Genomic DNA, 144179 nt, shown 5'->3' on the forward strand with positions numbered 1-144179 from the left:
CAGGCAGTACTGAAGGCACTGAAGAAAATATCAGTCACCTCCGCTCTCGTGAGAGAATGTAGAGAGGAGCTAAACTCGATAGGCAAGCAAAGAAGTGTCACGGTGGCATTGTTACTAGGGCACCAGGGAGTAACGGGAAACGAGAAAGCAGACGAGCTGGCGAGGGTAAGGGCGGACACGGAATACATGGGTCCGGAACCGGCTCTGCCTATGTCAGCGGATGTCACGAAGGGAGTTATAGAAAAGGTAAAAGGAATGGAAGCACAGAGAGATGGGAAGAAGAGACTAGCTGCAGACAGTCTAAGATGATGGGCAAGGGCATTGATCACAAAAGAACTAGGTATCTTCTGAAACTAGGTCTACACTCACTAATAGAAAACGAACTAAAGGACGTCGAACTTAAAGATGTCCTTCTGTTCTGCAGGAAAACAAGAAGATTTGAGGAGAGTGGTATGGGAATGCCACCGGGACAGTAACCTGCAGCTCCAACTTCAGGGAATTGGGCTGAATGAACGCAACACGCGATCGACAGCCCGCCTGCTTCCGGCCGGGCGTCCCTACACTACATCTACATCTACCTATGTCAAGTCTCTTTCATGAATTTATGTATATTTTACGGTTATATAGGGAGCGTGCATGAACTGTAGGAGGCAGCACAGGAGCCGTCAGATTTTTGGCGCGAGGCGTAAATGTGACGTTTATTGTTCCGGTGTAGCCCAAAAGATGGCAGAACCTACTATGCACAAGAAAACACGTGACATGTAAATGTACATGTTTATGGTTCCGATTCAGGCCACAATATGGCAGCGCTCTAACGCGCACGGTCCCTATTACGTCTTTAGTCATAACCAAAGAGTAAAGTAGGTAAGTATATAGGAAAAGAGAGCCCTCTTGAAGTATTTTAAGGAAACAAATTTCGAAGCGCTATCTCTATTTTGTATCCGAACCTAGTTATGTATGTGTGCGTGCACATCTACATATGCATCTGTATGTGTACGTACTTTCGTACTTCATAATATTAGGTCTACTAGGGCGGTTTACAAGTATTTTTTTTTTGTTTGATTTCTTGTAACATTCATAGTTTTTTTGTTTACAAAATATCAAACAAAATACTTTATTATAAAGAAAAGTTAAAAAAGAATGGAATCCAAAAAAGACTTAATCTATAGTAATGCAAGTCTATGTTTTTTGCTTTCAATTAGGTATATAAGATAGTGATAGTACAATCAATTTAGTATACAAGATAGTAGGCAGCTTTGTCTTCTGTGACTTGTGTCTCAGTCTGACCTAGAACTCTTTCATGTGTGTATAACTGACTTGCCTAGTTCTCAACTGAGCGTTTCTTCTTTGACCTTAACATCCAACTGGACTTAAATTCAAGATATTCCGGAGGTAAAGTAAGGATAAGTCAAGTGTATATTAGGAGAATTCCTAGTAATTTCGTCTCGTTCTCTAGCTTTGTAAACAATTCGCTCCAGATATTCTTTAAAATAAGCACATGAGTAATGATGTCGTGAATTGTCGTGATTCGGGTCCTTCTTGTACTAATGAATTTCAGGCATAGGACGTATGTCTTGTCTACGCACGTAGACAGCTCCATAGAGGCACTCTATCTCGTCTTACTTAGCGGAATCAATTTGCACAAATCTTGGCATTGTAATCAGACATGTTTGTCGTAAACAAAATTAAAATAATCACCGCTTGTTTTCATCTGATGATGATGATGGTATTTTCTTGCTACCTTAAAAAATATCTAAACTCCCGCATTGCCTTGAACACGGTTACATTTTTAAACCTCTATTGGGATTCTAATTTTCCTATTTGAATTTGACTCGTGTTTAATGCTTGCTCCGATTTTACTCTGCTCTGCTACTTTAAAATTAATAGAGAAATAATAAGTTCATATCAATCATACTTATCTCTGTTTACATTTTTTTTTGACAGTAAGCAACAGTTGCTAGGTAACAACATTATGAATAAAGATAAGTCTTGACATACGAGGTATATGCAATCTTCTTAATGTTGTATTCATGCCTTTTAAATTGTATCAATCTTCTAGTGACATCTGGTGATGTAGTTTGCATAATCGGGAGTCAACTTTGCGCAAAACTATGTTATGGGATCCCATTAATAGAAATCGCCGCTATCTTTACTAATGTTAACTTCATTTCTAGGTGTCGCCCCCTTGGTCCTAACATCGTGATTGAGTACCTAAAAGGTATTATATCGCCTGTCCGCTATTTTGTTTTTTATACATGTTAGTTATATTACCTACTAACATATAATTATACTCATAAAATCAACCCTAATGCATTTGCTGGCTTAGGTAAGCATGATAGTAATCTTCATATAAGGTGAGCCGGAATGATTAGTCCAAAACAATTATGAAGCTTTTTAAGAAGCTTATGGAAACTGAAAGTAATCCAAGCCGGACTTTGAAGAAGATTTCGTAAAAATACGATTAAATAGAAGCTTCTGAAGAAGGGGTGTTCTTAAATAACCAAGATTAATTTTCTGCGCACATAATTTATATCAGCAAACCAGGACGCGGGTCGACGAGACCATGAGGCAATTTACAAACTCGAAAATCGTGGAAGTTCGTTAATTATTCGGCGGGGGCGCGTTGGGACTCACGTTTATTGACAATTAAGACAAGGCTGGGCCGCTTTGCGTGCCTTATTGCTCCGCTTGCGGTCGCGGCCGGCACCTTCTGCACCAACCAGCCTATACATCGCCTTAAGCTGGATTTCAGATTACCATTCAATAAAGTACTGATTGAGAGGGGTCCGAATATTGTCTGCTCAATTTGTGACTGTTATGATCTTTGTTTGCCGATTAATAAGTAAAATTTAGCACTCCGTGTAAGTTTGAATGAAGTTGGTTATGGTAAATCACATATTGCTAATAAAGGTTAACTACGCCATAACTCATTGCTCAAATAGTATAATATATAGATTCATATACAATCGCACAGCTAAAATAATATTCATAAATTAGTGTCAAGGAATAGATCTTGATTTGTCAACACTTAAAAGCAATAGAAAAGCTTTGTACTCAAATAATAAAGTAATGGGAAGTGAACCAACAACAACACTAGGAAAGTTTTAGGTAAACAAGTAAAACCTATTCACTTTGTGATCCTGCGAAGTGTGTCATGTATTGTAGGTATTACGGGGGTCTACTCTGTATTCACATCGAATCTGGGACAGCGAGTAAGCCAAAATGGCGAGTATAAAAATGAGTAAAGTGATAGTAAACGACGGTCGCCCTGGATCGGATATTATAACTTTTCTGTTTAATAGATTCTAAAAGGAGCTCAAAGCCATGGACCGATATTGGAATCTCCATAAAAGTTTTCGATGTTATAAATGTAGATAGGATATAAAAATAATATTTTACCAGACCTTTTTCATTCCACTTACTGACGAACAGAAGCAGGCGCTTGTGTAACTTTAAATTCATTCTTATAAGTTGTCCATATCATTGTCACCACACAAGATGCTATTATATTAAATAATTCGAATTCATCTCCTAGTGGTTAACGAGTTTGTATAATGGTGAATAGCGACCATCGTCGGCGGACCGCACGGGTCGCCGAGCAATGTGGACGTGAGATTTGGTTATAGTCTAACCGACAGTACCTATTCATTGTCTACGTATAGTCGGTCAACAAAGCTGGTAAACCGCAGCTCTCACAATGAAATAGATACTAAATTGTAAATGTAGCGGCTTAGTGTAAGTTAAGGAAAAGACAATGAGAATTAATACAAGTTGTTAATTGGAATTAAAATTGTAACTTTTACAACGAAGATGTCTTAGTAAGCACTCGCATCGATCTAGTGCAATGAATATATACAGTTTGATACTTAGGGTAAATGCTACCAAATACGCTACATACGCTACATTTTTTAAATATACCAAAAGTGATTTTTTTAATGATAAAGGATACAGACGAGCAGACGGATCACCGGACGGGTTTTAAGCGATTACCGCCGCCAATGTACAGTCAGCATTAAAAGTAGCGGATCAAATAACGTTTCAGAAGTACCTACTATTCTGTAACAGCTAACCAAAAAGTGATGTCTTTAATATAGAATACCTAAGACTGTAAAAGATATACTTTTGAGCACGAATTTTAACAATTTATTTATATTTGGAAAAGTTACCCGGAAAATCAGATACTTTTGGCGCGTTGTTTCATCCGCTACTTTTGATGCTGACTGTACATCCGAAACACCAGAGGGTTTGTAATTTGTAAGTGCGTTGCCGGCATTTAAGATGGGAGTACGCTTTTTACTTTAAGGTTTTAAGATCGTATCGGTCCGGAAATACTGCAGGCGACCGCTCATTCCACAGTTTAGCTGTGCGAAGCATGAAGTCTCTGGAGAAACGCACACTTTAGGACTGCCAAAGAGTCAAGCCGGTTCGAAATACGCTGGCAGTCGACAATTCACTCTTCTTTCGATGCGGTCTAGGGGGAGAAAAAAAAGGTACTCTACATGCATACAGGGTGTTTATTTAGTCACCTGCAATAATTTACGGGGTGGATATATAGGTCATACTGAGCAACGTTTACTATGGAACCAACCCCGAAATCGCGAAAGAAAATATATATATCTCTCTAAGTATAAATTAGCGCACAACAACATAAAAAAAGTTTTAAATCGGTATTATTATATCACACTGGTATTCAATATTTAGTTATACTCTGTCTACATTTAAGACTGGTCGTAAAGCCAGGAAATTAGAAAGACACAAAAGATATGGCGCTCCGTGCGAAATTTCTGACGAAGAAGATGTGACAATCGCGCAGGTTTTTACCTATTATCACAAATACTCACTCTGAAAATATACTTGTTTGAAATTGTGCTTGTCACATCCCTTCAGTAGCAGATCCCACGATATTATATATGTATGGTAACGACATATCGGTACAACTATATATGATAATTAAACCTATATTCGTGATTCTTTTTACGTTTTAAAGTATTGATTAGAGTCCGTCATTGTAAATATAGTAGTTTCCGTGTACGAAAAAATTCTCGTGGCATTTGCCCTTGATTAAAAACATGTAAGTAGTTTTTTTTTGTTTTACAAGGGGGCAAACTTGTTGTTTAACCTCTCGTGCTAATATTGATACCCGAGCAAGCGAAAGCAAGTGGTTCGAGAAGTGGAATCTTGAGCGTTGCAATGATTTCAAGGCACAAGGGTTAAACAAACTTTGCCTCCGCAAACACAAAAACAAAAAATTTCACCACATCAACGTGAGAACACCACGCTTACTATGCAATACAAAAAAAAAAAAACAAATCCAAAAGAATGTAATTAAAAATGACCACAAAAATCATGTGATGAAACAACTCATGCGCATGAAATGCAACTTTCTCATTAGTTTTTGAACAATCAAGCGTGCCTTTACCCTTTGGTGTGGCGAAACATTAATTAAACCTTGTATTACCGATTTAGGTTCCTAGTCGAATATTCAACTATCTAATTTATACTATATATCTGTCATCGTATGGTACCTACAACATAAATACTTAAGTGTAAAATTTTCCCATAATATTTATCTATTTTTATATCGACATTTTATTTACAATAACAATATACATATCTATTATTTCATAAGTAGGTACAAAGCTAAAAAAGCTAATCAATCAGAAAGGGAAAATCACGAACAAAGTGTTATAATATACCATTCCTCTCGGAATGGTTAAGTGTTATTAGAATATATAAAGACATTTATTGAAAAACAAAATAAGCATAAAACTTTCCCTTTTATCTTATTGGAGAGGATTTTTGGGAATTAAATTGAATGGTGTCGTGTCCGTCATTAATCATGAGGGTTCAGACTTGTTCGCGATTCTCTTGTGAACTTTCTACTTTCTTTTTTATTTCTCCAATGAATTTCGTTATTTCGTGTTTCATTTTGAAGACAGTTATGTATTCTGGTCTACTTGTTTGCTTTTGCCTCTACGTTGTTCAGCTGTGGCATTGGCATGGTTTAGCTTGGTGACCTCAAAGCGCCCTGTCGGGTCATCTGTGATAAGCACAATAGATTTTCTCGCTATATTAGAGCCCTCAATTCAATTACAACACTTATGGCCTAGGAACTTGTTCGTTATTGTTATTATTTAAGAACACAAACTGGCGTTTTTTGACTTGACTTTTACGATCCTTTAGCCAATCTTTAAATCATATTTTATACTTGAAGTCTCAGTATGTTTTAACAACATCGGTTAAATACTAGATTGTTAACCAAGGGATGAAAGGCGCTCATTTCAGTCATGGTAGTTTGGCTGTCAATAACTAAAATGATGCCTTTTACCCGAGTTAAACACTCTACTTTTCATTTCGAATAGGAGCAAAGTAAAATTCATGTTTTAAAAAAACACGACTAAGTATAAACTTTTATAGTGTTTTCGGAGGATACTTTCATTAAACAATTTATCTAAAAGTATCATTATTTATGGAATGAGGAGTTAAATTTCAGAATGGAAATTGTATAACAAATCCATTTAAAACTACATTTTAATTTGCTAACGTAAAAAAAATTGAAAATCGTACTTGGAAAGTAAAATGCTTCAGTGCAGAAACGTATCACTTTCTGCACACCTCATAGAACAACAATGACCCTCTTTCAGAGCATGTGAAATGAAAAAGTTTTAACGGGATTCCACAAACGACAAGCAGTGCATTCCAAGTTATAAAGTACGACTTTGATATGCGCACCAGTTTATTTGCTTCGCGGCAATGACTAATTACGAGCGAGATACACCGAGAGGTTAATAGTAAGCCCGTATTTAATTAAAATATACATTTTCCTCTTTTGAATGTTAAAATAATTTATTAAAAAAACTAATTTAAAACTAAAACAAATAAATCGAACTTATGCTAACACAAAACAACTTAAAACTAAAAACTAAATATAAAAAATCTCCCCCAAATCACTTTTGAATTATCTATTTTATTTAGTCGGCATCTCCAATAGAAATGAACTTTGACTAAAAACTTATTTCCGGGTATCGACAATTCAACGCTCAATAACCGTAATATTTATTTGTATACAAATATCAAAAACTAAATTCTTTTTAGGGTTCCGTAGTCAACTACGAAGAAGAAGAAGCAATCCCCCCAGAAGGAAGCAATGCGCGCGTGCCACTGCGAAGAAGTCAGGGATTCTGGCTTCTACGAACATGGTGGAGGCACTGCAGGAACGCGGCAGCCCCGGTGCCCATCAGTGTCCGGAATATATTATTATACTGCACACGGATGGTGTCGTATGATTTCCCACAGCTGACAGGTGTAGACAAATGAAACAATATGCATTAATGTATATACATTTATATATTGTAGGTACATTTGACTCTCCTGCTACACCGGAAAACCTGCGCCAGAGCTTTTTTTCGTGTTCCATGTCACTGTCGTCCCTCATGTCGTCCGCCAATATATGGCCAAGATATTTAAACCGCTGCACAATACGCAACTTCTCTCCATTTAATTTGACTTCCAGTATGTTATCTGGACCCTTTCCAGCCTTAAAAACCATCAGTTCTGTCTTAGCCACGTCGTAAATCAGCCCACAAAATTTACATAATTTTCACAGACTGAAACCAGCTTATAACCAAGGCAGAAACCGGTTAAATTTCCAAACCGTTATCATGTACTTGGCGCAAACCTTTAAATTTCGGTTTCGTTCGATAAACCGTTGAATAAGATGGTTATAATTTATAACCATCCTTTAACTATGCAGGTACTATTCTCATAAAATAGAGTTTTATGTTTTCATTTCATCTTGAGCTAAGTAAAGAAATGAAGATAATTGAAAAAAAAAAATCCTTACCTATATCTAAGCAAATTGCAGACAAAAATTTTGCACGAAACTAATGAACATACAAAACAGAACTTTCCTAAAAAGTAAATGGATGTATACGAAATAATAGCAACGTAATTAAGACCACGTAGTGATTTGTCATTGTCGAGAAAAAATGCTCTCGGACTCAGATCTGGAAACCATTAATTCCCCGTGCACCACTTGTAAAAATTGTTACCGCATATCCGGGTAGTTTTTGCGCTGAGAAATAGCCATGTCCTATCGAACGCGCAAAAACTACGACAACCTTAGGTTTTTAGTGTTTTGTATAATTCTTCTTATAGTAAGGAAGTAAATGTATCTCGTCCCTGCCAAAGAGTGTGTATTAAGTGTACGCTAGTAACAGTGATGTTGATGCAGTGGTGGTATAGATGACAAGTTAATATTTCTTATCACAAATAAAATACAGATAAGAGTGGAAATTCTTTATAATGTACTTAGAGCATAATTATTTGAAAATAGAAGGAGACTCATTAGCTATTATAAAATATTTCGTGACATCACAGATACAAAATCGATTTGACAGCAGAAATGGCTAAGCTGATGATAATGGGTAAGCTGATATAATAAAACGATTTCCAAAAGAATCGAATAGTTAATTATCGGCCCGATTCGAAGAATGAAATAAGATAACGATAACTTCTGGTTTAGATAAGTTCTCATTTAGATATCGTTTACATGTCATATCAGAAGCAGCTCGATTCGGGCAACCAATGTCACTTTGACGTTAGAAATATCGTAGATAGATCTTATTGGCATCACAGCGGAATCGAAATAAACGTCAATGTTGACATGTCGTTTAGTTATCGATCTTTTAAAGATAATTCCAAGATCTTAAACGTGTCTTAATCTTCTTCGAATCGGGCCGTATAATTATAAAAATTTAACACGATTAGCCGGTATTAATAGGTAAAGTTAATTTACTTTATTTTTTTATTACACAGTAACTTATATTACTTATTACAAAATTCTAACTAGAACAGAATACGGCAAGTCCAACCTTGTATTGTTTCTCTACAGTTTTCTGTGTAATTATTGTGCGTTTTTACTTTTCTGCATTGTCATCGGGGTGTCCCTTATTTCGTCGAAGTTATAATGTAGTCTTTGCCACTAAAAACCAATGTATATTTTTTCAGACTTTTTAAATACGTTTTAGGGAATAGGGTATTTATACGTCCTGACGCCCCACAAGAAAAATCTAAAACAAATTGAAAAAAAGATACATTCTGTGTGGAGGGTCCAAATTTTAAAAGTGCGGTAGCGACCCTTAAAACGTATTTAAAAATTCAGAAAAAAAAATTGATTGTTTTTTAGTGGCAGAGGGTACAATAAGCTGGTGCCCTGTAGAAAAATATAACTTCGACAAAATAAGGAGCACCCTAGTTGTCACAGTAAGCTTTTTGAAAGCAAAAACTTTCTGTTTGTTCTGGGCTCATTAAATTTTTCATTACACAATGATAACACACGTCGACATATACAAATCTTTACGCTTTGTGCGCAAAAAGCTGTAATTAAGGATTAGAGTAAACCAAAGGCTAACTACGTTTGTAAGCACGTTACAAAAGCACAATCTAATTAATGACTAGCAGGCTTATTTAAACGTACACTGATATCAGAATGATATCATTAAGTTATCGTGCATCTCAATCGCGCCAATATATGTACAGGCAAGTACGAGCGAAATACACGATAACTTTATAACATTGGATGTCAGTGTACATTCGAATTGTGCTGTATTAATATAATTATTAAAGCGGAACATTTGGAAGGGATAAAACAAAAATGAACTGAGGATAAAGTGAACTTTCAGTGAGGAGTCATTTAGACTTGGCACAAGCCATTTTCGGAGGATTCGGAGATGTATTAGCTTATATTTCGTTCTTGTAAAGCGACACTTTCGGAAATGTATTTGGTCTTTTCCTTAAGATTTCCCTTTCCGCCTTTTACTGGCTTTTCTTTATAATGACGTAATTTGCCTAATCGCCGGCAACCTCTTTGATTTTACTTCAGTGGTAACGTAAATAATGTTGCACACGATTAAACACCAAATATCCCTTGTATTGCTTTTTGGTATTTTTGAGAATCAGTAGCGTTGTAAACGCATCAAAAGAAGAAATTGCTTACGGCACGATTCGAACTGTAAGATAGGTACGTCAAATATTAGGTTTTTGTTTGAAGAAACGTCACTTAGCGTGAAGCATCAGGCTATCAGAATCTTCAACAAGCTACCTGTAAAACTAAAAATCATTACGGACTATGAACATTTTGGAAAAAAATTGAAAATATTTTTATTGAGGGGGTGCTTTTACAGTATTGACAAGACTTTTTGCAGATTTCCCACATTGAGCGATTGTTTGTATTGTCTTAACTGTTTTAATGTTTTTATTTTATTTTATTCATAAGTACGTCGATTTGTTAAATTGTAGATGCATAGTCTAAACTTATATTTAAGGCTGTATATAGTTTAATTTTTATATTATAATGATTTCAAACACAATTGTTTCTGAATAAACAAAATCTGAATCTGAATCTGACTTTTGACTCTGTCACTGACATATCCGATCCATATCGTATACTGTATCCGTATCGTAGACCTTATATTTGACGTAGATATCTTAAAGTTCGAATCGGGCCGTAATCTTTTTAAATGTAATTTTAATTTATAACTATTTTAATGATTATAAATTGAAATAGATGTTATATATAGTAAATATTTTATTCCCAGTTATGTAATGATAATAAATTTATTTCTAATTTTGCCAAATAATAAATTAAATAATACTTGGAAAATTAAATAAAATAACACACCTACTTGTAAATAAACAAAACCAGATGAATTATGAAATACAGTCAACGTATAAGTATTAGATTCGAAATCAATACTTAAAGCTTTGGATTTGTAAACAATTTTGTGTTTACTTGGTTGCATGTGCACGTACAATAAATAATTCATTGAAATCCCTGCGGAGCTCGCGACGCGGCTGACAAAAATCGCTTTTCGAGTGTGGGAACTAGCGGGCGGCGGGTGATGATACCTCAGTACAGGCACTGGTATAAACGGTACAGGCGCTGCCACCGCGCAAACAAATTGGATGCTTAAAATTCAATTTGAAGGTTTCGCGGTCCGCTTCAATCGTTCGGTCCGTTCGATACAAGCTGGACTTGCTCATACATCTGAACGAACGCAATTATATGTATACCCATAACTTTTTTAATTGTATTACTCTACCCCGTATTAACGCAGCAACGCAGTTAATAACTCCATTCTTATATCAGTATTTACTGTTATACAAAAAGCTGACAAAATTATGCACTGATAGCGATAAATCAGTCAAAAGTGGTCTTGACAAGCTTTTGTAGTCAAAACAACATTAACCAGTAGCAAATTTGTCAAAATCACTATTAACTGCTTAAAATGTAAATACTTGTTATTCTATTTAAGTAAAAGAGGTGTAAAGGCTTTTATCATGTAACTGCGAAATACGATATAACACGAGAGACGACAAAAGCGCAATCATCCTATCCATACTGATGGTGAGTGAAGACAGGGTCTAAATTGAAGTTCACTGATTCAGAAATGTCATTATATTCCCTGCCTTAAATAAATATATATATTTATTGTATTTGGAATAAAGACACTCGTAGCGAATTACATTTCGTAGTAATTTGCATTAAGAAAGGCGTAGCAAGTCGATTGATGCTGATGAGCGGTAGGTCGATACGTTGGTATGGATGGAACATATCGAACAATTTTTGACTTGAAATACTTGTGTGACCCGTTTAATATATTTAACTTAAAGCTGTATGCACTCCCGTCGCCTGGACGTGCGGTGATGGAATTAACTTATGCAATTCCTGCGCACACCAAACTGGTGCACTCAACAACTTAAGCCAACACTGTGGAGTTGGTTAATAAAGAAGAATTTAAGAGTTATCCGGCGCCCAGGGGTGTTCAGCGTGACTTAAAAGATTTTTATAGGAATAGTCCAAATATTTAAGTAGTCTATTTTTAAAGATGATATTTTAGATGTTTATCTCTTGAACGACTAAAAGAGGGAAAAGTAATAGACTACAACAAAACCAAAAGTGTGGGGAGTGCAGAGATGGAGTATTCTGTAGTTGATGTTGCGCCGTATCGTCCCAATGCCGTCTGGAAGTTTTGTAATCCTCTGTCCTCCGCTAAACTTTTCCAATATTGCGAGCATAACAAGCTTACATGCGCATCTAATCCGACAACAAGCGAGCACCTTTGAGACTACGCAAACTTTTTATAAGGGACACTTATTTATTCATTGCCCGTGAAGTTATTTTCGGCACAACAGAAATTAACTTAATAAATTTTACGCAATGGATGAGAAAATTATGTCATAATTTTAGGTTTTACATACTTTCCTACAGAAATTTATTATAAATTAAGCTTTAATAAGCTTACCTGTGGAATAAGATTACTTATTAAAAGATCGGTGCTAAATATTTCGCCACTCGTTAGTGTATGTAGTCCGTTTGTTTTTACGATCAAAAGATTGAATGATCTAAGTACCTATTAACGCTGAGTCTAGCAGGTGATATGTCCAATTTGCTACAAAGACTTAAGTTGTTCACATTTGAGTTTTTTCGACCTCCACCAGTCCCGAATTTGATTTGGTTTCGTAAAAAAAAAACTGAGATGCTTTCGAAAGGCCTGGGTTTACTAGGCGTGCCTTCCCACTTTGCGATTGACTATTAGCATATCCCATTCGATGAATGCTATTGGTCCGTTTTCTGACCGCGTCGCATTTGGTCACTGCAATTTTCAACACGTCGGAGCTTTGTCGCGACGTAACCGAACGATCTAAATGAATCCTCACACAATGCCACCTGCGGACGCTTTAATTAACTTCTAACGGATGATTCATTTTGACTAAATCCACGAACCAGGCGCTATTTCAAAATAATGGACCCGGGTACGTCCTTAAACTACGTCCACGAGAGAGGTATGGGCATTGTAAATGTCATCTTGCTTTGTGTGGTAGGGCACAGCACAGCGGATGTCATTCCAGATCTAGAGCAGAACCCAACTGGGGAAGTACCTCCACCTTAGAAAACCGCAGCCAAATAATACTAGACCCTACTCATAGTGTTGTGTTCCTGCCGGTGTGTAAGGTTGCCAGAGCTCAACGAGGGGGGAGGGGTGTTAGGGTCGGCAACGCGCATGTAACTCCTATGGAGTTGCAGGCGTACATAGGCTACGGAGACTGCTTACCATCAGGCGGGCCGTAGGCTTGTTTGCCACCGACGTAGTATAAAAAAAAAATCGGCCAAGAGCATGTCGGGCCATGCTCAGTGTAGGGTTAAGTTGTTACCATTCTGTCAGAACAGGCCAAACGGGAGCTATTATTAGGTATCACGTACATTACAAGCATAAGGTACCTTCGCAGCGCTTTGTACGTATTTTTACAAGCTTTTATTTAGTTTCACCTGTCCCGTTGTCTGTAATCAAATCTTGCAAGTTAAATTTGGCCTACTTCCCGGTTCCTTCCAATGAAGCTGAAAATTTGCATATATTTTTTTTATACTACGTCGCTGGCAATCAAGCATACGGCCCGCCTGATGGTAAGCGGTCTCCGTAGCCTATGTACGCCTGCAACTCCAGAGGAGTACATATGTAAGTAGCCACAGGAACTCTGTGATTGATAAAACAACGCAACCTAAGTAAGTGTTTGGGGTTTTTAGAATTGTCTCGATGAGTATTAGTTGCCTGTGGAAAGAAAGGTCAGACAGTCAGCGATAAAAGATTGTACCAAATATGAAATTTTTGCCAAAAACTTATTACTAAGAAGAAAAGATTTTTGCAATAACTCAAAAAACGGCTGGACCGCTCATGTTCGCTATAGTTTTCATTGAATTTTTTTACTAAGCTTTTGTTAAACAATTCTTTTCATATTTTTTGAACCCATGGTTCTAAAGTTAAAGGGGGTTCTTTCTGAAAATATTAACTTTAACAAAAAATGGTTTTTGGAGACCTTTATTCGTTTTAAAAGACCTATCAACGATATCCCACACTATTGGGTCAAAGCAAAAGAAAAAAAGATCACTTTGTATGAGAGGTACATCACGAATAAATAGTTAAGTACCTACATAAAGACAAGCATTTTATGAAACGAAATTCAAACGCTCATTTGTATTAAAAGAACTTGGGTATTTATAGGAATTAATGGAGTCTAATAGTTTACTTGGTGAATGATACATTGTAAACAATTTATAAACAAACCGTTCCTACTGTATAGTAATGTATATATACATTTAAGTGTCACATATGTGTCGTAATACGATGACTTATATGGCCAGCAAACACATATGCAACCTCCAATAATATTTTAATAATAATAAAACTAATGTAACTACCTGCCTAGTTGCCTACTCGACCTGGGGGCCGATATTTGAATTTCGAGTGCTCGATTTCTTCACACGAAAATATGTGGAAAACGGCGTATTGATATATATGAAATAGGAGCAATAGAAATTAGGATTCTAGTGGTATTGATCACGCGATTTCAATTCTATTAGTAGAATTTAAATGCATAATAGTGGAGATATATTGAAGGGCGCCGCAACCATATTCAAAATTTGGTCCCTTGGCTTCAGCCACGATTCGATCGCTCCGATTCGATGCATGCACGTTTGACGCTGACGTCAACCAACATACATTTGTCTTAGCCAATGTATGATCGGCGTCAGCATAGAGCTTTCACGCTCTGGATGTGCGCCTTCGGGTAAGGGTGTGGTGATATTATTTTTCAATTATGTGTCTGAAAACTCTGAAAGAAAGAAATTATTATGAACAGATAATAATTTCCCACCTCACCGGAACCAGTAACAGTGCGGGTGCCGTGGCTAAAGGGGCCAAAAAGCTTAAATTACAAAAGTACAGGGGTCTCGGCCCTGAATACATTTTTATGGCATTTGGGGTTGAGACGCTTGGCCCGTGGGGTCCTAATACTCTACAACTTTTTAAAGAATTATCTAAAAGGCTGGTCGACTTCACAGGTGACCGAAGAGCTGGCAGCTTACTCGCACACCGTATTAGCATCGCAATACAGCGGGGAAATGCTGCCAGCATCCTCGGCACCACGCCAAATGGGGCCAAATTTTTTAGTCTTATTTTAATTTTATTTAGTATTCGTTTTTAGTTTTATTTAATAGAAAAGTTAGTTTATTTTTATTGTGCCCTACATTTGATTACTTTTTATGAACAGATTGTTTTTGTCATTTTCTTCAACGAGTGTTTAGTTATTACACGTTGGATAGAGGCAACCCACTCAACAATAGTCGTGTTTTAACATTAAACTGTCATTACCATATTAATTTTGGCAATATTATTTTCAAATTATTATGCGTGTATATATAATTTCATTAGTTTCATTAACGTTTCTTCAAAACTCGAAATTTATACCTTTTTATCTACACAAAATGTATTTTTTTCCAAGACACAATTTCAATTGTTGCTTGTTGCACCTTTTCGTTCATTACTCATTAGTAGTAATTAGCAGTAATAGTAGTAGTAAGTAGTAAACTCTTTATTGTATAAAAATACATATTAAAAGTAACATACAATTAGTAAGAAGTACAAAGGGGGCCTTATCCCTTTGAGGAATCTCTTCCAGTTAACCTTTGAGTAGATGAGAGGAGAGAGTGGAAAGAGGTGTAAATAGTAACATATATCTGGTTAATTAATATACCTAAACACAAGCATTTTAGGTAAGTAAGTTAAAATCGCATCGATTTTCTAAATCTGGTAATCTCAACCAACAACTCAAATCACAATGGAGCTATTTAAGCCATAGATTCAAATGAAATAATTAAAAAGTTTCACTTGATAACAAATGGGCTTGTCCGGACTTCCTGAAGTTAATAATGGATCGAATGAGTATTATGACATTTTGTATACACGTGCATTTTTAGGGCTCCAAAGTCAACAATTAAAGAGGGAGTTTAAATAACAAACAAAGTGACCTCAAAATTCTAAAGTAAATAGTAATCATTGTCATTTTTGACATTGACAGATCATATCAATATCTAAAACAGATCGAATAACTAAAATTCGAATATGCCTGTAAGTCACAAAAATATTAAATGTGATCTGTTCGTAAGAACTTTTCGCTACATATGAATTTTACCGTGTTATCGGATATAAACGTAGCGCGTAGCTCACCCTGGCAGCGTATGTAGAGTTGGTAGTGAGTGAGTGACTGACGAGACTTAAACACCCAAATTGGTGGATATAAACTATTTAGAGTGCTGAAAGAAGCATTTAAATTTGAAATATATGTGTATTTTGTAAGCTGCTACTGGATTAAGTACTTACTGAAAATTGTAAAAAATATTTTTTTAAGGCGGCACTCCATACATGTAAATAATAGTCACAAAAAAATTAGAAACCACCAACATTACACACATCGTTAAATGTGTCTTGAAAAATACCTTTTTAATACAAAAAAAAAATACTTTGAATATGATCGGTTAAGCCATTTTTGAATTTTCTTTAAAATACCCTTAATAAAAGATCGTAAGTGCAGTATAAACACGCACTTTTGCGCGACATGCAGTTATCTAGAACATCGATAGAACTTAAGTCCCATATTTATTAAGTAAATACCTTCTTATTAAAAACAAAATTGTTAACTACGTATTATCACAAATTGCCTTTTATTGATAATTAGTCTTTAAAAAAAAAAAAAAATCGTCTTATTAGCAATCGTTTTTACTCACCTAAATGAATAAATACGAGTATTTATCGGGTGCTTTGAGTAAATACTACTAATACTCACCCCTACCCACCTCTAAGCGTATGCGACAATAACTGGATAGCCAGCTCCGGAAAATTATACCTACATGATAATGAGAACAACGGGACTTAATAGTTTACTACACTATCCTGAATATTCATATAATTTTGGGATACGTCAAATATTTCTTCAAATAAAAACGAAATTTTTGACACTGACATATCCAATCCATATCGTATCTAGGAAAATTTTCGCGTTAGTATCTTAAAGTTCGAATCAGGCTGTTATTGTATTTAATGTACGCTGTCATCAGCAGTGTTGGCCGAAACGTTAGTGCAATTAAAAATTATTGGCCATTAACCATTATAAATTGAACCGTAAACTGTAACCGTCCGTTACGGTTACGGTTCAATTTACGACGGTTAAAGGTTAATTGCAATTAACATTCGGCCAACATTGGTCATCAGTGTAATTGACGTTGCTTGTCACGCTTTAAACATAAAAAAATCGCAATACCATACATTGCGTCTTAGAATAAACTTTAAAGCGTGCTTTTAGCAGCATCAAAGCACTTGTTATGTTTAAATGCCCTTGAGCAAATGTAGGTTAGTTTGAAGAGTACAAGCCTTTAATTATTATTTTTTTCCTCCTGTTACAGGCCCCACCCGATATTAGAAATGCAAGACAAATAAAATAACAGAGTAGATAATAGTTATGTGTTTTACAGGAGGCAAAGTTATTTAACCACTCGTGCTATTGATAGTCGAGTAAGCAAAGATTCCAAAATTGCACCACGAGCGTATCGAATAGTTTGAAAATCAATCTTGAGCATTGCGAGGATTTACAGGTACGAGGATTAAATAAACTTAGCCATTGCTTGAAACACCAAATTGGCCACCACACCAACGCGAGGAAAATACTAACTGTAAAACATTACAAATTAAAGCCAAATGAACTCTATGAATAATTTTCAATTTAAAAGTCAATTTTATAAGTCAAATGAGGAAACTACACAAAATTTGCATCTAATTACTTTACCACTCTTGTGGATAAAATGCAACTTCCTCGTCCGTTTTTGAAGTATCAAGACGACCTTTTTCGTAAAGGTGAAAATGAATAAATTGCAAAAAAGCAATTTTTTTACACACTACTAGAGTTTCTAATTATACCGTATTTAAAGAAGTCATAGCACGGGCATTACACGTCGGACTCGGAGTTACTTCCAATTAGTACAGAATGTAATTACAATTTTAAATGCCAATGGTAAGTACCTCCTGCTCCTTGGGCTTAATCTGCTTCTTCGTACTGTTTTAAATTGATTTCGTCGGTTAAAATGAAAAAAACATGGTACTTCTCTTACGTTACACACTGGCGTTTTTCACTTGCATGGCGGTGGTTAAGTACATACAAACACCTCCCCTGCGTTTATTTCTGCCTCGGCCACGGTACGCAGGCTCCGAGCGTCACGAGTGTGCACGCTTGCCAACTGGCATACATTTGTGGCATCAGCGTTGAGTGTGCACTACTGTGCACGTTACTGGCGCTCTGAGCGTGCATTTCGTGACCATCGAAATAGTATTAAAACGGTTAAAGAGCGTGGCGTTTGATTTTGTGTGAAGAATTCCCGTCGCGCCACTGGCTAAAGCTCTTCTTGACTTGTTGGTACAGAACGCAGTAAAACTTATAAATAAAAAATGCCTTAAGTCATAGTCGCTCAGTAGGTTGCTCAGAAGACTTACCGCATTGCCCCGCTACATAGTAATGCTGAACCGCTGACCGGTTGGTCACCAGAAGCCTCTATTGCCTAATAGTCATGTTTAATATTAAATAAAATTGCAATTATTCTTCAATTCTTTATTATTCGACACCATATTTACTTTATGCATTTCATTTAAAAATGCCAAATTGTAACAAAATGTATACGTTAAATAGGACAATAACAAGGAATGTACTTACGTTGTACTAAAAATAATTACAATATAACAAATATACTACATGTTAAAAGTTAACATTTGTGACTAAAATAAATATCTGAACAACAAATGTTGATAAATCAGTTTTAACTTTTTACAATCCACTGAATGCTTATGATCAATATGAGCAAATGCATTTTTTTTTAAAATTAAAACCGAATACATTTTTTAAATGTCCGTATAATTGCATCATATTTAGCAAACATACACAAAAAATACATACATGCCTTGTCTGATGGATAACTATTTCATTAAATAACATAACAATAACAAATTACTACGTGTAAATAACAATAATTATTGAATGTAACATGATCCTTACCTTCATAACAACTCTAGGCGTACGTCTGAAGGCAAGGTAGGTACGAACATTAACAATCAATTCCTATATGATTTGGGAGTTTATTATTTGATGTCAGTTGTAGTTAATTTTATTGTGGCTACAGATACGACTCGTATACCATGGCAAGTAATAATGGCAGTATTTTTGCAATATATTGATTGACATTTCAAAAATGTTCATATAAAACTAAAATTACATACATTTCAATTCAAAATAAGTTGATTTATGATCGGAATATCTAAATAATTGAAATGATTTGTACGCATCTCATCAATTTATCCACCAAATCAATCAGGTATATGATTCAGTCATTACGCTTGAAAAATAAACCATATTAGAATTTTAAGATTACGTTTAGATGATGTTCGCTTTATATTGTGGTAAAACCTCTTTTCATAACACTTTTTTTATGGTTTCCAGTTCAGTAAAATCAGTTTTTATGTAAATTTCATTATGCGAATGCCTATACCAGAAGCTTTTCTACAAATGTATATTTGCCTTTTGAAAAATAAATTAGCTGTTGTAGATAGAAGTGCTCGATAAGTCCTCGTGTAAATTAATTCAAAGAAAAACATATCCAGCACGCAACTTCAAGAACATAAGTATCACACGAGTCATGTTCGGAAAAAGTGGTGTGGAGTGGAAAAATTAAAAGTAGGTACTAAAATAACCGCCAAGTAAAGAATGGTTACTGCCAATAAGTCTGTTCCGGGACGTACCTAGAAAACCACACACGTGTTTTTTACGAACTCGCACAGTTTCTGACTTTTTTATTTAATAATAAAATAACTCCCTACAGCTGCTGTCCAACTTATGAATCCGTCACTATTTTCTGAGAGTTGCATTACAGTGAAACCAGAATATTCAACTTATTCGGCAATCTTCGTGTTTCATTGAAACACGAATAAGAAACATATTGTCAGGTGCGAATTGGAGTGGGACAGCAACGAACAGTCGAATAGTATGAATACTTTAGTTTTACTCTATCTACCTACTCAACATTTGTTGCGATGAGAAATGCACACGGCAATTTTTGAAAATTACCTGACCTACTCCCAGTTGAACAACTTGTAGCGAGTAGTTCAGACAAAAGTGGAGGACACGCGCGAAATCGCCTTTTCATACAAACGTAGTCCTCGTTTTCCTCTCTGGATTAACATTATTGAAATTATTCTGAAACAATTTGATGTATATCAATCATACCTATGTCCTTACGTTTGAATTTTTTTTAAATTTATAATCGAGTTTTTTGATTATTAAATGAGTTAGGAGCATTTAAAAAATTGTATGAATATTGTTTTTCGCTCCTAATTTTACAATAATCAAAAAATCGAAAAAAGTCAAACATAGTATGCCGTTAGATATGGTTAATATACATTAAATTATGTTCAAATATTTTCCATAATGATTATATCCAGGGAGGAAACTGGGGACCACGTTTGTATGGAAAAGTGGCCGTACCCGTTCCTCTTAAGTACATAATTATTTATACATTTTCACCCCATCATCACCTCTGAACACAATTTAAATAATATCTTAACTAGTTCACATTTTGTCACAATGTGGATACTGACATGTTATTTAATGATTTATTCATTCATCATTACATTATCATCAATTCCTGTGAAGATAAAATACGGACAAGTACTCATGCACAAAGTTCTTCATTGTTGTTGATCGAGATAGTTCATATGTAGATATAAGGTAATTCACAGAAGCTACTTACATACATACTACAATTTAACAGTAAATTGTACTGTATTTATTACCATATAATCTCGCACTCCAAATAGTGCTGAAACAATTGCACTAAACTTTACATTAAATTTCAAGTTCTTTTTTGTTAATCCATTTACTCTTTCATGACATTTACACATTATTATTAACTAAATATGGATTAAAATTACGTCCGAAGTTTTGAAGGCGATATTGCCATCGTTGATCCGCAGAAAGAATTTTTAAGCTTATTTATTTGCGATTTAATACAAAAGTCCTATTATATTTAATAATAATGTGTAATAGTGTACATACATATTTCTCTGTTTACGTTAATAATTATTTCTTATTATCTGTTTGTTAATTATTTAATTTTCATATGATTATATGGAATTCCTGTCGAATTTTAGAATATATCCGTAACTGACTGTTATGTATCAGAAATAGTTTCATGAGAGAAGTCTTATTTCTAAATATTTAATTTAAGAGTATAATTAAACAAGGTCGTAAATAAAACAATACCGAACACAGAAAATATGTGTTTATGATAGGTGATAGTTTTGTGTATTAATTATACTAGGTATCTTGTCTAGGGTGAGACCAGCGATTCTGATATAATTATGGAACTTAATTAATCCGTCAGTTCAACAGGTTACTAATCTTGCTATAGATCAATCATGGATGTCAATCAATTACGTTGGGAATTATTATAATACAACTACTCTTTTTAGGCATTTTCATCTTGTATATGTAAATATTATCAGATGGGGGTGTTTTACCCTATAAGAATGGTCTTTTACCCTGTTTACCTTTAAGTCATTGTTTTGTTTAAATAAGATGAACAGTCCTCGCGTCAACAATGGTTTAGTTAACTTGATTAGCGCTTCTGAGTACTTACCCGTTTGTCATTTAAATTTTCAATTGTTACTTATCAAAAACTACTCAAAGTAATAGTCACTTAAAGTAACTTTACAAAAAATTACAACATTCAAATTTATACTATACTAATCGAAATAATTTTTGTATCCATATGTACAAATGTAAGTATTTAGATCACTTCATTACTAAGTTATTGTTATATTCACATGTAAATTTTATAACTTTACATACAAATACGTTCACAAAAACCTACAATTCCTTCAATCTATATATAAAGGGTAGAAATAACATAACAGTCCCAGTGCAGTAGCAGTCAAATTATATTAGCTTGATTTTTTGTGATTAATGACTATGACTAGCTACTCTGACTGTTAACCTATTCCCACACCTTCTATACGATAGCAAGTAGAGCGGAAGAGAGAAGAAGTTTTACTTACATATTTACAGCCGCAGATTCACATAAGGCAGAGAAAATTACATGTATTCCTCTAACTCCATTTCGCTGTACGCACATTTATTATTTATCTAATATACTGTATTACAATAATATATACAATATTTCTTTACTCTCTGCCACATTTCAGTACTCTAATATACACGTGAAGTGGTCGTGAATTCGTTATAATTTAGTCCTTTTATTAACTACAATCTCAGCGACATCAAGGAACCCTTATACTGATATCTCTTGAATCTGTACTCTTTTCTTCATGATGCCGGGCGGCGCGGGAGTCGTGGGGGCTGGCGGAACGCGCAGGATCCCCGAGCCGCTCGCACCGCCAGAATCCGACTCGGGGTTGGACTCGCATGCCCCTTCCGACGGGTCGGGTACTGGACCGAATTTCACTTGTGTAGAACTATCAACTACTCTAGGTTCAAAAGTGCTAGTTCTACCTATAAGATCTTGTCTTCCATCCACTTTTTGAATATCAGGTTTCTGTGTGTCTATACCGATACACACTACACTACCGGCTTCAATCGCACTACCCACACTCACATCCGGTAACGACCGACGCGCCGCCCTATGTTTCTCGTCGTAGCAACTGTATTCACCAAACGTAGGCTCACCGCAGTCTGATAACGTCCGCAGGTCAAACTTAGACCCAGTAGCCCGTGGTACGTGAGCAGATTTACACTCGAAACCGAAACCCTTTCCATCAAATGCGCGCACATCATAGTCGAGTTTTCCATCATAATTGTCGGAAGATGATGAGCTTCCCGCTTCAGCCAAATCATCTTTCGATCGCCGGGGACGCGAACCTCTCTGGTGATATATGCCAGCGAATATAAGGACGTTGAGAAGTAGAAGGAAACACCCGACTGCGATTGTGACGGTCAGAGCGGCAGTATAAGACTGATAATGAGAAGAAGCGAGTCGCCGCAAGAGAGCGTCGTCAGTTTGGACAGGTGTCGTCGTGACATTAGGAGGGCACTCAGTGGAGGGTGCGGGTGGGAGGACGGAGGGCCGCGGAGGCACCGTGCGCGGCGATTGTGTGCTGCGGCCGCCGTCACTACGTCCAGCTCCGTCCAGATTTACGACATGCGGCACATGTGTTCTAGACAGAGACTGCACTCTTACAGCGCCTATAAATAAAATAAATATGCTTACATATTTTGTTTTTTAAAGGCACAGGCAATTTTATACTTATCAAGTGTACTTACCTTCGTAATAATTAGGGTCTTCCTGAAAATGATGATGCCGCATGGCGGCATCCGGCATGTCGGGCCCGGGGCGGTGCAGTTGCGGGATGAGGGACAGCCAGAGCGACATCTTGTGGCCCCGGTAATGGCTGCGCATTTCAGGCTTACTACCTGTACCGCAAAACGAAAGCTAATTGAAATAAATGAGCACAACGGACTCGTTGTAGCAGTTATACTGTTTGGGACCCAAAACTTTGTTTAAAAGCGTAAAGTTGTTCATCCGATATGAGGCAATATTTCCGGCACTTTTAGTAAACAAATATTGATGTATCAATTGTATACCTACCATAACTTGAAAAATACCAATCGAATACAATAAGATTATTAAAATTTATAATACAAGACAGTTACGCACTGATCTCCAGGTAGAGCTGGTTGATGGTGTCATAAGTGTCCCAGTACGGTGTCTGGTTGGGGCCAAGTCTTGGTGCCTCGCCCAACAGTGGGCTAGGTGGCGGCGTCGCAGAAGGATCGTTCGGATTACTACCGAAAAAAAAATTTCACTGTTAATTCGTCGAATAGGCATATTATTCATAAAAAGCGGTGGTGGCGAAGTGGATCTGACATCCGACTTTCAATCCTGAGGTCGCGGTTCCAAATCCTGGCTCGCAACTACGAATGAGATTTTCTAAATTTATACGGAATACGGAGTATGATTTGATATTTACTGCTACGAGTATTAGGTTTTTAGTGAAGAAAAACATCGTGAGGAAACCTGCATACATCCGCGATGGAATTCAAAGGTGTATGTGAAGTCTCCAACCCGCATTGGGCCAGCGTGGGGACTATAGCTCAAACACTCTCGCGCATGAGAGGAGGCCGTAAAAAGGCTGAATTATATTACTCATAAAAATTAAAAAAATAATTACATTATAGCACATGTAGTCATAATTTTTCAATCTTAATTTTATTTGACAATTATATTTTTTATTTCCCTTAAATGTCACATAAAACGAAATATTTAAGTGGATTCGAAAAGTTTCTAAGCTCTAAACAACATAAACAACGCTGTAAGGATGCTTTGATAATTTTTAAGTGCGATTATACGCATCTTAATTAACGTCAAATGCGGTGTAATTAATTTCATGCTTTTTGGTTTTCTTTAAAAGTTACAATTGTGAAAATGAAAATGATGAGTTAATTAGGTATGAAAACTGTAGTTTTTTGTTCAGAAAAAATTATATATTGTATTTTTACTCATGCTTAATGTACATTAATGAGATTCGAAATATAAAAGAACGGACGCTTAGCACGAGGAATTTTGTACATTGACCCGCCTGTTCCTATCCCTATCGCACGCGCATTATTATATTTCTGTCTCGCTCGCTTAGTGTCTTTAACCGCCAGCATCAAGGGCGCCACAGCAATACAATTATACGTAATCGAAATGAAAAGGAGAGTGTTTAACTTGGCTGAAAGGCACAATTTCATCGATTGGTTATCAATCTATTATTTATAAATAGGTGACTTTTCTTGCTACATACTACATAATTCTTAAAATAGTTATGCATTTGATTATAAAATAATCTTCAACGATTATAGGTTATATATGCAAAGATAATTAATTACATACCAATTAATGTGCAAAATATTCTTTTAGACAATAATATGATTTATCAAGTAACCAGTTTTTCAATCTTACCCAGAATCGGTTACCTTCGAGTGCCTTTATATCAGCTGAAAGGTGATTAAATACTCGAATAGCTGTTACAAAAGTGTATTTTTTTAATATGGATGTGCTTATTTTTGGTAGCATAATGTTATATCTATATTGCGTCCTATAGCGTTGCACTTAGTTGAAGAGAGAGCTGTAAAATAATTAGGTTTCAAGTAAAGGCAGGCTTATTATTTAAAAGATGCGATATTTCTTATTTTATTAACAACACGAATATATGCATTATTTATTTAACTAATCCATAGGTACGTACTGTGCATATATTACACAATATTGATTTAAATCAATCAAGTAAAATTCAGTTTTGATGCAGCGAGACTTACGCGTTTAGATAGATGCTTATGCATTCTATTGAGGACTTACCCGTATTTAACGAAGTTGGTGATGTAGTGCATGCATAAACGAGAAACTCGCTGTTCCTGTTGAGTGTAGTTCTGTGCGTGATGAGCCAAGGACAGTGGAACACCCAAGTAGTAAGGCAGTTCCTCGCCGTGCACTGAACCAGGACGCTACGAAATAATACATTACATATTTGATTTTGTTACTTTATTATCTATTCTGTACGCAAACTGATACTTAAACATAATATACAATAAATAATAAACAATTTTCTATATTAGATAGATTATTTACGACACATATGTTGCCAATTAATTGTAAGAGTAAAGCGTACCTGTGGATAATCCTTATCGGGCGAGAGGTGGTGAAAGTGTGAAAAATAAGTGGTTCCACCGCGGAGAGCGTGCAGGTACCCTAACCTGATAAGTGGGGCCGCCGTTCGCCCGTCGCTAAGCACCTAATGGAAGCGCAAAATGAAATTACACAACGTGTACCACAGACTACTAACTGAAACGTAACTCGCAAAGTTAAATTAAAGTCAGGGATAAAATGTTTGCGTATTCCTAAGTACCTACGACCAAGCGGCCTAATTGTTGCAACAGAGCCGACGCTAATTTCTTACCCGAAGATGCAAGTCTTTTCTAATAAAGCCTTTCACCGCGCCCATCTTGTATTCAGTGTGCGCGAGCGTCATTAACTTCCTTTGTAGGACGCGGGAACGCTCGGTGAGTTGCGAAAACCACTTGAAGCTTAATTGAGATCGTCTGCGATACCGCCGGCTCGGGGCGATCGAGAATAGTCGACTCAGCCTGTCAGTTATCAACTTGGAGCCCACTATCGATATCGCGATCACACAGAACCCATAAATACACGCAACATCGTTATCTGGCAGAAAATATAGTATCAATAATTAATAGCAATACTCCCTAATACTCTGGATTAAACCGGAAGCGTATCCCCAAACAGAGGCGTAGTTTAGCAGTGTCATAGCGTGTCTTTTCTATTAGAAGTAATTGAAACTTTATTTTTGGAATGCTTTTATCAGATAGAGTATTTATAAGTTGATTAAATGTTTAAGTAAAAATAAACCGTACCTCAAGCGTAGCGTCGCGGACGCTGAGCGGGTTTTGCAAAGGTTTATCCCAATCCGTGTACTCATTCTTTAGGGTGGAATATATTTCGTTAAGGTGGTAGTAGTAAGCGTTCCTAACGAATGTGCGCAGAATGCGGTCCCGGCGGCTTTCGTTGAAACCGAACTCCAAGTCTTGAGCGTTGAATTCCAGGTAAGATTCTGCAAGGAATGGCATGTCACTTTGCATATTTATGATCCAGACCCACGGAATCTATTAGAAAAGTAGAACAGACTTTTAATAGCTCTACCAACCTAAGAGAAAGATAAAATAATAATTTGAATACCTTAACAATGCCTTTAATGGAAAAACCGTTTGATTGTTGTAAGAGCTCAGAATGTTTCCGATACACATGAAGTCATTATGATTGAATATTCCTTGCGCTTTAAAAAAAGTATAGCTATTATTTATATTTTATTAGACAAATCTATCCGTAAATCTATGTGAAATATGGACTTTCCAAACATTACCGACTAAAATATACATAAAAAATCAGTAAAATTACCAGTAGTGGTGAGGCCGAACAGTAGTTCCCTATGCGGAAAGTCAGCGAGCTCGTGGCCGGCGGCGGACGCCACCGCGGCGGCGCCGGCGCCGAGTCGTGTACTGTCGGTGGGCGGAGGGGCCTGGGAATTGGAAAAGAAATTATTATACTTACTAATTTGCTTTTTATTTGTAATATCTTAACACTGTATTATCTATTAGAATATTTATTGTATTTAGGTATTTAAAAATAAGGCTAGGATAAGTACATTTTAAAACATTCAAAAACCTATTAGGGGCTTTACGAAGCTGCAAGATGGCGGTTGAAGTTTGGTCGCAGCATATGTTAGGGTTCTGCGGACGAAACTTCCACGAAAAGTGAAGTTGTGGAAGTCGGCTGTAATAATCCAGATTAGTTCAGAACTCAACTGTTTTGTAAGACACGATTGGTTTAATCTCTATAGGCTTTTCCTTGGAAGTAATTTCAAACAGATTTGTGCTTAAGTAGGTACTCGACGTAATTTGATTGCTTATTTATTTGGATTTCATCAATATAAGAGTTTTGTCTACGATTTCTGGTTGTAGCCACATTGAATGAAATTTTAAACACTTTTTCACGTAATTATAACTAACATCTTGTGTGAATAACAGACTGCCTTGTGAAATCATGTGTAGAGGAGCGTGCGACTGCGTAATGTCGCCCGGCAGATTGCTCGAATCTAGGTATCATTGCCTTACAGGCAAGTGAAGCAACGTTTCCACGTCGGAGATGTCCGATCAATTAATCTAATTGAACTGTGGCGTATCTAACTGCACACTGGCCCATATAACGCCGATTTAAATAAGAGCCGAGAATAGACTTACTAGGGTAACCTAGCCATACTTGACAAAATGGGTAGGTACATATCATCAAAACAAAGCCCTGGCACGACAAGGTAAAATTTGGGTTACATGCTTTTGTGATTGAGTTGGAGATGCCGTGCCTTTTAGCCCGTTGAGCTTCGATCTCCAGAGGTTTATGTTCTGAAGTTATGAATATTCAGTTAAATTTTAATGGTTTAAATTAACAATATAATTGTAGAAGGATTTAAAAGGTAGAGACAAAACATTTGGAAGTAATTTAATGTGTTATCATGCATATTAAAAGACTGTTGTTGTTCTATATATACTCCCTAGTCTACATTTTCTTTTTCTGGATTTGCATTTTCTGGAGCGTTATCCCATCTACGCCTTTCAAGTCTTCGACTTTTATAAATCGTTCAGAGTTCAAACCATATCAAATATTTACTTTTAATATACGAACAGTACAGCGTTGACGAACGCGTAGACCATATAATATGAGTAATGGCGTGTCATAGAGCTGTAAGTAATCTGTGAGTGAGAAGACTTTGGAAAGCTCTTTTACCTAAAAATGTATCTCTTATTTTTAATGTCTAATTGAACCTAATAATTATACAAAAGCAAACTTCATATATGAATGAATAAGTATGAGAAAGAAAAACTATAACATAAACCGAAATTCGCCCAAATGAAAACTTTAGTTTTTGTTAGTAGTATCGAATCTGTTTTGTTTGACAGTGAATTTAATATGCACTGTTTATTAAACTGTCTGAATATTTGTATGAATCAGTTATTTTATTTGATGAATTCAAATTGCTTTATAGCGTTTTATGTCTGTAGTTATTTTTGAGAAAAATAAATCCAGAGTTAAACTCTAACTATTATGTAATACATTGAGGAGTAGTTTGAATTATGTTCGTTTTGTGATAAAAGGAATAGCGTTGACATTAAGCGTCAGTAGGTGTCGTGGCGAATATTCACACTCACCAAACGTGTCTAAAAGTACCTACATAATAATAAACTTACGGAAGACGGATTGACTATAACAGTGCCATCAACGAACGGTGCGAAGCCGGGCAGGAAGCGCGGCGGATCGAGCCGCACGGCGAGCAGCTCGGCCAGCGGCTTGTTTCGCAGGCACGGCGCGAGGTCGTCCTCCTGCAGGTCGCCGTGGCATCCCGTTTGCTCCGCCACCTATCAAACATGTCATTCAAACTATATTGCTAAAACGATCACTATGATCAGCGCCTAAGTGTATAGTATACAGTTCGTGCTGACCATCAACTGAATCCCGCTGTTTGCAAAAAATGTGTATTAAGCAAAACGAAGGTGTTAGAGAAAATGAACAGGGCATAAAGATATTCCCAATAATTATTATTAACTCAACAAAATTAAGACTAATCTTCAGGAAATAAATTGTAAGGTATTCCATATGGTCCTTTTTTTAAGGACTATAAACCTAAAAAGCGGCCAAGTGCGAGTCGGACTCGCCCATGAAGGGTTCCGTACCATTTATGACGTATTAAAAAAACTACTTACTAGATCTGGTTCAAACCAATTTTCGTTGGAAGTTTGCATGGTAATGTATATCATATATTTTTTTTAGATTTTTCATTCCGTTATTTTAGAAGTTACAGGGGGGGGGACACACTTTTTTTCACTTTGGAAGTGTCTCTCGCGCAAACTATTCAGTTAAGAAAAAAAATGATATTAGAAACCTAAATATCATTTTTGAAGACCTATCCTTAGATACCCCACACGTATGGGTTAGATGAAAAAAAAATTTTTTTTAATTTTTATGACGTATTAAAAAAAAACTACTTACTAGATCTCGTTCGAACCAATTTTCGGTGGAAGTTTGCATGGCAATGTATATCATATATTTTTTTTAGATTTTTCATTCTGTTATTTTAGAAGTTACGGGGGGGGGACACACTTTTTACCACTTTGGAAGTGTCTCTCGAGCAAACTATTCAGTTCAGAAAAAAATGATATTAGAAACCTCAATATCATTTTTAAAGACCTGTCCATAGATACCCCACACGTATGGGTTTGATGAAAAAAGATTTTTCGAGTTTCAGTTCTAAGTATGGGGAACCCCCAAAATTTATTGTTTTTTTTTCCATTTTTGTGTAAACATCATAATGCGGTTCATAGAATACATCTACTTACCAAGTTTGAACAGTATAGCTTTTATAGTTTCGGAAAAAAGTGGCTGTGACAGAATCGGACAGACAGACGGACATGACGAATCTATAAGGGTTCCGTTTTTTGCCATTTGGCTACGGAACCCTAAAAAACAGACATTTCTGTCTATTTTTTGGGTATGCTGTGATTAGTGTGACTTGTTATTATCACTGGTAGGTCAATATCTGTTGATAAAATTATTACATTTTGTTAATTCTGATAAGTACCTAAGGTCTGGGTTACCGGGTACCCCAAGAAAACTCCTAATAGCACTGTTAAGGATAGAAAAGCGCAATCTAACAAGCAAATTGGTAACTCTAAAAAACTGAATGAGTCAAAATTGATAGTGTGCTTTAGAATTTTTATTAAATAGGACAGTGGCGTCTAACATGTGGTTTCACACTAAACAAATATTACAACGAAAATAATAACTCGGCATCTATTTAGTAGCTAAAGTTGTTAGTGCTATTGACAAACATGCCTCATTTCTTTAGGGAGCGCTGGTTTACTATTGTTATAGGTAATATTAACACAGAAATAATATTACAAAAAAAAATACATTTTGCTTCCAAAAAGGACAAACATCACTATTCTAATCTACATTATTATTAAGTTTACGATTTCAATCAGAATCCCATTTGACGGGTAAAATATGTATGAGTATGCAAAATCATATAACTAGACAGCGGACGCAGACCTCAAATTAAAATCGCAATGATTTAACCCTGTATACGGTAACATCTTGAGTTATTTACATAGTCTAGCTACGAGTATCAGCCGCTACGAATAATACCCGTCAAAGTACAAAATTTGTACTAATATAGCATCCTATAGCTAGAGGCGACATTTGCCAGATCCATATTCCTTTTGGGTCACCTTTCTTTTTATCGTAAGTGGCTCTCTCTGCAATGCCCATGAGCTGAGTCCCGACCCGCTTAACAAGATGACACGCTTCAGTAGCTCTGAAACAAAAAAAACCTAATTTAATTTTGTTATTTCGAACACAAGAATCGACAAGATAATGAAATCTGTCCTCAAGGAAAAACATTTGTTTGCTTCCCTCCCCTTTATTATTTCAAACCTTGTTTTTTGTATTTTTAAGTTTCTGGACTAAGTTCTGGTAGACCGACCTTACTTTTAATTACGTTTGAGAAAGCTCTTGTGCGTGCCTTGAGCGGCTAGCCCCTTTAATCGCATTAAGTTACGGAGGATATAAACGGGATGTAGGTGCGCTACGCGAAATAATGAAATCTCCACAGGGCTTACCCTCGGTGAACGAATAAACATCAGCTAATTGTATTATACCGACGCGTGAAGCATTACTCTAAAAGAGTTAGATAGAAATTGTAACATAAGATATCATTAAAAATATGTTATTCGGTTATTTTAAATAGATATAAGACTTTAAGATCAAGTCATCTATCTATTACAGATTATAACAGCATCAAATTTGAGTTATGATTTTAATTATTGTTAATTTATTATGATTTTAACATTTGTTGCTTTTGATTTTGACTTGTATTAATTAGCGCTCGTGTCATTCGGCAATTGACCAGTGAAGTATGACGCTGAAAACAAACCACTTCGATTTTCAAACAAACAGTATCGCGTCTTTTTTACTGATGATACGAATGTACCTGTACACCCTTTAATTAGAGATATATTTATTACTTCATCGGTGTGGAATGGTGATAAAGATTGATAAAAACTATCCTAAATCCTTTCCCAGGCCTCAAACTATCTTCCTACCACATCCAAATCGCTTCAACGGCTTAAGCATGAGGAAGTAACAAACAGGCATGGTTATTTTGGCATGTATTATATTAGTAGGGTTTTGTGACCTATATACGTCGCATTATTCTGTTATACACACACTATCGCGTATTTCGGTCTGGATAGGTACTATAGCTCCCTCACGCGTATGCTAGCGAAAGATAATCAAGGGAGCGATAGACCTTTGCATGCGGGTTGAACATATGTTGACTTAAATAAGGTCTATCCTCACCTCGAGCTACAGGCGAGACTGCGAGGAAGTTGGCGAGCGCCGCACCCGTCCCGTGGCCCATGAGGGTCACCCGCTCCGGGTCTCCACCGAACGCAGGTAGGTTCTCGCGCAGCCAATGCAGGCCCGCCACTAGGTCCATCAGCCCGAAGTTACCTTGCGCCGACCCCTTAGCACCAGTCTTTAAAAAACCTGATAACAACAATATATATTCATATAGTTTTTAAGGCGGTTCAATATCACAGTTAAAAGTCAGTGTCGTGCCAACATATTACATAACATCGATAACTGGAAGAGTTAACGACATATTTATTGACCAATTTTTGATTAAATTTAATTCTAGTAATATAAAGTACAATTCAAAACAAACAACTCTTTATGTTAAATAACTGGAGTAACGTCAATATTGTGCAGATTACAATCGATCGTCCCTGTGAATACCTAGGGTAAGATACTATATACTTACAGGATATAAAGACATTTTATTTTCTATGATAATCCTTGCATTATATAAATATATTTCGCCCCTCCTCTAATGCATATTAACTCAGGCGAACAGACAAAGACAATCCTGATCTTCTCACACGATCATATTGTTTTTACCTACTTGTATTTACAAAAATACTAAACACCTCATTTGCGATTGTCGCAGTGTTCAAATGCTGCATTCATCCATCTCCAATAGGTGAAAATTGCAGGTAATGAAATAGGTACCTTTAACTTCAGGTTAATAATAATAAATGAACGATAAATGATTGAATTAAATTGAACTGATTCCCTACTTAAGTTGGTTATTCTAAATAGATGTCCGTCAATAAACAGGATACTTATCTACTCGTTTTATTTGGACTTACAGAAAACTGACAAAAAACCTTTGTGCTCCGGATTTCAATGCCGTTGAGAGTCATTCATTAGTTAAAGATAAGGGTTTTAGAGCTCTAGCATTGATAAAATAAATAAAGCCTCGAAGAACATTTTCAACGGTAGAAGCCTAAAGCTTTCACCGTATCATTTTAAAATCACACCGCAGACTAAGGATAATGGGACGAGATAAAAGCGACCAACTGGTCACGTTATAAGTATTTACAAATCGGAACCCTTAGTAATTTTGTAAATATTTCTTATAGTATAACTAAGTACTACTTAGTTACGAAGGCCTGAACTATAGCCACGTTTGAAACGAGTTTAAATAAAGTAGCCCGTTTAACATTTCAACTCGAGCAACCTCGGTGCAGTCACTCATGGCTATTATAAAAAGCTTCAAGCAGCAAATAGGCCGTAAATGGGCTCTTTATACGTCAGATTGATGACTAATGCCGCAAAGTTACGCCAAGAAATCTACTGAAAATCTTCTCAAACAAGACGAGTGCGCACACAAAACTTTATTGAGTAGGTACTTTTTAACCGACTTTAGACCAATTACAACCAGAAGGAAACAAGTTTCTAGATACCGAAAGGTATTTTTATTACAGACTGACTACTGATTAACCTTTGCCTAACAGGTAATAAGTGAGGACGGGGATTAAGATGAATCTCAGTGGTTCATTAATAGCCTATTCATTAACTCAGAACTCAGAGAATACAGGGGAAATAGAAACTAGTGTGTTAATACTGGAAACCGACCAGCTTTATTAATACATTATATACAGCGCAGCTATACGCGGTATATTTTTAAATAAGAAATATTAGGAACGTGAAATAAGTATAATATAGCCATATTTTGATAAAATTGATTTAGAAAGATATCCTTCTTGGAAAAAAAGATTTCTCCTTATTTTTACGCAGAGTGGAAAATCACCTACCTACCTCGCAAATACAGTTTGTAAATCTAAAACGAGCAATAAATTAAACCAGATATAGAATTTATCCGTGTAATCATTAATTATGTTTTTTTCTTTAAGTTACACTCAATTATGTACTCCTTAATTATTTTTTGAAAATTTACGGAGCATACGAGCTTTTTATAGTGTCAATAAGCGCTGACTGTTACTTAATAAAGTTCGTATATCGTAGCTTGTGTTGCTTTCCCTTGCAGGTGAAATTACTTTGTATAGTTCATATTTTCATTGTATTTCTAAGCAAAATTTATCTTAATCTAGGTACTTCATAGGTCCTATGCTAACCACCGTTTAAATATACGCCCGTATTGGATTTACACACTGTATAAATAACGCATATTTCTATAAAAAATATTTAGGTACATTCCGAGCAATACCTATCAATATTAAATGCTGAAAACAAAAGCAAAATGGGAAGTGACGGTCATATAAGCAGAGCTGTATTGAAATTGACAACCAAATGGAACGCGAAACCTCTCAGGCGAGATTTTCCTGTTACTCATACTCCGTATAGTTCATAAGAGTGGCTTTTATTTTGGCATCATAAATTGTTCGTATTTGCATAATATAACCTTAGAAAATGTAGTTCTTGAGTTACATAAAAAGTAAAGAGTGCATTCTGACTAAACATTTAAGGGGGAGAAAAAAAAACATTAGAAAACTTGTTTCCGTTTCTTTTTTACTTCGTACCTACCTATAAGAGTACATTACTGCAGAGGCCGGGAAAAAGGGCTTGCCGGCCGAATGTAGTGAAGGCGAATAGAGATATTGAAACTGGCAAACTTTCACACCGAAGCATATATAGCGATCAAACATGCAACGAATTAAAGAAAAATCTTACAAACTCATATTTCAATTTTACAAAAACCACGACAAACAATGAAAATATTTATCTTTCCCATCAACGTGATTTTTGATATCATGCTTTTAAGGCTATCATAATTGACGATATCGACTACTTATGGAATACTAAATTTAAGTTATGATTTGCATGTATATACTAAAATCACAGCGTATAATTGCCGTACAATAAATATATAAATAATGAGACTAGAAATTAAAATAAAATAATTTCCTATATCGTCCCTGTGTTAAAAGTGAAGCAATTTCTTTCACTGCCAATGTTTTCGTAGCGCTACACGCGTAGCCGATTCTAGCGTTTTCCCGCTTGTAGAGAAAAGCCATTACGAACTGAGCACCCGCCGAACGGGTTCATTTTAGCGGTAGCATTAATCAATATCTTATAAGGTAATTTCTATATAACCAAATAGGTATTTAAATTTACTTCAGTCAAGTTACTCCAGTTATTTATATTTAGTTGATCTAAACGTAAAGTGTCTCTTCACTTACCCAATACACCTAACCTAAAGTTGATAGTGACTACAATGATGTTGCCGTGCGCCGCCAACGTGGTTCCGTCGTAGGCGCTGCCTGAGCTCCACTCGTATGACTCCCCGTGGACGAATACCAGGCACGGCAGCCCTCCACCCTCGCCCTCGCCTTCACCTGACAATTTGAATGTTTGTATCACCCGTTTGCTAAGAAAACTGAAAATATTTTACTTACCATAGGTTAACTTAATCATGGTTTAAATAAAGGTGAACTATCAGTACTTATTATCTTAACTTACTACGAGTATAATATCACTATCATCAGTAAGGGGTGTACCGAAAAAAAACTGTAAACTTCAAATAAAAAAAAACTGATGCGATTGAGAACAAACTAAGGATTTTAGAATAACTACAATAAAAAGCGACTTTTAATTTAGATCATTGTCAGTTTTTTTTTATTTGTTCTGTAGGAGTGATAGGCAGCTTCTTCCTAGCACATTCAGTGGTAGCTTTTTACGGACCCGTTTTTCATACTTGCCTGCATCAGCCCATCACCTGCTGAATTATTAATGTTTTTGGCTGTTTCATTCTTCTCTTTTTATACACTTTTGATTTGAGCCCAATAATAGTTGAGAGAACGGCACTCCAGGACATTTGGAATTCTTACTCTATTCTATGTCAACTACCAAATGCGATTTTTGTACGAAGGAATTAGTATGATTTTTACTTGGCCTAAAATTAAGTAACACATATTTTCTGTAACTCTACGAGTAGCTATCCTCACCTTCGTACGAAGAACTGAACTGACTTTCATCGTAGTTCGTTGCACTTTAGCCGCATATCTACCCCAGTTTTTACGATAATTATGACAGATATGCTTCGTTTTCGCAAATTCTATTAGCAATCTTTGTGATGGGTCCAGGGTCTCTTGTTACTAGAGATCTACTGCTTCAAAGCATCTGTTCAAGAGACAACAAATTAAATTAGTTATTTATTATGAAATACACGCAATAAGTGTTTAAAAATCAGGCATGTAGGATGTTGCAAATTTTCTTGCTATTTGGAAAAGACCAATTTTTAGTCATCTCTTCTATTTGCCGGTGTAAAGTCGAACAGCGTAAAGCCAGAATTATATTGGAATATATAATATAATAATAAGACGTTTTATTGCGGTAAGAAAGCCGTAGTCAGCTTGCTTAGAAACAAAATTACAGCGGCTTGAAATTTACAGTTTTTTTCGGTACAGGCCTTAATGTCTCGATTTACATTATAATTAATCCCAAAACAAACACAAAGCCAGAGCACTGACAGTTGAAATTAAAAATGTAACGTCTACATTGTTTTATTCATTTTACAGTCACAGGTACAACCTAGGTATTGTAACCTAACTTCTTGTATTCGTCGGTAAAACAAAGGTTGCCTAAAAATACATGTTCCGTTCTATTATAATACTTATAATTTAAAATTCACCACCAACTAGGGAGGTACAATAATGAAAATAATGTGTCAACATCAATATTATTCGATTTTCGCTAATACTTTAGCACAAAAGAGTAAAAAGAGCCTCAAACAAGCCTCCAAAAAAGAATCAGAGTGAAAGGAAAGAAATTTATTCTTCTGACAAAATCAAGTCAACCATAAAAAGCCTTTGTACCCTTTCCGCGACTCTTTGATGGCGGTAAACTGATATTGTAAGATATACTATCTAAACACGTAGGTGACAAAGTAATTTCTTTCTAATTCTAAGAAATATTAAAGTCGCATCGGGAAAAAGGAGATTGTGAGCGGGGATCGTTGAGGAGAAATAACGAATTTTTCATAAAAGAAAGAACTTGCGGTTAGCGAAATCGAAATACCATTTGCGAGTGACGGCCCTTAATTAAAAACTAATTACAAAGCAGAACAATATTATGGTTTAGATATTATTAACGAATTTGCAATATAGGTACAACACATTATACAACAATTTACCGTAAACTATGCCTACTTTGCTTCAAAAAATAAAAATATTTTTGAATGATTATCTATATGTATTGTGGTAGGTATGTAGATCATCACTACTATCATGTTGTAGTAACACTCACATGAGGTTGTGATAGGTATAGTTTTCATTACCTAGAGTAATGCCAGGATAGATGCCCCACTTTTTGAAATAGCTGTATATAATTCATAATTTTATAGCAATGTGTCCTATACGTATGATAATTATGGTTCTTAATATATTATTTTACTGTACTTGTTTTGATATAAGTCGTATAGTTTAAATCGTACTTTTTTACCTCTTAAAAGTGGGATAGGTGCTCACCGTGGGGGATAGACGACTGGTGGCAAAAATAGGCCAGGGGATAGATGTCCTTTGAAATCAAACAAGCTAAATTAAAACTTATTAGTTTTTGATATTCCTTATTGTGAAATTGTTGTCGTAGTGTTCTAGACGGTATTCCACATGTTCTCTTATATTTACGAGCCATTTTGCCCCTCTGAAACATACCTAATAATTATTAGAAACATGTTAAGGATAGATGCCCTTGATGAAAAGGGGGCAACTGTACTTTCAGCCTAAGCTTCAGTGCACCCAAATCAATTAATAAAAGACAGGAATTATAAGCAAGCCAAAAGTTATTTGATAACAAATACTTACCAATATTATTACGCTCGTTAAAGTCTAGCCGCGGAAGGTTTTGGCACTCATGGATGAAACGCATGCGCTTGGGCTTATGTTCACAGCGGCACTGAGGCTTGGTGAAGGAGCGCCTGTTATTATGTAGTGGAGTTTTACTCCCACAAACCTGCTACTAGAAGAGATTAAAATCGAAGCCACTATCCCACTGGGGCATCTATCCTGGAATTACCCTATATGAAGATTGTTGGAGCACAATTACCCAGTAGGAAGCAAAGTAGGCACCTTTTACGACAGGTGATTTGTTTCTGTAAAAATGTTGAAGTAAATTGGTAGGTTAACATCCTATTAACATCTGTTACCATTCCAAATATAAACCTTATTCAAGCTATATAGTTTAATTTCATTTTTAGTAGTTCCTAAATAATACTAACATATTTAAGACACTAGCTCTTTATAAATATGTATAATTGAAAAAGTAGAAGTTTTTTTTACTTTACAGGTAAATATAACTAATTGCAGAGTATACTGTCGACTGGTGTTTTATTTTAATAACCTGTCATTGTTTCCATCAACTTCCTTCCCAATTCTTGCCAAGATACCAAATCTCGCTGTTCGTCTTCCTGTTGTCTTGAGGTGTCGCTACAAAGTGTCTCAGCCTCACTTCCGCACTGCTTGCAGGGGTAGGATGCACTGCAATGCACTACGGAATTGAGGCCTCGATACCTTCCGCCGGAGACGCTTCCCCGTTTGATGATTGTGCGAGACCTCTCAAAATTATGCATTTTTTATATGTCCTTGCTCTAGATTTATTGCACTTAACATAACATGTACAATTTGGGAGTCAAAATCAATGTGCAGATGGAGTCGTAAGAGTACTAAGATTTATATTATAATGCATCATTAAAGTAAGAAAAAAAAAACCTGAATAAAATCATATGCTATAAATAACGTGAGGTTTTACAAAATATAACCTATTAATAAAATAAGAGAATATCCATAGGTATTACGTAAAAACTCGACAGAGGAGAAATTCTAGTTACTTACTCAAAAAGTTCCCTTCAAAGTGTAAATTTTCATAACGAAATACAATACATATTTAACCACTAAGTGGATTAATTCGATGCTGTATATTATTATATCAACTGTGGCTGTTAGTGGTATATTTTAACAGGCTTGTTGGTATTTTTTAACCGACTTCAAGATTTCAAAAGAGGAGGTTATCAATTCGGTTGTATGTTTTTTTTTAAATGTTTGTTACTCCATAACTCCTTTTGGGTATATTAGTGAGATTCCACGCTATTAGAAAATATATACCTACATAAAGCTTAAACAACATGTCGAATGTCGGAGAAATTTAAATAATTAACTACATAGTAGAGAACCAAACCACTTAGCGTCATTTAAAATTAAATTTCCACTAACAATCACTCAACGTTTGTTTTTAACTTGTGCTTGCAATGAAAAGCTAGTTAAATTGTAAATAGTAAAAAAAAAGTTTTACACACCCTCAGAAAAACATTAACGTTTAAAAAAAGATATTATTGGAAGCAATTGGAGTACAACAGCGCCAAGTACATAATTATCTAGACAAAACTACGAGTAAGGCGTTTAGTTTCCTAATTTATACATTATAGCTTTTTAGCGTTCTGTACCTTAAAAGGAAGAAAAACGAAATCCATTAGGGATAACTTTTACTTCGAAACTACCTGGACCGATAGAGTTGAAATTTTGTCTGTGTTTACTTATGTAAGTCGGTGACTCAAGACGACGAGTAAAGTAATTAATGATTTTTAACGTCCTCCGCCTATCTTCCAAACGATTAGGCCTAATAATTAAAAAAAAAAAACAACAAAACCTTACCCCATTCCGCAACCAAACCCCAATCACAAGCAATTGCAAGTATCCATTTTACGAAAATTCTGAATAGATATAGCCGTTTTGTTGCTTTTTACAAAATTGTTTACAGTGCACGTATTATAACGTCGGAAAATACTTATATTAGTACAGACGTTCGCAAATCCGTGCACATTTATAAATCAACTTGGTTAACGGACAGTGAATCAGCGAGCAAATAAACTGAATAAAGCAGGAGCACCCAGTACAGATTAACGATCGCTCGCGGACCATCATCACCGTAACTCGTCAACAAACGACGACAGACCCATTATGCTATATTATTGTTCCACTCTAAACAACAGGTGACAGAGAACGAATCTGCGTATAATAAGTTCATTAAGACACTCATTAAGACAGATCTTGGGTGAATGATATAAAGTAAGAATTTTCACGTTGGCACCCGTGGAGTTGATTGCATAACAAAACAAATAAATGCTTGAACGCGTTTATATTTTTCAATGTTCGCTCTTCATTTGCTATCCAAAGATACAAAGAAACAAGTTAAAGCGCGTGTACTGGCATTTCGTTAAAAAGTGGTTATTGCACGCACCTTCACCTGCAGTTAAAAATTGCCACGATAAATGACGACAACTTCGTATAAAATTCTATGAGCAGCCGTGCGTTGCATATATTGCTCTTAACGCCTTGCGGTGCTTACTTTTCAAGTTTCAACAGCCGTATGACGTGTCGCGTCATGGCCCAATCCAGGGTTTTACGTTCTAGAGCAGTAATCGATACAATAACAAATTCCGAACTCTGTGTTTACGCATCGCCGCACCGCGTTTCAGCAAAGTTAACAATGAATCCGCTTTAATACTTGATAAGCGAGCGTTTCAATACCCCTTTCTTGATAACAACGATATTAATTCATTTTATTTGCAACTTTTAGAGTACCTACCTGCCTATTGGCTGAAATTTGAAACTTTATTAGAAAATTTTAACAAGTTTCTTCGAACACAGATCTTCGAACATAGATATGCTAACCGGTACAGATCAGATCAGTTTAGATCAGTACTATTTCTTAAAAACGTTACTTATAGGTTCGGTACAAATACAGCTCCAATACTGTATCTAATTGGTGATCTGTACACCATGAGTATGCAAAATAAAATAAACTAGGCATATTTTTCAAGAGATAGTACTAGTACTTTTATACTAGGGGTACTGTACTGTATGCAGTTTTAAACCTTAAATAATATTTCGTACCATTCACAGGAACATAAATGTTGACGTAGAGACAATCTTCGCTCTGATTGGCCAGCAGTGGCAGCAGGCGCTCGAGCTGCCGGATGCGCGCGCGCGGGTGCAGCAGCAGCGCCTCCTCGCGCGGCGCCGCGGCGGGCGGCACCTGCGGGCACGCCGGACCCGACGCATCCGCCAGCCGAGTCGTGCGCCACTGGGATGGGGTCACCGGCGGCATGTATCTGCCGATAAATACACATGTACCTTCCATTCCTGATGTTCTTGCGTGTCATTAGAACTGCCCTTATGATTTCAGTAGGTTGAGATTCAAGTATTGGATAGTAAACACACCTAGTTTACTATCCAATACTTGACATCGACTAAAAGTAAAAGAACAGTTTCATTAATTATAAAAAGATTCACAGGCATTTCACACATAAATATCGTAAAGATGAGACTCCTCTTCGCGTCACCGTTTTTTAAGAATCCATGGAATTTACTTTTGCTTTCAAATTTCCTCTTAAAATTTCAAAATTCTCTCTTTCCTATAAGATTACTCGTAAAATGAGAGATTGGAAATGTATTCTGCTACGTATGTAAATACCTAGTCAATAAATAAAATAAATATTATAGGACATTATTACACAAATTGACTAAGTACAGTAAGCTCAATACTGTGACAACTGTATTGTTGAGGGTACTTAGACAACGATATATATAATATATAAATATTTATAAATATTTTAATACATAGAAACCACCCATGACTCAGGAACAAATATCCATGCTCATCACACGAATAAATGCCCTTACCAGGATTTGAACCCGGGACCATCAGTTTCGTAGGCAGGGTCACTACCCACTAGGCCAAACCGGTCGTCAGTGTTCCAAATAAATTACAATAAACAAAATAAAACACCGAAGCAACTCAAACCCACCTGAGGCTGCCAAGTGGTGGTGTGGCATATGGCACTCCAAGATAAGCTTCGACCTGCGGATGCGAGTGCACGACGATTCCCCGCAGAGGGCCATACTTAGTCCTCACGACGCGCGTGCTGTACTTGTGAGGGGAGAGCGCAGCCGCGCAGCAGACGAGCCACGCGTGAAGCGCGGCGCGGTCCGCTCGCATCACGCGCACGGGGCGGGCGCGGGACGGGCGCGGGCGCGGACGGGACGCGCCGCACCTGCGCGTCACGCCTCCCGCCGCCGCCGCGCGCAAGCGCTCGCGCACCGCCCCACGCGCCTGCTCATCCTGACACACCCTTCTCCCGTGCCCGCGGCCACTGTTTAGATATAACATCGAAATAAACAATGTTGCCTATTTGAATTCGTATTAACCCCTTTATAAAACTTTAGCAAACACATAAGTAATTATCTAAGTGACAAAAAAAGAAAAACAAATAATAACTATTTGAGGTTCGTTGGATGTTTATAGGGGGAGACAGAGTGTTAAGATTTCAATGTAAGTAATATGTCTTGTTATACCTATTACAACTCAAGTCAGTGCAGCCTACTGATTCCCTTTGAGGATTACAATACAAATCAGTACAAGTGAATGATTCGCATGGGAAATGGAGCTTACTCGAGCAACCGTAATGTAACTGTCATGAAACAGGATCGAATTGAACGATACTTTACTAACAAAGGTTACAAATCAGTCGCAATCATATAAATAATGCAATAAATATTTGATAGTTTCATATTCATAGACATTTCATTTATTAGCTATGTTCGTATTAATTATTAGTTTAACATGGGGGCAAAGTTGTTGTTTAACCGCTAATGCTAATATTGATGCACATACCAAAATTGGATGGGACGAGCGTAGCGAGTGGTTCAAAAAGTGCAATCTTGAGCGGTGCGATCGTTTTTGCGGTTGCGAAATTTTGGGACCGAGAAAAACACAAAAATTTTCACCATACCACCTCGAAGAAAATCTTAACTGTAAAACATTAAACAAAATCAAACCCAATCAAATCCAAATGAACGTTATTAAATATTTATCAAATTTACAAGCCAACATGAGTAAATAACTCAAAATTTGCATCAAATTACTTTGCCACTCTTGTGGATAAAATGCAACTTTCGCATCAGTTTTTGAACAATCAAGCGAGCCTTTACGAGCTAGTGTGGTAAAAACACCTTTTATTATGTACAAACAAATCCGTCAAAATTAATATTAGTAAAAAAATATTACATATTATTAGAAACTGAAAAGATAAAAAAATTAATTATGATTGAGTGAGATTGTATTTAACCATGATCAAAAAGTATTGCTTTCTAGAAATCTTAGCGACTTACCCGTCTCATGTTTTTGGCGCGGTGCAAATCGGCCCAATTGAGTCAACCATTGGTTTTACCTGAAACAAATATATTTATTAAATATAAGTATTTGAGCCATGTATACAAATATCGTACACAAGAAAATATTTTTTTATTGTGTTGGTATCATATTGAAAATCGTTTCCCTCGGGCTTGCCGGGTCAGCGTTTATTACTACGTTACTACGTAATAACTAAGACATAACTACGCTATCTGCCATCGTCACCGACGTAACATCGAAAAAATACATCAGTAAACGGCAAAATAGTATGGTGGTCTATAAAAGACGGCGTATTTGTAGCCTCAGCGTTACATACTATGATTGTATTCGTATCATCACAAATCTGAAATAACAGTTCCCTGCCACGATATTTTTGAAGACAGTTTTTAAAGCACTAATTTGGTGTTACACGTATATCGTTTACCTAACATATTAAACAAGTCTTAACATTAACAATCCCCAAGACAAGTATAAATTGGATTGTGTTAATGCCACTGACTTAATTAAATTTTACCTAACCTATTTAAAGGTGTTCTGTCATTTAAATCAAAACATTTATTTAATCTCAATTTCAATAATAGATGTATAGTTAACTACAGAGGTATTGTTTATTACAATTAATAACTAGCTTAAATCTAAAATAAGCCCTTTAGGCATTGTACCCAGGATGCTGGCGGCATTTCCTGGTTGTATCGCAAAGCTTATACGTTGTGCGAGGAAGCCGAAAGCTCTTCGGTCACCAGTTATGTCAACGAGACGCTTCGTGATTCGTGCAAAAAAATTCTGCGCGCTGGGATCACATAGACCTAGAGTGTCAACGCCAAATGGTTATTTATTACCTTTCGAAATTACGGCGCTCTCCGCCGCTCCGCCAGCTTTTACATTAGTCCGTTGGAGATGGGACGGGGTCATCGCAATTAAATTCGGACAATTTTAAACTACTTAAACATTATTAACCACTGTGCTACTTTACCGCCCTAGTGCGTATATCGAAAATTTAAAGGGGCATATGACTGTAAAACGTTGTACGAAAAGATAATTCGCAACTAGGGTCGTGGTCGTCGCTCTTGTTTTCAATCGACACGAGTTGCCTACTTTTCACACTTGTATTGTAATGTACTATTTTCTTTCAGCAGTTCAACTCGCCTTACCCTTTCAGTGGCAATACTCCCGGTGGAAAAATGTTTATATCTACATCTGATTTTATGGAACACAAACACGAAAACAACGCCGCACTTGTGAATGAAATTTGCAGTATTTCATGTAACCTGTGGCAAAATACGGCCCAACAAATCTTGACAAATTTTACTGTACGCCCCTTACAATTAGATTTATTTAAAATTAAAAGCGTTTTTCAACTGGATGAGCAACGTTAGATACCTCAGTGCAATTCCTTTCCACTACGAAATTCGAACAGATCTTAATTAGCTAAAATTTCAGGTATACCTATTTGTAATCTTCTATATAATTATCGCTCAAGTTTAGATATCTACTTGGTACTTGTATTTAATTAAGTTCCAGACAATTACATTACGAACATTTCAAGTAAGCTCTTCAAGTGGCCTCTGGCGACCAATGTGACTATTGTTAAGAATTCGACAATTAGGACATAAAAGTTTTATAATAAGTAGGTATTTTTATATAGAGATGCAACATTATTGACTAATACAAACGGGACTGAATAACCTATTAAGTTTTAAAATTTACCTCCGACGTTTCGAGGACTGCGTTGTCACCGTGATCTCGGAGAAGACTGGCTAAAGTTGATGCATTAAAATACATTTATTCATTATTTAACATTACAAACTCAATTCGTTACCGTGTAAAGCTTTAAAACCAAAAAAATATATCATATAATAGTTTACAATATATGGATTCAAATTTGAAATAGCCATATGCGGTGTGAAGATCCCTCCCTCTGGAAGTCAAATATTACGTGAAGATTTGTATTGGCATTTAAGACCGGACGGTTCCTTTTAACTCTCAGACGTATTCCGATTTCAATAACAGATTATGAATTAGATCTGGATTAATTATGGATCTGATCTGTCAGTGTCAAAAGTGACGACTATTCAACTAAAAACATGACTTTTGATACTAACAGATCAGATCCATAACTAATCCAGATCCCATTAATAACCTGTTATTAAAAACTGAATACTCCTGATAGTCTAGCTAGTTTATAAATTCTGCATTATTATTACGTATTTTTTCCAATCATAACGGAGCGGAGTAAAAGGTATGTACGTAATTAGACTACATAATTAATTTTCAGTAGGCCGGCTGCTCTCTTTTAAATTTGAACACGATATGCTATGCACAGGTGTCTAGAACATAGGTATTCATGAACGTTTCCGCATGCCTACCCTATTCAGTTGCGCAAGCGACTTACAAAGAGCCGGGACGGACATCAATCACAGCCATGACACGCAAGAGCTTTGTGATTGTCCCTCATTTCCCATCACAGACCTTGATGTCTCGTCAAAATATGAGTTTAATTTAATGATACAAGTACGGTTAAGAAAGAACTTTATTAAAATTTGTTTATTTCTACTTACCTTATTTTGTTAACATTGTGTAATCAAATCGCAAAAGAAATTTATCGTTTCCTTTTAATTGTCCACAAAAGACAAAAATACAGAATATAATATTTTCAAAATAATTATGTCAAGGTGTTGTTATTATAGCAATAAATATTCAGTGCAAACCTTTTTAATTAGTGCCATTAATTTGCATGTGAAAATGGTCGGCCTCTGTTGCGGACATTCGAAAGAATAAGCGGGGGACAGAAGTGGTCTCGAAATGTCTAAAATGAGGTCATTATGGAGGGCATTTCATCTTGAAAGGTTAGTAGTTTTATTGTTTTTAGGATTTTTAGCAATACCGCATCCTGTCATGTCAAACTCCCTGGTATCTACACTTTCTGTCTAAAATATGACAATTTAGTACCCAAAGATATTGAATTTGTACAACTTAAAATATGTAGGTACCTACTACCTTACTGCGTACCTACATGCCAAATAAAGAATGATCTCCCTAACAAATTAAGGTACTCCTTATTACTCAGTTTACTTTGTATGTACAGCTGAGTTCACACATATATGAGCAAATCCAAGGCTTCAAAAATAAATGAGCATAGAAAGGTACATATACATCTGAACAGATTCACCAATCAAAAATATGTACTCATATCACCTGTCATATTAATCTGAGCAAGTACCACAAAAGCAACTGAAAACTGATAAATATGTGTACAAATATTTTTCAAAATTATTTAATCAAGTGAAAGTAGACAAATACCTACGCAAAAGTGTTTTCAAATATTTATAAGCATGTAGTGGCACAAAAATATCTGTACTAACGTTTTACAATTTTATGTGAACACGTGTAAGTTCTACCTTTACCTTTCTATGCTCATTTATTTTTGAAGCCTTGGATTTGCTCATATATTTATGAACTCGACAGTACTACTTATGTACTTCGACCTTGAGTCGTATCATTAGACATCTCACGCGCACCAATAAATGCGAACACGATGCCTAATGAGACGACTGTGATTGTATATTTCGGGCACCAATAGAGCGTGAGCTATTCTCACTGTGGTAGGTAGATAGGTACGCACTCAGAAAGCTGGCAGGGCCAAATTTACTGTGTATTAATTGAACGCCGTGTAATATTTTTGTAATAAATCTCAGCTGTCAGTTTTGGAAAACATCAATCTGCGGTTAACATGTTAATCTTTTTAAGCGTGATCGAGCTGCGCGTGGCACCCACACGTCGCCTTGCTGGAGATAACGCGTTCTGCCGAGCTCGCGCCCGGCGCCAGCCGCGCTCTGTGATCGATCGCTTGCCCATTCAACCGCTTTGCATAAATGTTGCCGTCTTAAACTTCATTCACAACATTACCACCATTACATGCTCTAATGCTCAATACGCTGATATATTACACCGTAAGAACACGAAGTTAGTGTAGCGATTAAGTAACTCAGATCTCATTCTAATAATACAATGTGAACACCGACCCTCGACACATTTGATTGTGTGTTCCAATTTGTTAGGAAAGTTTGTGTCTCTTGCGAACGTGTAAAGTTGGATTAACTCTAGTACATTGTGACACGTGCAGAGCAGGTGCTGACAGAGTTAATTAATTTATGCTTACCCGGTGAAATTACATCGCGTATAAATATACTTTCGTCGTAATTGATAAATACCAAAAGAACTCATTATCTGACTTGAAGGTTTCATTACAAAAGCGCTACACGGTAAGCAATTAGATTAAAGCGTACAACAATTAATGCTAGAGGGTTGTTACAGATACTTGCTTAATTATATAGGTATAGGTTAGTATCAACCCTACTACAAGCGTCTGCAAGGTTGAGAAAACTGCTGAGCCGAGCGTTTGTTTTATGAACGTCTACGTAATAACAGAGGGAACGAGAGGAGTATTCTTCGAACATCTTTTCTTTATAATTATTAATTTATGTTATGTTAGTACTGTTTGTGCATCACTCACTTTTTTTTGTAATGAGTATAAATTGTAAGTTAAACCAGGCGTGGCTCACTCCGCGAGTTCGCCGTGCCGCTACAAGCACATGCGGCGGCCACATCAATTTTGGTGTCTAGCAGTGGTTGCTGCTCACCGCTACGGAACGGATATTTTTTGATACATTTTTATGTAAACAATTTTGATACATATTTGGCCGCTCCGATATAACTGATGGTTGTTTTATTCTAAGAAACCACGTTTTTAGTTTTAACCCCTGTTATATAGGTAACGTATATTGAAGTGCGATTTTAATTTTTTACCGAGTTGTTAGTAAATATTCGTACCTACAATTTAACAAAATCAGCCGTTGTAAATTTCAGTTTATTTCGTCTACACGGCATCGCCAGAATCATTTTTATCTTTAATAGATAGGATATTAGGTAAAGCTGTTTTATTAGGTAACCAACATGATCGCAGCATAGTGCGTTTATAACATTAAGGTTATGTCAGACGACTGTAGCAGTTTTGCAACCCGCATTGCTGTCACGATTGGGACATTAAATTCGTCACTCTTCAGTAACGCTTCATCAGCAATTATCGGTTTGTCACAATGACAAGATTAAAGTTCTAACTTTAGATCTCTAGAATTAAAATTATAATGATTTGCGACTATTTTTTACGATTTCAAATTAACAGATTGTACCCCTTGTACAATAACAGACTGAAAAATCCTCGCAGTTTGTCGGCACGAGGATGGGCGGAGCCGGTCAGTAAGAGACGCGCGTCGCGGGCCCGGACAAGTGGCGAATTGGCGTCATCAATCACAACTGCTGCCGCAAAGCTGTAATGGGCCGAGCTCGTCTTCTACCACGACACCCGATCAACTCCATACCCATTACGCTTGAGACATAACCAATTTACTGTAATCTAAATGGCTGATCACACTTTATTGCGGTTTTCGCTTAACCTTACTTAGTTAATGGTTTTAATTATGTCAAATGCCCCTGTTTTGATTTTTAACCCAAGTCTCTTATTTTTGACTGACACCTCTTCAGATCGTTACTCTTGATAAAGTAGTCAACGAGGTATCTGCCACATATTACAGAACTTTTTATACTTAATTAAAAAACTATCCCATTATAACGTCTTCTGTAACTTACTAAAAAGTGATATGTTATTTATTAAACTGTGTTATTTGTGCTAGTTTATTTTTACAGCCTTTACGGATTCGAACTTTAAAAAAACGTCAAAATTTCCTTTATAGGTAATTTTTGACGTACATATCATAAAGATCGAATCGGGCCGTTAGTATAGTTGCAAAAGCTTCAAAATGTCTGTGTCCTGATTTTTTTCCTTCTAGTCGATAAATAACGGACGCACGACCTTAATCCCCAGTGGGTAGTCTGAAGTGCGCTGAAAGTTAATCGTCGTGGAGAATGGCTTAGCATTCATGCTGGCTTAACGGCATCTATTGTGTTTTAGTACTTCACCAACGTATGGTTCGTTTTGTGTGACTTTAATTTGCGACTAAAACGTGTTGGCTCAATCTCGAAACAATAACTGCTCACATTGAGAAAACAAAGACTTGGGTACGTATTAAATATTTCATAAGAGGACAGAAATAGATACTTGAAACATTTGTTTTCTAAGAAATTTTACAAAGAAATGAGTTCATTTAAATTTTATAAATATTTATAGAGTTTGCTTTTAGACATTTCTCACACGGGTGACGACAATGCGACTTTGGTTAGTGATTTGCGTCGCTCATTGCGATGCAACCTTCACCACACGGGGCAAAGTATCTTTTGACGTGACCTACAGCGATATTCAGATTTTCCAATTTGCCTTTTGACATGACTCGCATTTCGGACGGAACAATAAACGTGGGCGATAATACTATCATATATATTGGATCATATAATATATTAAAACCATAAGAAATTGTACAATTTAAATAACGCTCCTAATCCCGCTGTAACACTGGCCGGCCTGCTTTGGGCACACGACCATCGATGTAATATACCCGATGGTATATTACATCGATGCACACGACTATCAATAATGGAGTCAAGTGATGATGTCAAACTACGCAATCACAAAATTAGTTCATCATAAGAATGATGCTTGATGACCTGCTGAACAAATTAAATATTTTTAATAGGTACCTATGCTATTAGGTACGACTACTACGGACAAATTTTATTTAAACAAGTGTAAAATTTATAGTTAATGCATACACTTGAGGGTGAAAATACGTCCCAGAGTATTTGCAATTCGAAGCACTTTCATTTCAACCCATCAGTATATTTGTGTCGCACATCGTATTTGGGTATGAACGATATATCATTAAGGCTTTCGAGAATCGATGTTGAAATGAACTGCAATTAATCAAAACCAAAATGTCAGGCCCATTGAGATAGTCTCTATTATAGCTCTAATAGATATATAGCGATGAAAGCTAGTGTTCAGTTAAGATAGACAGCATAGTGAAGATAATTGTTTATTAAAAATCGCATTAATAAACATATGCACGTGTCTTGTTGTTTCCGTTAATCATTTAGCGTATTGTTGCATAAAAGCTACGTGCATGCCAAGTCGCATGGTTTCTTCCAGATGGTGTACTTTTGAAATTAGTTTATAAAAGGATCCAAACTATTTGATTTTAAACTACCGACGTGTTTATAGCTTCTATAATTGGACCATCTGAAGATATTCAGATGTTTATGCACACTTAAGATACACCCGCATCTTGCATTGCAGATAGCTCAATGTATTCGCAACTTTACTGCCGCTGCTTTAATACATTGTAAGGACTAATTACTTAATGTTGTTCGTTTGGCCGCGCACAAGTTGACAGTTTTATCGCGTACTAAATTAAAATACCTACTTATTCCAAATTTTTAAACTTTGAGCAGTTAACCGAATTTAACCGTAAAAAACTCCTAATGAAATACGAGAACGGGTGCGGTGACACAGGTTTTCCGGTACTTGTCTCATAAAGGTGGAGAGCTCGAGCGATATCGGCTGTCTCCTCGAGTGGTCTGTAGGAAGAAATGTGGGGCTATTTGTGCTGGGCCTCTCGGCGCTCGAGCACCCTCGCCGCAGCCGGCGAACAAACTAGATTAACTTGCCGACCTCGCCTTCGTGCCCGACTCTTTGGCCCTCCGGTATTACACCGCGTTCAATATTTTATATTATAAATTAAACTGTGTCCATTTAAGGAACATATTACAACACATACATATAGCGTTGAAAGTATACATCCTGTATTGTATTCTCTATCGCAAGAAGTGTATAAATATAAACAATGGATTTCTATAGCTTATACTCCGATTTAAACTAAGCATTGCTGCAAATAAAGCCACTGAATATAAATTAAAATCTTTTTTAGGTACAGTGGCCAACAAATATATTGCAGCGGCCAAGATATTCACAAATATCTGAACAGAGGCTTTATTATTAAGACATTAAAATGCATGTCCTGAGATTTTGGAACACTTTGGCCGGTTGGATGGTGACTACCTAATTATTTAATTACATCTAATTTTATTGCTAATTACTTTAACAATTCAATATTAAAAAATAATATCATAACGAAATAAAAATCAAAATTTTCTCACAAGAATCACTCAATCATAAAACGCTTAAATTTACCTAAATATACTTTACTGCTATAATGGTCATTTTAGCTTAGTTCTCCTAATTCTCACGTAACACGAAATTCCAATTTAAAGACACAACATAAAATGTACTAGTGTAACTCTTAAGTATAAACTAGTGTGGGTGGACGTTACGTAACAATACGACAAATGTTAAAGCCAGAGAACGTAGTTTCGGAAACTTAAGTAGTGTGCGACTCTTCCCGGGTCGCTACGACAATATAGAAGCGGCCAGTAATGCCGGCAATACATATAAAATCAATTTACCAAATCCACACTCGTGGGCCCAACCCTTTCAAGTTTATGCACAAAATAACAAAACTGGGAATCAAATCATTTAAATAACTTATTTCCTGAATGCGTAAACGCAACAGCCTATTCTTACCTAAATGTTATAATTACATTGATCTATTTAAATATATACTCTAATACCTTATGGTTTCGTCAAAATTAAAAATTGGAAACATTTTAAATTGTTATCAATCTTCCATCCCCTAATTTAAAGGCGGGGGGGGGGGTTGATTTACTATAAATACTGAAATGTGTATTGTATTATTTATAACAGGGAGTACATATATCAATTTTAGTTACCTCTAGCATCAAAATTTGAGGAACGTTCATACAAATCTTCATCCCCTAGTTTAAGTCGTTGGGGAGTAAAAGTACCAAGCTTTAGATTTTTTTTGTTTGCGTATTAATACCAATTTACATACCAAATTTCAGCTTTCTAGGACTTCATGAACTGTCCCTAAGAGTTTTGATGATCATCAGTGAATAAGAAAGTCAGTAAGTCAGTGATGAAATTGAAGTTTCTTTAGATATCAATAAAATCTAAAGTATAACAACTATGTATTATATTTATTTTGTTTAATAGGTCCACTATTGATATTAAACAAAATAAATATATTACATAGTTCTTATACTTTACATCATATGCTGAGAATTTTGTTTATCTGGATAATCCAAACCCAAGTTATAAGGGTTAAAAAAAAGCGGCCAAGTGCGAGTCGGACTCGCCCATGAAGGGTTCCGTACCATTTATGACGTATTAAAAAAACTACTTACTAGATCTCATTCAAACCAATTTTCGGTGGAAGTTTGCATGGTAATGTACATCATATATTTTTTTTAGATTTTTCATTCTGTTATTTTAGAAGTTACAGGGGGGGGACACATTTTTTCACTTTGGAAGTGTCTCTCGCGCAAACTATTCAGTTTAAAAAAAAAAGATATTAGAAACCTCAATATCATTTTTAAAGACCTATCTATAGATACCCCACACGTATGGGTTTGATGAAAAAAGATTTTTTGAGTTTCAGTTCTAAGTATGGGAAACCCCCAAAATTTATTGTTTTTTTTCTATTTTTGTCTAAAAATCTTAATGCGGTTCATAGAATACATCTACTTACCAAGTTTGAACAGTATAGTTCTTATAGTTTCGGAAAAAAGTGGCTGTGACATAATCGGACAGACAAACGGACATGACGAATCTATAAGGGTTCCGTTCTTTGCCATTTGGCTACGGAACCCTAAAAACGACGACGCGCTTCGAGAAAAGGTCCCTTCGGCCGCGTACGCAACCAGAGCTTCGTAACCAGATGCGATCGAAAACTATTTCTGCCTTGTACAAAACCGGTTGTGATCAAAAACTAATTCCGTCTTACTAGTTATCAGTTACGATCGAACACTTTTCTTTGTTGTACGAAACCTTTCGACCGTTGATAAAGTCAGCTAAGATTATATTTATACACCTTGTTATACAGTTATATATCTAGTCAAAAATCAGAACACAAAAATTGTACCAGTTGATAATATTCAAATACTTTGTTGGCAAATACAATGTAACCTTGTTCCTTAAAAGACACTGGCTTAAGAGACATGGAGCACTGACATTCAGGATAAGAAATTATCATGAGTATCATGACAAAATATTTGAAAAAAAAACCTGTAGCTAGATGGCCCAGACATTGGTTTCGTATAAGAACGAGAAGTGTTCGATCGTAACTGGTTACGGGTAAGACGAAATTAGTTTTTGATCGCAACCGGTTTCGTAAAAGGCAGAAATAGTTTTCGATCGCATCTGGTTACGAAGCTCTGGTTGCGTACGCGGCCGAAGGGGAAAAGGTTTGGTAGTGCCCTTGCGCTTCACTTGGCTCATCTTGTCGGGGCACTACCGTGCCCCCAGATAAATATATATTATTATGTTAAGTAATATACTATACTTAAAGAGTTAATGCATTTAAAAAAATAATTGCGCATGGGTAGGTAAAAATATCGCCTTGGTAAACAGACAAAATTACAACAAAGTTTATAGGTATCTTTTAACATTTTGTGCGTTTCGCAAATTGTCTTATCTTTGAGTGACAGTCACGCCCAGTTTAACGTTTGGTCGCCGACCGTTCTCTTATTATTGCCGTTTTCTTAGAATTAATTGGATGCTGAAACAATCATCTTTGGAATGTGACAGATTTAAAAATGTTACTTGAAAATGCCGCCCAATTTCACTGCTTTTTATGGTCCCATATTGTAGACATTTTTTACAAAAAGTCATTCCTTCTTAGGACACAGATCTTAAGTGCTACTAAGATATTGCCTTTTGCTTGTTAAGTAAATAACCAACTTTTAAGTCCACTAATCTTAACGGACGGGCAACTACGGACATTAGACTGAGCATGGCCAATGATCTTGGCCAATTTTCATAAGTACCTATATTTGATTAGATCTCATTCAAACATATAAATATGCCATCTATGAAATAGTTGAATACGAATTTGATTTTTTTTTTTCTTGTTATAAAAAAAAATTGTGTAAGGATGAATAAATACAAGGAAATATGGCAAGGGTTGGCAATTGGCATCTTCCATATTATAATAATACACTTTCCTACAAAATTAAGTCTTATGCCTGGTACTTTTCGGTGCCTTTTATAACTTATCTACCCTGTACTTTGACGATCTGTCTGGCCTAGTGGGTAGTGACTCTGCCTGTCTGCACAACACAAGCCTTACTGAGCTTACCGTGGGACTCAGTCAATTTGTGTAATATTATTTTCCTATAATATTTATTTATTCATTACAACTTTAACAACTTTCAAATCAACCTAAAATGAAACTTTTACTCACAGTGTACATTAAATAATTAAGAGAGTAATTATTAAAATATTTTTTCTACTCGTTATTATTATTATTATTATTATTTATTGCATATTAATCATGTGGTACATAACAGGTATTACATTAGGGCAAGTTCACACATGAACCCTGTTAGGGCACAGCAAGTATATCTTAAACTACACTAAAACTAGGAGGTGCATGCACATATGTACATAAAATTAAAATACTTATGTTCAAGGCATAAAATTAAAAGATAACATTTGATATTTTATTATTATTTTAACTTAATAGTTGCCATTAATTTATTTATATTTATTTATTTTGTAAATACTCTCCCACAGAAACATTAACATTAATAAATTAGTATTATTTATATTAAATTAAAATTATTATTAACTATATTAAAAACATATTTAATATAATTTATTATTATTATACATAATTTTATTTGGGCAAAGATTCATCATTCAGGTACTCGTCTATGGAATAATAACATTTTTTGAGGAGCAAATTTTTTAGTTCCATTTTGAACACGTTGTCTTCTATTTCGTTAATTATTTTTTCGGGTAGTTTGTTTGCGATAAGAATGCATCGGTAGTAAGGGCCTTTTTTAAACATTTCTAATTTTGTTGGGGGTAGTTGTATTTCAATTTTATCATTTTTCCTTCTTTGCGAGTTAACTACTTTTATTGTGAAAAGATGCGAATTATTCCTAACAAAGAGTGCCGCTTCCAATATATATATGGAGGGCAACGTGAGAATATTTAATGCAGCGAAGTGCGGTCGACAACTATCTGGTATATGCGTGTTGGTAAGTATGCGAATACATTTCTTCTGCAACAGGAATAGTTGGTGGACATCAGTGCTGGCCCCCCACAGAATCACACCGTACTGGAGCCTTGCGTGCGCAAACGCAAAATATGCTGACAGAGCGGTTTCCAAGTCAGTGTTGACCTTTAGCACACTTAACGCATATATAAAGCTCGATAACTTTAATTTTATATTTTGAATATGTGATTTCCAGTTTAAACTTGTATCTATTTTAATTCCTAGTAATTTAAATTCATTTACTTCCTCTATAATTTCGTTTTTTGTTTGTAATGTCATTTGCAGTGGTTTTTTTTGGATAGGCCTGAATTGGATTATTTTAGTTTTCTTTAAATTTATTTCAAGATTGTGATCTGAAAGCCACTCCGTTATGGTTTCTGTGATTTGTGGCAAGCGTTCGTTACACTCGGTACTATCCGCGCAATTTAGTAGCAAGGAGACATCATCCGCAAACATCACACATTTGCATTCCATAATTTTTGGTAAATCGTTTATATATGCCAGAAATAGGACACATCCGATGTTGACTGTAATGTTGAATTAAGTTTTCGTGAATCAAACTATAGTTATGTACTTTCATGTATTTGTATGGGCTCCTAATTCAACTATAATATTCATTTTGATACGCTGTAGTTAACTATAAGGAATTTAACCAATCACACTCCCATAGATAAGACATAAACGGACAACTATTTCATGAGCATATTCATTCAACGCGCGTTTAGGTATTTTGTACTACATTTCTTTCTATTGAAATACTTAACAATTTTCTTTAATTATTTAGTGTTTATAGTAAAAAAATATATATTATTTTAGATGACTGGTAGAATAAGTGTTGTATGCAATGATGATATAAACAAGCTTTTCATTCTCGTACCTTACTTAGGCAACTAGGCAAGCTTCGTTGCCTAAGCATGGTACTCGACTGAAAAGCTCTCTATTATTCACGATTGTATAAAATACTAACAGTAGTGAATATTACAGATACGTTCAAATTAGTTGTAGGTATAAGACTAGTAATATAGTAAGCACACCAGCTTTTTCATGTTACAAAATGTATGCCTATACTGTACCCATTATACGTGTACATAACACTTGAAATGGGAATTTCGTACTTGAAAAGATAGTACTATTCCAACACATTGAATTTCCAGGCAATTGCTTCAAACGGCTTCCACTACTTTATAGTGCGTGCGAAACAAATTATTTTGGTATGCAGTACTTTTAATTTGTATTGTAGGCTGAAATGTACTTATGTTTATTTTTCATATCCGTAGAGTTTGTTTTGGTTAGTTTAAATAAAAAGCAATTAATTAGTAGATTGGTAATCAAGGGATGAAAGGCACTCATTTCCGTCTCGGACTAACTACCTCGACAGAAATAAGTACCTTTCACACGAGTTAAACACTTGACTTTTCATTTCGAAGACGAGGAAAGTAAAACACATGTGTATTTTAAAAAAAAGTTAAGTATAAACGTTTATAGTATTTCTTGAAGGTAATTAAGGTAAAATTATCGCGATTTATGGAATGAGGAGTTAAATATCAGAATGGAAATTGTACTACAAATCCATTTAATATCAAGTTTTTATTGGTTATCGTAATATAAAAGAAAAAACGTACTGGGAAATTAAAATTCTCTAATGCAGAAACGTATAATTTTCTGCACACTTTTTAGAATAACAACGACCCATTTTCAGAGCATGAGAAATTAAAAAATATAGCCTAGCAGTAAGAGCGTGCGACTTTCAATCCAGAGGTCGCGGGTTCTAACCCGGCTCGTACCAATGAGTTTTTCGGAACTTACGTACGATATAACTTTGATATTTACCCGCATGTAACACCTCTGGAGTTGCAGGCGTCCATAAGCTACTGCTTACCATCAGACGGGCCGTATGCTTGTTTGCCGTCGTCGTATAAAAAAATCTAAACTCAAAAAAATATATATAAATTGTTAAATTGTAATACCGAGAGAAACCTTTCTCAATATAAAATGCATGGCAAAAGCACAACTAGAAAATACTTCATTTCCCGCGATTTAATAATTGTCGTATTGGCCACATTCTACCTAACTAGACTTAGCGTTCACCGAATGGAAAAACAATTACTCTTCTTACAAGAGAACAATACGTCGAATGTAAGGAAACGTTCCTCCTAGTCCCGTGCCGGGCCATGGTTATCGATGTCTCAGCATGTTGGACGGTGTCATGCCATTTGTTTCACAAATTGCTCTCGTTACGAGCCGAACACCAAATGATAACGATGATGGCTTATTCTTAGTTCCGGTAATTTTAAAAGCTTAGTAATTTTTCATGATTAGCCAGTTGGCTGACGCTTAATTGCGACAAGTATATCATTTTTAGCCGGCCATTTTTAACAGGAGTTTTACATTTCATTGGAAAAGTCATCATGGGACCAGGTTTTGAAAGAGTCAATTGAATACTGGTTTTTATTTTTACGTAACAATACAGATGCCGTCGCCAGGATGACAATCGTTTTTTCGACAAACGCCAATCGAAAAGTAAAAATGTATCAGAATCACAAATGCGACGGAAGATAAGAAGCGAAGTTGGTAGTGATTTTGATAGCCCTGTGCAAGTATTATATTAAACGCTAAACTTCTATGAAATTATGACCTTTAAATAACACTTGAACAGTCTAGGTTATCAACTGCCAACTTAGCTTGGACTAACTCTAGATTTTTACTTCCATGTAAAATAGAAACTCGTACTCAACTTTATCTCAACAGAAATTAAATATATTAAAAACTGGTATTCACGGTAACATATATATTATGCTACCGTAAAAGCCAACATATAATTATGCTAGCGTAAAAACCCATTTAAGTGAAAACGCATATTCCATAGTTAAAACAAATTATCTGTATCGCCTTGGTGAAAACGCGTTTTCACTAGCTAAAATTAGTTTTCCGAAACGCCTTGGTGAAAACTAGTTTTAACTATAATTTCTAGATACCTAGTTTTTACTAATTGTTCAAATAATTACTTCAGTGAAAATAAAACAAAGAAAGTTTTGACTAGACCATGTACAGGCAGTTTCAGTTGTAGCGGATGAAACAATGCGCCAAAAGTATCTGGCATCCCAAACAACTTTTCCAACAATAGATAAATTTCTAAAATTAAAAGTATATATTTTACAGACTTAGTTGTTAATAGTATATTACATAAATCTCTTTTTGTTAAGCTGTTACAGAATGGTAGACACTTTTGAAGCGTTGTTTCCTCCGCTACTTTTGATGCTGACTGTACACATAACACAAAAAAAACAGCTTTTTTTAAAAAGTTAATTTTATAAAAACATTATGCATAATATACCTATCCAGTGAGGAAAACGGGTCACTAAATTTGTACGGAGAACCGGGCGTCCCCTTTCCTCTAGGTCTCTATATTTGCTCGTTCGTAACCCTTCTCCCCATCATTGTGAACTTATTAAATATTCCCATACCTAAAACCCTAAACCTAATATGACCCTAAAGACCCTAAAGTTACAAAGATTTACGCCTTAAAATCTGTACGTCTTTATTTGTAATATCAGATGGGTGTCATTTATAATTAAGGCTATTTTCTTTCTAATACCTAATTCATTTACGTTTCTACAAAAACAATCCAAACATTCTTTCGTTAATAAATCTTTTAAATCGGCTGAATTAGATGCTTATGAGCCCATTCCAGTATAATTGAAATAATAGATCAGCGACGCAAACAAGTGGCATTTTATGCTATACTAATGTAATCGTTGAACAAAGAACATCAATTAACTAGTATGTATTTTTTGTATTCAAAATATGTTCGCTTAAAAATCGACTAATGCATAGGACTCTAAGTACGTATATAACTCTCTACGTGTCAGTTATCCACTACTGAATTAATGAAGTAATGTGTAAATACTGTCATTAAATTCAACAATAACATTTTTATTGAGATTTGCGTTTAAAAATATCTCATTCATGTGACTGTAATAATACAGTCATTGTTAGAAGGTGTACAATTACGCTTTTAATTACGAATTATAAATGAGAACCGCATAATAAAACAGATTACAATGTACGTTTTCAACTTTTCATCTGTAAGTGCTCACTTACTAATTACTATAGGCATAGTAATGTGTCACAAGGAGGCAATATAACATATTTACGGCGAGGCGACATTGAATCCAAATAAACAAAGCGAAGGATTTTATAATAGAGTCCCGAGAGTAGCGAGAGTAGTCCAAACTGCGACTAATATTAAAAATATTAGTCGCAGTTTGGACGCGTTTGTGTAGACATTTTTACGAATGGTTACCATAATTTAATATCCAAATAATATAAAAACGGATACTAAAATTCCAAGTGATTAAAATAACAGTAGGTACAACTGAAACTTACATCGTTGGGAAATTGTTTAAATCCTATAAATATTCAGTCAAAATAGGTACGGTTATTCAACAAATTCGAAATTGTATAACTTCAATCGCAATAATGTTTGCAAGCCGCGCAGAGCCGTTTAAATCGGCTTCCAAATAAGCTCAAAGTGAATAAAGGTAAAATTGCATACAAATTAAACTCGTTTATTATTCTTGCTTTCCACTTCCAGGGCAATAAAAACTCAGTTAATATGTGAAATGGAAACATGTTGTCTTATAAGATCACAAACCTTGCGTTGTCATGTGACCACTTTATTAATGTTCTATGACTAAGCACAAGTAAGGACTATTATAATATTATATATCGGTAGTAAGTTTTTATCTGAGAAACAAAAACATTTACACATTTACATGCATCTACAAATAAGGTACCTATAAATAAGTTTCAGTTTTTGCTAGCCAATTATGTATTATTTAGTACCCGGATCATTTACACATATAAGCATTGCCAACACGAATATTTTCTGTATACCACCGGGGATAGTTCAAGTTAGATACATTAAGTATAATACAAAATTTGTCATGAACACTGTGTGACGAATAAAGGTTTAGTCGAGCTTCCAAGACTGAAGCAAAGTTATCCTCCTAACTAAGGAAGCATTGCTTTTACCTTGAAGATTATAACTTTAGCCATGAAAGCTAAGTATTCTTGCAACTAAAAAAAAACATAATTTTACCTGAACGGCGTATATGTAAAACATCAAGGCTCAAACGGTAAATGTTAACTCAATTTTCTTACAACCATTTATACCTCCCAGATTTCTTTTTAATAGTCTTACCCTTACTTAAGCTGACGCATCGTTAAACAATAAAACCTAAAAATGCGGCGCTTGCTTGCTTGCTTGCTTCCCGAAACCCGCGCTCATCCCGATACTTCGCGCGTAGGTAGATAATTTGCTTTTGCGCTAGCTTATTCTATAAGTTAGTATGCGGAAAAACGGGTTTTCAGTACGTATGGTGCTACTTTCCCGGACCTGTGCGGGAGTGAGAACTTTCCGTGCATATGTCGAAACTTTAAAGAACCATATGTACTATAAGACGTTTTACGATACACGTGCGAATTTCCTACTTTCTGCACTTGTATAGTCAATAACTATTTATTGTTTAAAGTAAAAAAAACAGGGATTAATCGAAAAATCACAACTACAGTATTGAAGTGTGTGTTTAGTTAGACTAATCTAATCTAAAAAAGAAGGCCCCGTAGGTTCGTGTCATTCTCTCACTCTTGTTGAGCGTAAGCGTGAGCGAGATGAATGTACGTTGTGCGTGCTAGGGACCGCAGGTATCATGTTTTTGAATTTTACCTTGTTGTAAGTTTTAACAAAAAAAAAGTAATTAACGAGTTCCCTCAAAAATAAAATTGCGCATTTTTAGAATAAATTTTCATATTTTTAGCTTATGTCCATAAATTGTTAAAAAATTTAAAGTGTGTTTTAGACCTATATTAAATGTAGAAAGTCAAAATATCATGATTCAAATTAATAGTCATAAGAAATAAATCGCATGATTGCTAATTAAATTTTTGCCAACCGTATTGTGATGAAAATGAAAGATTTTTCAAAAACAACGCTCTTTGAACCTACTGCACTATAAGATACGCTTGTTTTAAAGCAATTTTATTACTGAAAACTATGACTACGTCACATGACACAATATAGTTATATGTAAACAGTCTCACATATATACGCCGACTATGAAAAAGCAACGTTTTTCACCGACCGATCTAACAAAGAGTTCTGTTGACTAAAACAACTCGTGATGTACAACGGGCTGAACAGAAAAAATAACAAATAAAACGGCTGATGTAGTGACGACTCCATCAATTCCGCTAGATCCCTTTCCTCCCTTTTGTTATGGTTTCTCCTCGCAAAAAGCAATGTCAAACATGGAAATATAAGCGCATTATTCGTAATAATTTTAACCGTAAAACATATTCACAATTGTTATAATTAATGTAATTATATTTAAAAAATCGAATAGGGTACAGAATGTTTTTATTTTATATTTTTAACACTAGGCTGTGAAAGCGGTGGTGGCCGAGTGGATATGATATGACGAGCGACTTTCAATCCGGAGGTCGCGGGTTCATATCCTGGTTCGTACCAATGAGTTTTTCGGAGCTTATATACGGAATATTATGATATTTATCACTTGCTTTCGGTGAAGAAAAACATCGTGAGAAAACCTGCATACATCTGCGTATAAATTTGAAGATGTAGGTGAAGTCCGCGATCCGCATTAGGCCAGCGTGAGGGCTATATATAGCCCAAGCCCTTTCGCGCATGTGAGGAGACCTGTACCCAGCAGTCGGACATATATAAATAAAATAAAATAAATATCATTTATTTTTAGGCAACTAAGGCCCAAACCGTAATGTATATCAAAACTAACATACAAACAATAATATAACTTAAAGCCTAAAAATCATTTTAACGATGCAGTTTTCGTTTGCGCCACCTGTTCCGGTGGGGGATTCGGCAGATTCCCACGAAAGCACCGAAATATCACACCCTTCGGCCAGAAGTCCGCGCTCGCGATGGTTTCCAGCAGCGACCGCGGGACGCGCACCATAAACGAGCTGAAGTGCACGTAATGCCGCGATCACAGCAGGAATACTTTCAGCTTGTAACGGAATCGGATATATTCCACCACATCTTCAGCCATGGCGGAAACATAAACATACAAAACGCAAAAGTTGACGAACATATAAACTGAATTATTATTATTATTGGTATGTCTTATTATATCTAGGGGCCACGGGGTCCCGGAGCTTTGGGCAGCGTGCGTGGAGCCGAAGCCAATATCGCAGAGACCTTTTAAGACAAGTTTGATGTCACGTAGCACGCCTGCTATAACCTATTCACGGGTACAGCAAGAGATGCCTATGCCTGTAAACCGGTCTCAGCAGGCACTGTATCAAAAATAGAAAGAGTTCAGGGCTATGAATGAAGTGTAACTCTAGGCTAGAATTTCTATAGATTTTTCTTAAAAGGCTCAGTATTCTCCCATTTTCTATGTAGATAGATCACCGAATCAACAAAAGTTAAATATCAGCGTAGGCAAGGCCGCTTTAAACTATGCTGGGGCCCTTGGGCACATAAGAATATGCCCTTATGGTAAAGACGATATTGAGGTAGATGTAGGTACAAATAATGAATCATTTAAACTCCTAGAACTAATATAATCTTATAAAATTAATCATAATTTTCCTCTGCTATGTACTATTGAAAAGTCTGTATTCCATACAAAATCGACAGGTCTGAGAAAAAAGTCACTTTGTTCTCCTAGTAAAAGTACCTAAACAAAAAATCAGATGTCGAAATCCGAAGAACACGTGAATCTACAAATATTTCACATATTGATAACCTAACTAACAATAATTGACGGCTATGGTAACTATTTGTAAAGTCCAGCTATCACTAAAAGCAACTACCTAACAAAGTCCGAATGCTCTTTGAGCACACTTTTCATATTGGTGCGATCATCATAAATTTGGTGAAAGCTATTTTTTTTAAGAAGAAGAAGAAGAGTTATTACGATAATAGATAGCTTTTATTACCTCAATCCTTATCTCTCGTACGGAAAAATATCGTCAGTTAGTCGACGAATATTGTTGTCCCGTGATTCGTGGTACAACCATATTCGTACAAGAAAGCTGCCACTAGTGCCACTACAGAGGATATCTATCTACATTAGGGCCGCCATTTTGTGAAAATGTTCATTCGTGTTTGACAGTTGATGTATTCAGTAATAGTGACAATTAATAATTGCTCACTAAATGTTTGAATACCTGAAGGCTTGTTTACATTCTTATCTCATTACATTGGCCTTAATTAATCAATTTTATAATTAGAAAAAAAATAGAGTGTGTGCGGAAAGAGAAGAGTCGTAAAATATATGGGATCCAATACATTTTACGGCTCTTCTCTTTCCACACAGACTAACTAACTTAAATCGAAATTATTCTTACGTCTCTTGTTTCAGCTAACTACTTTTAATTGACCACCCTTGTGTACAAAAAAGAGGTTAATTTTAAAGGTTTTAATCGTACCTTAGTTTAAAAAAAGCACTCGGAAAGCAGACTTTCCTAACTACACACCAATTCAAATGGGAAAACTGGAAATGATTGATTAAGCTGAACTGTTTTGGCATAAATCAGTGGTTGTTCCCATCATTCCTGCATGACTGCGCTCATCATAGAGCTTCTAAATTAGCTAATGCCAGCAAATAGTTCCAACCAGTGCTTTTAGAATTCAGCCAGTGACAGTAATTTATCTCAACTGGATTTAAAGGCCATTAACTCGCAGGCGTATTCTAATTTTAATTATTGGATATTAATTATATATATGGATCGGATCGGTTAGCGTTAAAAATGGAGTTTTTGGTTGAAGAAATGACTTTTGACACTGACAGATCGGATCCATATCATCCTTATCAAATCCAGATCGCATTCATATCCTGTAACTAATTGAAATACGGGTACGGAGCAAATTAATGTAGTGATTGGATGATATGAAATGCTTGGCTTATTGAGTGTTAACAGTAAGGAATAATTAAAAATAGTATAAATGTACAATATGTATTTTATCAATTGATATTTATTGAAAAAAGAACAAGTTACCTAGCAACTAAAGACTATTCTGTTTGTTGACTGTCTAATGTGTCATTGTGCAAAAGTTTAGAAGTGAACACTGTTAGTTATATTTATTTAGTGTTGTTTTGTGTGTGTGATGTGTTTAGTGTAATTGAGAACACTTGTGACTCGTATCCGACGCCGCGTGGAACTACGCGTAAGTATATTTTATGCCAATACGCCTGTGCGCATCATCGAAAGTATCAAGCCATCTATTCTATGTAAACATTTTTGTTTATAAACAATGTTTCGTAATGTGTAACATTGCTAATAAAATTTTTGGCAGCCATATTGTTAACTAGAAAAACGGTACGATTTATCAAAAACTCCGCTCTCAACAATAAAAGGCTGATATTTCTACGAATGTTTATACCATTTTTTTTTCATTATTCATCATTCGATTATATGAAAAAAATAATATAGAATTGTATAATAGCAGAACAAGTACAGGCTTTGCTCCAGAGCACATTAATTAGTTTTAAACAATACGAGTAGGTAATACAATCAAACAATTTTTTTTATACAACGTCGGTGGCAAACAAGCATACGGCCCGCCTGATGGTAAGCAGTATCCGTAGCCTATGTACGCCTGCAACTCCAGAGGATTTACATGCGCGTTGCCGACCCTAATAACCCTCCCTCCCCTCGTTGAGCTCTGGCAACCTTACTCACCGGCAGGAACACAACACTATGAGTAGGGTCTAGTGTTATTTGGCTGCGGTTTTCTGAAGGTGGAGGTACTTCCCCAGTTGGGCTCTGCTCTAGATCTGGAATGACATCCGCTGTGCTGTGCCTTACCACACAAAGCGAGATGACATTCACAATGCCTATACCTCTCTTGTGGACGTAGTTTAAGGATGTACCCGGGACCAATAGATAGATATCATGATAGATATACTTAGTTTTCGAATTATCCGATGTTTCGAATGTGTTGTTTTTTGTAGTTTTAACAAATTTATCAATTTCTTTGTTTGACATAATTTATATCATAACTCTGGTATCCGGTCCTAACTTACAAAAACTCAGGAGAGTTCAGATAGGCAGGAAATCATTAGTATACTTATAATATAAGCTTACTGTGATTTTCGCACGCACTTATTTTTCAATAAAACAGCGCCTACATAATTTAGGCGGAGTACCCGCTTTAGGCTACTCTCCCCTTGTATGTTTACTGCGGTCTGCATATTGGGTGCGGGTTCGCACGCCGCGCCAGTGTGCGAACGGGACATCGCTATATACGCGCCTAGGGCTATCATGCTCATACACCTGAGCGACGTGCAAGTTCACAGCAGTGTGACCGCGTAAATATCATGCTCTTATTATATATTTAATTGCGGTCAATTCTAGCTACACAATAATGTTAAGTTGAAGGCAATGTGGTTACTCAATTGGCTCAATTCAGAAACTTTGTTACAAATCATAAATATAAAAGAAGGCAACTTAAGACAGTGCTCTTTGAAGTCGCTGAACATGAAGGTCCCGAACCTTTGAGCGAGCGCGAGTCAAAGGTAAAAGGGTCACGGCCATCAAAGATAATTGAGGGCGTCTTAAAAGGTTTAACGGAACAAAGTAACAAGTAATCGTAACTGTGCACAAATTGAAACTGTTCAAATAAAGCTTGTATTTTCGTCTCGCCACAAAACTTGACAGATTCGAGTAGATAATAACTGAACTTGGTACAATAAAGCACAAACGCGGTGAACGTGGGTCAATTTGTATGGAAAAGTAATATACAAGGCGATCTATTTAGAGTGTATTATACGCATTATTGCACCTATGTTATTTCTTAAACAAACGCCGTATAAGAAACTTATCTTAAAGGTTACAAAACACTACGAATTTATTTATTTATTTTGTGTAAAAGATTTAACTACAATACGATTTACGGCCCGATTCGAAGAATGAAATACGATAACGATAAGTTCTTGTTTTGAAGTTCTCATTTAGATAACGTTTGTATAATTGTCAGAAGCAGCTCGATTCGGGCAACCAAAGTCACTTTGACGTTTGAAATATCGTAGATAGATCTTAGTGGGATCTTTATTTCGATTCCGCTGTGATAGCGGAATCGAAATAAACGTCAATTTTGCCATGTCGTTTGGTTATCGAACTTTTAAAGATCTTTCCAAGATCTTAAACGTGTCTTAATCATTCTTCAAATCGGGCCGTAAATATACTTACTAATGGGGCCCACTGATTACCTGTTTGCCTGACAATATCGGCCTGTCAGTTATTCGTGATTGTCAGTCTTTGCGAATAACTGATAGGCCTATATCGTCCGGTGAACTGGTAATCAGTGACCCCCTTTACTACGATATTTTAATGTTTTCAAAAACATGAATTACCTATACGCCTTATCACAAAACTATACATACATAATCTATCGACACACATAAAAAGATCACACAATATCGCTTACCTACATACATAATAATTCGTTAAGTACTCAATGAATCAGTTTTTAGAAGTTATAATATTTCTATTTGAACCACTTCATTTCTTCTTTGCATATTTGTAAGGATTATAAAAGATTTCCTCTGCGCCTATTACAAACATTCCTTCAAAATTTTGTTTCCTTCCCTCTTTATTTCTGTCTTATTATATAAAAATATTAATTAAACAAACAATGAAGGAGCAAAAAGCACATTGTTTATTTTGGGTTTGCCTGTGTACTGAAACAACTTGTCTGGACTCAATTAATTTTCCCTAGGGCTTTTGCTAATAGACACTTTAAATGGATCGGTTTATTCATAGACTAAACGGTAGCAGCATAGACTTCATTTTATATCGAATACCTTAGTTATAGCTCGTTGTTTTTTGGCGTCAATCGTCATTATATCAACCGGCTGAAACTGACTATTTTAGTAAAGATACGCTAACTTTAACTAAGATAAATATCTATTGTCAGAGTTTATCACTGGTATAGTGTCAGGCTGAGTTTATAACCAGTGATCGGAATTGGGTAAGCTAAAATACCTATTCTTCGCAAGAAGTAGTGTATTATTGCTGGTTCTGGCGATTCAAAGTGTGTTAATGTCCAATCTAACAGGATAAAATAACACAATAACATAAAAAAATTACAATAATAACTTTGTTTTTTTTTTTATTGGTATAGTAGGTGCACAACACTTACAATACATTTTGAATCATAGTTCCACAATGAGAAATCGGTTAAAAATGAGATTGTAAAGTGCGGTAAACTGTTATCATTCAAACACTCTCCCATACAAACTCCATGTGTTAAGCATAAGCTACATCACCAGCCGCAAAAAAAAAACGTGCGCCAGAACCAGCAATAATATACTACTTTTTGCAAATAATAGGTATTTTAGCTCACCCAATTCTTATCACTGTTTATAACATAGGTACCGTAAAAGTAGGCACCTTTTGCTCCCCCCTAGGTAGGCGAGGGAGGCCTGAAACGGGTAAGCTAACGGAGAAGGCCTACAAGATTTAGTTTTTATTTGATTTAACAAATTGGTTTCATTCCATACGATAGAAAAGTTATCGAACTTGACTAACAAAAATACTGTGTTATTTTGTACCTAATATTGATTTATTAAAAGAAAAAGGAATCCGTTCAACCCTTTTTGTGCTACCCCCTGAAGATCGAGAAGATTGTATAAAAATAATAATTATAGAGCACGTTTTTATTTAAACAATAATGAAATCACAAACGAAAAGAACAACGCCCGACCTGTTATCGTCTTTCAGGGTTAAAGAGTACCCATATAATATGATATTAATCAACATTAGTTACCACAATATAATAATTTTAAAATTTAAATTAATATTCGAATTTCGGAGCAAAGTAGGCACATTTTTCAGTAAGTTGTTAATTGTATGGAAATAGTTATCTATGTACCAAGAAATCTATATTTCACGGATTAACAAAGTAATATTTTTGTTTTGTGCAAAGTAACGCCTGATTCTATTAATTATTTCTTCGAGTGTTAATTTGGAGTCATAAGCAAGCGAAATGTTATATTTTAGAATATTGAGCGTAGCAAAGTACTCAAAGGCACGTAATGTGAATATTTTTGATTTTAAGTTGCACAAAGGTAAGTACATTGCAATTAAGCACTGAGAACATTTTTATTTTCCTCGTATTTGAAATGAAAGGCACCATTTCATCCTTTGGTTAACAATCTACTTTTTTAATGCCGATAAACTCAGTGTAATCCAAAGATCACCCCATAGTATCTTAATTCATACAGTTGTTGATATTTTGGTATGAAATATGTGCTATAAATAGATGGACAAATCTTTAGACTGTGGTGTATTATCTTTATTTTTTTTACAGCTTCAAAGGACAGGAAATAATTTCATATCAATTTCAACTTGATACCTTCCCGCGTTCTAAAGAAATGGATCACAAAGGAATGATCCTTAGGGTTCCTTTATTTTCAGGTACGGAATCCTAAGATAAACAAAAGCGTCATTATACTCAATACATAGTCGTAAATCGTGTGGTTTTCCGCCCACTTTGAGCCAATTATTTATTTTACGAGGCGGTAACCAAAACAAGTTTTAATTAAGTGGGAACAAGGCTAAATAACCCTTTTTACAAAACAAAATATTGGAGATTATTGGAAATCCTTAAATGGATATTGTAGATACAACGAACAATTCCGTTCAGAATTTCAATTAAGAAGTTAGAAAGACCTATTAAAATTCAACACAGAGCGTTGCGGAGTCAACAGTGCTTAGTGTAGGACTGTAGCGAAATAAGCGTTGACGTTTGATGTAAATTATAGTATTATTTAATTATATTGAACTACCTAAAGATAATTTGTCGATTGATGTCGATTTGTCGATTGATTTGACTTTAAGAACATTAAAGGCTGAAGTTTAACCCAACTAGTGTTCGGCTTCTAACATTTCATGAACGCCTAACACCTAGTTATTTGTAACTTTAATGCACCAATAAATAAGAAAGTCTATTTTTCTACTATATACGTTAACACAATAACTTTGACAAATCGCTAAATGAACGATTAATTTCATTGTAAGAATATTAAATATTCAACATAACAAGTGACCCGAGTAACCTGTATAAAACCTTTTGGGGGCGATTTTGCCTGTCTGTGACGTCATTTAATCACCGTGACAAATGTACGGGCACCCCATCGAGTGTCCACGTGCCCGCTTCCGCTACGCTTCCATTTAAGTTACCTTCACTGAATTTCACTTGTTTTGTTACACTGAAGCTAACGTAATGTACGGAATATTTATTGTCTACCAAAATATTTTATTTATTGTTAAGTATACGGTCTATTTATCTATTCCAATATCTATGGAAAAGATATTGGAATTATAAAGATACAATGAATAGAATACTTAGCATTACTATAGGTATACATTTCTTCAGCCATGGTGTTAAGCAATCTTTTTCCAAGTTACGTTTGCGGTTACTAAAATCTACGGAATAGGGGGTATCATTGCAAAGTTCTGTCGCCAGAGTGCAGCACTAGCATATATTGTAAACCATAGAGCAACGTATACATACAGAGATGTGAAAAATAGTTTATAAAAAGTATTTAAATACAAAATACAAATACTTCCTTGATATACTATTTCAAATGCAAAATACAAAATAGTTTTCAAATTTGTATTTAAAATACTAAATACAAAATAGGTATTTTAAAAATGCTTTTTTAAAATACAAATACTTTGCGATAAAAGGTACTCTTAAATAGTGAATACCTAGTCTGAATTAAAGTTAGTATTGCTCGGAATTTTCAAGTTGGAAAGGCTTTCTTTATTCTTTAAAAATAGTGTGTATATCAGTCCTCTAGAGTGCAAATTTTGTGTCTCCTCATGTTTACCGGTTGAATAGACTTTTAAGTGATGGTTTTTAACGGTCAATTATTAAAAGCATTAATTTAGATTTGTAATGTTTTACAGCTAGTATATACCTCTCGTTGGTTGGTGAAAACGTCTCGTTTGTGTTTCACCAGGGCAGAAATTTTGTTTACCTCTCGTGCCTTGAAACCCTTGCAACGCTTAAGATTCCACGCTTTTAATCTCTCGCTACGCTTGTGGTCATTTGCGGCGTTACTAAACAGATTCACCAGTTCCATGTTAAAATAATAAATAAATAAATATTATAGGACATTATTACACAAATTGACTAAGTCCCACAGTAATAAGCTCATTAAGGCTTGTGTTGTGGGTACTAGACAATGATAAATATTTATAAATACTTAAGTACATATACATAAGGTCGATATTTAAACGATAGATACAATAACAGCTTCGACAGGAAAACATAACTAAGTATGTAATAATAGTATTAAGCAAACGCGGATCGGTCCGCGCGATCTGGCCAACTATTACATAAACCCTAGAGGTTTTCAATAGTGGCTTATTGTGTTAAACCCTGTTTCAAAAAAATCATAGTGAATAAATACACTAAAAAAACAGAAAACACCCATGACTCAGGAACAAATATCTGTGTTCATCACACAAATAAATGCCCTTACCAGGATTTGAACCCGGGACCATCGGCTTCATAGGCAGGGTCACTACCCAGTAGGCCAGACCGGTCGCCATAAAAGAATGAGAGAGTTGCAAGGATTGTAACGTCAGAAGAGATTGTAACTCCTACTTACTTCACCTAATTAAAAGTATTTTGTATTTTGAAAACAGAAAATAGGTCCCAAAAACTATTTGAAATAAAATACAAAATAGTTTTCTTTAAAAGGTATTTAAATACAAAATACAAAATAGGTATTTTGCATTTTGTATTTGCATTTTAAATACAAGTATTTCAAATAAGTCACATCTCTGTATACATACTAGGTATGCCTTAAAATTTTGGAAAGATTTCAGTGTGTAATTGATGTATCAAAACGGTTTACAGAGAGCCTATCGCGAAACGAGTTTTGTTCCAATATGCAAGAGTGATAGAGAGGCAGATAACGACATTTCAATTTCTGTATTTCGCGGCAGTCCCAGAGTTTTACGTTCCTTATTTTTTACGTTGCTCCTAAACTAAATGGTCCCGTATTCATTGCTATCGAATATGGGTAAAAGGTAGGTTTTGCTTTATGCCAACTTGCTTATGTAATTTACACATGTGATCCACTCAATTCTACAAGAAAACAAAGTAATGTCTCGCTATGAGCCTGTCTAAATTCGAACTGCTGCTATAATTTTATTAGTCGCAGCTAGGATTTGCACAACGAATCTAAAATGTATGGGAAGATCCGCGGATCCTGATCCAAATCCGAATAATTTCATACATTTTGGATCAAAATTGCAAGCCCTAGTCGCGTTATATCACATCACGACTTTGTGAGAAAGACGATTACTGTTTTTTTTTTAAGTTACATTTTCGACAGGCCGATATAATAATTACGATTCTGATTGAAGTAAACAATCTTTTCTTTCTTGTTTATGTAACGTTACTAGGGATTGCAATCCGGTCCGGCGGATTCGATATGGCCGGATCCGGCACTTTTCAGAAGCTACCGGATCCGGGAAAATAAAAATAAGTCTACACACAGTACGCGCCGTGCATTTTAGATGAAGTAACGGAGACTGATGCGAGGTATGAGTTGATCAGAACAAAGAACGAATTAACAAGTTTAGATTTAGTAAGATAAGAAGATATTTTATATGACGCAATATAAGGAGCGCATTTCATATATTTTTTAGTGTTAAAAGTAACATATCTTGTAACACTCCCCCCCCCCCCCCCTATCACTACCTCTCTAATTAAACCCTATTTACCCTAGCTAGCTAAACCTAGACTTGCCTAAAATACTAAAATACCTATTTCCTAAAAAATTCCAATAAGAAAAATTGAAAATTCTAAAACCTCTAAAATACCGCAAACCGTAATTACCTTTACTATTTTCATTAAATAAAGTAATAACCTAAAACAACTCTAACTAAATAAGTTAATATCTTGAATTGGATCAGTAAATTGGCCAAATGATCGTTTAGTGTTTATGTAGGACCCAACTTTGTAACCGCTAATAGTAGCCAAAATCCTTTTCACATATAGGAAAGAGTTATGTAATGTATACGCCTATTAAACCTAATAAGTCAAATAATTAATAAAACGTAAAATATAACAGTATTTAGTATGTCAGAGTACAAATAAGGTCATTATAAATTTATTGGCAGATTGTCAATGTAAAGTGTATATTAGGCAGATAAAGTATGTAAGTAATAAGTTGTAATTAATAAGGCAATAGTAGGTATGTCATAATTCAATATGTCAGTAGAATGTCATAGTTTATATGTCTGTAAAGTATGTCAAAGTAAGTAAAGTCTGTCGAATGTAATAGTCAGTTGGTCAAAGGTCAATTACTAACAAATGTCACAATATTTTGTTTTTGGGGTTATAGATATCGCCCCTCCTTTGCGATATCCGTGATCATCAACCTCTTGCTGGTCAGAATCTCCGCCCCAGTTCTGAAGGAACTATATTTGTGGTCCTGAAGGGACATCTTTTCATAACAACAGGACTCTTTTCCATTTGTCCGTGTCATAAATGAGAGGAATCCAAAGGGACAATTTAACATAACAAAATACTGGTAGTAGAGCAGCAGTAATTGATCCACTCTAATTCTCCAGAATACTGTAATTCAGTAATACATTTTAGTATTCAATGAAATGATAATATCCAAACTGTAGTTGTAGTCATTTTGAATCACCTTTCGGACCAAAATAAACCACGATCTTGCATCTGCCTCGATCCAGTTCGGGTAAATCACTCATTGGGTTATAATTTCAATAAGGTTTTATGATAGTAAGACCTTGTATTTTTAAGGTCGGGTGTGAAAATTACAGATCCGTAGAAAACAGAATGAAATCTTCATACTGACTGCTAGGGACAGGCAAAACAAATATTTTCTTTTCATGAGCAAATTGACTCTACAGCACTACATTATATTGTGGTTATTGGATGGAATTTTCCCCACAATATATTTTCTACCAGTAGCATTGCAAGGGACCAAAATATATTCAAAGTAATAAGTAAATGTGTCAAGTTTGTCAATAAGTCATAAATAAGTATATGTAATAAAATCCTAACAATCCCTAACCCCCAACTACATCCTAGCTAATTATACTTTAAATCTAACCCTTAAACCCATAATTATAGTAATACTATGAAGATAAAATAGCCATAAATTATCGAAAGGAAACCTAGCTATCTACTGTAAATATATAATGGCTTTGATATAGGAAAATTATAAACATAAATTGAACCTACAATTCCCTAAACATAACAAATAAAAACCCTAGCCCTAACAGCTAAACTATCCAACTATTCTACCGATATATTTGCAAGCTAGCAACCCGGGTTGCACATTTAGTTTACTCGCGTAGTTTTCCGATGTGCAATGGAAAACTCCTAGACTAAAGCTAAGTACGACGGATGGGGACACTCCGATTTAGTCCTACTTCCTAGTTCCCCGTGTGCTGACAATACACTCACGCTTGGGATTGGGGCAGCAAGTGTAAAGTCGGAAAGGTAAATATAAAAGTGAATATATAATTATATAGATACGGAATTTGGTCTAGAGCTTGGCTTTTTTAAGAAGTCTAGTTGACAACCCAAATCGTCCAAGTTCCAGGGGTAAAAACCTGTCTTAATAGACGCAGGTAACTGCCAGGACCCACCTGGTATGATCCTATGACTCAACTTAGTGAATTAGAGGTGTAATTATCCACCGCTAGGTTACCCGCTCAGAATCACTAAGTCGCCAGCACTATGCTGAAGAAAACAACCTCTTCTACCCCATAATTTGTGAAAGAACCTACGAAATACATAACTAAACTAATTTTAAATTAATATATAAAGTCCTCCAACCAAAATCATTCCAGTGTTATAATCACTAAAATAATCCCAGCCAAAACACTATATATATTAAACACAATTAAAACACAACCAAAACAAAACTTTACAACCTTTAAAACATCCATTGTTTTGTAACCTAGACTTCACTAGTATAATCTTAAACACTAGCGCTGGTCTGGATCACAAAGCAATAATCAAACAATTAAAATTCACTCAATGTATAAACGACACTATGAAAAACAAACTTTACATTCTTTATAAGTCTATTGATTTATAAATCAGAGTTCACTAGTATGATTTCAAACACTAGCGCTAGTCTGAACCACAAACCAATAACCAATCAAATAGTTAAAATTTACACAAATGAACACAAACTAAATGAACTTCTTTAAAATTATTCAAATAAAACCCCAAAACAAATTACTCTATATTATGCCCAATCCAAACTCTACCAGCATTAGGAAATACTAGCAAAGTCGAGGTCAGGTCACAATATAGGTAACCTAAATAACCTAAATACCCACTATAGAGCGTTGTTTAACAGTCACTGCGAATGGCCACGAGAAATGCTCGTGCAAGCGGTTTTATTCATCCCTACCAGAGATCCTGAAAATCCCGCTCACCCAGTTTCAATGCACCTCATTGGTAATTCTTTAAACCAAGACTGAGATTCATAACTTCATACAATTTTACACAAATTACTCTTTATTTCCTATTGAACATAAGGTCCAAATTCGACCTACTTTTGGGTGTGGTTTAAACTATTTCTCTACGCATGTAGGATGTCAATATAGTTTTTAATTCTAACCACCTTTGTTTTTCTATATGAGCACATCGTTTAGAGATCCGCCCTTTCTTATTTCTTTATAATATGGTTCAATTTAGCTAAGAATATTTTTATCCATAGCAAACATATTTCATTTCATTTTATGATGACGTAAGGTTCGAGCTGATATTTAAAACTAACACTTGAACTAATGGTTCCCAGTATATAGTTTGCACCAAGTTTTATAATGCAAAAGCTTTATGACATTGAAATAAAGTTCAAATTATTTTATAAACAAGTTCCTTATTATATTGGTTTACTATTCATCACTGAGCCCTCCAAATAAGCGTTTAAGATTTCAGACGATATGACCGACGTCAGATAAGAAAGAAATGTATTACCGTGAGACCCAAACAAGGTATTTTATTTAACCGACTTAAAATAGATCAATATTATGTTCATATATGTAACAGGCAAGGAGAGGTACTGGCATGTTACAATCTTCTTTTGTTATTAGAATGGATGATAGCGTTACAAAGAATTCAATCAAAGAACAGTTACGAAAATTTGCTCTTTCAAGGAGTTCCGATTCCCACCTCATATCCTCATATCAGGCTTTGGAATCTAATTTTAATATTGTAAACGTAAAGGACCATGGGCAAATTTGTATGGGCACTGTCCCCACCCACCAACAGAAACGAAACATGCCTCATTCAATAGGTCTTGGCAACCTGATGATTTGTTACTATGACGAGGATCGCCCTATGCATGGGGTTTTCTTGGAAAACTGTATTTTCTTTTTATATATTTTTCGCTCATTACATTGAAAGTTGCAGGCAGAAGGTTATAGAAACATTATGTTATTGGCAATAATAAACAAACTATGTGTCTTAAAAAAAGAAAAACAAAAATTCGCTCAGAGCTGTATATTTTTTATATCTACAATACCTAATACTACTTTACATTAGACATATTATCACTTATCACATTGTTAACTCATCTAATATTACATTACTTAAGAGTTCTGCTGGCAGAATAAAATCAGTATGCCTAATGATACTCTGATAAGGAAAATTCAGAAATAGATATCGTTCGGGTACTATTTAGAATAAAAGTTAGGTTTGACATTCATTGCATTTGGCGGGTTTTTTTTTTTGTCTGGCACTGTTATGGAAAATCGAAGATGTCTGGCCTAAATATATGTATGTATAGTAGGAACATTATTGCTATAACCTTCTGCCTGCAACTTTCAATGAACTGAGCGAAAAATATATAAAAACAAACTACAGTTTTCCAAGAAAACCCCATACATAGGGCGATCCTCGCCATAGTAACAAATCATCAGATTGCCAAGATCTATTGAATGACACATGTTTTGTTTCTGTTGGTGGGTGGGGACATTTCTGCCCATGGTCCTTTAAGCACATGTGAATATGCTATTACAAACTTTATTTCATAATACAGATATACAATTTGCAGGCGAACATGTGAATGGTTAAATAGTAAGTTAATACAATTAATTAATTACTTAGTTTTCAATATTGTAACACTTGTTATACTAAGTATTACTAAGTCTTGTATTTTATGACGAGTAACTCCTGTAGCGGATGTGGGCCGGCCATGGGGCACGTGCATCAAAGGATAGATGGACTAAAAAGGTTACTACATGGGCTTGCCCAGTTATCTATAGAGATAAAGAACGCCCTCGGAAACGGTGGGTTGACGACATAGAAAAAACAACAGGAAAAGACTGTCAAAACAAAGCAGGAGACCGCAAAATCTAGAGATCGCTGGAGGAGGCCTATACCCGGACAGGGGCCTTAACTTACTCAGTTACACATAACTACATATTCAACCAAACAAAAATGAAAATATTTTGTACTTTATGGAGAAAAAGGCTTTGGAAACATTCAAACGTCATTTAATTAACTTGAATTATACCAATCCGGATCCGGTCCAGCCGGGTTCGGTCGGATGAAAATCAGTCCGGTTTGCAATCCCTAAGTGGTAAGAGACTGTACTCTTCGTATAATCAAATCTTCGGACACCTAATGTATTACACATTCGTTTTCATATTTTATTGCTTTTGGCAAGCAATAAAACTATGAATAAATATAAGCTGCCATTCTTGTTGTTTACTAAAAGAAATGGCCGTATTTTATAGTAACGTTATATTACGATATTAAGTGACGACCGGTTTGGCCTAGTGGGTAGTGACCCTGCCTACGAAGCTGATGGTCCCGGGTTCAAATCCTGGTAAGGGCATTTATTCGTGCGATGAGCATGGATATTTGTTCCTAAGTCATGGGTGTTTTCTATGTATGTAAGTATTTATAAATATTTATATATTATATATATCGTTGTCTAAGTACCCTCAACACAAGCCTTATTGAGCTTACTGTGGGACTTAGTCAATTTGTGTAATAATGTCCTATGATATTTATATATTATATATTATAAATATATATTCAAATTTCAAGTAAGAAACTGAGCCGTAACACTGGACAACACAATTTAATTAAGTACTTATTAAATACAACAATGAGAAACAAAGCTGTTCCTTTGAAATAAAAAGAAAATGTAATTTTCTGACTGTTTAATTTATGCCAATACAACATAAATTAAAACAAGAAAATTAAGAAGTATTGAAAAGACTAGTCTGAAATTAGGACCCTTTTGGGAAGGCGTCCGAGTTATGCTTACACCCATTTCCTGTCGACTTTGTTTCATTAACTTTAAACGCAGTAAATTCAGAATTTTGTTTCAACCAAATAATGTTGATCAGTAAATGGAAAATTATTCGAAAATTCTAAATGCCTGTTTGCCCTCGTTAAATATCCAAGATCTCGTAGGAATCTCCCGGCCAATTAATTAAGTCGCTGAGATAGAATAATAATTACTTTTAAGCATAAAGATTTTGCTGAAATTAAAATTTGAATACGCAATCAATATTTCTTGGTATCCCAATTTCTTAAAAATTGGGAAAGAGGCTGCTGATTTATAACAAGACAAACTCTGCCGTACGCTTCGTAGCCCTGCTTAGCCAAATAGTAAATAATTGTAATTTCACTCGCGAGTAAATAGAAATTGATTATTATGCATTTTATTTTACAGCATGAGACCTAGTAAAATATTAGAGTAATTTGAGACAGTTGAAATAATAATTTTATATTACATCACACATTGGGAATTCTTCCTGTTTATCATCAATTCTATGATACCTAGAAATATGGACGAAAATAATTAACATAGGAGAATACACGCATAAAATGAAAATTTATCTTCTAGTTTGACAACCCGTCGCTTTTATTCGCTCGCCTTTGGCGGCCACCAGTTGCTAATTAGGGACACCTCTGTCAGACTCATATACGCAAAAATTAATGCGAGTTTCCAAAACTCCTAGCGGCTTTAGGATTTATGAGGTAGGTTGCTTATTAACTGCGGCTCTATAATTTACTTAGCGTGGGTGAGCGTGGGCACTGGGCAGCCTTCTCTTGTTTACCTAAATATAGAACCAATATAAACAGAACAAAAGGTGTATATTACAATATCTATATGTATTATATGTAGGTAAGGTTGATGATGCTCTGTACTTATACGCAGATGGCTTATTTTTATGTCTAGCTGAAATCTATATGCCAAACTCTCGTAGAGCTACAGCTACAGCCTGTCTAGTTGATAAGCCTGAGTGAAGAATCTGACCAAACATACGAGGATTTATGTCTTGCATACATTTAATTAACGCCCGTAGTTCCATGCTCACCACACACCGTAGTTGTCCTTAGCAGGTAGTATTTTGATCCACAAACCACCACCACCTGCTAAGGACAACTACAAAACAGTACAAATTTCATTTATTTGTTATACACGTAGGCGATGCGGCCGGTAAATTCTAAATTTCAACCTAGGTCTGTAAAATGTATTTTTTCATCACACTTGCTAGCCGATGCGGTCCGTAAATCCTAAATTTCGACCTCGGGCTGTAATGAACGTGGGTAAAAATTATTTTCGTTACCTATCTTGTTTTTGTCCCCAAAAATTATGATGGAATGGAGTTTTTTGTATGGCGTGAAACTTAATTTTTATTTTTTCTCGAGAAAATTATAATTTACAGCTAGAAAGACATGCAATATCAGTAAACTTTTTTTATTTATTTTATCAAAGACAAAAATAGAAGCGTGACAGAGTGGTCGGAAATAAGTCAACGAAAAGAATTTTGACCCATGTTCTAAATTAGGCAGAAGTCTTATTTGCCTATTTCACAAGTGTGATGAAAACATTGTGTGCCACGGGTCGTATAGGAAATACGAACTCGTGTTAATTAAGCCCTCTGCTTCGGCTCCGAGCTCCAATTCATACTCATTCGTAAAGTGTTGTTTACTGTCCTTAAAACACAATATACTATTAAATACCTGTTTAAATAGTACAAATTGTGCAATGAATTTTGCAATAAATACTCAAATGCCACAAAATGTACCTCATAGGTAAGGTAAGACTATCAATTACAAAGTAACATAATATGTCAAAGGGTTCACTCCAGCTAAATCAAAATTAAATATGTCTGACAAAAGGCTTTCTAGTCTAACGTTAACATAATTATACGACGCTAAGTGCTACATGCACGTTATCATTATCTCCTTGCAGATGCGACAATGGAATAAGCTGTAGGTTCAAACAAAATGATGAGCTTGATTAATGTACTGATTATAGGAACTAATATTATTTACTACATTTAATGAAAATATATGAGACCTTATACAATTTACTTCACCGTCTAATTAATTATACAGTTAATGATATCGTTAAGCTTAATAGCTACTGGATACATGGTCACCCTATTTCTATTGAAAGGAAGGTGTACGTCAAGTGCCATCGCTTTGGCGGGGAATTTGACAATAACATATTGACAGGTTATTTCTCATAAGGCTTTAGTTTTTGTATGTCTGTTACTATACAAAGAGGGTTTAAAACTCTTTACACTAAACCATTGGTAGGGTAACCATAAATTTCAATTAAAATTTATTTCCAAATTGTTAGTGCTACATAAATGTGATTGCCATCGATGACTGAATTAGAAAAATTGGTTCCTGATCAACGATTAAATTTCACTGTGTATACTAAAAACTCAAACATACAAAGAGATTATAGCTAACCGCATTACAAAACATATAAATTGATTTATGTAAGTACCTACTTTTGATGCGTAACTACTTTTAAAGCACATATTGTGCTACTTTACCGCACTAGTGCGATAATTTGCACTTTACGGGCCTACTCGTATGTCGAAAATTTAAAGGGCCATGAGTACTACAAAACGTTGTACGATACACTTGCGAATAAGTCATTCGGAACTCGTATCGATTTAAGACACTCCTTCGGTCGTGTATTATTTATCGCTACTCGTAGCGAATTTACTATTTTTTGCACTTGTATCGTAATGTACTATTGTGTCTGTGTGTTTATCGTGCTAAAAAGCCGCGTGATAGGTATATATGTACAGCATACAATAGCTTCCAAAAAACCAAAAGCAGGGAAAAAGTGGGTTCAAATTCATTTTATTTCTCATTGTACAAACTTCAAATATTGAGTAAGCTTTTTATCAAACGAACATGATGGTGCAACAGATTTTCAATCAGCAAAAAATCGAACCTCCACAGCCCAACGGCTCGCTGGAAGTTCGTTTAATTTAAAAATGCATTTAACGTTATTGCTCTCAGAGGACGGTGGAATGACGGGTCGCGTCCGGGCCGGCCAGGCAGGCAGGCATTAGGATAATCCTCCGCAGCCACCAGCCCCTCCGGCGTGAACTCGCCCTACACTACACATAGTTACGCAGAATTTGAACCAAATCAATTGATTACAGATTTGTCGATTCGAATCGATTACAGATGGTCATTCAACTGCTAGATTAATGATATATGGGAGAGCTATATAATGAAAGGCATTATGCCTTATTATGTAGGTACTTACAGTTACACAACTTTATCTACACACATATTACTAGTGCCTCTGAGAGCTGTACCTAGACCTCACGATACGCTTCATATGCTTAAAAAAGTAAAAATAAAATAAAAACCGGACAAGTATGAGACGGACTCGCCCACCAAGGGTTCCGTACTTTTTAGTATTTGTTGTTGTAGCAGCAACAGAAATACATCATCTGCAAAAATTTCAACTATCATACAGCCTACAGATGACATACTATGAGATACAGCCTGGTGACAGACAGGCAGACAGACGGACAGTGCAGTCTTAGTAATAGAGTCCCGTTTTTACGCTTTGGTTACAGAACCCTAAAAATACTTATTTCGTTGAGTCATTATCACAGCGAACTCACAATGGTCTTAAACCCTACTGGCACTTAAGTCTTTTATGCCAATGTCCACCATTTGGAACAATTTACAAAAAGCGGCCAAGTGCTAGTCGGACTCGCCCATGAAGGGTTCCTTTATGACGTATTAAAAAAACTACTTACTAGATCTCGTTCAACATTTTACCACTTTGGACACACATTTTACCACTTTGGTAAAAAAACTACTTACTAGATCTCGTTCAAACCAATTTTCGGTGGAAGTTTGCATCGTAATGTAACTTATATATTTTTTTTTAGATTTTTCATTCTGTTATTTTAGAAGTTACAGGGGGGAGGACACACATTTTTTCACTTTGGAAGTGTCTCTCGCGCAAACTATTCACTTTAGAAAAAAATTATATTAGGAACCTAAATATCATTTTTGAAGACCTATCCATAGATACCCCACACGTATGGGTTTGACGAAAAAAAAATTTTTTTAAATTTTATGACGTATTAAAAAAAATACTCACTAGATCTCGTTCAAACCAATTTTCGGTGGAAGTTTGCATCGTAATGTATATCATATATTTTTTTTAGATTTTTCATTCTGTTATTTTAGAAGTTACAGGGGGGGGGACACACTTTTTTTTACTTTGGAAGGTTCTCTCGCGCAAACTATTCAGTTTAGAAAAAAATGATATTAGAAACCTTAATATCATTTTTTAAGACCTATCCATAGATACCCCACATGTATGGGTATGATGAAAAAAAAATTTTTTTTTAAATTTCATGACGTATTAAAAAAAACTACTTACTAGATCTCGTTCAAACCAATTTTCGGTGGAAGTTTACATGGCAATGTATATCATATATTTTTTTTTAGATTTTTGATTCTGTTATTTTAGAAGTTACGGGGGGGGACACACATTTTACCACTTTGGAAGTGTCTCTCGCGCAAACTATTCATTTTAGAAAAAAATGATATTAGAAACCTCAATATCATTTTTGAAGACCTATCCATAGATACCCCACACGTATGTGTTTGATGAAAAAAGATTTTTTGAGTTTCAGTTCTAAGTACGGGGAACCCCCAAAATTTATTGTTTTTTTTTTCTATTTTTGTGTGAAAATCTTAATGCGGTTCATAGAATACATCCACTGACTAAGTTTGAACAGTACAGCTCTTATAGTTTCGGAAAAAAGTGGCTGTGACAGAATCGGACAGACAGACGGACATGACGAATCTATAAGGGTTCCGTTTTTTGCCATTTGGCTACGGAACCCTAAAAACGAAACGACAGAAAAAATCTATTAACTACTGAACCTGCTCACAACATTTCACGGAAATCGGTTGAGCAATGCGACCTGCAGAGAACAACCAGGCATATGAAAGCATTTTTGCCTTAGGCTGAAATGAAGACCTTCGCTAACGCGCGGTCAATAAGCTCGTTACGTATGGCGTAATAGTATGTTGACTTCAAATGACATTTTATTTCAAATAAAAGGTTATCTTGAACTATCTTAGAATTGAGGTTAAATCTAATTCCTTCGTTTTTCAGAGATGCTAAAAAATTCTAATGTCGTTATAAAATTGAATTTGATGTTATTATTGCGCAGTAATAATATTTTCACAGATAAGAAATATGTTCAAACTAAACAGTTTATCATAACATACTGGCCGTCGTTTACGGTTATTGAACGCATTATAGAGAGTTTATATGTGTGTTAGATAAAATAACAAATAAGGCTCAAAGCAAGTGTATGGTAGAATGGCCACGCGTGCTTTCATGAGGGACAATACATACGCAATGCGACGAAATTAAAAACACGTAACGTTCCTGACAAAATACCTACAACAACACGTAATCTACTCGGTTCATTGTTGCCCACCAAGCTTTGGAGGGAAACATCAACACGTTGTAACAGACCATCCAGTCTCCGTTACAGATATAACATATATAATATGAAACTATCAGGTATATGTAAGTATAATATGCGTATATAGAATATTTCAATTTGGTAAATAAGATTGTGAGTCAACAGAGAACTTTGTTTTAATGTCTAGAAGGAGCAGCACCATACAATAATTAACTTTAAACCTATAAATAAGCTTAAATAAATATAATTTTACAAGTAAATAAGTCATAAGAACTCTATTACATAAAACAATATTATAAAAATTATCTAAATAACAGGATCACAAAGAAAATCAAATGGGATATAACCTTGGCAACGGGGCGCAATTTCCAGGAAAAATATATATCAAGGACATTGTATCGTTGCTATCCAATTAGGGATACTAGTGGTGGGAGTTTACCGGAAAAGTCGGGAAAATTTTGCCGAGTGTGGGGAGAAGGAAAGTTAGATATGTTAATGTATCAAAAGGAATTTTATTTTAATTACTTGACAAAACAAATTGACGTAATTACAGAATAAAATCAAGTAGATTTATCAAGCAAACGAATAAGCTAACGTGGAGAGGAGACCCTGCAGTGAGGCTGGAGGTCTCGGGTTCGTGTCCCGGTGGGAAATTATTGTTTGACGTGAGATGAGCACGGATGGTTGTTCTGGGGTCGTGGGTATAGATGGGTAATTGATAAATATACGAGTGTGGGCGTTACCTGGTACCTGGGATGTTGTTAATAATAATAAAAAAAATTAGTAAAGGTAGGAGGATTTATCGCTATAAAACAATAAGTCTAATCTCTAAATGAAAATTAATTAATTCGTATAGAATTGTCTCTAAATAATTGGTTAGTTTTATTATTATTTAAAAGTATTTTTTCCACCAATTAGTATGGATATTGCTTACTACTAAAACTCCCCTCTGTCGTCAACAACGAAAGAAGTGTCAGGAAATATATTAACGGAACAGGAATTTTGTCGGATAATTTAAAATCGGTATCTAGAAACACTTGCGAAAGTTGTGAAATTTTGGCATTGGGCAAGGTCGATAAACTTTAGAAGCCAGTAAAAATAACCAAGGTTAAGGGAATGAGCCGTAGTCCCATAGGAATAAGGGATAGTTTACATTAACCTGGGAAAAAATAATTGGAAAAGAAAATTAGCTATAAATAGACGAGGTTTTTTTTAAAAATCGACAGTCAATTTCGGAAATACTTACGTGTAAGGGGAAACTCTGTTCGTGCGGAATATTGAGCCTAGCCCTAGATCTAGGTCGAGAATTCATCTAGATTGCGAGGGCAGTACAGGACATCTGGGAGCACTAGGAAGCTGCAAAGATCCAGGTATCCAGATCGGCGGGGTGGTGAGCAAATTAATTTCAATTTTTTTCCTACCATAAACGAGTAACTTATTAAACTAATTTTGTGAACTTTTAGTTAGTCTATTTGACCTAGATTTTAATTTATACTAATAGTAACTTAATTGCAATTTAATTGATAATTAATTTATTCTAACAAGTAATTAGATCTAATTTATTAATTCGATGTTTTTTTATACTACGACGGTGGCAAACAAGCTTACGCTGCTTACGACTCGCCTGATGGTAAGCATTCTCCGTAGGCTATGTACGCCTGCAACTTACATGGGGAGTTACATGCGCGTTGCCGACCCTAAACCCCTCCCCCCCATTCCATCCATTCCATTAATTCCTCGTTATAAATGCATGTGTGTCCTAATCATATAGATTTAATAGCACTGTTAGACTCGGGGTTGAAATCTAAATATGCCAACGAAGCCCTGGAGTCTACCTGTGATTTCAGGAGTGTAAAAAAAATTCAGTCAGATTGACATAGAATTTGATATAGATCAAGTTAGAAGAGCTCCCGTATCGGTAAGTGAATTTACTCTTACCAGTGTATTTTTCTTGTGTTAATTTACAGGTATTGAAATTTCAAAATATTTAACCCATATTTATGTGTGTGTGTGTGTGTGTGTGTGTGTGTGTGTGTGTGTGTGTGTGTAAATTTTCAGGAAGAAGTCTTTGATTAATTAATTTCAGTGCAATACAGTTAAATTCGGTATTATTATTATTTATTATCATTATTGCATTTATTTACAAGCAACATGGCTCATGAAAGCTTTGAAACATAATTATTAAAATTAAAATATAAACTTAAAATGAACATATTACTAAGATATTAACTAACTTACAGGAAACATGTCAAATGTAAAAGAATAAATAATAGGAAGTAGAAATAATAAAATACAATTAATATATAATTTTAAATTAATGAATAATGTAATATTCAGGTAAAAAATAAGTTACATGCAATGCAATGACAACCAGTGCCTCACAAATTGGGAGTCAAGTCGATCTGCGACGACCGCTAGTAGGACGCTACCGCTGGCCCGCATGCGGCGGACTGCTGACGAAGCCCTCTTGCGCATGGTAGCGTAAAAGCAATCCAGGCGCGCCTCTGCGAAAATATCTGAGGCGCTGCAAAACCGCGGTAACCTCAGCAGCGCCCTAAAGGCGTCGTTGTATTGAACACGGAGAGCGTTGTATGCCCTTTGTGTATACTTAACCCACAGGCTGCAGGTGTAGAAAGTTGTGCAATATGCACGGAACAGTGTGACTTTTACGTTATACGAGCAGCTGGCAAACCTGCGGGCTATCATATTGGCACGAACTGACAACGCTCTCCGTTCCTTTTCATTGTCAGAGTCGTCAACCAGATCGTCGGTCAGTACGTGACCCAAGGATTTAAACTCACGGACGCGCTTCAAAGGTGCTCCATTGAGACACACGGGAGGAATGTTAGTCGGACAGTTGGACCCCGCTTTGAAAACCATAATCTCACTTTTTTTGACGTTATATTTTAGGCCATGACTAGTGGCAAATTGTTCACAGAGAGTTATGAGTTCTCGAAGCCCCCCGACGGACGCACTCAGTAGCGCCATGTCGCCCGTGTAGTGACGATGATAATTAATAAGTGATTTGTTGAGATATCATGACTTTTGATATTTATGGGATTAGTCTCATACATAATGGTAGCATTGTACCATTCTACATTTTCCTTAATTACATAACTTCACCATTAAACTTTTGGGCTACTTGCTCAACAATCATTTATCTTTGTGATCTTTTAAAACTTACCTTTATTCTGCTATACTTGTAATCAAATATTTAATATATTTATTCTGTGAGTTAAAGTCTGACATTTCATATATTCACAGATTTTTAGCTAAGTCTTCAAAAATAGTCCATCTAGTTTATTATAGCTCACATACAGATAAAAGTATTAGTTAAAACATAGTAACCTAAGCGAGGAAACTCTTTTTTAGTAAAGGTCATTAATGATAATTAAAGTCTCATTATGTTGGTATTCAAGGAAATTTAATTTATTATACAAGGTAATATTTGTCTATTATTATTAAGACGCTTAAAACTGTTTGTCATATTAGTTAGTTATAAATTTCTGATAATCTCTTGATGCTTAGGCCATTTAATTATGGTAGGATTTCGTCTATCACTGAAAGCCTTTGTTCAAAATAATGAATAAAATCTATCAAGGTAGATTGTTGTACGTGCTATTTACTGATAATGGCAAGTTTGGAGTTAATAGTTCCATTTTATTATCATAAACTAAGAGTTGAAGTATCGGGTGATTCAAAGCCCGAACTAAGTGAAACACGAGGTTAGGTGATGGTCCGCTATACTTGGAACGTGGTATCATTACATGCATTCTGAATTTATTAATGGGGATCTTGAATAATTTTATCATGGCTAAGGCCTATCTATCTATTTTATTGCTTGGGTAATTGAGTCCAAGGACTTGCCATTTGATGGAATTGTACTCATTACTTATGTGTAGTATTAAAAGATGACCCAATATAAGGTCCAACTAGGAATATCCTAATGGATTTCCACTTTCTTTGCTAGAACGAAAATAGGATTGAAGCCGTCCTTATCCCGACGATAGAGGATTGAGTTGCAGTAATAATTAATCCCACAATACAAAGAAATTCAAGGGATTATGTGTTCCTTACTTTATAGTAATTACTTATAAGTTAGTGCTTAGAAAAGAGTTATGACCTTTCTATAGAATCTCCTCTCCTACATGTTCTAAGGAACCTGTTTACTCAGTTTTAAATATTAATTGAGTCTACAACTTGATCTGTTCACACGCTTCAGCTGGGAAGATGTTATAGATGATGTATTCCTATGAACATTTTCTTAGTGGGTAGGGGATTTTCACCACATTTTATAAACCACACACACAAACACACACGTGGTCTGCCTGTGACCACGAACGTAACGTCACGTTCGAAACGTCAGGCCATATAATAAACGTAAGTTTACGCGATTAAGTCCCGTATTAGTTTTAAAATTATGAATGAAAATCGTGTTGGTTTAAATCAATATACTTCCAACATCTTTGAAGGTGAAAACCAACATATTAGTAGAATGCTTTTTCGTAACCAATAAGATAAGTATAAAATATACCTCAAGTCACATGTACAAGTACATAAATAGTTGTTTTACAAGAGGGCAAAGGTGTTGTTTAACCCCTCGAACTAATATTGATATCCGAGCAAGTGAAAGTTTCCAAATGTTCCCACGTCAACGTGAGGAAAATACTAGCTCTGAAACATTAGAAATCAAATTCAAATGAACGTCATTAAATATTTATCATTCTAAAGCATCGCTCAAAATTCAATTCTATCAGCCAACATGAGAAAACAACTCAAAATTTGCATCAGATTACTTTGCCACACATGTGGATAAAATGCTTTCTTATCAGGTTTTGAAGTACAAAGAGAGCCTTTGCGAGCTGGTGTGGTGAAAATATATTTCAATGTGACATTCTAAAGAAAAAGGTACCACATTGTCGCTTACAATCTTATTTCAGGGTATAAAGATACGAGTAAATTTCGTCCTCATGGTAAGCGACAATGTGGTACCTTAGGCTTGAGTACGTCACAAATAGTATTAAATCCCTGTAAACATGAACTTGATGGCAAATCTTTATAAACAGGCATAAGCTTCCGCCTTCATCATTTTAAAACGGGGAAGGTAAAACTCATGGTGTCGATCAACAAGAATGACCCATAAAATATATACAGACAAGCCAAGAACGAAATTTTTACTTTATGGGGTCATAAACAGGTGATGTGTTGTGGGGGCCGCGGAGACCGCTCGCGGGCAATATAAGTGACGTGCCTAATAAACCTGTGAACAGCCAATTATTTTGTAACTGACACGTTTTTCAACGCCTCCTGATGTGTAAGGTAGAATTTTCGTCATTTTTCTAATTGATACTTAAAGATTCATGGTTCCGAGAATTAAAGACGAAAGGTTTTTGAGAATATGTGAAATATTTAGAATAGGAATATATTTTTGATTCTTAATTTATTTATATATATAACATGGTATCGCAAATTGTAACGATAATAGTATTCGATACAATATTAAAGTACATTACCGTTCACTTCATTTTAAGCTCTTACACGTGTCGCGTGTAGGGATCACTAAATCTCCATCAGCAGCACTTTCATTAAAACTTCCTTCAGCGAGAACGTCCTAATAACGAATGGACCAGCTCCGGCCGGCAACACTCACACAGGCTTTATAATTAGGCGCGGCCCGCACATAGACTTCCATCTAACAAACAAACTTTGTTCAAAATGTGTTCCGACGAAATTCGCGCCTCTAACGACTCTCATAACAAATCAACCCATAATTACCAATTCCTCTCCTTACACAGACTTCTCGACAAACTTGAGAACGTATTTAAACTGTAATGAATAACAATCAGGGTTACTCACACGACAATATACAATGACTTGGGTCTAAATATATATCGAAAGTCATACGAGTATATATACACTCTATAAAACACAGACGCCCCCGTGCCCCTAGCCAAGTGACAATCGCACATTCACAAACGCCGACCGAGAAGGAAATATTTAAGGGAACTTTTCGATTGCTTTTTTGTGTTAAAACTTACAACAAATTAAAGGTTCAAAAACATGATATCCGCGGTACCCAGCACGCACATCCCCCTCGCTCACGCTTATGCTAAGTGAGAGTGCGAACACGAACTTAATGTGCTGTCTGCTTTCATACATATCTGATATGATTTGACGAGAGCGGCAAATTGCTGTATTTTGCGAATTGCTGTATTCAAGTGCTATAATTGATTCAAACTGGCCGCATACCGCGGTTGTCGTCATATCTCACTGTAGGCATGGTAAGCACTAATTATGTCGAGTACCTCGCGCTAGAGTAATGTGGCATGCGGACGCTTCCAGCCTGTTTCTGCCCTGTAAAACGTGTAACAACCACTCCGTGAATTACCGTTTTCAATGTTGCAAATAAATGATATGGCAATATGTCTCTTAGCTCTTTTAAGAGCTCAAAATGAAATATAGGCTTATTAGTTATTAATTAATGCAAAAACTGAAATCAAATTTAAAGAAACTCTTTGGACACACGACAAAGTTTCTGTAAAATGCCCCCATAGAAACTGTCGATCATTTCGCCAACATCAAAGTGAGAACATATCAAATATTTTTGCGCGGACAATAATATATAAAGCAGTAATGTTATAAAAATATAAAATAACGGCATCTAGGGCCCTAGCTTAAACCGGTCAGACGTAGAAAGTGAGACCAATGTAATTAGAAACAAATTAAAGAATCATAAGTATGTGAAAACGGGGCCACCCCAACCAAGATGGCGGTGGGAGTCAAAGTCACATCTAAATTATTTTGAACAATAGAACTTGACCACTGGTATCATTACCACTTTTGATCATACCATGTCAGTGACAAACTTGCGTATCGCTTCTCAAATGTAAATCTGATCATAACCTGTGCAATTCTTCAAAGATCTCTTTTTGCACAAGGTCGTTAAAGTTATAGCTATGCGAGGACCCTAACTTTGGCTTTACTATACTGTTAAATAATTCATCACTAAAGGTCGTGGTAGTAAATAACTAAAGAAACTAAAAAAGCGTAAGTAGGTAGAGAAACTTTTCTATTAGGCTGTCAGTCGGACTGTCCGGTTTACTGTGCGAAGCTAAAGAGGCTGTGAGTGTAAAGTTCAAGAGTCAATTAGCTGACCCGCTGCCGCCCGTGCCATAATAATCCATGCGTCTCGTCGACACAGGGTTTGCATGGAGCCTCATTTAGACTGTTCAAACTTGCATGCTATATTCGATACATGAATTCAGTCCATAGACCAAATACCGCAATGTAACGAAAAACGTCTAAATGGGGCTTTATATACACTTGCGTTCCTCCGGTGCTAATGCAAGTACAGTAGGTTGTTATGGACAGCGTGCAGCGTTATGCGATTTTCTTATGACGTTCAAATTTAGAATATCTCTGAAAAAGAAGCAATTTGATTTGTATAACAACATTTAAAGCGCGACCAGAAATATATGATCATTGTCAAGAGGGCGCTGTTATTCTCATGTATAGGGGTGATAGTTCAGTTTAGTATGAAAAATTTAATTGCAATGAAATGGTCAAGCTTTATTATTAAATTATGTACATCCAAACTAAATTTAGCATACAAAAAATACTACTTATAAAATAAACTAATTTAACTATATCTAACTCAAAAAAATTAGATAGCTAAATCTACCCTCCAACCTTTGGCCTCATTTAGATATCATTTGTATCTCGTACAATTAACAGAAGCAGCTGGATTCGGGCAAGCAATGTCACTTTGACATTAGAAATATCTTAGATAGATCTTATTGGTATTTCCAAGATCTTAAGCGTGTCTTAATCATTCTTCGAATCGGGCCGAAAGATATTTCAGAGACACCATCTCATGATATCCACGAGTTCCGCGAGAGAGCAACGATGCCCCAATGCCGGCCGTAACATGCGGTTAGTGAATACACCATAGAGAGCTTATAATATGGGTGTAAATAAAATGGTGTATGTAACTGTACATAATTAAGCATTAAAACACACGTGTGATCATTTTAGCCCACACTCGTATTTCAATGCCTTTCATTATGTAACAGTTTTAGTATTAATGTTCAACGTTACAACCGTTGTATAGGCATAATAGGTACCTTCGTCCGTAATGGGTAATGGGAGTGAGTTAAATATCAAGTAAAAGGCAAACCTAGAGGCCAATTCGTACTTGCATTCCGATATCAATTCGCCCGGTATTTCGCTCGTACTTGATTTTAGGGTCCCGTACCCAAAGGGTCAAACGGGACCCTATTACTGAGACTTCGCTGTCCGTCCGTCCGTCCGTCTGTCACCAGGCTGTATCTCATGAACCGTGATAGCTAGACAGTTGAAATTTTCACAGATGATGTATTTCTGTTGCCGCTGTAACAACAAATACTAAAAACAGAATAAAATAAATATTTAAGGGGGCTCCCATACAACAAACATATTTTTTTTACCGTTTTTATAAATAATGGTACGGAACCCTTCGTGCGCGAGTCCGACTCGCACTTGCTCGGTTTTTTTACATGTATTAGTCTAAGCGTCTGCACGGGCGAATGATGACATAATGACATCATTTAGATATAATGTTCACGTCATAATGTAAGTTTGAATTGTCTCCTAGGAGAAAAATAGTTTAATGCCCATTGTATCAAAGTCCTTTCAGCTGTCATAAGTGTAATGAATATTAAACATATTCAGAGCATTTAGATCTGACCCTTTCTGGTGAATCCGGCAACAAACTCGAAAGCGGCCACAAATCTGTATAATTGAATATGCCCCAAAACAACTAGAATACTTAGGTGTTTGCCTACATCTGAAACGAATTTAAATGCTATTTATGTATGTCAGACGTCAGAAACTTAATGCAGTAAAAGCTAAAGTTTCATATGAATATCAATAATTCATTAATTCGTCCCCAGTTAACTTTAAAAATCGTAGAATACCCAGTATAATACATATCAGAGAAGCTCCGTTCGGCGAAGTAATTTTTTTAAATATTTTTAGCTGAAATACCATACTGAAGTACTATACTTATACATACTATTGGCAATAAGATCACAAAGTATACAGAAAATGTAAAATGTTACTTTTGTTCCATTTCATAATAAATTTAGGATTCACTAAAATGACCAATGAACTGTCATTCACGCGGGCGTCTCGCTCGCCGTAATACATGTGCGGACAAGTCTAAATGAAATAAAGGCGCGAATGACAGCTAACTGATATGATTTCTATATTGTTCTAATATCGGTTTGATGTCAGGTGCAAATTGGAATTGGCCTGTACGTCTCGCCATGTTAAATTGTTTCATTAACTAAGACGTAAGCAATTCCACTTTGTTTTTTTTAACTAAGATGGCCATATTTTGGTTAGGTCTGCATATTTAAATTAAAAATAGAGATGTGCCAAATATTCGGTAATTTTTTTTCGACAACTTTTTCAATGTTCGTATTCGGCTGAATTATTCGGTTGAAGTGCCGAATATGCCGAAAGATTTGAAAATGTGTTTGCGAGTCCCTTGCCTTTTGGCCTGTTTGTTTCTAGGGAATTGCCTAGGAACCGATTTATCTTAGCCACAAAATAAATAATAGTACTATTGTACAGAAATGACACTTCCTACAAAACCGGAGTTTGACAGCGATTCAGGGACGAATCATGTTGTCGTTTTCTTATGTATGGCACTATCCCTTTCGGCTATTTAGGGTTGTCACAATTCAAGTCATTATCTTATATGTGGTTTTATACGCAAAAAAACGTGAAGTTTTGCGATCCCAAATATTCGGCAGACTTCAAATTCGGCCCATCTCTAATTAAAAACAATACGTTTTTCACTAAAGTGATGTTCAGAAAGTAAACATATTTTTAATTTCTCATGCTCTGAAGTGGGTCGTTATTGTTCAAAAAGTGTACAAAAAATGACTTGTTTCTGCTCTAGAGCACTGTACTTCCAAGTACGTTTTTTTTTCTTTTTTTTTTACGATTTGTTGTACAATGTCCATTCCGTTTACTTATGAACTCTTCTTTCCATAAATAATGATAATATTACCTAAATTGTTATTTATAAGTACCCTCAAGAAATACTACTGAAGTTTATACTTAGCTTACTTGTTTAATGCACATGTATTTTACATTGCTCGTTTTCGAAATAAAAAGTGGAGTGCTTAACTCGGGTGAAAGGCACCATTTCATCCATTGGTTAACAATCTACTATTACGATTCTGGCATTTTTTCGTACAAATATTAATGAGAAGGAGTAAACCCATGAAAATAAGAATAACGAAGTCTAAAAAATCATATAACCATACAATACCGTTTGTGTTATTACACGCCCGGAAATGTAAGTAATTTACTCTTCGTAACACATACTGACATAAGTCACGAGTTAACATCAAATCAAATCGAATTAGCCTCCAAGCGAATGTCAGCCGCCAGGTCCAAACTGAAACACTTTATCCTAACTTAACATGTTCGGCTGACAAATAATTTGATTTAGCTTGGTTTAAAGTCATTGTAGTTCTTTCCAGAGTGAACACTGATGTCAAATCAATATAGAATTGAGGTGGGTATTGAAGATCGACCTTGGTTTATACACTGAATTAATTTAGTATTAAGTTGAATCGTCTGCAAACAAGACCACCATGCTTAGAAATAATGGAAAAGAGGAAAAACTCACTGTCACGGACGAGACATGACCTCGCGACTCTGGGATATCAGCCCACCGCTCTGCCAAATGAGCTACCGAGACTTACCCGTTAACAACGAATACTTCCACTATACTTTGGAAGCTGCTGGTTTACACTGGCTGAGAATTTTACGTTAACCGATTTCTTAGAATGTACTTACCCTAATATAACTTAAAAGTTACTTAAAAACGATGGGTCGGTGGTAGCCGGGTATATGGAAGGAGTTTCCCCATTATTTTCCTCGCCAAAGCGAATGTGAATAAACAGCACAGACACGCGTGACTGGAATGAATCGCAATATAATATTCAGGGAGGAGGAGGTGTACAAACTTTTTTATACATACAAGAAATTACTTATATTTTATTCAATACAAAACTGTGCCCCGTATTTCAGGAATAAGATTTTTATTCATAATCCCGTCTGAAAGAAAACAAATCAGTTTGCTATTTTGCTTACGTAAATTAAGCGTTTACATTATCGCCCTTTAAATAAAAGTAGAATAATAAATAATATGATAACGTGTCTATTGTGCAATTCGCGTATTATACATACATTGTGTATTTTTTATACTAACCGAAAACTTAATTTAGACTAGAGAGACTAGATTTTTTTCGAATGACCTACTCGTACATCATGCTCACTGATGTGACATCGCGTTATTAAATGCGACGTTTTGAGTCAAAACAAAGTAGTGATATATTGCTCGCTGAACTATTTTATATGAAAAAATAAAAGTAATATAATTTAACAGTAAATTCCGGATCATATTTAAAAACTAAAATGTCCTATATACTTTTTTGGAATTTGCTTAATTTCAGAGTTAAAGGCACTTACAAAAAAACAACTTTTTATTGCGTTTTTGATGACGATGTTGCCACTATGGGACCTAGTCCAAATATCCTTATTGTTGTATCCTTATGTCATAAAATAGGTTTTACAAAAAAAAGTTCAAATTCTTTTTGAGCTGCAGTTTTACAAATAACGTTTACATTCTATGTAAAAATACATACAACATTTTTAATTTTTTTTTTTGTGAAATTGACCTAATCTCATATAGCATTGTTTCCTTCTTATGGCCTCAGAAATGCGTGGTTAAAATCTCGCAATGCTTACGGGACCGGACGATATATAGACAAACGAAAGCAGTCTTTATCAATTTGAATAATTAAGTCTGCGCTATACCATTTAACTGAGGCGTGGTCTTGTACGACTGTACATGCTATTGATTAAATTAAGATATCTAAACCAGATTTAGTCTACAACTTAAGCTACTTTCTAGACCCGCTACAGAACTAACTAGTTGAGCAATAATTATTATATTTATCATTACAAAAGATAATTTTACTCGATTTGTAACTCTAACTAGCATTACAAAAATATATACATTGTTATAAAATAGTTACGATATGCAAAAAACGCATTATATCTCAATCTTTAGAAATTCGTTTAAATTTGACTTTAAAATTATATTATTTTTAGTTCTTTTCGCTTGCACTAATATATTCAATTCAAGTGAAAAAGTTTCATAATTTCAAATCAATATCGAATAAAGTTTGGTTTTGAAGACCGAATGCGGCCTCGGTTAAATCTCTACGCAAACAAATATATATGTTAAGTTAGTGTGCGAGTGTAGGTCCGGTGCTGACGTAGGAGTAATTATTTAGGTTGAGAGGGATCTTGAAGGGTGCATTTCTCAAGGTGAGTGACAGTGCGGCCGGCACGCACCTGCCCCGCCGCTACAATTTGTTACCCGTCGGTTCCGGACCGGACCCTGCCTATCATGTCATCTGTTTTTACATGTAAGTAGTTGTACACGGATAGACTATTTATGATGCAATTTGTGACATATCGTCGGCTGAGAATAAGTTTGTGCCGTACCAGTTTTTAAGAAAAATCGTTTTTTAATAATTTATAAACAAACAAAAATATAATTGAGAATTGAGAGTGCTTGACAGTACATTATAATTGATACTAATAGGCTTAAATATATTTTCCAAAAATGTTGTGCCATATCATCATTTTACTATGAGATAATTACACTCTGTTAACAGTGTTACTCTGTTATCCAAATTTTGTACATACCACCTACATTGTACGTTTAACATTTACTCACCAGAAACGGATATGGCAATGCTTTTAATTCATGATTTGAGCAATCTATTTCTAAGGTTATATGGTGAATAAGGAATCCTCATATGTAGTTTTGACATAGTTGTCGGCCTCACTAACCATCCATTGGCGGCTTAGCTTCATAGTGCTAGCACATCGTAATTTAGCATTGATATTGGTATTACTCACACCAACAGATTAATAAATGTTGATTTATAATAAAAAATAATAAATAAATATTATAGGACATTATTACACAAATTGACTAAGTCCAACAGTAAGCTCAATAAGGCTTGTGTTGAGGGTACTTAGACAACGATATATATAATATATAAATACTTAAATACATAGAAAACACCCATGACTCAGGAACAAATATCCATGCTCATCACACAAATACATGCCCTTACCAGGATTTGAACCCGGGACCATCAGCTTCGTAGGCAGGGTAGGTAGGGTAGGGTATTTATGATTCTTTATAATGGGTACAACAAAGATAATTTTGATTTTGTTATTTAACTAAAACTCCAATAGCAAGCTATCCAAAACTCAGAAGAAATTATAATAAAAAAATAATAATCAGTCAACCTAATTTGAAGGTACACATGAGAACATTAGTTTGTGCACACACAACTAAACACATGTCACCCAACACCCAAATAACATCTCCGCCCCGTTGTGGATAAAAAGCAATTTCTTTCAAGCATCCTACAACATCCTCATATAATTAAGAGAAAAATAGGTTGAAAATTACTACGTGAAGATAAAAGTATGGTGAGCAAGCGTATTCATTAATTATCTCCATCTTACATTTTAATTACTGCAACAGATTTCGGAATAAAATACGTTTCTCCTCACATTTTCTGAGATAAACTACATTTGGGAAAAACAACAGTCTATGATGTTTATGAGTAGGTACCTACATTACGGAGTTACACCAAGATAACTGTGCAACGATTTTGATATCACAGACTGTGCGAGTGTTATTTATACATCATCATTTCATAGAAGTTTGACGTTTAAAATAACACTTGTACAGTCTGGGATATCAAAATCACTGCAGACTTATCTTGGTCTAACTCTAACTCGTATGAATATGTGAAGAAAGTTACTATAAATACATATATTGATTGCTGTAACGTTTCAAATATAAGAATCATAATAGTCTAAAACTCTGGTCACTATAATAAACTTTTCTTTGAAGTGTAATTCCGAATACGTACTAGATTGTGCGGCAATTACGAAAATGGACATTACTTATAATATTTGTTTTTAGCATCCTCGCAATTCGCAGCGCTTCGCTACCCTTTCACCTCGTCCTTCCGAGCTAACGGTATACACCTAAGTGCAAAATAAATAAGAACCCTCTGATAATTGAATGAACATATGAACAGTATAAGTACTTATGTTCAATATACTAGCTAGATGCTGCTCGCAATTTTGTCCGCCCAGACATCATTAGTATTCGCCATAATCGTCTAATGGTGTTCCTACACTGGCAGTTACATAACGTTATATATATAATTATATAACATTGTGTGTCAGGGACAACATAAATATGTATAACACACATATAAGCAATTGAAATGGTCCAAAAAAAGTTTTTGCGGGCTACACATAGGCGCCTAACTGGCAAACGTATGTCCTACTGTAAATTATTGAAACATTATAAGTTACCCTCCCTGGAGTCAAGGCGCACGTGTTCTGATATGTTGGTTCTCCACAACATTTGCCGTGATAAGTACGACTGCCCGGAGCTGCTTGACAACATACGCTTTAGGGTCCCCTCACGCAGCACTGCCCGTTCTAATGCCTTGTTCGCCGTCCCGACATGCTCAACTAACGCTGGGATACGCGCACCTTTGCGCCGTCTTTGCAATTCATACAATAAAATGTTCACGGCCGCAGACATTTTCAATACAATTAGAGTAAGTTTCAAAAAACAAATCCTTGAAATACTAGCTGAGACAACTTAGTATCTTCGTACAATTTGTATCATTGCCATCTAGTCGCTAGAGCGCGTCAAGTTTAGCATAGTTTACTGTAGCATTACCTTACCTATATTATATATAGTTCTTAGTGAGAGCGTTTTTAGGAAGTAGGTGCACGTCTATTGCAATGTATAACTTATCACTTATACTATTATTGTACTTGCTTCTGTTGTATCTCCAATAAAATAAAATAAAACAAACATATATATTGTCCTCGTCAGACGATGTTACATAACATTATATAACTGCCAGTGTGGGAGCACCATTAGAAGTATCGACGCTACGGTGCAAAATGTTCAATAACTATAGCCGGTCAAACAACGTTGTCAGTAGAAAAAGGCGCGAAATTCAAATTTCTCTCTGTATGGGACGATTACCTTTCGCGCCAAATTTTTTTTATATTTGCCGCTTTTTAGAGTTCCGTAGCCAAATGGCAAAAAAACGGAACCCTTATAGATTCGTCATGTCCGTCTGTCTGTCCGATTCTGTCACAGCCACTTTTCACAGTCACAAACTATATATATATAACTATAAGAGCTATACTGTTCAAACTTAGTAAGTGGATGTATTCTATGAACCGCATTAAGATGTTCACACAAAAATAGAAAAAAAAAACAATAAATTTTGGGGGTTCCCCATACTTAGAACTGAAACTCAAAAAATCTTTTTTCATCAAACCCATACGTGTGGGGTATCTATGGATAGGTCTTCAAAAATGATATTGAGGTTTCTAATATCATTTTTTTCTAAAATGAATAGTTTGCGCGAGAGACAAATGTGTCGTCCCCCCCCCCCCCGTAACTCCTAAAATAACAGAATGAAAAAACTAAAAAAAATATATGATATACATTGTCATGCAAACTTCCACCGAAAATTGGCTTGAACGAGATCTAGTAGGTAGTTTTTTTTTTTAATACGTCATAAAATTTAAAAAAAAAATTTTTTTCATCAAACGCATACGTGTGGGGTATCTATGGATAGGTCTTCAAAAATGATATTTAGGTTGCTAATATAATTTTTTTCTAAACTGAATAGTTTGCGCGAGAGACACTTCCAAAGTGAAAAAAATGTGTCCCCCCCCCCCCCCTGTAACTTCTAAAATAACAGAACGATAAATCTAAAAAAAATATATGATATACTTTACCATGCAAACTTCCACCGAAAATTGGTTTGAACGAGATCTAGTGAGTAGTTTTTTTTTTAATACGTCATAAAATTTTAAAAAATTTTTTTCATCAAACCCATACGTGTGGGGTATCTATGGATAGGTCTTCAAAAATGATATTTAGGTTCCTAATATCATTTTTTTCTAAACTGAATAGTTTGCGCGAGAGACACTTCCAAAGTGGTGAAATGTGTGTCCAAAGTGGTAAAATGTTGAACAAGATCTAGCAAGTAGATTTTTTTTTAATACGTCTCAAATGGTACGGAACCCTTCATGCGCGAGTCCGACTCGCACTTGGCCGCTTTTTCTACTGACGAAAATGGCTTGACAGACTTTATTTAAACACCTTCCCGCATACATATATAGTATGTCAAACAACAAAATCATATTACATGTCTTTGTCATATGAGTTACAGTTGTAGACACGAGTAGAGTAAGTTACAAAATATATTTCTTTAAATAATAAATATCTATGTATCGAGTCCCTCAACCATAAATTATGTAGAGAAACAATTTGTAAATTCTTGTTTTCGTTCAGGTACATCGATTTCACTTAATGGCCCGTCATCAATCAATTGTTTATTTTTCTTGTATCTTTTTACTGAGGTGTTCCAATAAAGAGTATTCTATCTATCTATCTATCATTTCAATATTAGATCAAGCAAAATGCAAAATAAACGAGAACAATATCTTCTTCAATGCCTTTTTAATATTTGCGATTTCAGAAGAAGATAATGAAATGAGAATATCTTTTTTAACATTTAACAGTCTAGACTTTAAGATATGAATCGAGCAGAGTCGTACTTTTCATGCCGCAGTTGGCGCCGGGTTTAATTAAAATATCTAGGGCACTTAATATAGATTTTATCAATCTATAAGTATTTTCAAAGACTATTTTGTTTAATATAATCTTAATATACTGTAAACGCCTTTAACGTACAAATAAAACTTATTTACCAATATTATCTCGTCATCAAAAACACAAAACATTAAAAGTACAAAATAAACATTTCAAAAACGTCATCTATTAGTTCAAACATGATTTCGGCAATATAAATACAAAAGCGTTATCAGCCAGTTGTAGTTGTTTTGACTGATTGATTATTAATGTTCACATTGTTTGTTGGATAAACATTAAATATGAATGAGTATCGACGGAATGGCGATGATCGGGCGTGTGAGTTAGTGAGACGCGTCAGCGATGAACCGCTGAGCGATGTGCCCGCGCCCACCCGGACCCATTCATTATTCACCGCGGACGCGATTGGACCAGCGAGCTCACGCGCACCTGCTCGCATATTCCATTCATCCGCTCCTTTTGCCAATTCACTCTTTAACACCTTCTTACGACCCACTTCACGAACTGAATAAAGTAACAAAACCTTTAGAGAACGGATTTATTATTCCCACAAACGAGTTTAAAATACTGACAAAAGCGTTTGATTATAGAATAAAAAGCAGCTTTTTAAGCTGGATAAAGTTTTAGGGAAGTTTAAGCAATACACGAGTAAAGCCTTAGGAGTTAAAACTTGTAATCCACCTGAATCAACTCCTGAAAGTTTTTTTATCTGCTTCAGCGATTAGAGCCGTTCAGGAATACGAGAAAATCCGCGGTGAACCACGTGCTCCTGCTATTTCATTAGAGAAGCGTGTTTTGTAGTGTTGACTCTTGTACGCGCTACGAGAACAAAGTGCTAAGACGGCGCGCTACGGCGTAGCACGCTCCGTAGCATGTCCGGGTATACAGTACTACGAATGAGTGCACGATATTTATTTTCGTATGGTTAAATCAAGCCTTTTTAGTTTATGCACTTGTGGGGAAATTAAACTTTGAGAACAAATCAAATTTAGATATATGTTTTTTAAGTTATACACTACTATATACGTACATAAATTATAAATAGCAGTCAAAGAAAAATTATCCTTATGTGCTATAAAATTACGCCTATTATGATTTCAAAACGAAATTATATAAGGAGTCGACGCGTGATAAAACTGCCTAGACCCTCCAAATTTAGTGCTTGTGCATGTACATTTAACCTTTAAAACTAAGGAAAAAGTTTGCCTGCTTGTGTGTGTTCTGCCGCTTGTACAATGGGCTGTGCTCTGAAAAATTGTTTGACACGATACCAACGGCCACTCTCGCTGTCGGCAGGGTGTTCATCTTCACACCATTGAATCTAAATGGTCGCGCACTGTGCGGTTTAAGAAGAATTTCCTCTCTTTAATGAGCTCCCATGAGAGGTTTCCCCCAAGTGTCCACAGTGTGGCGTTCTTCAAAAAAGGAGTGTATAGGTTTTTAAAGAACCGGCAACGCGCATGTAACACCTCTGAAGTTTCAGGCGGCCTTAGGCTATGGTGAAAAGAATAGACAAGAAATAAAAACCGGCGTAGTGCGAGTCGTCGAACTCGCATTCCAATGGTTCCGTACATCACAGAATTTTATCAATGTTTTTTTTTCGTGAAACGAGAGTGAAACGTCTTTCGTGAAACGAAGGTCGGGATCATGTAATGGAAAGTATTATGGCGTGGTGGATTATATCTCTGCAACTATAATATGCATAGTTTTAATATCGATTCTTACAGAAAAGAAGCCATTACTCGGAACTGCATGTACCGCTGACAGAGGTGGCGCTAGAATCGACGGATTCGGAGCTAAAATGACACTTATGCGGGATGTTTATGTAACGATATAAGTCCATGCTCCGGGCCTTCGTCCTTACGTGGGCCTCGCCTTCGCATTCAGACGCTTGTACTATTGTTTTGAATTTAAGCACTCATCTCCCGCAGCTCGGCTTTCATTCGGCTCGGTCTTTTTGTGGGCACGCCCCTAGGGGACGCTTCGGGCCTTCGGCCCTACGCGAAGCTCGGCCTTTGGCCTTCATTAGGGCTGTCTACGTCACGTCTCACGTAAATCATTACGGCTCTGTCCCTAAAACAGCCTACCCGCATTTTTATCTGCAGTCCGACTCAAGCTTGACTTTAAGTTTCTAATAGGTTTTCCTGACATCGATAGGTATAGAACTATTTTCTGTAGATTTTTCAAATTTTTGATCCAGAAGTTTCGGAGATACGGACGTACATACCAATGAGTTTTTCGGAACTTATGTACGAAATATCATTTGATATTTACCAGTCACTTTTTGGTGAAGGAAAACATTGTGAGAAAACCGGACTAATCCCAATAAGGCCTAGTTTGCCCTCTGGGTTGGAAGGTCAGATGGCAGTCGCTTTCGTAAAAACTAGTGCCTACGCCAATTCTTGGGATTAGTTGCCAAGCGGACCCCAGGCTCCCATAAGCCGTGGCAAAATGCCGGGACAACGCGAGGAAGATGTTTGTGTGCATGTTATGAAAATATGACATTTTCCTTCAACATTCAAGGGAGGATAAACCTTTAATAATTGCAATCTTGCTTGCAAAGTGATCGCATTCTTATGGTGAAGTATATTTGAAGACAAGCAATAAACGAATGCTGCACCTTCTCTCATATCACTGGTGCTTGAAAGGATCTCAAATACGAGTCAGAGGTAACACGAGCATCATTAATCGTTACGGAACTGAAAATGTATAATGTAGTCGAACTCGTACGATCCTGTTCTAATTAGTCGTATTACAACGCTACAAAAGTCCTATGCAAACATTATTTCAGTAATTCCTTCAGTCAAATTTTAATATTGTGAGGTTTCGCTCTCTAATTAGTTTCAACACAAATCCTCTAGTCATGATTTTTGTATGCAAAAGGGTTGAATACGGCATATTCAGGGGTGGTCAACCAACGTCAGGAGCGAATTTTTTTAAATTGCGCCGTGGTCGCCGCCGACGTGACGGGAATAGCTCTCCGCTATCTCGTCATATTCTCGTTTACCAGAGGTGTAAGAAACATGTTCGTAATTTTCACACAAAATTGAACTTCTCGCGTCACGGGGCGATTTATTCCGTCGACATGCTCCGTCTGCAGATAAGATCTTTATACTGATGCTGAACACGGTTGAAGCAAAGTCCATGCTCCCAAGAGTTTTTTTCTTTATTTTTTAAAGTTATAAAAAGTTATGAGGTACCCTATTTTATCTTAACGACTGCTGCTTTCTATTGTTCAAACTTTCCCAACTGTAAGGTAAATGTTGAATAGAAATTATACGAGTTGAATCGCGGTTTTCTCAGTATGCTTCATAATAAGACATTCGTAATTTCTTTATTTAGTTGTTTACATTACAAGGGTGAAGTGGAAGAAAGTGGCCTTATTTTATTTTAGACAATTGTGCTATTTTATAAAGCCGACGTTAATTTACTAATATGAAGACGGTATTTGCTATTCCCAGAAAAGACTCAACATTTCCATAGTTAACTAATAATAACATAAGAATGTTAATACAAATGTCGTGTTGATTTAGAGATCACCTGAGAGTCGCAAATCTACGTCAAGTCAACAACCCCCGTTACACATGAAGCTCGCAGGGAGCACGCGTATATTTCCACAAGACACACGACACGCTCATAAATCTATACGCGAATTTGAACCCGGTGTACCGAGCGGCCGTCTAGTATTTTTATGCTTATTACGGCGCAGAGAAAAGGTCTACTATAGGTATATTTGTGAGTTATTCTTATATTAAATATTTTATGCGCGAAGCCATCGTAAACCGGAATCAAGAAATTTATTAGCTGCTTCCTTTTATATCCGTCGACTCTCTCTAAATGGGGCCCTACACAACGAGTTATTTATTTGTTTCGGCAAAATAACATTATACGTGCTACGATAAGAACCCTCTTACAAAGTCAGTTTTTATATTCCATAGAAGGCGTAGATAGCATACTGGTAAACCTAGTGTCAAATGTGGCTTCTTCTCCCGCACGCCGTAGCAACACAGCTGAGCTCGCGCGCAGCACGTAGCATATATATACTCGTCAGCTGATAACAGCGCGCTGAGGGCGCTCACAAGTTGCGATAATTAGCGCGAGTCTCCTTCGACACGCGGTGAAACACCGCCCGCCACCGCTCCCGCGATAACGTACCCGAACCCTTATCTCTATCTTCCTTACCGTTTGTCATAAATTTTATCACTCCGATGAACGGACGCGAAGACCTCTTTTTTTCGGTTTCTCTTCTCCACCGAATTAACGACCCGTGAACTTGTGAGCAACGCTCAGTCTTATTTTTTCAGTCACTGGCACGAACACTTGAGATATTAATATTGAAGCACTCAAATATTACGCATCATAACACTACACAAATTATGATATGATTACTTAAGTTTATCGTGGGTCCGTAACTCTTAAGACCGCAAATATTATTTTTTTAAATAAAATTGTTAAATTATAAATATTTCGTATTAACTAAAGTTATCACTTTTACAAAAATCTGCTTTTATCAGTTAGTAAAACGATGAATGATAAAGTTTCAACAGTTTTCAGGCGGTGTTACACTAGGGCAATTCCAGTTAGTGTGACGGTTTGAGGTTGTTCGAGTGTTGACGCGGTGAATGTTACGCGGGGAAAGTGTATAAGCCCGGCGTGATCGGGTCGGCGTCGCTCGGCTGTGGCCGGCTGCGGACTGCGCGGCTGGCGGCTGGCGGCTGGCGGCGCTCGCTCGCCCCCGAGCCGTCGCCCGCGCCCGGCTCGGCGCACGCGCCCCCGAAGGAATCGATACACCCCGCCCCAACCGCTCGACCGCCCGCTAGCCCCCAGCCCACCCACACACGCACACACGCACCGGCCGCAGATATCACACTCACAGAGCACTGATATTGCGAGAGCATGCCTTTTTAAAAGTTTTCTTGACGTTTTACCCTACGAGACAAAGATACGTAGAAAAACTTTATATGCCTTAATAATTATTTTATGTCACATATAGCAAGTTTGCGCCCTACTGCAGCGAAAGCATGAAAAGTATCCACTTGGAAAGCTTAAAGTTATACACATATAAGTTTTTTTTTTCCATTGGAGCACAAATTCATAATATCTCTTCGTTGCCATTTTCACGATTATTATCAAATGGCAAAGACTGATTGTATGTTATAAATACAAATAACTGATATAACTCTTGTCTGTTATACGCGCAATGCCTGTCCATTCGTGAGTATTTCCTAATCGATGAAGACGGGGTCTTTATTTCGTATAAGTAGTCGAACTTTAGAAACGCAACGCAAATTTATTGCGCTCTCAATCAGGCCCCACGGCTATACATTTTTCTTGGATCTAAATCGCACAATCCATTCCACAGCAAAGAACTCATTGTGGAGCGAGCCCCTCAGGATCTGTAACTGGCAATAGCGCTACTTTATCTGTACCTATAAATGAGACAATTAAACGTATTAAGGCTACAATGAGCAAGAACCACAATATTAGTGTCTCGATAATCTTCTTAATGCTTGAGCAATTAGTAAAACAATTAGCTTGGCACTATTGCATATTTGTATGCAAGGATGCTAAACTAATAGCTTTGCTAATTGTACATATTCGAGATAAATCAATAAACTTCATCAAACCAAAACTATTTCACCATGCATGTTCATGGTGAAATAAATAAATAAATACTCTACGTATGTCAGTGCCAGGTGAAAAGAGTAGGTATATAAATGGAAATTAACGACTTTAGGCAAAATTGCCTAGAAACTTGAACTTAATAAATATAACTTCGGATAAGCTATCTCGTAAATATGAAAATTTTCTCTCGTTCATGGATCCAGCCTTCCGGCGCGACCTTTACAGTAACGATATGAAATTTAGTTCATTCAAAACCTTTCTCCTTAATAAACTTACTCAGAAGCCACAGTTATTTCAATATTTTTCTTTAATCACGGAGAACGTATTTAATCTTTCCGAAATAAATTACTGTTATAAAAGTGAATGAGTAAGATTTCAGTGACTGATACCTACAGTATTTCTCATATGGCTAAACAAAACACCTGTTACCTAACAGCTGTAAAGTGCAACGGAGCGTCGCTTGTCAAAATTTAAACGTATTCAACGGATTTTGCATTCGAAAATAAATTATTTATGCGTATTTTTTAGTTTATTTATTTAAACTTTATTACACAAAAAAGTACAAATGGCGGTCTTAATGCAAATAATAATTAAATTATTTCAGTCGGCTTCTGTGAACTAAGTACCTATATTTATTTTATTTTATTCAAATTAGAACCATTTTCCGCTGTCTGAGCGAAAATTTGGTATTTTCCAAGGAGATTCCTTACAAAAAAACGGAACAGCATTGAGTTTAGGTCATAAGAATAAAGACATGTTACAGTCAGCAATAAAAGCTTGTTTAATTTATATTTACTTGATAATAACATGAAACTAGTCACAGTTGAAACACATATATGTAACTGTTTATTTCTAATGGTCTGACAACATCTAACCATCAGATCTTTTAACTACACTAGGTAGCCATTTTTTTTAATTCAACACTTTTTAAGTAACATTGCCGCTTTGATACGTAATATGTAAGATGTCATATGAAATTGTAAGTAATTAAATAATAAGAACATAACAGTAAATTAAATTAAACGACAATTAAATAATTGTACGTTTAATACTAAAAACCTGAGATCATATAAGAATTATAAGAAGCTTGGGAACTTATTGTTTTATTACCTAAATTCAAAATAGATTCCCCGATTTACATGAAATTTTAAAACAATCATAACATAAGTATACTTAACTGGTACCGTTTTCATTCTAGTTAATGCCTAGAACACGTACTAATCCACGTTTTAAATATGGAATTTTCCGTAGCTTAAGTAACCTTATGCATATTAGTACAGTCGGACCGTGACTACGAGTAAATTTACATACCCATTATAAAGGTTTTCCCAATTTCGTATTATCCTCCTTGACGGTGTTCCTATCAGCCGTATAATATTATTTCAACCGAAACCAACAATAAACCCAAAGTCATTATTATGTTAAATTACAGGTTATATTTTATATACTCTGAACGGACTTCAAAAATGACGAGGTTCTAAATTTGTATCAATCGAAAACGGCTAAACTGATTTGGAAAATACTTTTTTATCTTTATAAAAAACACCCCTTAAACCCTTTGGTTAGTTAATACTATTATCATCAGGTCAGAATCGAATGATGGGATCTTGGAGAATTCAAGGGAGCTCCTCAAATTATAAACCTGCCTATGGTTACTTGGGTGTTATAATTGTACCTTGTACCTTTGATCTTGGCCTTTTGGTGACGTGGAACTGCTGAAGAAGACAATAAAATAATGGTGTACCTACTGTTTAGTAAATACATTCTGTTAACAGATAAATTAATTAAGTATCGTTATTGTTTAGTCATTTTTAAAGGAGCAATCATACAAATTATAGAAGTACCTAATAAAACCACGATATATTTTAATTATTTACCAGGTTAATGTTGAAATTGCTGTTTTTAAGATAGGTTTTTACTCATAATTCTCGGTTTCTGCGGAAGTCAGAATATTTATTGATATTTTTTACGATGACATTCAATATAGTCAAGAGTTACCGGATTTCGCAAATCGGTGCGGGAAATTGGAGCAAACTACAGGCGGACGTGCCGTAACCTACGTTGAGGGCAATAAATGGTGAAATACGCGTCGCTGTCTTCTGCATCCCGTGTTGACAACGCGTATCCAGGGCCGTAGGGACTTGAGGGCTGCTTAATATTACTGTACTGTGGGTCTCGGAGAGATAAGGAGGGGACACCATCTGAGGCTTTTTTGGAGTTTTATGGTAAGATAGACTTCGATAATGATTTTATGTTCATACTTACTTATAATATTAGCAAAAATAGGACGCCGGGAGCAAATATGGCATATATAATTATAATATAATTAAAATAAATAAATTGAATGTGTTTAAATGAAAAATATGAAATATTAGTGCAATTATACAGCTCTTATTGTGTTTACCAGAAGAAGGAGGTTTCATACAAAAGGGATGTTATTTCAATACTTTATAGGTTGGAGCACACCAAGAGCTCGGCACCAGGCCAGGAGGCCCTTAGATTTGATGTCACAATGATATACAAATGTTGTTATAGAGAACACATTGAAAAATTTTGAAAGTTACTTATTTACTTAGATTACCTAATATTACCTATACAAATATTACTGTATGACAAAAAGTAAGATATTGCCGAAGGACATCGCATACATGTTTTTTTATCACACGTGCTCGTATACGGTGTTATACAGTATGCCAGCATACTGAGATGTAATAAGCTATATTATAGCCACGAGCATAATAGCTTTTACTTTAACTATGTCACTAATTCATACGAATCAAGTAACTATAAATGAGTTTTCAAAATATTTTATTTGATTAATTTAAAAGCCGTTTCAAATATTGTTACACAATTTTCTATCGTGGCTGAATGTGGACGAGTCCGTACCTTCGATGCCTAACCTGTCAAAATATTACATTATGGCGGACGAATGTTTGAAATGTCACCGTAATTAAGAACTCTAAAGACCTCGTTTACAATATTTCATTTGCCTCCCTCGTTGCACTGATGTATTACGAGTTCGACTATGTGTAATTGCGAAGCGAGTAAGTAATGTTCAATCAATATAATAACATGATTAATTTCTCGAATCTAAATCCAACATATAGAAGGTACTCAATGTAAACTTAATATGTTTCTGCTAAAATAGCTACTTGCAAAATAAGAAATCCAATATAAACTTAAAAATTAGTAAGGACCTCATTACATGACAGGTGTGTACTTGTGTAGATAGGGCGGCAGGCAATCAATGAAACAACTTTTATTGGTCTTCCTTTTACTACTTTCTTTTCCTTCGAGGCCTATAAATAAATTCCTGTGTATTTGCTACGGGTGATTGAAAACATACTTTAAGAGTTATTTCGTGGTTAGGGTTTTGCCTTTGTTGAGTTACGGTTTTTTTAGATGTATTTTGGATTGATACATTTGCTTGGACACAATTGCAGTTATCAAATAAAAGTTTTTGGAAACATGCACTTAATTATTTAAAAATATATAAGTTATATTTTTAAAATATTAAAATATCAATATCTACAGATTTCGAGGGATCGGTGATCAAAATATGTGACTTGCGTGGAGTTCTAATGTGAATGTTAAAATGTTTTGATTTATCGGATATGACCTCCCAGCACTACTCGTACTCGTACTACTCATACATCACGATAAAGAACAAAACATGTCTCATTTATAAACACCGTTATTATTACGGAGTTATAAATAACTATTCCGTGCCATTATGATTTTCCCTATAAAATTGATCACCGTTGCTGTAATCCTTCTATTAGCATTTGAAATGCGCATCTTGCCTCCGCCCATCCGAAGGATTGGTACGTGCAACGAGGAGCTATCGTCACCATTCCATTTATGCGCATTTTATATCAATCTGTGAAACTTATCTTCGTAATGGACCGCTAGTAACAAGCTTTTAGTTAACTTCATATGTAGTGGTAGATTAATATTTTCTTTAGTTCGATCTAAATATTGAACTATGTAGGTAGGTCGTTTCCAATTTTCTGATTCAACCGAAATTTAGCGTTCATATTCGTTCAAAATGAAATTAATTTTATGACATAAAATTGAAACAGCGCTCCATGGTCAAAAATTCAAAATAGCAATTAACTTATTTGCCATACATTAAGTAACTTTTTCTGTATATGACTTCATTGACCGTTTCCATAATTTAGCATAAAGCGTTTCGAGTGAATATAATGTAGTAATATGTTTTATAGTATAGTACTAACTTCCATTCTTGGTGTTTTCTATTTCTGTTATATATATATATATATGACGCAGTTGGTCTCGTAAAGATGTTCAGATACATATTAACACGGTCTGTACCTACGTCATAGTGAATCGGTCTTCAATACTGGCTTGCTCCCCATAAAAATAACAGGTTAGTTACTAACTCTATCGATTTTCTTGCATATGATATTGTGCATAACAGTCTGTATCATAGGTAGGTAGATACTTGTAAGGTAGGTATATCCTCGAATGTACATGGTGACATACTTCAAAATTATAAAAACATATCGGTTACTAGCGCTTACCTGCTCTAGAATACCTACATACACGCAAGTTAACATTACGCACAGATTATTTATTTATATGTTTGTGATTGTCACGAATAAATGCAGTTCATATCATATTATCACATCATATCATACCTATCATATTATATCGTACCATATCATACCAAACCTACATACAATTCCATAACATAGTACATTAGTATGAATTTGTAAGACAACTAGCATGGATGAAGGCTAATGGCAATCGTTCAATTTAAGCATATGCTTACATCAATTATAAACGCGTGCCAGGTGCAAATCAATACTTAATATTATTAAATATGGATTTGCACCCGACACCCGTTTGTAAACAATTTTAATACTATAAAAATATCTGCACCGCGATGCAACCATAACAAAAAGAGAAGGTCCGCGACGGTATCACAGGTAAGTGGTACTCGAGTCATGTTTGCCGCGTTCTCGACTGCAGCTTGCTGTTTGCGCACAAACACTCGAGTGCGCCCCACGCCGGCCCCGCGCCGTACACGCCACGCTAGTGCCGCTACACGACTTATAACGGCATGGGCAAAACGCGTTTCATAAATCACTACTTAACCAAACGCCAACCTCAAACGAAATTGGCATACTGCTACTTGTTTTGTCTGAACTAAATATCAAGTTGCATGCTGAAACCACACACAGTCAAAGCTATGAGTAGATCCCAGGTTCACCAACCATTTACTCGAATAAACCGGTTCAAATATATTTGAGACGATCTTGTGGACAATACAGTATAATATTTGTAGACAAATAAAAGTTGACTAGATAATGAAACATTCTTGGTTTAAGAAATAAGTATCAATGTTGTCAGATCATATCCATAACAAATCCACAAAAACCCATAGCCACAACAAATCCACATCAATTTCATACTACTGGTTATGTTAATAACTGTAGGTACCCTTATATCACGTTTTTCTTATTTGAGTTTCAAGCAAAGGTTTCAAGTGTTGACAAAATATATATCCCGCCTGTATGTGTGAAGTGTAAAAATTAGCTGTTGATTTTCTTTTTGACCTCTTTGAGATGTCTGTCAGGAAAGACGAGTTAAGCAAAAAAGCAAGACAATAAAATGTGTATGACTCAAAATCAAAATCTTTATCATTATATATTTTTTTAATTCCATAAGACTTGCCGTGATACCTATACAAAAAAAATCTATTCAAAATAGTAATAAATACAAGATTATTTCATCCGACAATGCGTTGCTGGATCAATACAATTGTTTTTAAAACAAATAAAGCATTTGACAACGAAGAATGTTGACGTGCCAGCAATGTTTGTAAGCAATATGTGGAAAAATGCAAACGACTTGGCCGAATGCGCGGCGGTATGTTCACGGCACGAGCAGCCGCGTTTTCGGTCACTGCTCCGATGCTAAAATAGTTTGTGACAACAATATGGGTTTTATAGTACATTATGCAACGAGGGGGGTAAGTATGTAAAAATTTTCAAACGAGGTATTTAGATACATTAACGACTCAAGTTTGCAATATTCTTAGTTACAATGATTTTCATCATACTGGCGAAGAAAAAACTAGAACAATGCGAAATAATTCTTAAATACATCACTGCATTCCAATCATTCGTCCGCCATATTGTCATTCTTTGACAGGTTAGGCATCGAAGGCACAGACCTCCGGCATTCAGCCCAGATTGAAAAGTCTGTAAAAATATTTATTTTTTGTAAATACGGAAACAATTAAATTTTAGAAGACTTAGGTTTAGTGGGGTCTTCAGAGGATATAAATGCGTGTGAGCAAAACTACTATTAGCTATAGCTTAAACTATATTCAGTGCCGAAGTGAATTATTAACTTGTTGTTTATTTCAAATTTAATAATATATTAGCAGAAATGTGTTAACTTTAATTCATTTAACAATTATCTGAAAACGTGAGCGTTAGAGTTTTACCACAGCTTCGTTTAGGCATTTTCCTTTCTGGAACCAAATTCATTTGGCTGGAAGACAATGAAAGGAATAATTTGACCATGAATATTAATGAATTAGAATTCGCACTCATCTCGCTGTTCCAGCTTTTATTGCGTATTAATATAATGACTTCTGAATGCCTACCAGGATATCGATAAATCCTCGTAATTCTGTCGCTGCTAGGAAAGGAAGAGTTTCGCTACTATAATTACTTACCTTGTTTATTGTGCCGTATTATTTAGATTTAGATATTCAATTTGATACAAAGTAGTTGATTAATCTAATCTGAAGGCAATAGCAATATTAGTACTATTTTTTTCCGTTTATTAATAATAACCCAAAAAGTCCGGCGTTCATTACGGATAAGTATTATTGATGCACCGCTGCATACCTACGTTGCAATGTATGGGCGTTGTTCTTCTTCTTCACGTGCCATCTCCGTCCAGGAGGTTGGCGACCATATGTCTATATGTCTCTCTATGTTCAGTCATGCGAATTAGTCCATCTATGCTCTTCACTTTTAACCAGTCTCTTATATTTTTAGTCCATGATGTGCGCCTTCTACCACGACCACGCTTGCCTTCAATTTTTCCTTCAATTATTAATTTCAGTAGGTTGTATTTATTGTTTCTATATATATGTCCAAAATACGCTGCTTTTCTTTTCTTAATGGTTGATACAACCTCTAGATCTTTTTTCATGATTTCCAAAACTCTGATATTAGTTATCCTATCAGTCCATTTTATTTTGAGCATCCTTCGATAAATCCACATTTCAAAAGCCCTTAGCTTGTTGATTAAATTCGATGGGCGTTGTTATCACCTAGAAATTGGACAGCCGCAGGGAAAGATTTTAAAGTTTAACCTACCTCATTCAGAGAACATGATGAACTGTCGTTATGTGTCAACAATGTTGCGCTGTACTCCATACACGCGGGCAGAGTCTAGGAAAAGGATGCTATATTATGTTCCCGAGACCACCTAGGCTAGAAGAATGATGTCGTTTACGAAGCAGACATTATTTACGAGCGCGTCATTCAGTGAGCAACGACATGGCTAAACGTGCTCTCTTTATTCAGGTCTCCTAAGCGGCGACATGCGAGAAGTGCATTTGTGTGAACGCTCTTTTCAAATATTTGCGTTATGAGAATCAACCTGTTCTAAATAAACACGAAAATAACGTATAATAAGTATTTTCTTTTCTGACGCTTAAACAAATAGATTGGTTAATATATCTCATTTAATTGATTTTATTTATAAAACTAGTAGACTGGCTAATATATACTCAGAAAACGATACGTGGGAGGCAATTCCAAACACACGTATTTTGAAACCTATTTACTAAGTTATATAGTAGGTATTGTACTGACCAGTTGTGGATTTTCTGAACTACTTATTTATACACAAAATACTTATTTTACTCTTTTCAATAATTCCTTATATATTACTTTTAGTAATCTTATTTCAATAAATAAATATTTCAGAAAATATTTCACTCGCGGAAACTGAAACAAAAATACCAAAAACTTCACGATATGCATTGTTGCGTTCATACGAGCGAACGCGTAAAAAAAATGCTATCAACAAAAGATATTGAAATCCATTGTCAGGTTTCACACCGTAACCAGTTGAATTTCATTCGATTGCAGTAGAATGTATTAACATATACCTAATATATATGGAATTGATTTAGTGAGCTACGTGACCGGAATTATAGAACACTCACATTTCCTGGATTTTACTTTTTTGGCATTGCTTGAACGAAGATTTATAGTGTGCTCCATTATCCTTTAATATTTTATATAGGTATGCGTATAAAAATTAGGTATTTACTACAGCACTTACCTCTGGAAATTACAGCGGTATATAATTTGACGTCATTTAGACTAGCGCTTTGACACATTTATTTATTTAACCGTATGGCGTATACACAAACATGCATAGCTAGTTTGTGTAGGCATAAACATTTCAAACAATATATAGCTAAATAAAATAATTATAAATCCACATTCAGGGACTCAAGCCACGAGATTGCGTCAGGTGTTAATTTAAACAGATCTTCCGGGGGCCTGGAAAAGAGTGCAAAGGGCAGCGCTGTATAATATGCTCGATGGTTTGAAGATCTTCACCACAGTCGCAGAGCGCAGAGTCCCGCCAGCCCCATTTATGTCGAAAATAGTTAAAGCGCCCGTGACCTGTCCTCAGTCTGTTTACACGACACCAGAGTTTTCGTGACAGGCCAAAACCGTCTGGTTTCGCTGTGGGATCTATGGCTTGTAGGGTAGTTCCAGCAATAAGTTTGCTCCACTCGCACTTCCAGCTCTGTTTGACGTCAAATTTCCTCAGTTTTTGGACTGTAATGCTGTAATTCATGCTAGGTGGCGAGACTTAAGGCGTTAGGGTGGGGGGTGGCAGAAGGGTTGATGGCAAGGTAGAGACTGTTGCGTTTGTATTTTTGCCGCTTCTCTGTTTAGCGCTTGTAATCTCCGTAGATGCGGCGGAGCAATATGGCTGAGCACCGGGAGCCAATGAAGTGGCGTTGATTTAATTGTACCTGATACACATCCATCGCATAGCTTCATTCAGCTTAGTGTCCACTTTCTGAACATGTGCGCTCTCTAGCCATACTGGAGCACAATATTCGGCAGCCGAGAAGACCAGGGCCGTAGCCGACGTACGTAGGCAATCAGCGGAAGCGCCCCAAGCTTGACACATAAAGATTACTCATGCCATAATTAAGCTGTCATTTGCGCAAGCGTCTCGCTCAGGCTAACATGTATGGACAAGTCACACAGTTTGATGTCAGGGTGCGTAGCTAACATACCAATCGTTTATGCTCCGTACTGTCGAACTAATATGGAAGGGTGATAGATAGAGAAACACAAAGCGTTGCGTTATCGTAGCGCGAACGATTGTCACCTTGGCTAGGTACATTGACCAGTTAGTTTTTTCTATATCCTGTTCGTGAATATTAGTCGTTGCAACCAACTGGCGTAGACTTCATACTGGCCGATTTCCATCGCATTGCGAGTGCAAGCAAATCGAACTCGCAATTGACCAATGTGCCTGATTGATCTCGAGAACCGTAACAACTATGCGTATAAGATATTGCGTACATATACTGGTTCCGTATGAGGATTTGACTCACCTGTTCATAATAGGCGAGTAGAATACTATTCCTGTAGCCAAATGTTTACAATCCTCAACTGTGCACGATTCCACCAAGAAAACGTTCAGAATATATGGGTATAGCTAATGACGTAGTTTCAAACAAATATTCTATTTTCCCGGCATTTATTTTTGGGATTGGATCCTTTTACACTATTTTCATTATCACTCATGAATCTTTCGCATTTATAAAAGATATAAAAATTCAAATTGAATATATAAGTTTACACAATCAATAGCTACTACGTAGCTGACGTCACTGGGGAAACCTTTGCAAAGTATCGTCCGCTTTCACTTTGTCTTGCTTTGATCTCTGACATTTTATCAGTACGTAAATAAATTTTCGTTTGAAGAATTTACGACGAAATTCTGTTAACTTCTCTCTACTATCGACAATATTAAAATGGCAAATATTAGAACAGAACGAAATTATAATTTCACCGTCATTACTGGTCAACTTTATAATTTTAGCATCATTATCAGTATGTATTTACACACGTCCATTGGGACCGTGCGAAGTAGGTACATGGTGGGGATAAGTAAAGCGATCCCAGCGCATAAGGTGGTAAAAATTAGAACTAACTGCGGATAACGTCCTTAACATTTCGTACAAGTTATATGGCTCGAAATGAAACTTTGATTTACGATTTCTCCTGAAATAAGTATTCATTTAAATTGTATGGTGTAAGGGACCATTGTAATCTGTATGAAATGCTTAATATAACTAACGTATTTAATTTGATAATTGTTTATAATGTATCCATTTAAATAGCTTTACAAATGCCACATATTACGTGATCTTTTTCTAAAAGTTAATAATGGGTATAGTAAATTATCTTTAAAAGATAGACTTTTAACATCGCGGACTTTTTTGTAGATCTATAAATGAGAAACAACTCCACCATGCATTGTGTTGTTATAGCTCAAACATTATTAGGCAGCGTTTTCGATTAAAGCTCCTAGCCAGCGTGAGTTATTCCGACAACATCGTTATATTTCAATCAATTTACACAAACCCTTAACAAGTTATACACCTAAGCCTTCCTCAAGTATCACTCTATTGATAGATGAAAGTCGTATGAAAATCCGTTCAGTAGTTTTTAGTTTTGGAGTAGTTTTATAAGATGTAGTGAATTGACGTTTTCCCCTAGACTTGCGGACGCTAGGTTGCGTGACAGTCGTGCACATAGCGAATAGGCTACGCGGTTACCATTTTCTAGGCAAACAATATTTCAGATAGTCTATAGTAAAATCATTGATCACACATTTAAAGTTATCTGGAAAATGCAATTCACCTCGTAAGCGGAACCGGGACCTTGATAAGTTTTATATTTTGGGAGTGTTCAGCAATTTATGGCATTAATTGTTTAAAATATTTGTATTGATTTCAATATGTATTTCAATATTAATAAATCAATCGTTTATTGATAACAAGCGTTACACGTCATTTAACATTTTCTGTTTAGCATATTTTACATACCAAGAAAGAATCAATTCAAGAAGAATTCAAGAATCAACTTACATATACTATCAAATTAAATTATTGGACATCATTAAATTGTAAAGTATTGAATGAATATCACAGGCATTTGGAATATTATATTAATCAATTCCATTAATAAATTCATCTACTGAGTAAAAAGCTTTCTCTATTAAGTACTCCTTAAGCTTGGTTATAAATGACTTGAAATTGGTTGAAATGTCTGACACATTTCAACCAATTTCAAGTCATTGGGCAACCGGTTGTAAATTTTGGGACCTATGTACCACACATATTGCTCTGTTTTTTTCAGTCTGTGTCTATTTGGGAGAATATTATATCCATGACGATAATTTGGACCACGCATTCTGAATTCCTCGAGACTCCTACGCACAACTTTTGCCACTTCTAATATATAAAGACCTGGAATTGTTATTAGGTACTCTTAATGTTCGTTACTCTTTTTTGGAGCAGAAATACCCTTTGTCTGTCTGCCGCCCGTCCCCACATGTCAATTCCATAAGTGATGGTTGACTGAAAATAAGCAAAGTAAGCATTTCTAACACAATTATTGTCCAGCATTTTTGTTAGGCGTGAGATGGCGAAGCACGCTTTTCCCAATCTATTGCAAATCATCAATGTGGTTACTCTACTTTAAGCCAGAGTCTAGAATGAAACCTTAATATTTTGCCTTGTCCACTCTAGGAACGGTTATGTTATCCAACTCAATCTTAAGTGTTTGTCGTGGCATACCCCTAAGATTGATTTGAATGACATTAGTCTTGTCTAGGTTGAGTTGCATACCATTTACCGTAAACCACTTAATAAAATAACTCTTAGTATTATCCACGCATTATTTATCGATTATGGATATCGACCACAATTTAAATTTTCTACTTAAACACAAGAATCGGATATCCTTATTAAAGTAACTTAGATAATATATTGCGTAATGCGTAAGTATAATATTACTATATCGAGAGGTGGGTGGTCAAACCCAACAACCCGAGCAAAAAAGTTTTTAAAATTGGAACTATATCTGACATACGTAGAGAAGTAATATTTTGATTCATCCGGTTTGACCTCCCAGCACTAATATGCTAGTAATTACACTTACCGTTTCGTGGTCTCAATGTATAATTTAAAAGTTTTACTGGAAAACAATGTTTATTGGTCAGTATTTGCAACGCTTGTTGCACATACTGACCAATAATTGTGGCAAATTTTTAGGGATCAGTAACCGAAATGACTAAAGCGAAACCCTTATAGTTTCGTCATGTCCGTTCGTGCGTTCATCCGTCCGTCTGTCCGTATGTCACAGGCGTCACAGCTATTTTACCCGGAAAATAACCATAAGATATACTGGTATTTTAATGAAATTTGGAACGTACATTTATTTTGTGAGCCGCTAGGTACTTAGGTAGGTTAGGTACCTAGCGGCTAACATTCTCAAAATTCAGAAGTTAAACTTTATAAAAATATTTTTTTAAAGGAGCACTAATACATGTAATTAAAAGTAAAAAAATATCAAGTTAAATCAAGGTATCTACATCATTCGATAGGTTTTTAAAAATAACATTATAACTGTGTCAAGAAAAACGAATGTGGTAAATTGCTTATGCGAAGAATTAATATTCTGAAGAATCGCGAATTGGTAGAAAGAAACGCGTTTGTGTAGAATTACCGACGATGCGGTAAATTTCTAATGTGAAGAATTCATATTATGCAAAATCACAAATAGGAATAAACAAGTATGTCTAGTAAATGTATACGTATGGACAAGTATTTCGATACTCTAATAGAAGTAAGTGTATCTCAAGGGAAAATCCGGAAAACGTTACAAAAATCTCGGCCAAATAGCCGGTAGAGTCTCCACGAAAGTAAAAGATCAAATAAACCTAGCACCGCCTACGAAGCTAGTAGTCCACGTGAATTCAGGTAATGACAACTATCGACTCGATTCGAAGAATGATTAAGACACGTTTAAGATCTTGGAAAGATCTTTAAAAGATCGATAACTAAACGACATGTCAAAATTGACGTTTATTTAGATTCCGCTGTGATCCCAATAAGATCTATCTATTGGTTGCTCGAATCGAGCTGCTTCTGTCAATTATACGATATCTAAATGAAAACTTATCTGAACCAGAACTTATCGTTATCGTATCTCATTCTTCGAATTGGGCCGGATATGTGTGTATATCATATATTTTTTTATCTATAAATAAAATATCATCCTGTTATTTTAGAAGTTACAGGGGGGGGGCACACATTTCACCACTTTGGAAGTGTCTCTCGTGCAAACTATTCATTTTAGAAAAAAATTATATTAGAAACCTAAATATCATTTTTAACGACCTATCCATAGATACCCCACACGTATGGGTTTGATGAAAAAAAATTCTTTTATTGTATGACGTATTAAAAAAAACTACTTACTAGATCTCGTTCAAATCAATTTTTGGTGGAAGTTTGCATGGTAATATATATCGTATTTTTTTTTTTTAGGTTTATCATTCTCTTATTTTAAAAGTTACAGGGGGGGGGGACATTTTACCACTTTGGAAGTGTCTCTCGCGCAAACAACGGACAGACAGACGGACATGACGAATCTAAAAGGGTTCCGTTTTTTGCCATTTGGCTACGGAACCCTAAAAATGGTTCAGAGTAACTCAGTTTTACGGTATTTTGGGGGAGGAGGAACCTTAATACCTACGAATTGAATACGAATTAGCATTAGTAGGTATGACCATGGAGTATTCATATTTGTTATAGACTTTGAGATCGAATGATACTAAGGACTAAATGTTGTGTGAGGTAGCACGCCTCCGGGACCTCTGCGTACGCCTCGTCAACAGATCAAAGGCGGAAAATCTTTTTTTGAATACACAACGCCTTTCATAATTGTGCTGGCTTAAGACGACTTGCGACACCTTGCGTTTATGACATCTCTTTTTAACGATTTTCTTTAATTAAAACATCAGTTCGGAGTTGTAAATCGTTGTTTTTATCAGTCGCCATTTTTAACCCTGTTAAGAGGAAACAATAGCTTTGCGATCCTAACGAAATAACGGTACTTTTCTAAGAAATTTCCGTTGCAGGAGAAAACTGTTTCCACTAACTAAATCTTAACTAATCACTTTAATTTTGATGTCGATCACTTCAGCAAAATAAATTTTAGATTTATGAGTTTCGCTTTAAAAAAATGTTTTGTATTGAAAATATTGAAAAAAGGAAAACCTATTAACCTATGAGAGTAGTAAGTTAAAGTTGATGTCTAAGGAACTAAGAGCAAACCCTACTGTTATGTAAATAAGTAATTTAAATATTAAATCAGATTACCTTCAAAATGGTCAATATTACCTTCAATTCTCATTACTCGGTTACCAGTATGATAAATTAAATAATTAACAGATGTAATTGAAAAATAAAACCAAGTTAATCCAATTTATTAACCTCATCATCAACAACAAAAAATTCAATTACTAATAGTTTATAATTTACCAATAGATTATTGAATTAATTATTGATTAACAAAACCATCTAATTAATCAGGTAAGTGCTTCCTGTGGCGACGATTAACTCATAGACCGCGGGCAAGAGCATATATCGTCAGTCATCGCCTCTCAGCTGATACTTTGTCAGATGATAGTTTAGATGCTATCATGAATTAAAAAAATAGTTAGCCGGTTGTTTCGCAGTGGAATGATCTTCAGTTGATGATATGGACATGTAAAACATTTTTTTTCAGTCATCGCCTGCGTATTGATATTATGTCAGATGATAGTTTAGATGCTGTTTTAAATATAAAAAAAAACATCAGCCGGTTGTATCGCGGTGGAAAGACCGTCAGCTATTCACACAAACATGCAAAAAATACGCGCTTTACAACTTTATGTTCGCAAAGTATGCGTAATATGTAAATTGCTTATTCCGTTTATTTGAACAGCCTGATGGAATGCTACATGCAAACTTCCATGATTCCATGATGTCATAAAAAGGTAAAGCGCTTATTTCTTACATGTTCATGCGACCAGCTGACGTTCTTACCACCACAATACAACCGGCTGACGATTTTTTAAATTCACAACAGCATCTGAACTATTATCTGACAAAGTATCAAACGGGAGGCGATGACAATTTTTTTTTACGTATTTCGGTGGCTGCCATTCCTCAATCCATCAACGGAGCGGCAGCTGTCGTCCACGAGGGTTCATCATACATAGCCGTTAACCACTATACGAGTTTTCGCCTGGGAGGCGATTGGTCATGGAAATCTGTTCCTGGCTCGCGGTCTATCAGTGCTGCAGCGCAAAGAAAAATGACCCAAATTAATTTGAGCCCTATTATGTCCACTGCTAGCTAGCCACTCGCAACTGGTTGATTATGCTACTTGTCATTGGTGAAGTGACGTCACAAACGTAATTTTTCATGTACCTCATCTATTTATCGAATAATACAGAATAAAAATGACAACATCTTTTCAATAAACTACGTTATACAAAGTTACTAATTAGTAATATTAATACATAATATTATCACTTTAAAGTAGTTTACAAATTTTATTAGTAGGTTAACATTTTATAGTATACACTAGCTATGTTTCTTTTATCAACCGAGGTTTCGTATCGTACGTACATAAATCACAAATTATTTAAACTTCTCGTGATGTTAAGTATTTAATTGCCCATCTTAAATTATTCATTAAAAAATTGTTCATGTTATAGTATTACATATTGGTACCACAGATGAATCGAGCAAACCGATCATTTTGTATGATAACATACCCCGAATAAGATGAGTAAATGACGTTTTAGCTACTGTGTTATTGAAACGGATGGCGGGCTATAATACATTCATCGTGAAATTGTTAAGAGTGCTTTAACATTAATCATAATTGAGTTTCATGTTGCAAGAAATGATGAAGATAGAGAATGATAGATAGGCAGAGAACGAGATTTCGATTTACTTGTTTCGCGGTAGGTGCTGTGTTCCGGCTTGCATAAATATACCTTTATAACGATATTTAGATTGTAGCGCTATAAGCAAATATGCGGTCATTAAGCAAATTTGCATGTATGTATGATATATTTGCTTAATGACCTAGTGGAAATACATACATGGAAAATGTATTAATACCGTGCGTTCTCCTGCATTCATGCGCAATCGAATATCGAAGCGCGCTGTGATACATATTTAATACGCGATTTATTTATTTTGATATTAAAAAAATTACATCATGATTGTCAAATACTGTAAAAAGCAATATAAACCTAAAACTAACAAAATGTCACCTATAAGGATAGTCATCGTAACAAAGCATAAAATACTAAAACGTACATTGGATACAAAACGTCAATGATTAAAAGAGTCAAATGATTTAAATGTAAAAGAAAAAACAAAATTGTGAAATAAAAATATCGGTTAAAATAAAGTATGAATAAAGTAATAAAGGATGAACGCAAGAAAAAAACCGGTCTAGTGCTTGTTCGTTTCACTCGCGCACCGAGGGTTCGGTACAGGATTTAAATTATCTCATGTAGCTTTAAACACGAAAGACTTTTGACCAGAATTATACTAAGCATAATTTTGTACTGCGCCATCTATCGGCTAATTGACTAACTAACTTTTCAGACTTGATTCTATATCATGTGAACCAATTTCAACAATTTTTCTTTTAGTTGAAAGAAGTTGTTTTTAGTTTAAATATCAAGAATAATAAACACACATAAGGTGGTTAAATTGCAAATTAAATTCGGAAATGTTTATTCATAATTAAGATAAAAGTTATCAATATTATAGAAGTGTAATTATATTTATCCTGTACCTTATATTTAAGATATTGTTAATGTCCTGTAACATATTTATAATTTTTCGTTGGTAAACTTCAGAGATAAAAGGGGGAGTATTTTTTACATTTTCCTTCATAAATATTTTTTTTCTCTGAAAATAATAATTCAAAAAAACTGGAATGTACAATTTAAGTCTTTCAATCGATACCCCACTTGACCTAGTAACTACACTTTGAAATTTTGTTCCCTCTTCATATTGAGTATTTTCCATAGTTATTAAAAAAAACACAATCAATGCGTCCGGATTAGCCTTGTTCAGAATTATTCCAGACTTCATCAGTTAGCTTACGTAGTTCTCGAGATATTTAGCTATGTGACAGATAGACGGACGGACAGAGTCACACCAATGGAACCCTAAAAAGTAAGTAATTGAAAATGACAATTTTACAAATTCATTAATTTAATACAATGGATTTTTCAATAAAAGGTTTCTAAGTTTGCGACCTTCAGATATCTCAGACTTTAGTGGGGTTGGCCTGGGGTGGGCAGGTAGGTGCTCATAGAAGTTGGGCCTATGACGCGCGGGTTTTTAGTTGCTCACGTCATTAGTCGTGGAATCTTTCTCTAACAGGAACAAATTCTTTTTCACTTACATTATTTATCAGTTCGCAAAATATACCCATGATGCGATATGAAAATCTCACTGAAAGCAAATCAAATATGATTTTTGTTTATCGCCAAGTAAAGATTTGAATATTTGTTCATATTCAAAACTTTACTTTTCCCTAAGAGTCAGTACACATTGTTACCAGTAAATCTATTAATCTCACAGCTCGTTACAAGTTTCGATGAAGCCGTTTAAATCCCTAATTAATAAAACGAGAGCTGTGTCTAATTACAGCATAAATAATTTTACTATACGACATTAATTGGCAATAAACAGTATTAAAGTGCGGACATTGACAACTTCTCAGAATTTATTCGATATTTATATATAATTGAAAACTCTCTGTTATTTGGGATGTTTACTCACTGCTTCTATAATCGACGTTAAGTAAGACACACACAGCAGCAGTTAACCGGTATGCCGATATTTCTATATTACTTGATTTTGATTAAAATATATTTTCATATCAGTTCTAATTTAAAGTGAATACCTACCTTGGTACTAGTGTACTTGGCTAAGTATTCTTTTTTCCAGGAAATCCCAAAAAATGAAACCTTTTACAATAAGTTATTCTACCTGTTGCTAACCTCTGTAGCCTAAACCGGCTTATTGTTTTATTCAATGCACGCGAGCATAATTTACTGTGCACTTGTGCGACGGCGCCTCTGCCAGCGCGTATTTTCGCCATTATTACCTTTTGCAATAAACATTACTATTCCCGCCGGGATATTTATATTCTCGCCCGGGCGCGGACATGGCCATCATATTCACTTTAGGCGGACTCTCGTGCAGGTAAATACGCTAATACGATACTTACAGTATACGTAAATGCAGTGGAACTTAGTAAAATGGAAAATTAGACCAGTCCAGAGTTATTGGAACTAGATTGCCGATGCTGGGATCGTTGATTAGTTTTAGAACAAATGCTTTATTATTGGACCATAGAGCGGAATTCATTTTTAAAACTAAGTTATTATCTATACATACAAATAGACCTTATCCCACATTAATAAGGATTTTTAACAAATTACCGAATCACATAAATACTGAACCTGACAATAACAAATTTAAACGTATTTTAAAACAATTTCTTGTGGAATCTATTATACCGTCACTGAATATCTACAAAATGATGAGCCAAGATATCAAAAATAGTCTTAGGTATTGTCAGATTGTCACCTCTCTAAATAGCACTGTATTAAAATAATTCTACGGATTACACTCACGTATTTTAAGTCACTCGTGCGACATGTTTCGGAGAGCTTAGGTCTCCTTTATTTTAGGAAACATGTCGCGCGAGTGACTAAAAATACGTGAGTGTAATCCGTAGATTTTTTTAATGTTAGTATGACTGGTATATATAAAATAATTATAAATCAATTAAAATAATATTTTAATGCCTAACAATTATCTAATAAATATTGTAATTGTTTTATAACATATTTTAAATTAATTAAAAACTATATTGTTAATGCCTAACTTTTTTTTTTTTAATATATTAAATGGTACCTCTTAGCTTTGTACACAGACAAACAAAGGAATAAATGAAAAGAAAATGAAATCATAACTTTTTTTTATATTATTTAGTTTAAACTTAAAGAAATTAAGGAAAAAGCTTCAAACCCGAAAGACGCTGCTTCGATCCCTGTCTGAAAATCTTTGGAAAACGATGGAATGCTATTTTTGAAATGCGAGCGATAGAAGGTGAAAATCGGGTGGTTACCACTCGTATTCAACTCTACTAGTACTACTATTAGTAGAATGGAAATGGTACTTATTGAAGGGAGTCATATTACACTCCTATTCACCTTCTAAGAAAGTGGGGAAGTCATGGGATTGGTCATAATCCCATGGGTTATCAACTTTGAAAACAAATTAAACTATCACGATTCTTAAATATTATTTAAGTAAAAGTAGTTTAAACTTAAAATGTACCTACCGATTTGATAAACATTTATTCTAAAATCTATTTACTTTTGGTTATATAACAGATTTATCGCGCAAAAAACAAAAGATAATCTCTGCTCCCTCGTGGTAGAGCATTAGGCCCGTGGTCCCGGTGGATCAAGCTTTATTTTAAGCAAATAATAACTTCTGATAATTCTTACTAACTTATACAAGTGCAAAGGGCAATGTTCACGACCCATTCTATTTATCCAGGTTTCAGAGTACCTACCGACAAATGTAAGTATCTACCGAAATGTTTACGTTTTATTCAGCCATAAACATAAATGGTGAAAAATGAACTTTTGACTAAAGAAAGTGCACGACATAATATAATATACAAAACGTAGGTAGGTACCATCTCCGTCTATGCACAAAACGCGTGTGCTTCATTTGTGGCATTCCGAGAGCAGCCGCAGAAATGACGACTACTGTTTGAAATGCCGGCTTTTACATGTTTACTCAATTACGCGAACAATAGGGGTTGTGCTACAAATTTATATACTTAAATGAATTTTTAATGGTTGGCAAACAGCTATGAAAGGGATTATAATCGTAACCCATAACAACTGGTTTAAAACAAGTATACAACTTTTATGTAAGAACTTGGACGGTTATAAGAGAGGGCGTGGTATTAAATACATTTAAGGACTTACAGCCAACTCAGAACAAACAAGCTGCTTAAAATTGTATTAGCATTAGTTGTTTGACACATCCTCAGAGTTTATAAAACTGAGTTTAATTTTTTTTCTGCATACTACAAATAAATAATACAAATACAATAGTATACAATTTTACAGGCGTTTGACAGTGGAACTTGTTCAGTTGGCTTTGAATTGTGGCACTCATTTGGTGTAAACTAGATTTTGCAATCTTGCACTTAGACTCCTACCATCTACATACTTTACGCATGAAAAATATACCTACAATATTTTATGGTTAAAAGTTTTTCGTCTGATAGTTATTCTTTTATCTATGTGTACGGATATTCGTAATGGGATTAAATATATTGACCACCACAATACACTTTGATACCGTAAAAACTCTAATTAATTATAAACGTTCTACAACTTCCACATCCGTAATTACATACTTACAAGGTAAGGTACCCAATTGTCCGGTTCCGATTTGATTTATATTTATATATGTTATAGAGTAGTCTAAAATAACGGACACGTATTTTTTTTAGCTGCCCAAACTCAACCTATTGGGAGAAATTGTCCTCCAAAGTACTAAAAAGTTACTAAATCTTCTCTCCTATAGAAAGTGATGCTCAAGCAACTTGCTAGTTAATGGCTGGTTTGAGTATATGTTGTGGTGTAAGGGACCATTGTAATCTGTATGAAATGCTTAATATAACTAACGTATTTAATTTGATAATTGTTAATAATGTATTCATATAAAAAGCTTTGCATATGCCACATATTACGTGATATTTTGCTAGAAGTTAAGAATGGATTCATTATTAGCAATCAGTTACCTTCTTAACTCAGTCGGATAATATAATTAAAAAGCACGAGTGTTATAATATACTGAAAAAGCACGCGTGTTTAATATCTAGGATTATGAGCCAAAAATCGGTGGAATAAAAACGTCGTTTTGAGCAAGTGTGTTGAAAAATACTATTTCCTGCTCCTCTACTGTTATCTGTCATTTATACATTCATTACTTCGGCTCCGGCTCACATTGTAACTCACGCCACTCGCCTTTTTTGACCCTTCATATACAACTTTGCATACAATACTTTTCCTACGAGTCAACAAAAATAAATCTTAATTTAGGTAAACAAACCAAAAGTATGTAGTTAAGATACGCGAACATACCTTGTTACGCGCCCGGCCCCTCCCCGGCTGGTCACCAACACCTCGTAACCCATGAGACCCTGGTACTGGCTCTTTGCTAAATTAAACTTTTTGGACAGCTTTTTTCTCGATTTTGGCCACAGTAGCCTATGGAGACTAACAAGCAAAGCTAAGCGGTCTTCGTAGTCTATGGGTCTTGCTATATTACGGGTGTCACATGCGTGTTTCTGACTTATGAAGCAATTGTTTCTACTATGCAACCAAATGAATATTTTGTAAGTTGGCAGCAATGCACTTAGTTTGAAACTGTATTAGTTTTGATTTTGTTAGGTTGGTAGCCATTCATCGCAGTAACATTACAGCGATTTAATGCACAAGTGCTGTTATGAGGAATAGACAATATAAACTTTTCTTGAAATCTTTTATGTATGTTCTTATATTCGTGTTAATGAATGTATAAATGACAGATAACAGTAGAGGAGGAGGAAAAATATTTAATTTTAAACTTGATAGCCGTTTGAAGTATTTTTACAATATGTGGCTGAATGCCTAGACATAGACCCCTTCGATGCCTAACCTGTCAAAAAATTACAGTATGGCCAACGAAATATCACCGTATTCAAGAATTATATCGCTTAAATTCTCTTCGCAAGTGTCATGAAAAACATTGTTTGTAATTACACCGGGGGTAAGAATATGGCAAACTCGAGTAATTAATTCACTGCTGCCTGCGGCTGTCGTGAATCTATACACTTTCGTTTACAATATTTCCCGTCCTCCTTCGTTACACAATGTACAATTGTGAACTCGACGCATATAAATAATTATTTATAAAGTCAGTAAAAAGAAAGTCAAAGACTCTTTAATTAACGGAATCGCTAACAACGCAGTCAACGTTGTACAAACTAACGTTATAAATTACTTAGAACAGAACACGATTTCGGAATTGGTTGTGTGTCGATTTAGAACAGAACTACATTCAACGTGGCTTACTCGAACATTGTGCACCAAGTGTGTGCATTCGCTGCCAGCTGTGTAGCCTCCTCAGGGACAGTTGGACCAATTCAATTTATAAATCCGCAATCTTTACTATGAAATGAAATGTATCTAACATCTTTGACATGTTGATTTTACTAAATAAACTACTATTGTACCTATACCATGTTTAATTATATTATAAGTCTTATGAAATGTAAGTGTTCGTCGTCATTGTCGTTGAAATCAACAGCAACAGTCACTCGAAATAAGCCTAAAATCCACATAGTTCACACTCGTCCAACTAATGAATATTTCTTTGTCCAGCTGTGGAAAAAATATTCTGGACAAATTCCCTAAAAAGCTAACCTTAGTGTCCCACTGAAACATATAATATAGGTAAGCTAGTAAATCAAAGTAGTTCTATCAAAAATGCATGTTAATAATTTTGTTGACCATTGGATAAGAATTATTTTTCCTGTAATTTTTACAAACTTTATTCTACACATTTCTCTTTTTAGGGTTTCGTAGTCACCTAGAAACCCTTACTTATAGTTTCGCCATGCATGTCTGTCCGTCCAGCCTCGGCTTTGCTCCGTGATTGTTAGTGCGAGAAAGCTGCAATTTGGCATGGATAAATAAATAATGCATGGTAACATAACGGTAAAATAAAAACTTAAAAAAAGAAAATGTAGAGTAGGTACATACAAAGTAATATTTTTTGAAAAAAAAATCCTTTGATCCAATAGTGTGGGGTGTCGTTGGATAGGTCTTTTAAAACAAATATGGGTCTTCAAATAACATTTTTTGATAAAATTAATATAATAGGAAATAATCGCTCCGAAAGTAAAAAATATGTCCCCCCCCCCCTGTAACTTTTGAACCACGGGTATAAGAAATATGAAAAAAAATCGTGAAACAAAAGCTTAGTAAATACTTTCAATGAAAACTATAGTGAACTTGGTCGGTCTAGCCGTTTTTGAGTTATTGCAAAAATCTTCTCTTCTTAGTAAAAAGACGCACAAAGCGCTGCGTAAGGTATCTACTCCCTTTTGTAATGTACAAGATACTTACTAATTAATAGCCCTCGTTTGGACTGTTCTGATAGAATGGTAACTACGTAGCCCTACACTGAGCATGGCCAGACATGCTATTGGCCGATTTTATTATCCATTAATTGTAACTAAAATATTAGCACATCATGTGACATTATAAAGATAATAATCATTATAAAATAAATAAATAATAAAATTATAATACTGGAAACTATCCATTAAAACGAGTTAGTAACACTATAAACAATGAACATTGCATACAAAACTTGCCAAAAAATCGGCCATATTTTATTCACAATGGGAACGTATTTGGCCGTACGAGTACGCGCATGCAGCGTGCTCTAAACAATTGTTCACAGTCCGATCGGCACGACTGATTGAAACAGGGCGACTAAAACCGCTGCAAACCCACCTCGTGTGCTTCAGCTGTTTCTCTACAGGCGCATTATTATGTTCGTACTGGCAGCATGATTTTTACTCTGTTTTTTCGTAGTACATTTAATCTGAGAGAACAGAAACTCGAATCGATTTCGCTGTCTCAACTACATCAAAGTAACATAATATTAATATATTTCTGATATTCAACTTACTTAATGGTGCAGCGACCCGAAATGAGTCTTTGACATAATATTAATATATTTCTGATATTCAAACTGAAAGCAAATTCGTTGTTTGCAAAAGCAGAAGGCTAAAATAAGTAAAACCTGCATAAAATGAAAAATATATTCTTCATTCGAATATTGGTATTTTGTTGTTACTGAATGCAGATACCGACATACCTATACAGGCACTCCACGTTTTTGGACATGAGTACATGACGCTAAAGTACGCAGGTAGTGTAGCAGGTAGCGTTCTAAAAATATGTAGTTGGGAAGCGAAAACAACTGGCTGCCATAGCGGCCCGAACATTATGAAAGGCTGCTATTTTATTAAAAATTCAGGATGCGATTGAACGGCGCCGAGCGGTAGTATAACTCATTACGGGGAAATGAAGTCGGTGCCGCGCAAATGATGCGATGCCCGCGTGGTTATCCCAATGAGCAGCTAAATGCGCGACACGCACGTACCCGGCATTCGCCCGGCCGGTATGAAATTTGACCTCGTTCATAATTGCGCGGGTACAAACTCACAGTTTGCCCTCCCTTTTGTACGTTTTGCTGATACGTTAAATACATACTAAAAGAATTTTAGTTAAATAATTTTAATTTTATTTTTAAATTTTATTTGTTCCTTAACAGCAGCTACTAATATCATAATATGAGTGCAAAAGTAAATAATCTTCATTACATTTTCATATTTAACTAATAAATCTGTAGGCCAATCAAATTAGATAAAAAAATAGAGTTTTGAGGAATTAAATCCCAGCAAGCTGGATTTTGTTTCAATACCTTTGCGGTTGCGGAATCGTGCTGGTCGTGCCAGTAAATTGAAATGGATGGTGGGTTCTTTCTGCACCGTCTGGCTTGACAATTCCAGGAGGTGTGCATAAATTTTGGGAGCCTTGGGAGATACATTTTTCGTTGGATTGCCAAACCACTCTCTCTAGAAGGGATCCACCATCAATTTCAATGGCACTATCAGCAATGTTTGGTGGAACAGACGCTGGTGAAAAGGCGTTTTTGGATTTAACATGGTCATACCAAAAATGAAGCTTTGTCTACGAATTCATATTAAGGTACCTATAGGATTCTCAAATGTCAATTTTCATTATGATTTGAGCAAAAAAAGCGGACGTACCGTTTTTGAGCTACAAGCAAAAAACTGAAAAATAACAAACATTTTTGCACACCTCCTGGGATTGCGTAAATTCGGATAACACACATTTGGGACCAAATGAAGGAATTCAAACGATTGCTAGGAATTTATTCTTTGTAAAAATACTTTTTTCATACTTATATAAATCTTATTATTGGTACAAGCTTTTACCCCTGATTGTACTTTTCTTTTCAAGAAAAGTGTTCAGCGAAACAATTATAAAAACCCGAAACACAATTAGATTGTGTTGTTTTTTCATTGAGTTCCTGTGGCCACCTCCTGTCTCCATCAGCTTCAGCTCGATGGGACCCATCAGCAGCATCAACATCAGCTCGATGGGACCATATTATTTGTCACCCGATTGCAGAGTGATTGACTGTTTGCATGTATGCAAATTATCAGCATCATTGGAAGTTGGGAAGTGGCTCAAATTTAACTTGCAAGATTTGGCCCGTACAACAACAATACATAGGTACATTGCAAGTTAAATAAAAGCTTGTATAATATATATCAATTTGAGCTTTAAACTGCATGTAATGTGCAATTCCTGGACTATAAATTTTGATTTTTTAGCCCCGACTCTTTTGGTCTTAAATAGACACATAGGCAACTTGTATCTATAGCTAGAATAAGCATCAAACAACTTAAATTCTTCAAAAAATATCTATCACATTCCTAATAACTTACGAGTGTTAAGCGTTACGTTTAGTAAACCTGATAATTTGAAATGAGACGCAATACGTTAATACGTAATTACATGAACCGCGTTTTCTCTCGTTTTACACCCTTGACACCGCCGGGGGCGCTACACGAAATATCTTATCGATGCTCCACCACCGAAACCATCGCGTATCGCATGCCTACATGTACTTATGCATCAGCTACATGACTTGCCGCAATGTATTTCTGGAAGCTTATAGGCGTTTATGTATTCAGTCAGGTATTTGCACAACAACCACATAATATATCATCTGCAATTGTCTGGCGCCCGTTAGTTATTCATTATTTTGATTTGACTAGGGCTAGGACTATATAAGTACTTTGTTATGAAGTATCAACTATAAATTTCAGTACAGGCTATCGTTGCTTGCCGCTTAGCGATCAATTGCAATATATAGGTATATATATGTATATATAGGTATTTTACGAGTGTACCTACAGGTTTTTAAAGGGTCGGCAATGCGCATGTAACACCTTTGGAGTTGCAGGCGTCCATAGGCTGCGGTGACTGCTTACCATTAGGCGGCCGGTATGCTTGTTTGCCACCGTCCTGGTATACAATTTTCGTTTAGTACTTATGCTTCGTTTTTTTCTTTAGCATTAGAAGGAACTCCACAGAAGCCGAGCCCTGAGCCGCTCACTGCGGTGTTGCCCTTGAGCCATCCTAGATGTCGCTTTTTGTGGGGGCCCATCTTGTGGGGGCGAGTCACCGTCTGCCGGAAATAAAATTGAATCCCACCAAAAACATTTCATGTAAAGTGTTGCCAAGACTAACATGCGCCGTTGTTTTCACACTAAAAAGTCATCAGATCTCTTAATACCAAGACTTTTACTCCATTAATCCTAACCCTTTAACTCTATAAATGCTAACTTTACAAGCTCTAACTCTATAAAGCCATCATCTTGGTTAAACAGTACAACTTGACCGTTCCACTGCTGTTACAAATGTCGACCTCGAGCATGTCTTATGTCACACTTGTGTTTGTTGTAAGCAAATATTTATATAATTGGTTGTAAGTAAATTTACTGCCATCTTTCGACGTATAATTAAAACTTTTAGAACGCCATTTGACTTTGATCCTTATTCTTTCACTGATATGAGTTCAATTTGTTAAATATCAAAAAGTAGCGCCATGTGGCAAAACAGTGGCACTACTATAGAGGGCGCTACTTGGCTGCTTTACGTGAACCCGGTTCAAATCAGCGCTTTGTTTTTTTTTTGTTTTTTTTATTGTTGTTTTTTTATTACCATTCCAATCACTGCTACCACACAAAATTTCACAATTCTAGGACTTCAGGAACCAATGTTTTCAGATTTGTAGGTATTTTTAGGTATCCCCATTTTAGTTACAGATTTCTCATGACCAAATGTTTTAGAATGCAGACCCTTCTTACAAGCTTACTTCTGCGAATTTCTTTCCACACTAACAGTATTGAAATGGCAAGACTCAAAATTTACTTCTAAGCGAATCATTCGCTTGCTTGGGTCTCGATATTAGAACATTAGTTTATTGCATAATAAGTTTGCTTTAGCAAAAGTTACGATTCAATTGATACCTATGTATGTATTTTGACGACTGGTCTGGCCTAGTGGGTAGTGACCCTGCCTACGAAGCCGATGGTTCCGGGTTCAAATCCTGGTAAGAGCATTTATTCGTGTGATGAGCATGGATATTTGTTCCTGAGTCATGGGTGTTTTCTATGCATTTAAGTATTTATAAATATTTATATATTATATATATCGTTGTCTTAGTACCCTCAACACAAGCCTTATTGTGCTTACTGTGGGACTTAGTCAATTTGTGTAATCATACTAATTATGTCCTATAATATTTATTAATTTATTTATAAAGTATTTTTCTAAGTAATGGTTTTTTTGCCTTTAAGTCCCATACCAAATAAATATTGCTTCTAAAGCCATTTGGTGCCCAAAAAACTAGAACCCGTTTCCTCTAGTGTAAACGGGGTACAGAAATTCATGAATACTTAGGCACTGGTCCCACCGCGAGCGAGTAAGCTATGAACTATCGGCTATTTTCTAGCTCAAGAAACGAACAAAAGATAATCGCTTTCGTGTAAATAAAAGAGAGAGATATATATTTATAGTTCATAGCTGGCTTGTTCACACCGCCGGCGAAGACACTCTCCCACCGCCCGGCGAGTAAGCGATAATTCCATACAATGTTTACTAGCCGCCCGCTGATTGTCAACTGTTTCTAGTACATAATTTTACTAGTTGATAGCCGAGCTCGCTGATAGTTGGCGGTGGGACCACTGTTTTCTAGTTGACCGCCGCGATAAAAGCTATCGACTTTAAAACTAGCTCAGCGGTACTCGCCGGTGCCTGCTTGGCGATCAGACCGATCATTTTACCTTATGAGGTGGATGCGAGTGCACGTATTTACAATGAATTTAAGAGAGGAGTAGTATCTTCTCTTGAGTCAGTTTGTTGCAAACTAGACCTGCTAGGTTCAGGTGAGTAAGTGGAATCGTGTCCAGAAGAATGATATGCCTGATTAGTATAATAGATACACCCCTTCCTTCAGATAGTGTAATCCCGACCCTTGCTAGGATCATAGAAGATGTTATGAAAAAAGCTGCATTTTTAGATGGAAGCAAGCCACTTTTCTCGGTGATAGTATAAACATAAGTAAGTGATTTTTTCCGAGGATATCAAGATTTCATTCCTTAGGAGGCCGAGCATAAGCAAGTGCTTATACGAAAATGAAAAAATTCTATACTTTTTTTAGATTGATAGATTTTGACGTGTGCCATGTGCCAATTGAAAGAGATCGATTTATTTAACAAACATTTTGATTAGGATTTTCTTTTTTTTAACACCTTGGCTGCGGCAATTAAATATACCTTGTACATAGTTAACCATACTTTGCAAGTGGTCGATCGAACTTATTATATAAAGGAAAAAATTGCGGGTTAATCGCATCTACCTGTCTCTACCGCACTAATAAGGTACCTATTTTTGTAACACTCAATTGTAAATTTTTCTTCATAGTAAATGTACGAAAACATTTTTTTTTATTTCTGACTTTTTGTACATTACCGAAAGCTGACCCACGGAAACTATTGATACTGGATAGGAATAGAATCGATAGACATAATAAAAAAGTTTGTCAAAAATTTTCTCGCACCCCGTATGTTTTTTCAAAAATCTTTAAACGCCAATCTTTATTAATTTGAAATAGAAGGAAGGTCTTCTAAGACCATTTTCGCTTAGCAGTACGGAATCTGGTGGCTGCACTCACTGACCCAAAATCTATTTCCACCCTGTATAGGTCATTGGCGAATAGGGCCCTCTTAAGTTTTTTACCTTTATGCTGGGCCACCCGGCTGAGCTAGTGGAGCGAGTAATCGCCCGTCGCACGCAAACACTCGCTTATAGCTCAGCGTCTAAACTAGTAAAACTATACTCGCTTCTCGCCGCTCGCCCACTAGTTTGTAGTTTATAGTTTCACTCGCTTATAGTTTGTAGCCGGCGGTGGGACCAGTGCCTTACCCTGTTCTGCAAAACAAATGGGAATAGTCCATAACCCCACTCAATTTTGAAGCGGTGCTATTATAGTAAAAGTCCTCTTCCTTATGATATTAGGCATGTTATAGCAGAAATAAATCAGTTGAAGTCGGTTATGCCGGATCTGATTATTTCCCATTACACGAAGTAGGACGTCCGGCTGCCTTCCGCCGGAACACCCCACGATACGCTCCACGTTACTAAACGTTCGCTATTTTGTTATTATTTCATTCGTTTATTGCAATAACTGATAATCCGGAGCACTGGAGGCCAATTCAAAATTACATTTTGGCATCAAAATGATATCATTTAGTTATCATTCGCTCGTGCGCCTCGCTTGCGCCAATACATGATGAACAAGGAAGTACGAGCGACATGCCGCATCAATGACATCATTTGGACATCAAAGTATACGTTTAAATTCGTTTGAATTGGCCTCCTGGAAATAATAATGAATAAATAAATTGTATACATTTATATATATATATATATATATATATATATATATATATATATATATATGTGCTTAAAATCGTGTAACTTAAATTTGAACCACTTCCTGGTGTCTGTTTGAGCTGAAAGGGTGTAGCAGGATAGCCTAGGAAAAATTGCCCCCAGCGATTTTGGGCCGAAACTGTAATCAAACGATGCCTTTCGGGGAGGTTATACTCTGCACAAAGTTTCATCCCTCTGTTACCCCTTGGGGGTGAAAAACACCCGATTAACCCCAAAACTGTTTTAATTATTTTTTCCTAAACTATGAAAGTGACGAATTTCAAATTTTGTACAAATATTAATAAGACTAAAAGCTATGTGCAAAAAAAATATTAACCCCCTAACCATTGAAATTCTTGTAAAAAAAAAACAAAAATAAAAAAAGAATCACCCTGTATATCAAGTTTGGCTCATGGTACACACACCATTTTTTTTTTTCAAAAATGAACCAGTTTATATTCTACATTATACAAAAGTTTCATGGACCTACTCCAGAAGGAACATTGCGAAATTAATATGTATTGGCTCTTTGGTGCGTACTATTCATTGAACTCCCACTAAGAGCCTTGCATTATTAATAAACAATGGCTTGCGATCGGACCGCTGCTCGTGCCCGATTTGAAAAAGTTGGGGATAAAGAAGTATGAATCAAACTCATTTGTATTTATAAAAACATTTTTAGGGTTCCGTAGTCAACTAGGAACCCTTATAGTTTCGCCATGTCTGTCTGTCTGTCTGTCTGTCCGAGGCTTTGCTCCGTGGTCGTTATTGCTAGACAGCTGAAATTCGGCATGGATATATAAATCAATAAAGCCGACAAAGTCGTACAATAAAATCTAAAAATTTAATTTTTTTTAGGGTACCTCCCCTACACGTAAAATGGGGGTGATTTTTTTTTGCTTCAATCCTACAGTGTGGGATACCCGTTGGAAAGGTATTTCAAAACTAATAGGGGTCTTCAACAAACATTTTTTGATAAAGTAAAAAAAATAAGTCCCTCTTCCTCTAACTTTTGAAGCATAGGTTCAAAAAATATGAAAAAGATCGTGGAAGTAGAGCTTAAGAAAGACATTAAATGAAAACTATAGCGGACATGATCAGTTTAGCTGTTTTTGAGTTATCGCAAAAAGTTTCCCCTTCATAGTAAAAAGACTTACTTACTTTAATTAGGTACCTACTGTATATGCAAATTTGCCTATTTATTTAACTCGCGTGAAAGGTACCGTTTCATCCCTTGGTTAACAATTTACTATACTTTAAGCTCCAGTTTAGCTTATTGTGACGGAAGAGTAACTACGGAACCCTACACTGAGCGTGGCCCGACATGCTCTTGGCCGGTTTTTTTAAAATTATTTTGGTTTCCGGACCGAGACGTTGCGTATTAAGCATGATACGAGTATATTAGTGGCTACGAAATAGTACGTTTATTTTAATTTCGCAATGTTCCTTCTGGAGTAGGTCCATGAAACTTTTGTATAATGTAGAATATAAATTGGTTCATTTTTGAAAAAAAAATGGTGTGTGTACCATGAGCCAAACTTGATATACAGGTTGATTCTTTTTTTATTTTTGTTTTTTTTTACAAGAATTTCAATGGTTAGGGGGTTTTTTTTTTTTTGCACATAGCTTTTAGTCTTATTAATATTTGTACAAAATTTGAAATTATTCACTTTCATAGTTTAGGAAAAAATAATTAAAACAGTCTTGGGGTTAATCGGGTGTTTTTCACCTCCAGGGGGTAACAGAGGGATGAAACTTTGTGCAGAGTATAACCTCCCCAAAAGGCATCGTTTGATTACAGTTTCGGGCCAAAATCGCTGGGGGCAATTATTCCTAGGCTATCCTGCTACACCCTTTGGTATACTTCTGTATTTCCGGTGACAATGCAATAGTATACTAAAATGCAGCTGATCTGATGATGCAGTCGGAATCCAGCCAAAGGAACTCTATGATCGGAACACTTAAATACATTGAGTTTAGGCTCATTTGAAAGGTCTCGAGAAGGACTTGATAGATATACAATAACCGGCCAAGAGCATGTCGGGCCACGCTAAGTGTAGGGTTCCGTAGTTACTCTTCCGTCACAATAAGCTAAACTGGAGCTTAAAGTATAGTAAATTGTTAACCAAGGGATGAAACGGTACCTTTCACCCGAGTTAAACAAATAGGCAAATTTGCATAATCAGTACCTAATTAAAGTAAGTCTTTTTACTATGAAGGGAAAACTTTTTGCGATAACTCAAAAACACACATTTTTTTTTTCTTTCGGAGCGATTATCTCCGAATATATTCACTTTATCAAAAAATGTTTCTTGAAAACCCCTATTAGTTTTGAAAGACCTTTCCAACGATACCCCAAACTCTAGGGTTGAAGTGAAAAAAAAAATCACCCCCACTTTACGTGTACGGGAGGTACCCTAAAAAAAATTAAATTTTTAGATTTTATTGTACGACTTTGTCGGCTTCATTGATTTATATATCCATGCCAAATTTCAGCTTTCTAGCACTAACGACCACGGAGCAAAGCCTCGGACAGACAGACAGACAGACAGACAGACAGACAGACGGACATGGCGAAACTATAAGGGTTCCGTTTTATGCCATTTGGCAGTGTGTGTCAAAAATATTTTTGACGGTTACTTGTTAATTTATATGCTACGTACTTAATCGTTACATACAATCTGTAAGATATTAACATTATATATGTAAGTATTATTGAACAATTGCAATTGCAAGAAGGAATTTGCAAACATGTATTCGAAATTTTATACACACCACTGGTCGGTGCTTCCTCGCTGAAAAACTGTTTTGGGTACTACGACGATGATCACCGTAAGCTCACATCATGAACGGTAGGAAATCTTTCACCGCTAAAAACCTTTTAGAGGCCGGTATTCTGTGCCTCAGCTGTTGGCTCATCTTCACACTGGTATATGCTTTATCAAGGTCTCTGAGGGATGAATCGTAGAGCGATCACGTTGAGAGAAATAAAAATTCCATACTAACGTTTTCGACATTTCGTCTCTAGAATTAGGCCCTAGATGAATATTTTTTTCATATGACTTAAATATTACCTGTACGTTTTTTTTTTTGTTGATATTCTTGTTTCTATAAGAACTAGGTTACTTACTACTAAAGCGCTAAAAACAGCCAAATAAATGCACCGTAAACAGACGCCGGCACTAATTTTAGGAGCCGTCCCCGTCAGCGTGACGGATATATAAATTTACTTAAAATTCTCAAATCTGAGAAGAGGCTTAGCTGGAATTTCCCCTCAACGATGTATTCTGTGAATTTGTCAGTATTCTCGATGTTAGGATTCCAGGAGATGTTCATTTGTTTTTGTGTGGACAAACTTTTAGCTAATCACGTAATTAGGAAGTGTTGTATGCAACCCATCATTTGACAATGATGTCGAATACGAGGGTAGTTTCTCGCCTCCCCTGCCACCGCCGTCTCCCGCACCGAACAACCAGGCACGGCGCAGCTCGCAGTCTGCGTCGGTCCGCCAACGCATGCATGCTGGTGAAACTTTATGGAGAGAAACAAGTTGAGCAATCTTTGACTTGCAACGTGATCCAGTCTTTATATAAATTAGGCATATTACAATGCGCTTATGAACGTCAAATAAAGCTACACCGGCTCTAACCCTACACCCCTGACCCGAGAATATTTAAATCCCCCCTCAATTGGAGGAGGTTATCCCAATATGGACCGGCAAGGAACTCGGCGGGACACATCTTTTCAAAATATTACATCTTATAATTAACATGCATTCAATAAGAAAAAAACAACGGCTTGCACTCCGGGAGTGCCGGCAGAAGTGAAAAAAACATAAGGTAAGTAGTAAGTTTATAAAAGAGATGATATATTCATAAAATTTTCATTGAATAATCACTAAGGAAAAATAACAAACAATTTGTATTGAGAATATGTGCACCCAGGCCAAAAGTGCACGGCCACTTTATGAATGAATTCCATTCATAATGTGCCCATGCAATTTTCCAGCTCGCTGTACCTTCGCACAGCTTCTCGCTGCTCGTACCTTATACCCTTATAAAGAAGATTAAATTCGAATGAATGACACATAATAATATATTAAGGGTTCCGTACCCGAGCTGTGACTACACCGAACCCATCACTTGTGTGACAACTGTAAGGTACCTCGGCGTTATCTTTGACACGTCCCTTACTTTCCATGACCACATTAAGGGGCTAGCTGCTAATTGTTACAAGATACTAAGATTTGTTATGAGAAATGCGCGCGATTTTAACAATTCGAGAGCCGTCAAATTGCTCTATACATCCCTGGTCCGGAGCAAGTTAGAGGCGGCCAACATCGTATGGAACCCATCTGAGAAAACTTACGCTCTGCTTCTGGAAAAAGTCCAAAATACTTTTCTCAGGTTCCTGTACAAAAAAAATCATACGTACTATCCCTTCTTATATCCGACTAAATATCTGTTAGGATCGCTTGGGTTCAATTCCCTTGAGGTACGGCGCAATTCTAGCTTCCTCTGTTTAACGTGCAGTGTCTTACGTGGTGTCGCTGATTGTCCAGATCTGGTAGCACGAATTGTTCAGATTGCCATCCCATTTATGCCCAAAACTCTCCTGAGGCCGCGAACTTACAATCTCTTGGCAGTCCCAACCACATGCACTGTAGCGCACAGAAACTCTCGGGCCGTGCGAGCACTAAGACTTTTGAACTTGCTTCTGTCATGGGCACCAGAAAGTGATATTTTTGCAACTCCCTGGGCAAATATATGTCGGACATATCAGATGTATTGTGAAACTCTGGATGTCACTTGAAATTATTAGGTTCCTATTATTTCTTGTACTCGTATATCTGTACTTTGTCTTTTATCAATTAATTTGTATAGTACCTTAGTTTTCACTGTAATGCTGTAAAAAAATGTATGTAACAATAAATAAATAATACTATAAGTTTACGATATATATCTGTCAGCCTGGGCAAGAATTCTGGAATAAACTTCTGGAATTCTGGAATAAACTTGCGACTCTCGTCATAAAAATGTCTATTACACGGTGGATTAGCTATAGAAAAATCATGTAGGCATATCTTTAAGTAGGTCGGTAATCAGAAGATTTTAATGTAAACATAATTGGAAGCGCCTAATAAAAAAACCGTATCTACAATATTAATTCACCTCAGCTGGAGAGATATAATAAACTTACCTAAATACCGAGCGCTCACCACTTACTGCGAGAAGCCGCAACCATTTGCATTCGTTAAGCTCCAACCAAACACTGTTACCTATTCGCAATAACTTTCAATAAACGGCTCACCTAAACGTAGCAATAATGAACGAAGCCTCTACTAACGAACGGAAATATAAACTTTACTTGTATCCAACTTTATCTTCTTAATAAATGTACAGAAATAGAACGGCCAGTTTCCGAGCTCGTGCTGTGAAACGCGTTTTTCATTTGCGGTGAACAGGCGATGTCTCATATAGCTTGTACGTGATGCGAATGGGCATGGGTTAGATGATTGGCCGCCCACGGACTTCTCTCATTGTCCATTTCGAACTTACTAGTTGTATCAAGTCTTTAATTTAGTTTGATTAGATATACTGGTACCGGATAACTGGGTTAAAAAAAATAGAAACTTTAAGGAATATTTCATTTAATGGTTTGCACATTATAAAAAAACATACACCTTTGTTTACTAACAATTCATACAGAAAAAGAAAGCCGTGATTCTACAAATATAAAATAGAGCTTACCGACCCTGGTTCGGTGTCAGATAGGACCACTTATAGACCATTATAGACCACTATAAAAAAACTATAAGCACCTACAAAATTTATGAAACAATTGATGATTACTGCTGAGCGCCGTTTGATCATAGAACATAAAAATATTTCGCATTCCAAGTTTTGTGTAATTACATAAATCTAGCCCGCAACTTTACTTTCTGAGATAAACAAGTAAATATGTACGATGCATGCTTCTCCATATTTTGTCTGTCAACTTATATAAAATAGAGCTTACCGACCCTGGTTCGGTGTCAGATAGGACCACTTATAGACCATTATAAACCACTATAAAAAAACTATAAGCACCTACAAAATTTATGAAACAATTGATGATTACTGCTGAGCGCCGTTTGATCGAAAAAACCGGGCAAGTGCGAGTCGGACTCGCGCACGAAGGGTTCCATACCATTATCGATAAATACGGCAAAAGAATTATGTTTGTTGTATGGGAGCCCCCCTTAAATATTTATTTGATTCTATTTTTAGTATTTGTTGTTATAGCGGCAACAGAAATACATCATCTGTGAAAATTTCATTTGTCTGGTCTCTTCTATCACGGTTCATGAGATACAGCCTGGTGATAGACGGACAGACTGACGGACGGACAGCGAAGTCTCAGTAATAGCGTCCCGTTTGACCCTTTGGGTACGGAACCCTAAATATGGAACTTTTTTCTAATGCTAAAAAAAACGAACTATAGGACTGTGGATGCCGCCAGCTCGCAGCTACAGGCGGGCATCGGAGGTTATATTGGGACAAGCCGGACCAGATAATTTGAGGATCCCAGGACAGAAGAAAGGCTAGTAAAGGAAGCATGATGCACTATTGTCGATGCCGCTAAGGTCCCATATTTGGAAAAGAGATCGTACATTACAATAAAACTAAAAATAAACAACAAATAACACATTAATTTCTTGCAAATCAAGACGAAATATGCATGAAATATTTACTTATAACTCAATTTGAATTTATTGATAATACTTAGGGCTCCTTAGGCCGTAAATGAGAAACAAAAAACAGCTCCTTTACCTACTCCATGCATCTTATGAACGAATGACTGACAGCTTCTGACACAAAGATACCTGACTCCAACTTGGCTGTGTTACATTTTTAAAGGTCTAAAAAGCTAAAGAAAATGTTTAACCTGTTTTTATGTAAAGTATGTGTCACATAGAGAACTTTGGCTTGTAAATCAGTAACTTACCTCAATGAACTCGGAAAATTAATTTATCTATATTCAGGTTTGCAGGGTAAGATTTTCGTTTTCTAATAGAAGCTTTCACAAAATGTTATTTTTTTAGCAGAATATGCTGTTGCAAATAAATGTCAAACTTAAGCATTTAATACGGTATTTTTTCACACTCAATACACTAAAATGGATCAATTTTTCGCAAAAAATGGGCTTCTTGACCCTTTTATCTGGGTCTTATCACAAAATCATATATAAGGTTTGCCGCCTTCTTGGATCTGTATGCAACTGCAACAAGGAATACATTGAAAATCTTACCAACATCGGTCACCTGCATCACATTTTCAGAACAAGAATGTCATATTTTCACAAAAAAATAGTGCGCTAACAGGCCCTGTTCACTTTTCAGAATATAATCTGATATACTATACACGATGAAATATAATCGGTGATCAGGAACCAATTTTTCTAATACAGTCATTAATAGCAATCACATTTAACTATGGGACCAACCCAGAAATCACAAATAATGACTGTTTCATACATGTCGGCTGGTCCGATGTTGATATTTTCTAAGAGAGAGTCAGTTTTTTTGCGCGATTTCGGGGCTAGTCCCATAGTTAAGTTAAAGAGGATCGCCATCGATGACTGATTTATAAAAAAATGTTCCTGATCACCGATTAAATTTAATTGTGTATAAAACATTAAATAAGTTATATAGTGACTATTCAAAAACGCCTGTGAAGTCTAACAACCCCTTGATAATCGTCTTTGTAAATACATCGTTTGTCAATATCTATCATTTTGATTTTTTTTTGTTGCAAAGGGACACTATTTTACAATGATTAGCTAAGTTTTATGAATATGAGGGATATGTAATTAGCACTAGGGACAACTAATTTTGTTTACGAATTTATGGCTAGACTACCTACATAGTCTATGTACCTACATGGGTACACAAAAGAACATAAAAATATTTCGCATTCCAAGTTTTGTGTAATTACATAAATCTAGCCTGCAACTTTACTTTCTGAGATAAACAAGTAAATATGTACGATGCATACTTCTCCATATTTTGTCTGTCAACTAAATTGCATTTAGCTCGATGAGTCGCGTTTTTTCTGCAAGTAATCTTAGAAAAAAGGGACCGAAGGAAAATCTTGAGTGACACAGGTCGGACAGCCGCGGATACATTTGTCATTACACACTTTTCAGGCAACAGCCTCCGTCATGTTAGTGTCAGAGCGACAAAATCGAATGAATAAAATCTTTCATTCATAACATGACTTAAGCAAGAACAGAATCAAAATTACAAACTGAATTAGATATCATACACTAAAGAAAAAGTGACCAAGTCCACCGGTCACCACCGCCGTGGCCGGGTGGTCTAGTGGTCGGGACGTCAGCTGCGTAAGCAGAAGACGCGGGTTCGATTCCCGCCTCGGCCACCGGTGGACTTGGTCACTTTTGACCGCGGTCCGGATCCGGACCGACGACCTATTTTATGCGGACCTTAAGCAAACAGTATTTTGTATTAATGAGTACGTTATTTAATAAAATGTATCCAATGTTTGGTCTTTGCTGCCATCAATTCAACAACGGACGAGCGAAGTAATGAGCGAGAGAGAGAGATGCAGTTCACGGAGTACGAATTCGCTTTTTAAACTCAAGTAGAAATGGAGCGCGATGGTCAATTTGTTTTAAAAACCGGACCCCTGAATATATTAATTGGTGATCCCTGTAGTAGTGTGTAACTACTTAAAAAAACAAATCAACAAATATTTCATAAAATAATTTAATTTGTTCCCTACTTAGAATCAGACAACAAGTTAGTTTAGTTAGTTGTATCGGTTGTACAATAAAGAATTATCTTATCTTATCTTATCTTAAT

General features: G+C 35.7%; 2 protein-coding genes and 1 non-coding gene across 4 annotated transcripts; 1 reads left to right on the forward strand and 2 right to left on the reverse strand.

Annotated features, from left to right (window-relative positions):
• Nucleotides 1-18477: 18477 nt before the first annotated feature.
• Nucleotides 18478-104648, reverse strand: LOC133518261 (neuroligin-1-like). 2 transcript variants are annotated; one of them, XM_061851897.1, is made up of 15 exons: nucleotides 103997-104648; nucleotides 43075-43133; nucleotides 41712-42056; nucleotides 40798-41015; nucleotides 35092-35247; nucleotides 31907-32095; nucleotides 30778-30863; nucleotides 28741-28908; nucleotides 26897-27017; nucleotides 26356-26552; nucleotides 25596-25718; nucleotides 25286-25431; nucleotides 23603-23730; nucleotides 23209-23358; nucleotides 18478-23130 (listed from the first exon to the last, which is right to left on the reverse strand). In XM_061851897.1, exons 3-15 carry the CDS (start codon nucleotides 41900-41902, stop codon nucleotides 22220-22222), a joined length of 2784 nt encoding a protein of 927 aa, XP_061707881.1. In that variant the 5' UTR covers nucleotides 41903-42056; nucleotides 43075-43133; nucleotides 103997-104648; the 3' UTR covers nucleotides 18478-22219. The 2 variants fall into 2 exon arrangements, with proteins under 2 accessions (XP_061707881.1, XP_061707879.1); XM_061851895.1 differs by lacking the exons at nucleotides 43075-43133; nucleotides 103997-104648 and having other exon boundaries at nucleotides 41712-43029.
• Nucleotides 85345-85983, reverse strand: LOC133518223 (uncharacterized). The gene has a single exon (XM_061851854.1). The coding sequence runs from the start codon at nucleotides 85981-85983 to the stop codon at nucleotides 85345-85347; it is 639 nt and encodes a 212-aa protein (XP_061707838.1).
• Nucleotides 104649-143664: 39016 nt separating the features above from the next.
• Nucleotides 143665-143736, forward strand: Trnat-cgu (transfer RNA threonine (anticodon CGU)). The gene has a single exon. It is a non-coding gene; the product is annotated as a tRNA-Thr (tRNA).
• Nucleotides 143737-144179: the final 443 nt, after the last annotated feature.

Source organism: Cydia pomonella, chromosome 5 (assembly GCF_033807575.1).
Source record: "Cydia pomonella isolate Wapato2018A chromosome 5, ilCydPomo1, whole genome shotgun sequence".
Classification (NCBI taxonomy): domain Eukaryota; kingdom Metazoa; phylum Arthropoda; class Insecta; order Lepidoptera; family Tortricidae; genus Cydia; species Cydia pomonella.

What these genes read in the sequence shown, in the direction of transcription:
- LOC133518223 (XM_061851854.1), bottom strand. Translation starts at nt 85,983, where the DNA reads ATGGCGCTACTGAGTGCGTCCGTCGGGGGGCTTCGAGAACTCATAACT.
- LOC133518261 (XM_061851895.1), bottom strand. Translation starts at nt 42,073, where the DNA reads ATGTTATATCTAAACAGTGGCCGCGGGCACGGGAGAAGGGTGTGTCAG. An exon ending in TCCGCGACGCTACGCTTGAG is followed by an intron (nt 25,719 to 26,355) that starts GTACGGTTTATT and finishes CGCTTCCATTAG; the next exon opens with GTGCTTAGCGACGGGCGAAC. An exon ending in CCGATAAGGATTATCCACAG is followed by an intron (nt 25,432 to 25,595) that starts GTACGCTTTACT and finishes ATTATTTCGTAG; the next exon opens with CGTCCTGGTTCAGTGCACGG.